The sequence below is a fragment of the Ambystoma mexicanum genome, chromosome 8 (genome assembly GCF_040938575.1).
Source record: "Ambystoma mexicanum isolate Mex_15411 chromosome 8, UKY_AmexF1_1, whole genome shotgun sequence".
NCBI classification, from domain to species: Eukaryota; Metazoa; Chordata; class Amphibia; order Caudata; family Ambystomatidae; genus Ambystoma; species Ambystoma mexicanum.
In genome coordinates this window covers 569347408-569491586 of record NC_090929.1, presented here as the reverse complement: position 1 = coordinate 569491586, position 144179 = coordinate 569347408, and positions in this window count along the sequence as shown.

Genomic DNA, 144179 nt, shown 5'->3' with positions numbered 1-144179 from the left:
GAACAGGGAGTGAGGAAAAGAACACCAATAGGTACTGACGAATGGAGATCAGGTGATATTTGATTTCAAACTGATAGTAGAGCTATTGGGGATGTACACAGCGAAGTGAAGGATGATGGCCATAATGATAAAGGGCATAGAGGGGGGCTACCGTGTGATGACCGTTTAGACTATTAGTCAATAAGAACAGACATAGAATCAGGAGTATCAGAGGAGGAGCAATGGATGAAAGAGGAGGAGCTGAGGGAAGAGATACCACTCAGTGTGACACCATGAGTAGAGATATTATAGGGTCCAAGACTTAGAGCGCAACCTGGTGAACGGGAAGAGTGGGGGGAGAACGTTACCCACTAAAGAGACACAAACACAATTTCCACTGTTAAATAAAGGTCCCAGACGTGCATAATACATGCCGTGTCCACACATGGATAGAAACAATAGGATAAAGGCACTGCTGACGCTCACTGCCAGATCAGGAAATTTGATATATGCACTTGAAAAGCAGACAGTGGGCATTACACTAGCGGCAGAAGATATTAAAAGTTTGCTTGCAGCATTCTTAGGAGATCAAGCAGATGACATTTGGAGAAAGCATGATACACAGAGTTGCAAATGGGCACCGATAATCGGTACCCAGTGATTTCATTGCTGGAAATAAACATTGAGAGGAAATTATATTTTTTGGAAGCCCCTATCCAACACTTTTCCCCAAATACTCTAAGACTGGAGTTTGTTTATTTAATTGCACCAGTCCTGAAATACGTTGGGAAGGGTGTTTAGTGGGTTAAAACAAATATTGATTACGCATTGATGTGTATTACCAGTGATGAAATCACATATAACCTGATAATTATGATGGAGCACACTTTAATGATTGTCAGGTGATAGTATGGGCGGCCTTGAGGGCAGAGTAGCCCGACATACCTGACATAAATTTGATGATGGCGTGTACTATGAACTCAGACGAAGACCCTGCACAATATATAACCCAAATTCAGGAGATGTGGAGGGCTGAGAAAGGAGAACAATGGAACATATCATAGTAATATTTGATCACATATAGAAGAATGGACTTTGGAGGGATGGGCCTGAGATTAGGTGGACCCGGGACCATGTTGGTCATGTCGGAGAGTGGGCAATTTCATGTGAGAGTGTAGAAGTAGACAATCATATTCAGATGATCCCTGTACCTACGCCAGCAGACTGGCTGTTCCAAATTCATGTCATCAGCCATCAGGATGCCTCCAAGCATCCTGCATGGCCCAGGCCCTATGCAGGCATCCCAGCAGGGGCAGCAGCACCAGTATCGGTATTGGGTGCCATTACCACTACAGAAGCAACCCCAGCACAAAATGGCACACCCCTATGTGCACAGTAGCAGACACAACAGTCAGTACCCCAACTATGGGACAAAAACACCATGCTGCACAGCACAGTGATGTACTATACAGGGTTGAGAGTGGTGGGCAGTAGCCCCTTCATATGTCCAGGGTCAAACACCTATCCAGATTAGGACAGACCACAGAGAGCCCTGACATGTCCAGTTCTGTCGATCACCACCAACCCTGCAGAGGAATTTGTTTTCATGGTTGATACAGGTGCAGCAAAATCATGCATAAAGGAAGGGTGCTTCCACTTATCAAGAACGGTAATGGACATGCAGGGGTTCTCTATGGCAATAAAATCAGTTCCAGCTACAGATGATTTACCCAGCAAGGTAGATACTCAAGAGGTGTTAGCTCCGATATTGTTTTAAACTGAAACAGCAGTGAACTTGTTAGGCAGGGACCTGATGAGCAAGCTAAATATGATGATCTCATTCACGGAAGAAGGGCTAGTGTGTTCCACCCCAGGAATTTGTTATGCTAGGATTCTGACATTAACACAAGCATTGTATAATGACAGTGCTAATAGAGTAATACCTTTGCATCCAGATTTGTTCATGTGTGGAGTGACCAAGTTGTTCAGTTGGGTGCCGGACATCAGAAACAAACCATGAAGATTACTTTGTTTAGGCCAGCCACTCCTCAAGTCCACGCTCCAGGTACCATTATCATACTAGACTTAGAGGCAATGATGATTGTGGACTGCACAGTAGTGATAATAGGGACTGAGGGGGAGGGAGGTGAATGGCATACAGTTTTGTGAATTGACCCAGCATAGCCATTGACGGGGATGTCAGATGGACATTTATTTGAAGATGTTGACAACGACAGTCAAATGATATTCAGGATTTGTATCCCATGTCAAATAATGCTAAAGCATATAAATGTACTGTACCCTATACTTATTTCTAAGACTATGCCCATATATTTAGAGGAAGATATGACGAAATTACACAGCACCTTGCGGACTGACAATCCCCATGATGTAGGCCTCTGTAAAAGCATAGGAGCAGTATGTATCAAATTGAAGCAGGGTGCAGTGTTACACACAGTACAATACAATCCTTTATAGAGAGAAGCAGATGAGGGAATGCATAAGACAATTGTGGCACTATGGAAACAGGGTATCATAGTACCTTCAGAGTCCCCATGCAACACAGCAACATAGCCTGTCAAAAAAGCAAGGGGGGTGATTTTGAAGATGATACAAGACTTCCACCCCTTGAATAGTACTGTAGAAGCTGAATTCCCAGTGTGAACCCTGCCACAAGCTTTTATAATATACCCATTGACGCCACACATTTTACTGTATAATTTGAAAAATGCATTAATCTCCATTCCATTGCATCCTGATTCTAAATACCTCACTGTGTTTACCTATCACGGGCAAAGGTTCCAACACACCAGACTTCCCCATGGGTACTGCGACTCCCCCAGCATTTTCAACAGAGTACTTCATATGGATTTGGGTAACATACTAGGAGAGCGCATAATCATTCATTATGTAGATGACCTAGTGTGTAGCATGACAGAAGTAGTGTATTTGGTACAGATTATATAATCTGCAGGAACCCGAGTAACACCAGAGAGAGCAGTTGCAGTACAAACCAAACCACAGCCAAACAGAGTGGAGGAAATTCAACTGTTTTTGAGGTTGTGTAACTATTGTAGGGAATGGACTTTTGACTATTCTAGTTACACAAAGCCTATGCTTCAGCAACTGAAGAATGCACAGAAAAGCAAAGGAACACTTATATGGACAGGAGAAATTATTTCATGTTTTCTGGAATTTAAGAATGCTATAAGCAACACACCAGAACTAGCAACCCCTGATTACAGGAAATAATTTGTTTTCACATTCTAATGGTCAGGTCATGACTGCAGTGTTCGCTCAGGGAACATCCATGGGACACATACACCTGTCCTACTACAGTGGCATATTAGATTCAGTGATGCAGAGTCCATTCCATTGTGAACAGGTTCTGCCCAATGCGATCCTCAGAAATTACTATGGGTTGTTCTGGGACATTATATGTAGAGCATACAATTTTTGCAATTCTTGAATGATTCAAATCCACTATAACCAGAAAAAGGGCCTCTGCGTATGAAGTAATTTTGTCAAGCCGCCCATTCACATTGTGAGATGCCTCTCAGTAAACCCTGCCATGTTTATCAATACCTGTCCATTAAGGAAAGGAAGTGCATGATTGTGTTGTATATGAACGTCCTGTGGATGATTTCATATGAGCAAGGGAGGATGCACTTGAAGGAGGGGAGGATGGGAGGATGGGAGGATGCACTTGTCATGCTTCTCTGAAGAAACTACAAACCAGCTACACAGACAGGCACAGATAAAGAATTGCAGGTGGATTTGGTCAATTTGTGATGTTTTTTTGATGCTTCATTGTAACTCTACATGATGAAGTGATTACAAGATCATGAAAGTTCATAAAGTAATTACTTTGTTTTGTTAGCCTAATTACAGTATTTTTTAGGATAATTATTTTTTTATATCACACTTGACAAACATAAACAGACAGAAACAGCCCATTTGCAAACAATGGTTGGGGAATCTGAGAATAGATACTGGGCCTAATTGTGTGAAAGGCAGTAGTGGGTTAACATCGTCGGTAGAGCTGACGGCCCCGTTAACCTTCTACCGCCTCATTACGAGGTCTGCTCGTGGGACCCGCTAAGGACGTCTGGTAAAACCAGGCGCCCTTAGCGGCACCCGCGAACAGACCAGGATGCTAACAACGGGCCCGTCATTAACAGGCCCATTGTTAGCATACTCCCCATTCCCATTGAGTCCTATGGGGGCTCAAATGGGAATGGGGATGTACCGGGTCCGGGTTCCTTGAATGGGGAAATACCAGGCCCTCCAAGGTCTGAATGGTCTGGTATTTCCCCATTCCAGGAACCCAAACCCAGTTCCCAGTATGGGGGTAGCCATGCCGCTAAGAGCGGCATGGCTACCTCCATACTCGTAATGAGGTCCACTGTGTTACAACAGTGCCAATATGGCTTCATTATAGTGCTGATCTACTCCTTATAGAGGTAGAAGCTTTGCTTCTCCTTGACCTTCCTGTGGCTTTTGATACCAATAATCATCAGATTCAATTTCAGAGGGCTGGAGTGTCAGGTGTTCCGCTCCGATGGTTTGCCTCTCTTCTGGCGGACCCTTTGCAAACAGTCGCCATGTGCCCTTTTAAATCTATTCCTGCAGCAGGACTTTGCCGTTTCTCTCCTTTTGTTTAACTTATACGTGCGGCCATTGGCCAACTTGGTTGCAGATCATGGGGTACACTTCTACTCATTTAGCTTCAGATACTCCTTCTAGGTTGAAGGATTGTCTTCCAGCAGTTGGGCGATGGATGGCCAAGAACTGGCCCAAACCAAAAGGGGACAAAACAGAGGTCCTCCTGGTTGGGTCTCACACTTTGGGGACTGCGTGGACCTCCAACTATTGGCCACCCTCCCTAGGCCACTGTCCTGAAACTTTTATGCACTGAAAAGTCTGGGTATTAAACTCATGGCCAGTGGTTGTAGAGAAGGCCAAATCTCTTAAGTTTGCCAATCAGACTTTGTTAAACTGAAAGTCTTAAAAACGTTTTACAGTTTCTTTCTCCTGAATCCAAGGTTCAGGTTGCTACTTTGTCCATTATGGGCTCCATTGATTATGACCTCAGACTACCTGATGCTCTGTTACAACGCTTACAAATTCTCCATAACTCAGCTGCTCATTGGCTCTGGAAGCTTCTAGACTGTCACACTGAAAGGACGTACTTTTCAAGTTGCACTGTCTCCCTATTAGGAGCTGGGTCAATATTAAAATATTGTGCCTAGTGCATCGCGCCATCCATCCGGGCTGGAAGAAGATCTTTCTCAGTGCTAGCCCCCAAGCTTTGGAATTTTTGCCGATATATCTCTATCTTCAGTTCCGGAGAAATCTGAAGACATACCTGTTCTGACCATACTTTCGCATTGGTCCTCACATGTCTCATACAAGCACCTAGATGCCTCTTTTGGTCTTGGTTTGAGCTCTATACATTTCCACACATTACACATATCGAAAGGAACAATGGTGGGATATACGAAATCTAAAAAGATGTCAATTTAAATTTGACATATCATTTTACATTTTTAAAGAGAATATCTTGACTTTTTTTAAATGGTGAAAAATATACAGCAAAGTGAGCAGTGGCCCTACAGGGATAGAGCGGCAATCCACCAGAGGATACTTGAAATCAAACATAAATGTATCATTGTTAAGAGCGCTAGAGTAAAAGATGTTGTTAGAGGTGATTTATTGGATTTTTGACTGTTAGCAAATTAAAAACATATGGTGGATGCAAAACAGATTTTATTTAGTACCCAGTATAGTGATAAAACACATGCGCTAGGAACCATTTTCATAAAAGTATTTACATATTGTAAAGATGGCTATGGATATTGCATTTACTAAAAACAAATTGGCATATTGGGTTCAGAAAGATGCTAACCATTTTATAAAATTATAGTCTCTAAAGAGGTTTCAGTTTGCTTGATATCTGAACTGTTTTGCTTTGGGGACCCATATATCTCTGTATGAAAAAGGCCCTTCTTCTCATACATAAGCCTATTATGGTTCTGAATGAATGCACCCTAAACCAACTTGCCCTACTGATAGAATACATTTCAGTACATTAAAAAGAGCAATTCATGTCTCGCAAGATGCAAGATTAGATGGGAGGCAGCTGAGAAAAAAGGGCCCAGAAGAGCACAAACAGGGAGGGGTTGTCGATGGAGTAGACGGCACATCTCCAACCACATATGTATCTCCTGTTATTGAAAATATCTTACAAAAAAAAAAAGAATTAGGAAATATGGCTATCATGGAATATAGCAGGTCTTGCTAAGAATACTTTACATAAATCTTCATGCAATCTGATGAGAAATTCTCAAATAAAATGAATACAAGACAACTCAATGATGCCTGATGTCAATTTCCAGGGTTATGCATGTACAGTGTAATGATTAGGAGCATGGCCCAGTGGTGAGCTTATGAGCTGCATTCAATCCTCCCTTAGTTGGGAAAAAGAAGCATGTTATACAGGGTCAACTGATCTACGAGAAATACACAATATAAATAATAGACTTAATAATATTAAATCAATCACTGGATAATATATGTTTGATAAAAATGTATATTGCTTGCTAGAAAAGCAACCATATAAAGCATGTAATATATTGCTAGTGGGTATTTTAATCTCCAATCAAGACTTTGGATGCCCTGGCTGGTTAATGGGTGATTAGGATTTAGCATGGGACATAATGGAATTAATGAAATTAAAGACCAAATTCCAAAAATGAGTCCATAAACATGTAATTGAAGTTGACCGAATGCTAACAGCTTCAGGAGGACTGTAGGGTATTTTGTGGAGATTTGGGGCCTGACGGTATTTTCTTACCGCCGAAATATAACTTAGCAACAATCACTCCTTGTATTCAGATTGGGCCTTGTACAACAATAATACAGTGAACATGCATTATTTCAGCACCCAGGCATGCATATTTGGTATGCGTGGGTGGTAGGCGCGGTTGGTGGTATTTTGGTGAGCATAATTCCCTTGTTTTATTTGTGGCCCCAATGTCCAAAATCCCTTATCTTTGCTTAGATTTTTCGTGTAATCACTAGAGAGACCTCAGACCTACATTTTAGGAATACCACATTTTTCAGTGTTAGTTTGCCACCATGGGCGATCTCACTGACTTATTTACGACAGAGAGCTATATATGGTAATCTTGTGGTAATTTCCACTACCTTATATACGGTAGGGAGCTATGTTCAGAGAGTCTCTCTTCCCGTTGGCTCATGTACCTCCAACGAGCTATGCTACAGTCACTCACAACTGTTCATACTGAATCTGACATGCACACGTCTGTCTTAAAATGACCATTGCACTGTTTAAAATCTCCCCACATCATCAGCATTGTAATGGTAAATAGTAAATACACCACCCGTCTGTTTTCAAATATTTTTCTGTATTATAAAAGTTGCAATTAAACACGATCTCATTCTTTACAGAAATAAATAAAATGGTACAGTAAAAGCATTGTCTATGACACACTGCAAAGAGAGTGGCGGAAGAACAGAACTCAAATTGCAACATTAGCATTTGATTAAGGCATGCACAGGAATCCTACACTGACTGCATATTATCGTACACACTCAGCTCCCACATTTCTGTAATTACCTTATCTTTTTAGTTGTTCTCTTTGGCTGTTCTCCTTCTCAATGTGGCTCACTTGAAGATTAACTCCAGTAAAAAGGAACGCTTGCCTTCTCAAACCGGGGTCATTGCCTGGAATTCTCAGCTTTTGCAGATAGGAATGCCTCAGCCAGTGGAAAGGTCCTTCTTTCAGCTCTCCCCAATCTCGACTGCCTTCTCCTTTCTCAAAAAACCCCCAGCAAAAGCCTGATCACTCCCTCTAGCTTGATACTTGCTATGACGCTGCTCCAATCAGAATTAATCACGCCATCTCCTCCTTCTCTACACAATGGCTCATTTTTATAGTAATACTTTGTAACCAACTGATTTCCTGTTCTTTCGAGCCCATTTGCTTCCTGTAGTTATGTGGACAGGGCAGCAGAGAGAACAGAAAAAAAAATGGATGTGCGTTTAAAAGTTCACTTTCAGAATAGGCCTAATTCTGCAGTGGAGACACATTTTTATTAGTGGATTATGTTTCATTAGTCATGTTAGTTGTCAGTAAGGTTAGTTATTATTTTCAAATGTGTCTCTCGCACCATAGGCATTTCAGGTGAAAAATGGTGTGCATTTTTGGGTGTGCACATGTGCTTTTAACTGTAAAAATAGATTTGCATCTTATATGTTAAAATCGTTTTTGACTGAATGGCCTGTCTTTCCTTGTTAATCTGGTAACACATATAGCAATGCACCGCACCCTTGTGGTGGTGCTGCAAAAAAAATTTGCTACCTGTGCAGTAGTGCTGTACTCTGTGCTGTTTGCTACCTATGTAGTAGTGCTGTACTCTGTGCTGTTTGCTACCTGTGTAGTAGTGCTGTACTCTGTGCTGTTTGCTACCTGTGCAGTAGTGCTGTACTCTGTGCTGTTTGCTAAATATCCTTACATATACCCTCCTTTTGTTTTTAGAACTTGGCTACAATCCAAGCCAATTCCTAAAAACAACTTGTTCTCTCTTTTTTTTTTACAATATAGCAATCCAACAAAATGAATATTCATGTGCATCAATGAAAAATTTGCAATCAACACAGTATTCATCTGAGTTCATTAGTTTACAAAATATTCCACATTTGCCTTCTCAGTTGAAGTGGCATTACTTTAAGTTTAGATTGTCCAAGTCAATTAAAAACAAAGAAATAAAACAACTAACTAAAACAAATAATTAATATAACAAATTAAAATAAATAATTAAAATAATAAATACGTGGAACTCCATATGTCAGCACTCTTGTCCGCTTCTGATATGTCCCGACCAGCGATGTTATTCGGTTCATTCGAGTACACTTCCATCTTGGCAATCTTAGATCTATAGGAGTCATCCTTTTTAGCATTCTGGTTATCTTGTCTTCACCTCCACCTGGAGGCAGGCATCTTTTGGTCTTCATCCAGGGGACTCCAGGACTCCATCGTCTCTCCCGTGGGCTCTAATCTCGGAACCTCCGACCAAATAATGTTAATTGTCTAAATCAAAATAGAAAATAAACAAATTAAGTACATAGCATAATACTAACTTCATCCTTTTGCCAAAAATAAAACATGCTTGGTAAAAATATTTCATTTTTTTTTTTATTATTTTTTTATTATTATTATTTTTTTTCTGAAATTAAACACAAGTTAAAAGAAAACAAGCAGATATTCAATATTTAACACACTCTCTCTCTGCACACCAACCATGAGCTTCCATTATATGTGCATTTATTTATTTATTTATTTATTTATTTATTTATTTATTTATTTATATTATATATTTTTACATATATTACAGTGTTTATGTACCATCATAACAATCAACTTTTTTTTTTTTTTTAACTTCTTTGTCACTGCCTCCTGATTACACCCATTTATTTTCTCTTTTTTTTTTTTAAAGGACTTTATCTGTCTCTACATGCTCAAGCTGCCTGATCTCATGTCTGGGATGGCATGGTTTGATTTGATTTACATGGACAAACTGCTCTATTGCTGTTTCACCTTCATTTTTCAAAATTTTATAAACCACAGGAGAGACCTTATCTATAATTCGAAATGGCCCCTGCCAGGCTGCTAGAAATTTAGAATTTTTCTGTTTACTTTTTCCAAAATGAAACTTGTACACCTGATCCCCTACACTGTATTCCTTTACTGATGTCTTTTTATCATAATATGATTTTGCACTGTCAGCAGCTCTTTCCAGATTTCTCTGCACAAAAGCAAATGCATGTTGCAAATGCCTCCTCAGTTCATCAATATATTCATGAACTGTGGATGCACTCACAAGGGTTTGCTCATGTGTTCTGTATAGTAGGTGTTGTGGTAACACCATTTTCCTACCTGTTAAGACCTCATGAGGGCTAACACCTGTTGCTTTGGCAGGAGTCGACCTGATTGCCATCAAAACCAATGGTAAACGCAAATCCCAGCTGGAACCTGCTTCTGCCACAAATTTCTTTAAAATATCCACAACAGACCTATTGCTTCTTTCAACTGTACCTGAAGACGCCGCCCGATATGCGATATGTAGTTTCCTTTTCACACCTAGTATTTGCCATACCTTACTCATTAGAGTGCTTGTGAAATGACTTCCTCTGTCTGACTCAATTCTTTGTGGCAACCCAAACCTTGAGAACACATGGTTCACCAGCAATGTGGCTGCTGTTTGCGCACTACAATCTGGTGCAGGAATGCACTCAATCCACTTCGACATCAAACATACCACACTCAAAATATAACGGTGTCCCCTGCTCGACCCTTTTAAAGGACCTACATAGTCTATTTGCAAATCTGACCATGGGAGAGTTAGGCCTCTTTTCATCAATGGTGCTCTATGCATTGGTGAAGCAGGTTTAAATTGGGCGCATACTAGACATCCTCTAGTATATAATTCCACATCTTGGGACATATGTAGCCAGTAAGCATAATCTTTTAGTATTTCCAATGTTTTTTGTGAACCTCTATGGCCTGCAGTTATGGCATCATGTGCATGGTGTAGCATTAGTCCTCTGAATGAAAGGGGTACTACCCACTGTATTTGCCCTGTTATGGACTCTCTAATCATGAGTCCATCCTGTAATCTAATTCGTGTTTTGTTCTTTAATAACACCCTCAACTCTTCTTTTCCCATACAATCATTTTCTGTTAAAGGATTTTGTTCAGGATCTATCAAATGATTATAATAGATTCCCAAAATTTGATCATTCTTTTGTGCCTCAATCAAATCTTGGTCTGGCGTGTCATGACTCCACTGCACCACCGGTTGATCTACCTCCTTTGGTGCTTTAGAACGTGTGACTGCATCAATTTGTATTTCACCCATTAAATAATCAATAGGTAGCAATTCTCCCATCACAGCCCCAATCTTAGCCAGGTGGTCTGCCTTATCATGTCCCTCCTTATCCTCTCCTGGTGTTTTTAAATGCCCACACATTTTTCTCCAGTATATTGTTAAATTATTTTCTGACACCAATTTGTCTATGGCTTGTATCATTTTTCCATGTTTAAGTGGCTTTTTGTTGTATGTAACCATGCCTCTTGCTTTCCAACCAGGCTAATACTCCACCAATCTATTCCGTGCATAGTCAGAATCAGTCACCAGGACAATTTCACTGAACTTTTTATCAACTGCAGTAGCAATTGCTTTATAAATGGCTGCCAATTCCGCCACCTGACTGCTCCTATCTCCAATCCTCATCCCTATACTGGGGACGCCTTCACATTTCAACCAGACATTTCCTATTCCTGCCACTAATTGTTTATTACTGTCATTTTCAATGTGAAAAGCACAACCATCCACATATACAGTTGGCAAATCCTTGCATGTTTTTTCATCAAAAGCTTTGTGTGGTGATTGTTCAAATTCCTGTAAACTAGTTTCCACTTCCATTTCATTTGGTATTTGTTCAGCTGCACAGTCATGTAAGTCAGCTAACCCTTGAGCAATTGGGCTCTTTTTATTTTGTCCATATCTCACTTCTACGGGAAAACCTTGTAATGCCAGCGTCCATGAAGTGATTCTGGATTGTGCTAGATTGCCTGATCTAATTCTTTTACTCTCTAAAAATTGCAAAGGTTGATGATTTGTTTCAATAATCACCTTTTCTCCCTGAACAATGGGGCGGAAATGTTGTAGCGCCCACACAGTGGTTAATAGGGCATTTTCACATTCATTAAATTTCATTTCAACTTGGGAAAATGCCTTACTTGCATATGCAATGGTTTTGTGATTCAAATCGTGTTTTTGTGATAACAATGCTGACATACAATGTTCAGAAAAACCTATTTCTATAAAGAAATCCCTGTCCTTTATGGGGTATGCTAAACATGGTGCCTTTACAAGACATTCCTTTAATTTAGCCACTGCATCAGACTGCCCTCTTTCCCATTTCCAGGGAGTATTCAGTTTAAGCAGTTTAGTCAATGGTTGAGTGATTTCTGCATAATTTTCAATGAACTTTCTGTTATAGCCTGTCATCCCTAATAAACTTTTTACTCCTTTCACATTTTTAGGATCTTTTAATCTTTGTATGGCCTCTATTTTCTTCCTTTGTGGATTTAGCCCATGTTCAGTCACTTCATGCCCTAGAAAGTTCACTCTTTTCTTGCACCATTGTGCTTTTTGCAAAGATACTTTGGCGCCTGCTTTCTGCAATTGGCCAAGTACATGTCTTATTTCATCAAAATGGCTTTTCAGGCTTTCATTTTTTATCAGGACATCATCCACATAAACTATTGTTCCACTTTCTGCTGCATCCGGCATGGCCTTTCTCAAAGATATGCCAAATTCACTCCCACTATTGATGTACCCGAATGGAGCTCTACGCCAGGCATATTGAGTCCTGTCAAATGTAAATGAAAATAAGTGTTGTATCTCCTCTGCCAATGGCACGCACCAATATCCAGAGGTGAGATCTAATGTGGTAAATACATTTGAACCATGTATCTGAGCTAGGCCCTGATCAATGAATGGCAGTGGCCATCTAGATATTGGTACTCTTTTATTTAACTCTCTTAAGTCTGCACACAGCCGCCATTGACCATTTGGCTTTAACACACCTAAAATAGGCGTATTGGATGTGCTATGAATGGGCCTGATTATTCCCCGTGATTCCAAATTTTTTATAATCTCTGCCAATGATTCTAAACATGCCAGCGGTAGTCTATACTGGCGTACAAACACTGGATTTCTGCTACAACCTTCTGGTAGTGTGGCCACATGTAAATCAGTTAAACCACAATCATAAGCATCTTTTGCAAATACATCCTTAAACTCCATAAATATTTTCCTCAGGTCGTCCCTATCCTTATCGCTGTCACATGCATCCGCTAAGGAGATCTGCTCTTCTACCATTCTGGAAAATTCTGGAAACTCTTCTGGTAAAGGAATCTCAGCGCTTTCCTCTTAACTGTGTGGCTGTGTCTTTTTGTAGAGCTGCCACTTTTAAATATTTTGGCATATCAGCTTCCACTTCAATGGGCTGATTTCCTGTTTCATTTTCATTTAAATTAAATATTATGCAATCCTCTTGATGGCAGCACACTGTCTCATTTGAACCATAAGGATACACAGAATGAATTTTAAATATTCCTTTGGGCTGAGAGTCCAGGTGTTCTGGCAACTCGCCCTTGGCATCTACATATTTTTCAGGAATATTCCCAATCACCATGTTATTTAAATCTGCCGTATAATGTGACTTTTGTATGGCCATTCCTAATGGGGAGTTTTCCTCTAAATGAATATCCTGACAACCTTTATTATTTACCATGATTTTTACAGATCCCTCACCAATGTCTACCAATGGAATGTATTCATAATCCAGGCCTTGCTGTTTTATGGATTCATTCAGGCATACAAATGCATCAGAGCCTTTCATCTGCTGTCCATTTTTGCATTTCAGTGTTATTGCAAACTGTTTTGTAAATGCAGGAATAATAGTATTTTTCCTCATTTGTAATTCGACTGCATAAGGAACCAGTTGTGCACAATGATAAGCCCTTCTTTTGTCTTCAAATTCAGGTGCCGGACCACCTAGGCGTGACCATATTTTTTGATTAAGGAAATCTAACACCATACACATTCTGTGCATGATGTCATTTCCCATGTAAAATTCATTTTGTGCTCCACTCACTATCCATACATTATGGTAAATTGTTTTCTGCCCAATGCTAATTTTAAGCATGCATCTGCCTGCAATTCGGTTTTCAAAGTCTGGACTGTCCAACCCAGAAACATATTGGTTTTTAATCCTAAATTTCGGGATTTCTTCCCTCTCCATAATTTTTTGCAACAATTTCTCATTAATGAAACTCCTTTCATGTTCAAGTGCTAAAGTGGCTTTTATTGTTTTAAGATAATCATTCATACCAACATGAACCCATGGTTGCTCATCTTCCATGTGTATTTCTGCCAGAGTGGTAATGTGTTTTTCTGAATCTGTTTTAGGAGCAATATTCTGTTTGCATGTTTTCTCTTTTAAATAGAAACGTAATGTCTGCTCATCTATGGCAGTCTGCCAATCTTTCCTTGGGTCCAATTATATTTGTACAGGTAGTTTTTCATTGTCGCTCTGCATTTTGTCTTGACACATTAATATAACAGTGACACTAGGTATGCAGCTATTCTGGAGATATACCTCCACAGCATCATTTGTTTTGGCAACGGTGTGACATTCATTTATATTGCTGTTTTGTGATTTTAGTTTCTTAGGCCTCAATGGTTTTTTGGTTAAGGACCACAGCACTCCATTCACCCCATCTATGAGAGGAGACAATCTTTTCAGGCAATCTGTCCCCATCAGAAATGGAATTTCACAAATAGATGTGATCAATACCTCTTGTTTCATTCTGTGCTTTCCTATTTTTATGTCAACCTCAGTTACACCTATGATGGGCACCTCCTCCCCATTAAAGTTATGCACTGGGCCTTGATTTGCCTTCACTGTGATCTGACTCTGTGGAGGCCTCCCTTCATTGATACTCTTTACCAGCTCCTTGGACATAATTGTGGCCTGTGCGCCAGTGTCAATCATAGCAAAGGTGTGGCATTTTTCTTCTACAGTGATGGGTGCATAATATCTGTCCTCAACTTCCTCTAATACACATAAGAAATGTGAATTCTTACTGATTTCATGGCTCACCTTTCTCAGATCTTTTTCACTTTTGGCTAAGCACATTGGTAACTGAAAAGACATTTTTCCCTCCTTTTACCCATTTCTGTGCGAGATATTTTATTCATTTCTCCATGTTCAGAGGTTTTTTGGAGTGTGGCCACTGTTTGCCCATCCATCTGGGTAACATCAGAGACCACATTACAATCCTCCAACTGAACATGTGTAACAACATCATTCAGCAATTTGTCATGTTTTAATTCTGTGCATTTGTGATCATTTAGTGTGATACCAGCCCTTTCAGCCTCTTCAAAAATATGTGGCTCAAAGAATTCTTCAGGTGATTGACTTGTACCCTCCTTGTGAGTATTTCCTTTTTCTGTCTGTGTTTGGTCATTGTTTTGCTTGCCCAGGGAAGGAGCTATGGCATCCCCACTTACTCCCTGTTCACTGGTATTCCCCATGCATGAGTCATTTTTCTTAAATCTGTCCCTTTGTTCTTTTGGAATTCCTAATGTTTCTTTTTCATTTGTGCAAATCTTTACTCTTTTATTTAGCTCTAAGTTAAACCGTACCTCTTTTTTAGAAGTATTTGCACTTTCTATCACAATTTCATTTACTGGTACTTTCATTTTTAATCCATTAGGCATCTCAGAGTTGTTATGCAAAATTATATCAGAGCAATCTGTCATTTTGGCACTGCAGTTATCATGAGTACTTAGTCACTTTTCGGAAGCCCCCCAGTCATTTCTATGGCCATCAGCCCCCTCTTTGGAAGGTTGTTTTTGCGCTGTATAGAGCTTTCCTATTTGCTCAGCTAACATTTTCACTTGGGCCTTAAGGCACTGGAACCTTTCCATCTCTCTAGGATCCTCTTTCTGTGGCCTAGGTCGATATTGGTTGTTTTCCCCCTGATTGGATCTATTCTGATACCTCTCAGGTGATTGATGTCGGTTGGGATGGTTTCTGAACTCTTGATTCATTTGTGGAGGGGAGCGGGTTGCACCCATCCTTTGATTATAGTCCCCTGGTGGGGAATCATTGTACTGGCGTGGACTGTAGTTCACGTTTTGCCTCATGTCCTGTCTCTCAGATTGTGGGTACTGGCCCCTATGTTGATTTCCATTATCAGTAAATCGATCCACATATCGGGGCCTATCCTGATTACCATATATCATGGTGTTGGGATCAAACCTACTCTGTGTCCCCAATGACTGGTAGGGACCATCATTTCTTTGATCTTGATTTTGTCTCTGGTTATTGTTCATACCTGCCATATCAGGCCGATATCCTACCCGGGGTCTATCCCCTAAATACCTTGGGCTGATGTAGCTCTCTCTATTACTAGGATCATGTGTTTGGAACATTGGTACAGGAAATGGCGATCTTTGTTGATTACCCCTTTGTTCAGGTGTCACATTATTTTTACCTTGGCTTTGAGCAGACTCAAGGGACATTTTGGCTGACCTGATTTCCATTACTGTGGCTGAGGGTTCTTTAGATTTAGGCCTAGTATCTTTCATTTTATCACTTTCTCCACCCTGACAATAGAGTACCTCATATAGCTTTGTGCTTTGATGTACAATCCATTCAAGGGACTTGTCACGGTCAAATTCACGGACCAATTGGGATATGATGTCTTTCTGTAGCCCATAGAAGTATGCAGTTTTAAACTCATTGGAATTTGAGTCAAAAGATACATCAAAGCGAGAGAATGCTCTTTTTAAGTCTTGTAAAAATTGGCGAGGGGATGTATTAGGTCCAGCAGTAATCGTGTACGCGACTTTCTTTGCCTCCTGCAATGACTGAAAAGGAGAAAAATGACGCCTAATTTATTTTTCAAACTCCAGCCATGTCATATTCTGCTGTTCATTTAATCCCCTTATGATGCTGGCCGTCGGGGCATCTAAAGTTAAATGAAAATATTGTCTGTACTGTTCCTTAGGTATCTGGAGTGCTTTAAAAATGTCATGCACCGCTTCTAAGTGATCCTCAATGCAGCATTCACCTCCCTTTTTAAATGGTTTGATCAGGGCTTTAATGGATTTCATTATTTTTATGGGGCTACTTGTTGCAATGCATGGAATTGCACTATTTTGTGAGTCAATCCTGTTTTCAGGTGTATGAGATTGGTGACTGCCCCCAATGGGAGTATCAAATCCCCCAAGGGCGCTGCAACCAAGTTCAGTCACCGGCCCAGTCACTGGGGCACTAGCTCTTTGGGCAGAGCTAGAATTCACCTCCACTCCATTGAATGTGGTACCCTGCCGCCTCTCCTGGGACCTGGGAATGCACATTTGCTGTTCTAAGTCCTTACACTTTTTAAGGAGTCTGTTGGCTTCATCCTGCAAATAATTATTTTCATCACTCATTTTATTAATCACCTCCTGCATTTCGCACATTTGCATTTGGCATTCATTGAACTCTTTATTTCTCTTGTCTCTTTCTTGGATCATTTTAATCATTTCTTGTTCTGCACTCTGGAGATCACCTTCTTTTTCACAATGTTCTTTTTGTAAAATCTGCATTTCTGAAACAACCTCATCTTTATCCTGCCTAATGTGATCCACTAAGGCTTTTAAGTGTGCCAATTCTTGCTCACTATCTTCAAATTGTTTCTTGCTTTTGGATAACTGAGTATCAAAGTCTCTGCATTTTAATTGCATGTCTTTTTGGCATACATCCAATTCTGCTCTCAACATTTCCTGATTTTTATTTGCCCCCTCTAATTCAGTCTTTAACCTGTTAATTAGCTGAGTATCATTCTCTTGCATTCGCAGGGACTTGTTTAAAATAAACCATATTTTGCCGCATAGCCGTATTAAACAGTCTTTCTCTGCACTTTTATCGGCTGCATTAAAAAATCTTGTAAGGCAGACCTGAATTATGCTGCCTTCTGCAAAAATATTGTCTAGTTTTTCTTTCTGCACCTCACCCTGAATGCGGTTACTCCATTCTAACGTGCTATTCGAAGACCAATTCCCATGTGCAAATAACTTTGCCTCTAAATATTGCACTAGATCTGAGAATGTGGTTTCCCTTTGTGACATTCTGAAATTCGTTTTTAGTGGCACACTGCTATTATAAAATGGGTTCCCTTTAATGTGCAAATGGCAGTGTGAGACACGCTTGCCACGCCCAGTAGGTACTCTATGATCACTTTCCCGGCCAACGCACCATAAATATGTAGGGTATTTTGTGGAGATTTGGGGCCTGACGGTATTTTCTTACCGCCGAAATATAACTTAGCAACAATCACTCCTTGTATTCAGATTGGGCCATGTACAACAATAATACAGTGAACATGCATTATTTCAGCACCCAGGCATGCATATTTGGTATGCGTGGGTGGTAGGCGCGGTTGGTGGTATTTTGGTGAGCATAATTCCCTTGTTTTATTTGTGGCCCCAATGTCCAAAATCCCTTATCTTTGCTTAGATTTTTCGTGTAATCACTAGAGAGACCTCAGATCTACATTTTAGGAATACCACATTTTTCAGTGTTAGTTTGCCACCATGGGCGATCTCACTGACTTATTTACGACAGAGAGCTATATATGGTAATCTTGTGGTAATTTCCACTACCTTATATACGGTAGGGAGCTATGTTCAGAGAGTCTCTCTTCCCGTTGGCTCATGTACCTCCAACGAGCTATGCTACGGTCACTCACAACTGTTCATACTGAATCTGACATGCACACATCTGTCTTAAAATGACCATTGCACTGTTTAAAATCTCCCCACATCATCAGCATTGTAATGGTAAATAGTAAATACACCACCCGTCTGTTTTCAAATATTTTTCTGTATTATAAAAATTGCAATTAAACACGATCTCATTCTTTACAGAAATAAATAAAATGGTACAGTAAAAGCATTGTCTATGACACACTGCAAAGAGAGTGGCGGAGAACAGAACTCAAATTGCAACATTAGCATTTGATTAAGGCATGCACAGGAATCCTACACTGACTGCATATTATCGTACACACTCAGCTCCCACATTTCTGTAATTACCTTATCTTTTTAGTTGTTCTCTTTGGCTGTTCTCCTTCTGAATGTGGCTCCCTTGAAGATTAACTCCAGTAAAAAGGAACGCTTGCCTTCTCAAACCGGGGTCATTGCCTGGAATTCTGAGCTTTTGCAGATAGGAATGCCTCAGCCAGTGGAAAGGTCCTTCTTTCAGCTCTCCCCAATCTCGACTGCCTTCTCCTTTCTCAAAAACCCCCCAGCAAAGGCCTGATCACTCCCTCTAGCATGATACTTGCTATGACGCTGCTCCAATCAGAATTAATCACGCCATCTCCTCCTTCTCTACACAATGGCTCATTTTTATAGTAATACTTTGTAACCAACTGATTTCCTGTTCTTTCGAGCCCATTTGCTTCCTGTAGTTATGTGGACAGGGCAGCAGAGAGAACAGAAAAAAAAATGGATGTGCGTTTAAAAGTTCACTTTCAGAATAGGCCTAATTCTGCAGTGGAGACACATTTTTATTAGTGGATTATGTTTCATTAGTCATGTTAGTTGTCAGTAAGGTTAGTTATTATTTTCAAATGTGTCTCTCGCACCATAGGCATTTCAGGTGAAAAATAGTGTGCATTTTTGGGTGTGCACATGTGCTTTTAACTGTAAAAATAGATTTGCATCTTATATGTTAAAATCGTTTTTGACTGAATGGCATGTCTTTCCTTGTTAATCTGGTAACACATATAGCAATGCACCGCACCCTTGTGGTGGTGCTGCAAAAAAAATTTGCTACCTGTGCAGTAGTGCTGTACTCTGTGCTGTTTGCTACCTATGTAGTAGTGCTGTACTCTGTGCTGTTTGCTACCTGTGTAGTAGTGCTGTACTCTGTGCTGTTTGCTACCTGTGCAGTAGTGCTGTACTCTGTGCTGTTTGCTAAATATCCTTACAGGACGATAGATGAACAAGCAGCAATCCCCACTTATATCTCTGGCAACATGCCTACACATATTTGATTTTGTTTTGATTGGCGTTAGTGATTGTCATTTAATAAATATATATATAAAGTACTGCAGCAATTGGACAGCTATCAAGTCCCCATTAAATTGGAGTTAACGTTTAATGAGTGGTTTCAGGTGAGTGCTGCAAACATTGATAGGAAATCACATATTTCCATTGAAAGACATAGGAAACACTCAATTAAATGGGCAACATTAGATGTGAACATGGTTTTATCTGACTTACACAGTAGCATGATGCTCTCTCTCTCTCTCTCTCTCTCTCTCTCTCTCTATGTCTCTCTCTCTCTCTCTCTCTCTCTCTCTCTCTCTCTATCTACATTTCTATCTCTCTCTTTCACTCTCTCTCTTCTTCTCTCTCTCTCTCTCTCGCTCTCTTTGCCATAGTGTGCCTATGCATAGGGCATGCAGTCCTTAGGATGCAGACGAAAAGAAGTAGGAGGAAGATAAGAGAAATGGATGGGGTGATGCAAAACGGGAAAACCAATGTTTTGAGATATCTATGATATGTGCCGATCCATTAGGTGGACCATAAATCAGGATTGCAGCAGGGAGGGTATATTCCAATCATATTAGGAAACAAATAGACTTTTCATGAGAAGTATTTTAGCGGAGCAATTTGTAGTTACTAACATATAGTGCTTAAGTGTCTAATGGGGTCCAGCAGCACAATTAATTTACGTTGGCTTTTAGATGTTTCCACATGACAAACTATGAAACAGTAATTCGGGAATGACAAGACTAGAGGCCTGATGTGGCCAATCTAGAATAGACTGCCTGAAAGCTAAATGTAGAAAAACTATAGCATTGCCTAAAATGGATTTATTGAAACATTCTTTGATATGTCACAATTCTGGTACTCAGCAAAGGTAGAAGGGTGAGATATTCTGATAATAGGTTGTTTGAGAATGTAGTTGCTACACAGCCCAGGTTTCATGTGCAAGTGTCTGTATGTTTCACATGCCTGTTATGATAGAAAGGCTTTGCCACTGTTGTATATTAATTTGTGTCTCAGGAAGGCAAATTGAGAGCACTAACGAGTATGGACACCAGTTTTCAAGCTTCAAGCCAAACATGTAAGCACTGTTGGGCCCATAGATCAGCAATGAAAGGCTTCCGAGCCCTGAATGGACAGTTGTTCATTACTGATAATCAGGTGATCCCAAATACACTTCCAGGTTAGAATGGATTTAGCAAGTAGGTTTCTTGCTGATGACACAGCCCTGAGGCTCTTGTCCTAGCATTCATTGGACCCTGCCAAAAGCCATTAAGAATATGTGGGGCCTGTGAAAACTGCACCCATCTTAAATGCTTGTTCTACTCCACTGTGAGTAACCTGCAAATAAACAATCTATTATCAACCACTTCCCTGTTCTGTAGTTGGTTAGTTAGGTTATCAGTGGGCAGCAGGGTGAACACTTATCAATTTGGCCAAACAGTTCAGATTTACTGGTGTTATGGAGATTTATCAAGTTATGCTTCATCCACTTTCCTAGTGAGACCCCAGCACTTGTTGCTGCATTTCTGTAAAGTTTTCTTTAACCCTGAATGAATGGAGACATTTTCCACTCATTCATTCTTATGGGGTCTGTCTTTTTGCACTCTTTGCTGTATATGTTAATGTCCCATGGAGTCTACTTTCCTCCATATCCCTTTAAGGCATAGGTATTTTTAGAATGGCAGCACACAGTTCCTTATGGACAGTAATGCTGGGGACCCGTTGGGTCCTCCTTTGAGTTTCTTTTTTATATCCTAGAGTCACTAAAGTTCTTAAGGATAGATAGTATCTCTACTAAAACTTTATAATCTGAGAGATTGGCACACACCACCTTATGTGGAGTGCCAGAGGGATACTTAGTATCCCCCTTCTCTCTGGTCCTGTGACTTTTATGTCACATAGGCAATCTCCTAGTTATGGCTGGTGGCAGTGGACGTGTTCTACCAACTATTGTGCACATTTTCTAGTGCAGGCTATGTCCATAGCCATGGTTATACACAATAGGTTCACCCAAGTATTAAATTGGTGGCTCCTTTCTTTTTTGACCATAACTAGCATGGTTGTTCTTTGTCAGCCCTTCTTCTACCGTCCTGGGACGGGGGGGCTGTGTGCATGTTTTGGGTGTTTAGGCTACAGTGTGTATGGGCAGGCAGGAAGTGTGGGGAGGAGGTTTGCACTCTGCTGCCCTTTGTCTGTCTGAGTGCCTGAATGGAAACAGCTCTCACTGGGGGTCTGCCTATCCTGATTGGACAGCCACCCACCCCTTTCTGCAGAGGAGTGTGTGCTGCAACTGTATAAAAGGTGGCATCCTAAGTTGAAAGGCAAGTCAACCACTGGAAACTGAAGTAATCAACGAAGATGATCAGAGACGCCTGCAGACCCTCTGCAACACCGTGAAGTGACCCTTGCTCTCCTGACCGTGTTTTCTGTGCGACAGAGGATGACTCCTTCCCTTTGACTGTTAGAAACAACCAGTCCTCAGACAAACTTTGAGTTGAGCCATCTCCCGGGGTCCTGTATGTTTCCAGAGCAGTGAAACCTCAATACCAGGAGACCTGCTGCCCATTCCGAGTGCATAAATGTGGAAAGGCCCAAATCGTCCAAGTCTTTGTTGAGCCCTCAAGGACACTCAAGAGATGTAATCAAACTCACTCAGACCCCCTCAGCAGAGTCTGGGACTGAGAGAAGCAAAGAAGATTACTGGGCAATCAGCGTCCTTTGTTGGTGCTGCAAAAAAGATGCCAAAACCATATAGTGACCAGAGAAGTTGCTGAAAGCCATGCAAGTGATCCTCCCTCGAGACTGCTGCTGAGATAACCCATCCATTGTCCTGCTTTCATCATTAGACTAAGGAATCTGTAGGTCAGGTCCAGCGCCACCACATCAAGGGAAATCCCGCCACCATCATTTTTTGTTACCTATGGTGCTCTATTGCTTACCTTGATCTGTGAAGTCACTCCAGAGCACTCCACAGCACTGGAGTGCACATCGAGGTGTCCAGGGTTCCCCTATACCTTTGACTAAAGGCGATGCTTGTGTCCCTTTAGCAAGTCCGTTAAAAAGGTCTCCCATATTGATTGTTTCCCTAGAGACTGTAAAGTATCCACAGGAACATTTGTATTCTGCTGCTTTACAAGACCTTAAGCCCTCTCCGAACTGCCTTTAACTAGGGTTGTGTTTTGGACCTAAAAAGACTTGCTGTGTGAAGAAACTACCTCTAAAACCTTGAGAACTGCTAATGTTTCACTAACCAACAATTTTCCTTCCCAAAAGTCACTATCATATATGTGTATGAAGAGTAAATGGGCCTCATTACAATAGTAGCAGTAAGGCAACAACAGCGTTGGTAGTGCTACTGGCGCTGTTGTTACCATGCCGCAACATTATGAGTTCTGCTTGCAGGTGGCGCTCAGCACGCCTGGCCAGACCAGGGTACAGAGCGACACCCATGAGCAGAACTGGATGGTAGCAACCTTACCGTTATGAGCGGTACCACTGCTACCCTCCTCCCCATTTCTATTGAGCCCTATATGGACTCAAATGGGAATGGGGACGTACCGGCTTCGGTCCCGCGCAAGGGGAATTACCGTGCCCGCCAATGTCGAAATGGCCCGGTAATTCCCCTTTTCGCGACACCTGGAGCCGGACCCGAGTTTGGGGGTAGCCATGCCGGTATAAACGGCATGACTACCTCCAACCCCGAAATGAAGCCCAATGTCTTTCGCAAGTGTGCTTTATTACCAATAATACGATAGAACTGTCATGGCTGTCAAAAGCTGTAACAAATGTAACCACAAACAACTGTAACAACTGTAATAACTATAATTATTCTATGTACAACTATGCATTTGAAATGTACTTACTACACCTGTGACCATTGTACTTAACATTCACTTTAACCATTGTATTCCTGCAACCAGAGTAACTAATGTAACCTTGTCTGTAAGAAAGTGCCAAGATGCCTTAGGGCTTGGCGCTAAATAAGCAACACAACTAAATAAATAAATAAACTACAAACTAAGATTTGGCCTTTGAGAAGTATCCTAAAGTATTCCTAAGTGTTTTGGTTTATTGTGATAATTAAGTGATTCTTGTGTTAATATAATACATCTATATTTGTATATACATTTATGTGTAAATGTTTCTTGATGTGCATTACTAACTAGGTTCATTGTACTTACCTGCAGCTCACATCTTCCTCTTAAAATAAGCCTGACTGATCTGCTACTCTACCAAGGTTCCAGCAGTAGTGCGGACAGATATTAAGAGTTGGGGATTTGCAAACCACTGGGATAGCTTACTAAAGTCTTACCTCCAAGGGATTTTAGGAAACCACCCCTAACAACTGGGCAATCTGCTCTTGTACTGTGCTGAACAGTCTGCAGGCCCTAAGTCCCAGGAATGTTTTCAGACACAAATTGTAGAAAATCAGCTTGAAACACAATCGAAATTGCTTCATTCAGATTCCCATTCAAAGAAAATGGTGATGAGGGCAGGATGAACACCTGGAAACACTTTAAAAAAAATAGGCAGCATTGCATTATATCCTGTCAAAAACAAATGGCTGTGTGTCAAAGCAGACTCCCGGGCATAGAAACTTTGCCATTAGATGGATAAATAGGGATTTGGGCAATAGATGGAATGGGAAATATTTCACGAAACCATTCAAAACCCAGGAGGGATGACATTAAAATCTGTGGACACATACACAAATAGAGCCAACACTGGCCCACATTTGTGCAGCATTATGGAGAAGTGTATTTACCTCAATATTTCAAAATATTTCCAAAGTCTTTTATTTTTCTTTTAAAGGGCTTCCAGGGGTATCTATACCCAGCATGTTGTCTTCTGCGTATTGGGTGGAGGTGTTAAACGGTAAATGTATAGTGCCTCATTTATATTTATATTGGCCTAATTTACTGCCATTTTAAGATTTGTATGCCATTTTGATTTCCACTGGTGTGTTTCTTCATTCTAAAATGGTGGACTATGTTTTCAACTTGCAACTAGGCTTCTCAACCTTTGAGTTCTGTAAATCTTTAGACTGTCCAAGAGCTGACTGTTAGACTAGACAATAACGCCTTGCACTGCATATAAACAATTGTTTAAGTGTTGTCTGCGCTCACAAGACTCATCCTTGAATACACATTGGAGACAATGAAGAACAAACCTTGAGCGTAGACACAGGCCGAATTACATTGTGCAGGAATGTAGAATAAGGCTTATTGCAGGATTTGAGAACATACATCGCCATTGTGCCACCACGGAAATACAAACCTATGTAATCCTCTGTATAATATTGTATGATCTGTATGTGAAATAGGCACAACTCTAGACCACGAATTATTAACGTGAGGAGAGGCTGGACAATATTACTCAAAACTGAATTAAAGTATGAACATTTAGTCGTCTAGCTCTCTCTCAACTCTCTCTGTCGGGCTGGTACACATTGCAGGGTGTTGAGAGCCAGATAGCTATCTGTGTCACTTTGTAAACTGTACAGTAATAAAATATCTGTGAATCTTTTCAGCCCGTGATTGGTGTATTTTCTTTTTGGTACTCAGCCTCGATATTTCCTTGTTCTTTCAGAGGTATAGAGCAGACAGTGGTTATACCTTCCTCTGTCTCCCTCCCTCCATATAAACCAATAACCCAAATGCAACATTTGCCCCCAGCCCAGCAGCAGAGGCTAAACATTTCATCTCAATATGCAATGTCCTGTCTCTAAGGTTAACAATCAAGAAGTCAATTTGCACTGCTAATGTGAGACTGTTTGACTGTGAAATTGTCCTGAAGATGGCCAGTTTAACATGCTATGTTGAGGAGTATGAAGGCATTCATAGAGACTTCGAATGGAGGCATATACTGTTGTGCGGTTTACTCCTGTATACTTCTAGTCTCATAGGTTGTCTCCAAACACTGAATGTGACTGAAGGGAAGTGCCAACAATGGAACAGAAAAGAGTGCATTCATGACATTATGTTGGATTGAGAATATTGTGTTTCGTAATGTTCTCATTAGTGTCTTACTGTGGGATTGCAAATGTTCAGATAATGTTGGCCATGTTTGTTTTTTTATGAAGTCTTCTACCATATGGGCTCCATATTATTTCCTTTTTATAGACATTATACCAAGGCTACATTGACTTTTGTATGTTTCCTTCTTCATTGAAACATGTTTCTTATAACATCTAGTTCACCACCTTTGCATTCCAATGCTTCTTATTCTCTTGCATACCTTTTGCTCCCCATTAAACTGACTGCAGTGCAGGTTTTGCATTACAAGAAATATTATATTCCGTGTAGTTTGGCATATATTGACACCATCAGTATATGTATGGGCACAATGGATTCTATATCCTTGTTAATTCATTCTGTGATCTGTAATCTCTCATTGCATTGTTTCACATAAGATGTGAAGATAAGATGTTTACAAAGGTTTAGTATGTTTATGCTGCCACAGATTAACAAGGTTAACATGTAACCCTTGCCCCTGGCTGCCTTATAGTTGGTCCTTCGAGGAAATCATTGCTTTAGCGGGGTAGACATACTTTGCAGATTGCACGTCTGTATGTTACTGTGTGCAAGATATTTTCCTATTTTGTTTCTAACATTTCTGATCTCTTTTTTTCATATCCTCTAATGGTGGGCTCCTTTTATTGCTGTGTCCTTTAGTATCACAACTATGAAAGAACAACATAGCTAGGCAGATATAGTTCTATTGTGTACTGGGCGTTCCAGTTGGGCTACATCTTGTAACCAACCTCTTGGGACTTGTGCAAAATGTTGTTATGCATTTGTTAAACGTACTGAAGAACCTGGGTATGTGACATTTATATCTATGGTTCTATCTTCATCATTTTGCAGAATTACTGACTCTGCTCCTGGCAAGGATACGATATTGTCTTGCCTTGGCAGTTTTGAAAGCAACCAGATTCTATGTTTCTTCTGTTGCTGTACAACCTTGCTTGTTTCTATTTTCTGGGACTTCAATAGACAAGTTTGTTGAATTCTCAATTCCTCATTTCTCTTATTGTTCTTGCAATTGCCATTTAAATATGTCTGATATCTTATCTTTGCCCATAACCTTTAGAATATGATGTCAACCCAGTCACTCTTTATATTTTAATGTTCTACTTTTCCAGAGATGTTACAACCCCCTCTGCCTTTTCACTTTATTTAAATTATTTTGGGATATACTCCTTCGTTATTTTTCCCAAACTGCCAATACAGCCATTGAAACTGAAGATGGTTCCTCTCTTTCCTGAGGGAATGCTTTAAACCTCCCAACCTCTTTCCATGATTTCTCTTCTCATGAGACACAAAGTGAGAGGAGGTTTAGTCTACCTACAATGGAGCATGAGATTCCTCTCCATAGTAGCAGAGATGTAAGGGCGGCATAGAGGATATAAAGGTGGACCATCTTCATTGCTGTTCTATTTCATCAGCTTTCAAGTCAGCCATGAGGGATGTTGGGACAATAGGCAGAAGTAATCTACCAATAAGGGCATGGGGTGACAAGATTTCAAAATGTTTCTCTGGGAATGAGGCAGGATGGAGGAGTGGGTGACATCCGGGGAAATTGACCACCTGATGTTATTGTTACCCTAGGACAGAAAGGATTCACATGTATTTAGATCCCACCAAGAGTGTGGAAGAAAATAAGGGAACTTGAGAAAGTCCTTGGGCCACATGGCTATTCCCATTCTGATCAGTGTAGACATCTCTGTCAGCGGCATAAAAATGTAGGTTGTAGTCTTTGGGACGAGCCTTGCCCATTAGCTAACAAAATGTTGGCTAATGTAAAGCAGACAGAGCATTATGTCCTGATTATTTTCTGTACCCAGGCGACATTGGGATGTCATAGTGATACCACTGGGAGCAGTTTGAGTAGAAATCCACCTTAACTGGTGTATGATCTTTGTCCTATGTATCGATTGGCCACTCTGCTTTATTTGCAGTACAGGGTTTGGGAAACAATGCCACTAGCCTGAGGAGAGGAGTCTTGCCATCCTAGCCAGGATAATCTGTGTGCCTATGATTCTTTTATTGTTTAATGTTTGATGTTGAGCACCAACAAATGGAGGTGTGCTAGTGAGGGCCATGCTCTCTCCAGTGATGAATTACTTTTGCTTTCCGGCAGCGTAAAACCTGCAATTGACCAATGTAATCCGAAGGCTAAACTTAATAAGACTGCTGTCAAAGCAAAGAACATAGACCTGCCACAACAGTTGCCCATTGAATTGTAATTGTCTCAATTACACCAACAAAAGTCCCACAGAGATTAGTGAGAGGGGATTTCGGTAGGGAGTGAGGCAGTCTGCTCTTTTAGAGTGACATGGTTCTTTTAATGTGGAAATAAAATGGGAATTAATGTTTTGTCCATATTGGGGAAGCTTATTAATCTGGTTCTTCGTTGGCTATTTATCACGTTATCTGAGTTTTCTTCTTTGTCTGATTCATTTGAAAAATGCCAAGCTTTATCCGCCATGAAAGAGCTATCAGTGGAGCATGTAAGCTAAAGAAAGTCAGTATGTCACAACATAAATTAATTTGCATGTACAATCTTCCAGAATTCCATATATGTCTTCTAATAGTCCAATGCATATGTTCCAGGAGTTATTGTTTTATAATGCAGATATTACCAGTGTTATGCAGATGATACTCAACTCTTTTTCATTCTGCCTGGTGACTCACTTGCACCTTCCTTCCTCCCTGACTGCCTCTCTGCCATCCAGACGTGGTGCTCTTCCAATGATCTCTGCCTCAATGCCAGCAAAATTGAGATCCTTACTATCTGAACCCCTGCTGCCTCCTTTTTCCCTTCTCTCTGGCTTCCCAGCTTGAGCTTTCCCCTTACTCTTTCTTCTAAAACCAGAGACCTTGGAGTCATCTTTGACTTCTCTTTATCCTTCCTCCCTCACACTCAGGACATTGTCAACAAGTCCCACTTCCAACTTTTCCTTCTCAAAGGAATTCTCCCATTTCTCACCTTCCACCAGATGCTCAATTTTTCCCGAGCCCTAGTTCTCTCCAGGCTTGACTATTACAACAGCCTCCTCCTCAATCTACCTTCTTCCACTCTGCAACCCCTTCAGCTAATCCAGAATAGAGCAGCACAAATTATCCTTGGCCTTAAGCCCAGGGATGGCATCTCTCCTGCCCTAAAAAGCCTCCACTGGCTCAAGGTTGCTGCACATATCAATTTTAAATCCCTCTGCATCATCCACATGGCTGTCTGGATCCGGGGACCACACTAGCTGCAACTCTCTCTCACCAAATGCTCTCCTTCTAGACCTCTACCCTCCTCTGGCACCAACTTTCTGTGCGTAAAGCATTTCGTTAAACAGAGAGCAAGAGGCTGCTCACTTTCCTCAGCTGGATCCCTCCTCTGGAACAGCCCCCCCCACTACGTCTTGACTGGGACCTTTTGAAGTTCTGAAAACACCTCAAGACCCTCCTCTTTTCCTCCTTCTTTCCGTCTTCCTCCCTCTGCTAATCCCACAGTTGCTGTGATTGGTGTCTTGGGCCCTTATGCATCCCCATGGGCCTCTGACCTTTCACACCCAATTCTCCCCAGCATCTGTCCTCCTTCAGCACTTGCCTCAGCACACTCTCCACACTTTAGATTCACACTTTCCACCCCTTGCGGTGCCTGGCAGCATAGCACTTACCATACCTTGCACTTCTTCTCCGGCTCACCCTCGTGCAGGGACACAAGAGCACCTACACCACTGCCCTTTTCCTTCCTGCACTTCCACATTCTAAAAACGCACAAGGCATAGTAAGTTTGGCCATCCCTTCCCCCTCTATATTTTAATTTTTTTTGTATTTAATTGTACTGTTCTTCTATGTTCCCTCCCTGCTGCCCGATGGTGCTTTGAAACCGAATGTATTTCCTGCATAAGCGCCTAACAAGCAAACAATAAATGCAAACATAAAAATAAACATAATTGAGTTCATAGTTGTGTCTCCATTGTACTGTATGTAAGGGAAGCTGTGTCCCAAAATATTTGGAAAAACAAATGGTAGACATAGAGTTTCTTCTCTGACAGAGGGGCAGTGAGTGAACAGAGGGGTCTCCTTCAGGAGAATGGATGCAGGGAGGCAGGACCAAATATATATGTATTTTGGGAGGAAGTTGTGCAGATAAGTGGATGGGGAGAAATGCTAATTTTTCTGATCCCTATATGCAATTTACATAAACTGCCCCTCAACTGCCTTTATGAAGAAAACAAATGTAATTATATAAGATCCAGCTAGTGTTCCAAAATATGATAAATTTGACTCTGGTACTTTTACAAGTATAATTTTGACACTGGTACCTTTATAAATATACAATCCAAGAGACCTTGTATGGTAAGATCTATTTTTTATCCTCATTACAAGGTTATTCGAATAGTAGACAGCAGTATGCCTCTAGTATACTATTGGCTTTTAGATATGTATACATGCTATTTGCTTTTATTGGAGTAGGCTGTGTTATTGGTAAACTGCCCTAATATGTCAAGCTCTGATCCTTCTTTAAAATAATTGGCAGCTATTCTCTCTCCATTGCAGATGAACCAGTTCCTAGGGATATAAAAATCCTTGTTCAATTAATTTTGCTATGGTTGCCTCCATTATTAATATTATTCCCCTGGTTGTTTTTGATGGAGACAACCTGAGATGTTCAGAAAAGGAGACTGACTCTTTGACACAAGTCAAAGGGTTTTTCAATTCTAATCCTTTAAATGTTTCCAAAACTCAAAAGACCCAAACAGACATGACTCAACGAAGCAGAAATAATCCTACCAAGTACAACATCACCAAGATACTATTAGGTGACTACAGTTGCAGCAATGAACACATCTTTCTGATTCTCTGCAAATCCTAAATGAGTATAGATGTAGTGGATGCTGGAATGGACAATACTCTGCATACACTAATTTAAAGACCAGGTAAAAGTCACATTTAAAGTAAAATTAAGAATACCAGCAAACTCAAAGTCTTTCCATATTTAATAAAAAAAATTAACATTGCACCACTGCTAGTCTTGTCACTGTCATTGTTGAATACAATACTCGCTCACTTTACAAACATGGCGTAGAAATAGCGGACCATGTCAATGAATGTAACCCAGACATTTTTGGCATAACCGAAACCTGGCTTAATTCTAATCTTCCTACCCAAGCCACGCGTTCAACCTGCAACAAGTACACCCTCTACAGGGTAGACCGTCTACTATGCAAAGGAGGTGGAGTTGCACTTATGTGTAAATCCAGCCTTAATTGCCACGTCTTACCACACTCCTCACCTCACCTGATGGATGCAAATCTTTATGGGTAAAAATGAATACCTCCCTGCATATGTCCCTCAATGTGCTTACCATCTATCGACCTCCACAGAACATGCACCTTTTCGAAGAACAATTGCTTAACTTAATAGCACACATCTGCAAAACTAAAAGCCCTCTTATAATCATGAGCGATCTCAACTATTGGGCTAACCACCAGCTTGACAAAGTGGGTTCCAGCCTTTTAGATTCTACCAGTTGTATTGGACTAAGACAATTGATTAACTCACCCACACAAAAAAGTGGACATACTATTGATTGGCTTATATCACAAAATGTTGATATTTCCCAACTCACAGTAACACTATGTATCTAGTCAGATCATGATCTTATACAGGCCAAAATCAGTCTGCCTAACCCTCCACCAAAACTCAATTCATACCTGCGTCTACGTAAACTGACGCACAACCTGAAAAGCATCACTGCCTCCAAGTTTTCGACTTTGCTATCATTCAATTTGCAGCGTGTAGCCAACTTTGCTGACTCTTCTGCTCTGGTTGATCATCTTACATTCGTCATCAAACAAGCTGTGAATGAAATAGCGCCCCTGAAGATGAAAGTAATTAAAAGTGAAGCCATCAAAAAAACCTGGTTTTCAGAGGCAATTGTTTCCGCCAGACAATCCAAAAGGGCCCTAGAAAGATCTTGGCCGAAGAACCCCAATGATAACACTCTATTCGCCTAGAAAAAAAATCTATACAAGATTTTAAAAAACTCATAAACAATGCTAAAGCCACCCACTACAATAAAATAATTATAAATGCTCAATTCAATGTTGAAGAACTGTTTAAGATTCTGGCAGAATTTCAAGACCAGCCTCCACCATCCAACAATATAATAAAGGACTCAGAGTGGTGTCAAGACATCCATTATGGTTTCCTGTCCAAAATGAATTCCCATAAGGAAAAAATCAACAAATCCCTTATCAACGCAGCTCCGTTACCACCCACAAAAATCATTTCTCAGGGCAAAATACCGCCATTTTCCTTTTCTCACTACTTGGAAGAGGAGTTGCTGAAAGTTATACAAGATCTAAAAGCCACTTCCTGCCCTGTAGTTGACTACCCCACCAATATTTTCAAGTTCTCAACTAATCTTCTGGCCCCCTGGATTACCAAATGGATCAACCTATCTTTTGACAGAGGCATGGTACATGTTGCACTCAAATCTGCCTGGATAACCCCTTTGTTGAAAAAAGAAAACCTAGACCCCACCAACAAAGACAACTATAGACCCTTAGCCAATGTACCTTTTATACTGAAGATATTGGACAAACTAGCTTATACCCAACTTCAGGCCCATGTCGAAGAGCAAAACATCTTAGGCCCTCGACAGTCAGGTTATAGGGCTCGTCATGGCACAGAAACCACCAGGCTAGACCTTAAGTCCACCCTAGCTGGCATAGCATATAAAAACGAAGCCGCACTGTTGATGCTGTTTGACCTCTCTGCATCCTTCGATCTTGTTGATCACAGTTTGCTAGTGACAAGGATTGGAGAGGTTAGGAACTGCTCCACATTGGCATCCAAATGGATAGCCTCTTTCTTGGGTCCTCGAATGGTAAAGGTCTGTGTGGGCAACAATCATTCCATCCCCATTTCTCAGACCTGTTGTGTACCACAGGGTTCCTGCCTGTCGCCTCTGCTTTTCAGTTTGTATATTTGTCCACTACTGGATCTTCTGAACAAGTTCGGTGCACAATATACAAACAACGCAGACGACACTCAGGTAGTCATTCAGCTCAGCGGCCTCTACAAAAATGACGTGGAAACTATAAATAACATCTACAACGCCATCCAGGACTGGATGGCCTGCAAATCCCTGGCTCTGAATAATAACAAAACAGAACTTATGATAGTATCTACCAAGAACACCCGGTCCAAGCTATCCCCTGACTATGCCAATTTCACAATTGCTGACACTGTCATCACGGTCCAAAGGAAAGTAAAAACATTAGGCGTCATTCTGGATGACGAACTATCCATGAAATCTCATGTCTCCAACATCCGGTCTAGCTGTGGACTTATTAACAAGCAAATACATTATATTCGCCCAAACATAACAACTGAAAATAGTGCATTTTTGTCTACAGCTAAACTCCGGACTGGTTTACTATACAGCCTGTCTGGCACCACTACTGCCAATATACAATCTCTTCAAGTGGCTCAGAATAACGCTCTGCGCACCATCTTTGAACAATTGCACCATACCCAGATTTCCATCAACAGAAAGAAGCTACATTGGCATCTGGCAAAGCATCGAATAACACACAACGTGTTAACAATAACACACAAGTGTGTGTCTTTGAGTAGTCCCACCTATCTGTCAGAACATATCAAAGTCAAGACAATTGGCAGGAACCTTTGCTCTTCCACTGCTACAGTACTGGACCATCCAAGATTTAAGGTTGCTAAATTTGGACGCACCAGTCTTGACTCCCAGGGACCCTGGCTCTGGAATACACTCCCTGTTGCTATACGACAAACACAACATTATCATCTTTTTAAAAAGGCTTTAAAGACTCACCTTTTCAACACAGAGTAAACCCCCCTTTCACTCATCTGGCCAGTCTTTTTATGTCCTGTTTGTCTTGTTCTTGTTTTCTTTGCGCCCTGAGGCCCACAGGCATGTGGCGCATAACAAGAATTAAAATAAATAAATAAAAATAAATAACCAAGAAATGAATGTTCTAATAAAAGAGCAAGCAGAACATTTCAAAGAATTAGCCTATATTTTTAGGTTTTGACCAAACTTTCATATCAACATAGGATGATTTACAGGATAGTCACAATGTCTGAAGCATGTGGTAGCAATGTCTTTCTTATATGCTAAGCCTTGTTCATTTATCCCTTTTAGCGAAGGCCCTGGGAAGTCCCAGTTAGGATGGGTTTAGAATCATGAATCTGACAGCAATAATGATTATTAGAAATATCTATACAAGATGGAGAATATCATTCTAATACTTATGAGGTCACAGCTAGCCCTGTTATAGATATTACTTATGAAGAGCCATGGAAGAATCTAAAGATTGAAATATTTAAAACAAGCACTGATGCAAAGTGAACATAGCACATCCACTAAAGCAAAACAAGTCATTTGTTATCCAAAACAAAGTATGCAGAAACCATTTTGGTGTTGTGATTTAAATCCTTCAAGTGAGAATCAACATTCATTGAATGGTTCATCTATTTCCTAAATAGAACACTCAATATCAAACTTAGGAGATCATCATACTTGTATGTTTTGTTGTATCTGCATCTGGGGTGATTGATTATGGCACTGTGTTTAATACCATTAATTATTTGCAATAAGAAGACATCAATTATTTATTAGTGAGATATATCCATGACATCCTTTTGTAAATTGGAGGTTGACAACAGCACGTCTCCTATATAAAAGTGGACACATCTATAACACATTCTACTGAGATGTTCCTGTCACCATTGATATATGAAATGTCTAAACTGTTATGGTTGGTTAATCATCAATTCACCTGATATTATATTCATACAAGAAACATGGATGTTTACTGATTGTTTACCTGAAGGATTGCAATGTTTATTCCATGCCACTATTAAAAGAAACGTTGGGTGGACATACTGGAGGCTACGCCATACTGATCCATAATCCATTTTCCACAGAAGTCAACATGCTGTTGTTTTCTAATTCTAATATGCAAGCTGTAGAAATGAAGTGATAAATACATTGTCAAAGTAGAGTGTTGGCATAAAATAGATCATGACTGCTTGAGAACTTCATTTACTTCCACCGGTATGGTAATATATTGGGAGAATAACTGTGGTGAGGGATATTAACCATATCTGGATGTTATGAGACCAACGCTATTGCAGTCCTATTAAATTAATGTTTTGCATTTTGCCAGTGGCAGCAATACAGAACACCGGGAATGCTACTGAATCAAACAAATGCCAGATGAGATAGAGTTGAGTCATTTGAACATTTTCATCTGGTATGCCCCCTATATCTTTCATACAGAAGGAAGTATTTGATCCACCTTTTTTTCGGTTTGGCATTAGATCAATAAGCAAAGCAATGTTGCTGTGCAGAAGGTCTGATGATGCCCCGAATGTTTGTGCAGTTGCCAAATATGTCCAGGGAGCTTGGTTGAAGAGAATTGCATTTCTAAAGCTTTTTTCTTGCGGAAAAGTCCACTTAACTGAACTGTAGATAATGTGACTATAATTTGATTACTGCTATTCTCTTTTGTATAGCAATATAGCGCATGATAAATTAAGGAAATATCGGGTTTTAATGTGGATTATGTAATGCATTTGCAGTTTTTAGTGCCCAGGATATTGGTCTTTTAAACCATACTATTACATGGTGTTGTTTTAAATGTTATTTTGTATGTTACTTTGTTATGCATTTGTCACTGGGCTGTTATGGCGTGCTGCTGAAATAAAGTATTTAATTGGACTGGATAAATTAAATTGTATGATTATGATCACTAACGTCTTTTGCGCTCTAAACTGCATATTGTCAAAGTGTATATACTCCTAGCAGATGTTATGCATATTTATTGAAAAGGTTTGAGATGCTTAAATCAATCAAAGGCTTGATCATGTTAGTCCTGATGGGTGACTTCATTGCTAAAATGTATAAATTGATATCCCAAGTGAAATAACAATATATCATTTAATTAATTGTGTGTAAATCCAGACATCTGTAGTCTAAAACAAAAATCTAATGTGTGTTGAAGAGGGAAAATGGGACGATCCCTTCCCCCGACTCTCATCCAGACCATGGCCTAGGAAGTCACGACCCAAGCACCCACCGCGGGAGGAATTCAACCCAGACACAGCCCCCCCAGACGTCAAGATCCACTGTGGCCGCTCCCCACACAACCAAGAAGGCTGCCCATCAATCAAACAACATGCTGGAACCTCAGATGGGGCCGACATCGACCGTATGGATCAACTCGACTAGACAGCAATCACAAATACCACCATCGTTAGAGATGCCATGGCGACATAGCCAGCGGACAAGAACACACGTGCCACCAAGCACATTGGTCATACACACACCAATCCACACGAAGAACACACTGAGTGCTGTGACGTAAAGGACCACTCACATTCACACATGCATCATTGTCATTTTTCACATAGGCCAGTTACAGCACCGCAGAAACACAAGATGCCAGAAGAGCCCGTGTACATGCTTGCAGACGTTTCCTCGCCACTAAAACCCTAAAGACGTAACGACTGCATATGGACTAATGCATATGAATCTCTGTGCCCCCGCGATCCCTATACTATGGATGATGTACCGCCACCCATAAGCCTGGCCGTGGTAGGCCGCACAACCAGAGTATCCAGGCCAGAGCAGCTCAGACAAAGATGCAAGGTTTCTGATTTTGCAGAACGAGACCCTGACACGATGCCAAGCTCCAGGGACCAGAGAAGCGCTGGGGTCTCACGTCTGGGACACAGACTGTAACAATGAAGTGACAAATCGGACACCAATAGAGATGGGAAAGACACGCACACCAGCTAATAGTCAGACCTGTCCATTGTCTGCCACTGACACATAGTAATACTTTGTTGCCAGCACCAGGTACACTGCGAGCTGGGAACAGCGATGGTCCCAGGCTTGGGGTCTCGCGAGTGAACCAATCAGAATGCGAGGGCACACCCCTGACGGCATTGTAGCGTAGCCAATCACTAATCGTCCCATGTAACATTTCACTTGTTGCGATTATTAGCAACAACGCAAGCGTACCACCTAACCCTTTCTCAACCACTAACTATCTTTTCTATGTATCTATACTAGCCCCACCACTCGGAGAGCCAATCCAGGGTGGCGTTAGGTTTTGGGGCTAGCTCTCCCAGGTGACGTATGTAACTGTGTCATACAGCTAGAAAAAGGGCCTGCGAGCCCACCAAGAATGAGTGGTCTCTCGGATGCCTATGAGCTGTGAGCCCGTGCCTGCCTGTTTTGTGTAATAAACAGCAGTAACTCTTTGCTCTTGTGTGTGCCTCATACTCTGTTGGGACGTGGGAGGAGTTGGGGCCTCCCCAACCCCGGAGGTCCGTGGACGGCCCTGCCGGCCCCCGGGAAAAATACCCCGACAGTGTGTTGAGTTTTATTGGACCGTCTTTATATGAAAAGGTTGACTCATTTGAGTGGGAGTGCCACTATTTTGGAAAGTAAAGAATTGAAGAAAAACTATTAGAAATGTAAATGAGTCCAAGTATGGACTGATGCACTTAGTGATTATACTCGTTTGGTATATAAAGTCGAATTAACCATGCTTCACCAAGAATATAAGATTTACCTTTGGAGAAAAAAAACCTATCGTGAGTGAGATGGAATAAATTGATCTATGTATGTGTTTGGATTTTTCAATGTGTGTGGCTATAAATATATGACGCTCATTCAGGGAGATTCAAAAGGTGAAGTAATTAGGGACGTTACTTCTTTGCCTGGCATGAGAACAACAGAAATACTGTATATCGATATAAAAAGAAATGTAAAAAGGATTAAGAAATACCATGGTTGAAAGAAGAAGTGATGCATTAACAGAGGGAATTGAACCATATAATCTACACTACATATTTCACAGTTAATCCAGTAAAGTCACAATTCATTTAAACAGAAATAAGACTCTTTTAAAGTGGAAAACAGTTTAATAAACTTCAGTTAAGGTATGATCTTATCATCTGTACATGCAGAAATGATCTGAATGTCTTATTGATATGTGTTAGCTATGCATCTTCATAGTAGAGATTTATTTGTGCTTGCTCAGTAAGTGAAACATTTTGGGTTCATATTGGTTCAATACTTGTTGATCTTTCTCATACTCATCATGACAAGGTAAGCCAATGTAATCTGACTGCATTTCAAGCGTCTCTTTCATGTCAAATTGTTGAACAAATAACACTGTTACTATTGGTAAGTAATCCCACACGGAGCAGGGCCCAAATGGCATTTGAACCTGTCAAATGCAACAAGATATTGGTATGTGGGTCCACATTTTGCACTGTATAATACATATTATATAGTATCATATAGTTGGAGTAAAAGTATTATGGTTCCAATTTATAAAGAGCACAGACTGAATGAGCATTGCAATTACCAATGCATTGATCTATTTGTTGCATTTGAAAACATATTTGCCAGGTATGGTGTGGAAGATCTGTGGGATTGGTCCACGATTAAAGGATAATCCCATTTCAGCAGATTTGATGTTGAAAACATATTTAACATTAGATAACCATGTGGAAGTGAAATGCCTGGGGCAGAAATAGTGCAAAATCAAACATGGAACATTGTATACTGTATTTGTGGATTTAATGTGGTCAATATGTCCAGACTAGGGAATAAATACATGGACAACTTGGGGAATACCTCCACATGCATTGAATATTTAATTATAATAAATTGAGATAAATGGGTAAGGGTCCAAATGGATTCTCTTGAATTCGGCACAAGGAAAAGTAACACTTACAATGGCTTGAGATACGTTATATTCCTGTTCCATTTTTTTATTTTTTTATTTGGTAGATTTAGTTTTGGTAATTAAGAAAGCAAGACTCTTCCCACCAAACTTAGTTTATGATCCTTTACTGATACTCTTATATGCTGATGATAACACTATCCTTGCTCAAACTACAACAGGCAAACAAAGAACCGTTTCTGGTTTTGAGGAACATTGCAAAATCAATTATTTAAGCATACATGTTGGTAAAACCAATGTATTTGTATTCTCCAGCCTAATTCTTCCTGGTATTTGTCAATTGTAACATTTGAGTTAGCAGATTATTATAAATGCTTAGTTTATTTTGGCAGAAAGCTCAAATGGATGGAGAACATTGCTGTGATTGTGAAAGTAGTGAATTTAAATACACAGTTTATCAAATCACAGGGTGCCAGGGATTTTAAATCAGTAAGTCAGTTAATCAAACTTCATTTCAAGATTGCTCATCTCATAAAGTTTTACATCCAAAAAAATGTCATATATAATAGAACACACTTGACCAACCAAATTAATTGAAAAACAACAAGGAATTCATAAACATCTATCTCATTCACATTGAGAAATCTTAACATACCACATTTCCATATTATGCAAAATGGTCAATGAATCCAATGCTGAAGATCATTTTAAATGATTTGTCACCAAATTAACCCATGAAATCACTGATTTACAGAAATGTGACAAGATGTCTTCAAAAATCATATATAATAGTGTAGTTTCTGATTCAATAATCCATTCAGCTACAAGGCCACTAGCCTTAATCAAGCGTTATCCTCCAATTATGCACAATTTCATGATGGCATACATGTATCAATGAACTAGGTTGTATGCAAACACTTGTTTTCAAGTACGTACTTCTCGTAGAGATTTCTATAAACCCAGGATTAGATGGCATAGAGTTCCATAATTAACATTCTGACATGATATATTTCAGTATAAGATTGCCTCTGATGTTTGGGCATGAAACAAATATAGAAATATGCTAGTTTTTCATAGTGAATTCTCGGGGCGAATTGCAGCAAATTAATTTAACAAGTGTTGTTTCCCTGTTATATTATCTGAAAAAGTAACTGTACTCCGAAATAGTGTTATGATTTTACTGTTTTAGTAGGTGTTTCATGTTTTGCATAAACAACCAGTTTATATTGATCTCTGGCAATGCAGAATGTCAAATTGACAATTTCGTGGGATTAACATTTAAACCAAGATTGCTTATCAACAGTGCATTAACTGAAATCAATCTTAGAAGGGAGCGCAGGGTTCATGAAATGAGCACTCTATCATCTGTAAAAGCCAACAAGCGGATGCTTACATGTATTCATTGAAATATCTACATTTAAATTAACAAACTCATAAAAATGGACTCTGGTAAATCAAATAAAACATAAAAACACAAAATGTTGTTGCACCCCTTTATTCACATTAAGTGTCTCTGTGGTTGTACCACCTTTCTTAAAAACAGACCATCACATTATTATATGTATGAAGAAATATCAAGATTCTTAGCAGGGTCAACGGATTCCCTGAATGTGAAAAGGTGATCCACAAATTACTCCTGTCCACTTCATTAAAAGCACTGGGCAGGTCCACATAGGCCACATATATGATTCTTTGGCAAGTAGACATATTTCACTACCATCAAATAGAAATTCAAGGTTTGACAGGAACTCATAGTTAGATGTGCAGTGCAAAAAACGTTCCTAAAATCTATATGAGCTGTTTGTGATGCAAACATGTCCCCAATTATTTTACATGCTTCCGAATATTGCCTTATTTTCTTTTATGAAAGCTTACAGACGAGAGGACGTATATTGTGGAAAACCTTTCTTTCACTTCAAAAGTCTACTCCAACTGAAGCAATTAGATTGGAATTTGGATTAGGAGGAATACATCTTAAAGTTATGTGATTAGTTATATGATTATGCCAACAGCTTTCTATGTCCGATTGTGTGTACTCTATGGATTCAAGTTGAAAAAACAGAAGGTGCTCAAGAACATATGATGATAGTGCACATGCACATTGTAGGACGGACTTTTTACTGATAAATGTTCATGGTGAGGCATTACATATGGTTATTGGCCACATAACTCTTTGTGAACATGGTCAGGATCCCTGAAACACTAAATTGAGGGAATATAGGAGAGGAACATGTAAGGTCCCTCTTCTTTCTTCTATGAAATGGCATTTTTGTATCTGGGCTTGGGAGGGAACTGTGTAACAAATAAGGATCAGTATCCGACGTTTGCATTCTGTAGTTAGCAGTTACTCTAATAGAAAGAAGCAGCAACAAAAGGAATTTAGAGAGAAGAAGGTCACTTGTTTAATCTCAGGATAGATATATGCAAGATCCCAAGCAGAGTTGGAACTATCATCACTAACAAGGGCGATGGCTGACCCTATGGGGGAGCTTGAAAAACAAGCAGAACGTATAGTTCATTATAAAACTGATATTATGAGAGGAAGGTGAGAGGGGAGGATGCCTATTGGCCAAGAGGTGTAAGAAACTAAACGCCCCTAATATAACCAACTCGATAAGATTAGGTGCAAGGAAGGTCTTTTCGGAAGCAGCAGTATGAAAAAGGTATTTTTCAAGTTTAATACTGAGTAAATATCACTGACCCTAGCACTTTTTTGAAAAAATTAAATCGTTTTTCTCTTGTATTGATCTCCCATGCTTGGTGGATGCAAGGCAGTGTTGGTACTCATGTTGTGCAAAGAGAAGATCAATATGGCAATCAACTTAATGAAGTTTGGAAACAGCAGGCATGGATAGCACCCGAAATAAAATGTGTAAGTGCTTTGCAGAAACCCAAGCCCTTTTGTTAGAAGACATTTTATAGTGGGTTCATAATTACGGGAAGGACTCCCACAGTAATGCACACAGGTTTATTTAGCTTAATCTCTGAGCCTGGTAAGGACCGGCCAGAACGTGCAAGATATTGGTCCATCACACTTTTGATTGCAGACATAAAGAGCTTAGCACCAATATTTGCATAGAACATTGTTGGTAAGCAGGATCATCATTCGCAATAGAATCACATTTGATGGAAATTGGAAATAATAATACATTGTGCAGACGTTTCCACAATATTTTGCCTACGTACAGGGACAGAGATGTGCTGTTGATAGCTTGATATGCATGATCCATACAATATAGTTTGCATGTGAAAGTATTTAAACTGGCAGATGGATGATCATTTCAATAATTGTTGTACACTTCTATTTGTGCCCTCCAGTATTATAAGATCCAGGATGCAGCACAATTTGTCTCTCACAGCTCCCACTGGTAGGTGGCATTCTCTTGGGGGCATTAACTGAAGTCACCAGAAGAAGTACAGTGGGTTAATTGTGCCAACAGTACTTTGGGCAGGAATGTAGAAATGTCACTTAGCCTAGTCTCCACATCATGCTTTGCTATAGTAGCCTTTAAAGTCCCTCTTTCTAGAACCCTTTCTTTCCTTCTTACTAGGGCTTGTTGTGCACTTGAAAACATTCAGCACCAGTTCCAGGGTGCAGCACATTTGGCCTCCAAGAAATTCACCGGTATATTTCGTATACACTTGGGTAGATTCACTACAAGTGCAATTCCACAGATGAAGGTGACGCTCAAAATTCTCACTGGAAGTACAAGTTTGGTGGAACGTTGATAAAAGTTCCAAGAGCAAGTGAAAATGGTCTTCCAAGGTGTCATGCACTTGGAAACATTCACTACAAGTTCCTGGATGCAGTGCATGGTTCTCTTGTGCTTACAGAACTGTGGGGATTTGCATTTTGCAGGGATTACACAATTTCCCTGAGACTTTTCTCCAAATCTTTCTTTTGTCATTTTCCGACTTTGTCCTTCTTTGATGTTTTTCTACCTGAAATTGTGTGCTTTGCCAAAAAATGTAGTTTATGCCTGAAAATCTTCCTTTTGTCATTATCCGACATTGTCCCTCTTTGATGTTTTTTCTACCTGAAATGTTGCACTATGCCCAAAATGTATTTTATGCCGAAAACACAATTCACCAATTACATTTTTTCGGGATCATTTTGCCCCTCCTTAGCCAGAAGCAAGTTTGGCCATTATAATGTTCCCACATCTGTAAGCTCAGTAGAGTTTAAACCAGCAACACGTTCACGTATTAAGGCAGAGGGCAGAATTCTCAGGCACCCTTTTTAAGAGGCAGTGCAATAGTGCTGAAATGGGACATGCGAGTGTAAACCTGAAACCTGAATTTGCTTCCTACAATAGGATGTGCACGAAGAATATGCAGAACCAAAAATATAAACACCAGATGGGATACACTAAGTACATGCACCAGCTTACTCTGATCGATCTATTCAAATAGGAACATTACATTTATAATACACTTGTGCCTCAAACCCTTTTTTATAATGCATGATAAACAAGCCATGACTCTCAAACCGCAACCTGATTAATGTAACCATAGCTGTGGTATGATGTTTCGTCTCTGATGAATATCCTTCTCATGGCTCACCCCACCTTTTTGTCCCCACGATTATTGTTTAAAGCACAGACCTAGCTTGAGAACAGCAGAGAACTGTATAGATATGTGGGCCTCATCACGAGTTGGGCGGTAACGCCGGCGGTATTACTGCTGGCGGTATTAGCCCTACCGCCAAACCCATGATCCGGCGCTAATAGCGCCGGGGGTTTGGCGGTAATGGAATGCCCCATCCCCCATTGGGCTCAATGGGGAATTTTTGCGCTCTTACCACTGGCGGATTTCCCGTCGGCGGTAATAGCGCAAATTTTTGCCGGATTTCCCCCCAGCTCAGAGCTGGGGAGAAATCCGCCGAAGCCCTGATTTGGCGGACCCTTAAATCCTACAGTAATAGCGCGACCGCCGGATTTAAGGGTTACCACCAAACTCATGATGAGGCCCTGTGTGTCAGTCTATGGGCCTCATTACGAGTCCAGCAGTAACCACCAGACTCGTATTACCATTCCACCTCTGTGATTCCCTGAAATACCGGGGCATTACAAATCGGTTTCCCGGGAATCACGGAGGCGGAATGGTGTTAATCCCCATTCCCATTGAGTCCTATGGGACTCAATGGGAATGGGGATCATGGACACACCGGCAGCATCTCGTAATTCTGCCGGTGTTTCCTCGTCCGCCTGCAGGCGGGCGGTGTTAAACCCGCCAGGTCAGACCTGGCGGGAACATCACCTCCCGCCTGCAGGAGTCGGGATCAGCCGGTCCGGAAACAATGGTGGCGGCGGGTTTACCGCCACCGTTATTTCCGGACCGCCTGATTTGTAATGAGGCCCTATGTGTCCATTGGGATTATTCCTTCGTCATGTGTTGTTGAAATATACTCTTTTTGAGAGATTTGCAAAATTGGAGAATTGTTGTGGTATTCTGAGCCAATATTAGGATCAATTTACAGAGGGTGGGTGGGTGACACAACATGGATTGTTGGATTGTGTGAAATTCCTCTCTTTGTAGATGAGTTGTGATTTGACCCATTTGGTCGCTTTGCTGTGCCAGCAGCAGTGTGCCACAAAATATGCTGCTCTTTAAAACTGGAGGGTACTATACAGAGTATATTTTGCTAAGTGTTAGAATTCCTGACAGAGGAATTTACTTAATGTATGCTTGACACTTCAATAGCTGATGTATTAATAACTCGTTACCTTTAGCAGAAAGCAAGGAATTTAAACTCTGCTACTGAGGCAACTATTTCTTAAAGCCTATGTGTGCCCTCTGCCATTTGATATGATATGGCATTTATAAGGTGCCTGTACACAAGTGCTTCTAGGCGCGACAAGATAAGGGAGGGTAGACATAGAGATGGCAAGACAAATGGTCCTACTAGGCCTTGTGTCATTCGGAACGTGCACGTGCAACAAGGAGTACTGCAGGGGACAGGGAGGGGGAAGTGCAAGGACAAGGAGGATTGCAGGGAACAGGGAGGGGGAAGTGCAAGGGAGAGGAAAGGGAGAAGTGTGATCAGGGTAGAATGCCTCTGAATGAGTGCAGCCAGGGCAAGGCAGCTCTGGGTAAGTGCAAGGAGTCAGGGGGTGGCCCATGGGAGTCCAACTCTGGTCCGCAAAGGCCATACTTATCACATGTATTGGCTATCCAACATCAATATTTCTGAGCTGCATGTTCATGCAATACTTCTAAAATGTACTCACTAACATACATAGTCATTGGTTATGCTATGAACTTGTAATTTTAGTGACCCAGGAGGGCCAGAGCTTTACACTGTTAAATAGACTTTTCACTGTTGCGAAGATCTTCCATTTCCCAATGCAATTTGAGTGTGAGCAACATGCAATAAATCCTGTTCAGTATATGTTCCTCACAAAGTAATAGCTCCAAATACATGCAATTTTACAATTGAAGGCAGACTGCTTAATGTGAATATCGAACAGCCAACGTTGTGCTTACAATCGTCCATTCTATCACAATAACATTACTGATGAGTAACAATTAATGAACTTCCCGCGAAAAGGTGCTGTAAATATTAAGGAACACTGACCTACACAAACCTCTTGCAAATGTTCTCAAGTCTATTTTGGTGGGGAATCCACCCCATCCGATCCCTCCAAAAACACCTAGGTATCTCACCCATCTCAGCAACAGATATACCAACCCCCAAAACCCTCAAATAAAACAAATCCGGGTGATTCAGTGAATCACCAAGCAGGATCACCCAAAACTAATAATACACAAAACAAATAGTTGCAAACGTTTTCATATGATCCTGTACCATCTTTTATCAAACATGACTGACAAATTGAGGTGAAATGGCCAGAACTACTTGCCATTATGATTTTGAAAGATGACAATGAGAAACTAGGCAATAGCTATCTGTATTGCTTACCGGTATCTACGTGCAGGCAATGGCTCATTTAATGCATTTTTAAAATATGTTGTGTTAGTGCATCAGAAAAAGATTCTTCTTTAAGAGTTGCATTAAAGTCAGTTAAGGTGAAAACGCTGGAAAACCCTTAACAGCCATGACCCGTCTTCTATGTTCTGATAATTTCTTGCGGTGAAAAGACCATTTGCAAAATGAACCTCGAAGTTACTGAAAACATGTTCTTCTTTTGCCACTGAAACTTTCCATTTCAAAGTTTTAGCAATGTCCTCTTCTTGCACTCTATTGCTTCAATCTATTTTTAATGGTAGCCTAATTTCTCCTGTCATCCTCTCACGCCTGGTAATCTTCTAAAAGTAGGTGTTCTATTATTTAGAGTGTAATCAATCATTCACAGATAATGTATTTTTCCACACATAACACTTTCCAAATTACGCAGCAAATGTCATATTTCACCACATGTAACAGTACATTCTCACATATTCTATTCTGAAATATTCTTCCATTTTACTGAACACGTTCATTCCATGGGAAACATATTTCAGAAGTCGTAGATCTCTCAAAATATCTGCTGTGCTGAACAGTCTAAAAATAATTTACTATCAATGTCCCAGTAGAGCTAACGAGAAACTTCACTCAAGTTCCCATCATTCACTGTCAGACTTATTGAACTTTTATTTAAAAAAGAAAATAGGTTTCTTTGCTTCTGTGAAGTATGTTTATGGCTTGGTCGCTGTTCCCCGCAAAACAACCTGAGAGCTACTGCGCACATTTACCAGGCTCTCCTTGCAGGGCCGTCCATCTTCAGGGGATGTTTGGGAGGTCTAGGTTGTTTGGGATTTTAGGGACAGCATTTTACGGAAGAAAGAAAAACATTGAGAACATAATGTGAAAGTGGGTGTAGCTTAGGGAAAACATGGCCCATTTCAAAGCAAATAAAGGCTATGGCCCTCATTACTACACCAGCGCTAAACAATGGCGCTATTAGCACCATGGTTGGTGCCGGTGTTGTAACAAGTCCGCCATGGTGAAATGGGGAAATACGCCCCATTTCAAGGTTGGCGGGGCGGTATTTCCCCATTTCCCCATGGCCCTTCCCCATTCCCATTTTTGCCCCATAGGGCTCAATGGGAATGGGGAAGGCGGCAATTACGGTACCGAAAATTGCGGTACCGTAATTGCTTGCGAGGTCCCTTTGCGGGTCCCTACTTTAACAGCTGGTCCAGACCAGCCGTTCAGGTCGGGTCCCGCAAAGGGACCTAGTAGTAAGGCGCTAAGTGGTTAACGGTGCTGCAGTCTTTTTATGGTGCCGTTAACCACTTAGCGCCTGGGTCGTAATGAGGCCCTAGCCATCTTCCAATCTCATTTCAAAAGAAAAGCATATAGAACACTTCAGAAAATATGTACTGCAGAGATTAGCAGATAGTTTTCAGAACAGAGGTTGGAACCTGGGTAGGAACCGCTTATCAATTCATCCTTGTGAAGTCAATGGAATAAGTACAGTTGAATTGATTGTGATATATTGTGCACAACCTAGGACCCAGGTCCAACATAGGTTCAATCACATGTTAGGCATACTTAGCTCTACTACGCATTGTTGAGAGTTTGATGAATTAAGTGCTACTGCAGTGTCTTCCACAGCAATATACATTGTGTTTTGATGGGTGCAGAGATAGTAAAGTCCTTCTAAACATGTCAGGTTGGCCTATGTGTTGCCGTAGCTTCAGCAGTGCTCAAGATCAGTTCTGGTGCTTTCCAACCTCGATAACATGTTTTTATTGATTTTACCATTCGCCATTCGCGTGCTTCCATCCGAGTTGCTCATATGTTTATTAGAGAAATCGTAGCCACTACTTTTGCATGTGCCTGATTTTTCCTAAACCACCAGTCTACCAACAAAAACGGCCGTCTACAGTATCATTACTATTTCTATTACTGCAATACCTTAAGGAGTGATGGGGTACATGGAGCTTGCAGGACTCACATAATTCAGGCTGCAGATCTCGGGGAGAGCTCGAGAGAGGGTTCTCTGGTGAGGGGGTGGTGGTGAAGGGTAACAGGACCCTAGTGTAGTTTCTAAACAATAACAAGCTCGCTTGACCACTCCCTTCCTATACTACTCTCACTTTTTTGAAGGATTATCAGGCTTTTTTTTAGCATTCCCTTATTCTCATTAAAAGTAGCCAACGGTGGCCACAACATAAAGTCTTTTACTTTCTCAAACAAAACAAAGCCTCAAACATTAAATAGTCTTTCAATTTGCAGTCATCTCCAGTTATCCATGGGATTTTTAAATCATTCACAGTCTTCAGTCTTTAAGTATCCCCTGCTATAATTTACTTTCTTAGCTGTCGAAATATTTCTGGTTTCTTCTTTTTTTTGGTCTTTTTAGGAGACAAAAACATCTGGGTCTCTGGTCCTAGGGACACCCAACCCTGGCCTAGATGGTGTCAGGTGGCTTGGAATTTTACAGTCAGGCCTAGCCCCACCTTGTCCACCCGAGGCTAGGCCAATAAAGCTGGTTAACAGCAATGATTTTGGACTGATTTCTGTCTCCATGACCAGGGCAACTGTTGCTACTCTGAAACATCCCATCTCTCACTGCCCTCTCATTACACAGACATGCATACTTGTTTCTAAGAGCCTTGACATTGATTGCACCTTGACGTCCCTTCCTACCTCTTACTTAATTGCATGGCGCCTTGCTGCTTCCTCAATACTTTTGCTACATGCTCTGTCCTCCTCTCTTTCTCCACTTTGGTGCACCATGTGTTTAATGTATATTGGGATTCTACTCTCTCTGTCTATCACTTCCCAGATGGTTTCTTCTTTTTTCATGCCCCCATGCTCCTCCTGTATCATATCACATGTTCCTGATGTTACAACCATTCTCCTCCGGACTTTACACCACCTCTTCTTCCTGAGATCTCACCACTATCTCCACTCTCTCCCTTCACCGTCCAGCCTCCAGATATATCACAACCTGGTGCTTATGATGCCTCACATCCTCAATGTCTCACCACCTCTTCCTCCTTATAGATCATAATCTCTCCTTCGTTTCTCCTCACATCCTCTTTTCACTGAGGTATCCAAAATGATCTCCTCTTCTCTCCCCTCTTTTCAATTAATGCAATTCAGTCCTTCTACACACCAATCTGCAGACCTCTGCTCCATTAACTTCCAAAATGCAACTCCCCCTCGCATCTTCTCCCTCCAGATGTTTACACCCTTCAGGGACCCCCATCCCTTTTATAGCATTGTCTCGCCTGCAGGGAACTCATGCTTCTCATGTGCAGTGTTTTCTATTAAGATAATATGGTTGGTTGTGATAATGAGTTGGCTGTTCTCCAACCAGCCTTTTTTTTACTGCACCCCTCCCCCTCACAGGACCATGGGTTGACCTGGTATATGGGGCTGGCATCATAATGGAATCCATCTTCGTGGCTGGGGCATGCTGGGGATTATGAGAAGCTCTTTCACATACCACTAGGCCCTGCATCATTTAACAGGGGACAGCATCCAGCCCCCATGGTCACCCCATCCCGTACCTTAAGAGCCAGTCAGAGAAATATTCACATATTCCCTGCTTTCCTCCATGTTTCTCCTTTGAGGTCTTGGAAGTGGGTTTTGGAAAGAATAACACAGGTTTGTGCTGCCCAGCTGTTGTTTTTATGTTGCAGATTGCTCAGAGCTTGCTCCTATGCTCAGGGTTCACATTTCGGTTATTGACATTTCTGGAATCATCACTTGAACTTTTGAAGGCTCATCGCTATGATGGCTTTCTCAGGTAACCCAACAATTACAACCAACTCGGAATGTATTTATTTATTTTTGGATGTCTTGCATAAAGCACCCAACTCTAAACCTCATGGCATTTCAGGAAAAAGGGGGTTGGAGGGGAAGAGGTAGGAAGTCTTGTTAGAAATACAATAAAGAACAACTTGAAAGGTTTCACAGTGCTGAACGAGAGCATATCCTTTCGTGCAAAGAAAATGGTGTTACATAGGAAAATGAATACTTAAAATAAATGTGGCCTGTCCCGAGCTCCAAAGGAGAACTCCCTACTGAACAGCAGCGTTCTGTTTTTATGTTTTCTGAATGTCAGATGGTTTTAATCAAGTCTTAATGACAAAGTCTGGGAATTCCACAGGAATGTGGCTGCAGCGATTAGGCTTCCTCAGACTAAATTATGCTTGAAGAGCTAGATTGAAGGCAACCAGTGGTGCGCATGTGACTTGTTGCCTAATTATGTAGGAGAGGCTGGTGTTCAAGACTGCCCTCATGGTAATGAATTGACCTTTGAAGGCAATACAGGATTGGATTGGCGTACAGTTATGTTGTTTTTCAAGGCACATTCTGCATGATAATGTTTTGGGTGAAAAATTAGGCATTATGCTTTTGCATCACTTGACAGTGGATAAGCTCTTAATTGGAAAAAGTCTTATGGGTGAATTTGCAATAGTTCAGTCTTGATGTGATCATGGTGTGGATTAAGTGTACTTCATGGTAGAGCATCATTTCTAACCTAATGTCACACTGTTTTTCTCTACAATCCAGAAAGGCATAGTGATCTGGATAGCACATGTTTTCTTGTGTACATGTATTGTTGAGAATGGAAGGAAACATGTATTGTATGAGTTGAATCCTTCTGATCTAATTTGGATTGTACACATATGTACCACCTTTTGTTTAACTTGACTGAGTGTCTACTTTGGGTTATTAATTCCTTAATTAATTTTTAGGAAATGACTTGTTGAATAAAACAACTGAGGGTCATTAACTCAGTTGACCCAACAGCAATGTTTTGTGCTTGGATGTGACTGTGTATGAGTACATCAAAGGTCCAAATTTATGATCCCTCATCCTGTTTATTTTTGATTTAGCAATATATACCCACCTGGATTTATCAGTGCTTTGCCAGGTCCCATTTTCTGAAATTCATCTAACATGGCCAGAAACCTGTAACAAACCGGCTCATTACGTGCACCCTGTTTGAAGACCAGCACTAGTATTGATTCCTGCCAAGAATTTGGAATAATTCCAACCTCACAAATATGTTGGAAGTGGCATTTAAACAAAGCAGCACAGTAAGGGGGATCAATATTTAGGACCGCCGTACAGAGGCCATCGGGGCCAATGGCCCGTGAATTGTTCACTTTCCTTATCATCCCTTCGATGCCAGAAGAAGCAACATGGGATTCTACCACTGTGTTGGCCATTGAGAGAATTGGACCCATCTCTGTGACCTCATCGGGAGACCAGAAATGTTTCCCAATAAATCTGCCCCAATCAGCTTCAGCCACCCCAGTGACTTTGACTGTGTCTCATGCTCTGCACGGAATAGTCACAACATATACCAACATGTCTTTGTGTCATGCGTTCTAATCCAAATGTAGAACAATTGCCATCTCAATGATAAGTGGCTAACTTTGTGGCCCTTCAGCCAAGGCCTATATCTGTTTTTTATAGTATTCAGTTGTGACCTACAGTCATGGGGCTCTCTTATCTGTTTATGCTTAATGAATTGGAGAGCTGCCCTGACTTCTGTTTTCTTTGCAGCAATAGCCATGTCATACGTTAGCCCTGGTTTTGTAGGTTTAGTATGCTTAACCAAGCATCTCAATCCGTGGGGCCGAAGGACCTCCTACAATTGACACAGATCCCAGTGGCATATCTCCAAAACACTTTACACTCTGCACTTTCCCTTGTTCAATGCTCTATTAAAGCTAATCATACTAGCCACTGACCACGTTAGCCTGTTACCCTGTAAATTGACTTGGGGGCTCTTCCTTATTGCCTCCCTAGTTTCCATGAACTTATTAAAGACCATCCTCATTATCACAATATCACTCATACTCACATATTTTGGAATTCATTTGGGCTGCAAATGCCTTATAGTTGCATTTACAAAAATAAAATAAATTCTGCTATTACTGATGCCATTAGACCAAGTAAATGTAATGCCTGAAGCTCTGACCTTCAGAGGGCTAAGGTAAAATGTGGCCAAAAGGTTATGCTAGTCCCTTGCTCATTGCAGGGTGGCTACACCCGCTTTACACCTTATGGGGGGAGTGTTCTCGGCCAAACAGTCTACATTACAATACCCTGTCAATGTGAGCCCCCCACCTTTATTTCTGACTGACTATGCCAGGCGAGTATCATGTACTGTTTTTCATAAGAGTGATAGTAGATATTCCCTCAGGAGGGTCATCAAATGTTGCTATTAAGGTGCCCCTATTCTTTCCCAGAAGGGTAGGGAGGGAAACTGCCAAATGAATTGTCATCTTCCCTGCCTCCACTAAAGAGACTAGTGGAGTACTCATATCTGGCAGCCAAACATAGTCCACCCCTAGGTCGGACAGAAACAGGGGGGATGAGAGGAATAAAACATCTTGTTCCCATCTAGAGAAAAGGCAGAGGTAAGCCAGGTTTCCTGGAGGCAAAATACATGAACAGAAAGAAGTTATTTTAAACCGGCATTATTTACTAAAACAGAGCAATGCCCTCTAGTGTTCCAGGATAGCATGGAGAAATGCACTTTTTGATACTCAAGTATTCAATCTAAATTGCCTGATATTTGAGACCAAGTACCACGGAGTCTACATTTAGATATAGGGGCCCCTGCATGTGTTCCCTTCTCTAGTGCTTGTGCCCCGGATACCTCCTCGTACCTATCAAATTTCCCAGCCAAGTTAGAAAGCAAATGCATAGATGGGTGAAAAACATAAACTCAAAACCAAGATCAAATAATGTTTTGGAATTCATACAAATTTGTTCAGCAATTATCGATGACACTGTTGTTATAAGAACACAGTTTGGAGAGCTGCAAAAGACTGGCAGCTCAAGGTTGAAGATATCATCAGAGGTAAGCCCCCTAATACATGGATGAGATGGAGTAGATGTAATAACCAGGTTAAGTTTAGAAAGGGGCTGTTTTGGGAAGATTCATGTTCAACTACATACTTAGGAAATGGCCACCTTTGGCCACCTCATTTACTCAGCCTCTCAATTCGTGGGAACTCTGTTCCAGGACTCTAAACATAAGGTCTGTTTAGTCCCCCAGCAATGTTTCCCTACTTCCTGGATATGTGCCGATTATAGAATAGTCCCACATCGGCACCTGCATATTGGACCCCAGTGGCTATGGTATGATTAAACTCCTGAAAGCCCTGACCACCTTCCATAGCAGGGACAGAAGTTTAGATGTAAAGTGGCCACTGGGCTCTCTATGATGCACTTCTCCCATGTTGTGACAGGTGGCTTGGCCGAGATGACTGCTGTACCCTTGTCCTTTGCAATGGAGGTCAGGTATACGTTTTGATCCAACTGGCCTGGAGGTATAAGCCAGTTGTCCAGGAGGCCATGCAAAACAACTTGTCTCCTGGCTCCATCAAGTAGCGTAATTTTGAGTAGCTATTTTCCCAGACTTAGTTTGTCACCATGAAGATCTAACCATTTGTGAGACGCCTGTAAAAGAACTGAGTTGGTTTTGACCCCTTCCTTAGAGAGAGGGGGCCGGGGCACACATTTGATACAGCAATGCTTTTTCTTTGGGGATTCATCTAGGCTATTAAGTATTGATTGTTCAATCACAATAGCCTCCTTCGCTTGCTCTCTTGACACTGCTGTGACTCTGAGGAAAGGGCCTTTGAATGGTTTTCGGTAATTTCGCAGTCTGAACAGTGGGAACCTGTTTAGAGTAGATTGAGTCCTCTTGACTCCCTGCAGCTGGTTTCCCACCTACTGATTAGTGGGTTCGCTATCCCATTTGTCTCTTTTGTTGTGGCTTCTCAGAGACTCCCAAATCTACACCAGAGAGTGTTTGAAGCCCAGGTGTTCCTCAGCAAACTTATCCCATAGTACAAACAATGCCTCCAGTTTTGTGACAACCATGTCCAGAGAGGCTTCCAAGGAGTCATGGTCCTGTCCCATAGTGCATTTAGAGATTTTCAGCCTGAATAGTAGGAATATTCCGGAGTAACCAATTGTTCAAAATTAGGAGTGGCTGATATATTAGAACATCACAAGTTGGTGAAGCTAGAGTTATTAGGGGCCAGTGAGTTGCTCTTTAGGTTCAAGCAGTGGTTAAGCATTGACGTGTTGTTGTCCATACGGAAGGAACTTTTCAGGAGGCTGAAAGGATGTACATCACATTTGGCTGCAACAGATGAGCTGCACTGGCCATTTCCCTGTTTGGCTGCTGGTGTTGTTTTTAATAAATATGCGGTCATTTTCAATTGGGCTGGGTGTGGAGGTATGTGCTTAGCCAACTTGGGGGGGTTTGTACGTTGCCTTGTAGTTATAAAGATGGCAGAGGTCGTGGGGCTGCAACCTTGTTTTGCTGCTCACACAGCTGTCCACCGGAAAGCAGGCTGAGCTATATCGTTTTTCACCATGTTTGGCCAAGGTGCAGGGGGCAAGCAGAATGCAGGCGAGGAAGATGTGTTTGCCGGAATAACCAATTTGAACAGTATTTCAAGTTGTTGGTATCCAGTCACCGTTTACTAGCAATGTTATTTAGTAAGATGTGCCGGTACATAGTTACAGTTATATATACACACAGTCTGGTCGCCACTCACCGTGTACTTCTGATGAACGTTACTGGCCGTCTCTCCTTGTCCTGAAACCCGGTCACGTCAACCAGTGATTATGCTCCAGGATCCCTCACAGTAACCACACTTGAGTTTACCTGCATGGTCCCCATCATTAATACCGCACCCAGCGACCAAGACACTGTGCCTTGCTCCGCCTGGGGACAGTGGGTTATGAATAGTCTGCCTCCATCGGAAAGGTAACAAGTGAAGACAGACTCCAGTCAGTTGCAGGAAACCAGTGTAACACACCACCGAGACACTCTGCCTCACTCCGCTGCAGCTCCACCTGGGGACAGTGGGTTAAGATTAGTCTGCCTCCTTCAGAAAGGTAGCAAGCAAAGACAGAATCCAGTCAGTTGCTAGCAACCAGTGTAACACAGCTTACTTTTGTTTGAGCAGAGAGGTCAAGTGGCTTGGGTTTGAGCATATTTTTCAAAGAGAATACTCAGAACAATCTAGAAAGCAATGCTGACCCACTTGGATCTCGCCATCTGGGTGGATGTGGCTGTGTTCTAGTGACCATGGTCTCCACCCCTATTGGCTTTCAATACTGTCCCACTGATGACCTGTGGATGGCTGCCCCCACTGAGGGTTGTTGTTATGGATGCACTGGGTGCTCTGTGCTGGAATGCAATTAGGGTATACATTGATCCCTTTGAGTATGTTGTCAGTCAGTCAGTCAAACAAACATGTATTCAGTTTTGACCTACAAGTTCCAAAAATATTAACAACAGAAACTCCTCCTGGGGTCCTCCCTGTTTTCTTTTTGTCTTATTTGACAGGCACATTTGTCTGCGTCTGTTGGCCCAGTTGCATCTGACAGTTAGCAGGAGGCCTGGGTGTTTGCTGGCTGGCCCAGCCCCACAGTTCTGCCAGCAGTTCGGGACAACAGGCCAAGGTAATACTTTTTTCTTTCTACCTATGTAGAGAACCTGTTCCTACTCCCCAATGCCACATCTATCACTGCCTCTTCATCTCAACCCTGTATATGGTTGTTCTGAATTACCTTATAATTGAAGCTTACCTTCTCCTACTGCTGCCCTCTCCATTGACTTGTTGATTGCCACCTGCTGTATGATGTGCTTGTTCCTCCTTCTCTTGTTTTTTATGGTCCACCAGGCAAGTAAAATACCTCCTCTCCTTTTCTAGACCTTCCCAGGTGGTTCCTCATGTCAACATATCCTTTGCTGTTCCTTCTGTCTGTCATCACCTTTTCCATATGTAAAAATACCTTTCTTCCTCATGATGCTGTACCACCTCTTCCTTCAGAGGTCTCACCACCAAACCTGATGTTGTGCTACTTCATCTTTCCAATGTTTCACCCCTCTCCCTACTATGTCGTCACCTCCTCTTTGTTTTGATGTCTCACCACCTCTCCCTCCTAATGTCTCAATTGCTTGTGTTCCTTATGTTTCAGCACCTCTCCCTACTCATATCTCACCACATCACTGTGTATGTTCTAAGCTTCTCCTTTCCCTTATGTCTCCAACCTCCTATACCCTGTGTTAGGAAAGATTTCTTCTTACAGCACCTTTCTCTCCGCTTTTATAGACCCCCCCAAATTTTTAACATGAACTGTTTTTTTATTTGCAGCGTAGTGAAGCCTTCAGCTTTACTCCATAGACTTTTACTCATCTGTCATGGTGAAACAGACATGTCCTTCAGGCTGTTAGTAATGGTAAACATTGTTTCCCTTAGTCTTGTTTCTTTGTTGTCACTTTTGACAACTTTTTATCACTTTCGGTCGCGTTTTATCATTGTACAATGCATCTTACAATGCAGTACAATGGGGTAGACTTTTTGTTTTACCGTAGACTTACACTCAGAGGTTTTGTGGTAAATTTAAGAGTGCCTAAAGGACAAGCTGGTGGCAGCAGTTTCTCTTTTTGCTATTATTTTGGTGTATTTTACTTTAGCCTTAGCTCATTTTCAATGTTTGGCTACCTACTGTGACTAATGTCCGAACATGGCCATACCACAAGTTTTTCCGTTTGTCCCTTGGCCATTTTGTCACTAACCATTCTTCCTGACATGAGAGGAATGGAAATTCCTTATACGGACTTCCAGTGCCTGGGAAAGCTGAAGCCTTTCCATGGGCTACCAAGGGGAAATGAATGCCTGGCCCAATCCACAAACTGGTTTCATTGTGTCTGAATGGTATGCATAAGCTGTGTCAAGAGAGGTCCTGATTAGGCCACTGCTGGGGCCAGTGTGTGTGGGCCAGATCTTTGATTGACTAGTGGGAGTTTCAGCTCTTACCTGCTTTTTCAATAAGAAAAGGAGCCCTGCACTCATTCTTCTGAGATTGTGGAAGAAACCTGAAGGAGGGAAGTACCCTGTCCAACTGCAAGATGTGTAAGGAGACCGTGGACCCATTGGCAGAAGGCCTGGCAACCAGCTTCTGTTGCTGTTTTGGAAGAGCCCTGTCTTGTATGTGATCTTCAGAAGTTCTGTGAAGGAGCTCCGACCCTTGAAGTGGAGGGAACATCCATTCTCGACATCAGCATAGAGTCCTGTGAAAAAGAGCCCTCAGACCTGCCCCCTGATCACCCAGTGGCTGCCCAGCTCAGCGTTTGGGCTACCACGTTGCAGATGTCGCTGTTCTGTGTTGAGGCCTGGTACTTTGGGGATTGACAGATCTGCCAAATTTCATGGACACGAGATAGGAGGTAAAGTCTGACTGCAACACCTATATCCTCCTGCGTCACTGTGCATCAGTGGCCATCATCCAAAGCAGATTTCCTGCATTCTCCATCCTGAAGACCTTGCACCAGCATTCGCCGCCGACCAGAGAAGTGCTCAAACCTGCAAACCCTGGGTATCTGGGAGCTGAAAGGGACTGACTGGCTATTTGATTTCAACTCAACCTGAAGGCAGGAAAGGCAACCTTGGACCCTCTTCAGAAGACCTCCCAAGCCCTAAGAAGAATGGTAGTATAGGGGGTGGGTTGTAACATTACTCACCTGAACCCCTATCTCCCTTTTAAAAGTTTGGTAACTTTTAGAAACTTTTGTACCAGTTTGGCTTTGCCATTACTTGTTCGCACAAGCATTCCAAAAGTGAGGGACACTTTTATTAGCTAGGATAACTTGTTCTCTACCGCTTGGAACTCTTCATTGAACCCCACAAGCCCTCCACTAACTTTCTCACAAATCTCACAAATCTGTGTGGCACTTTGGTGAACTTAGGGATGGACACTTTTAAAGTCAGTGTTGTATCTCTGTGGACCTGTAGTGCTGCATACTAATACTTAACTTCCATTGCATGGGTTTGTTTTGTATTTCGCCCTACTCCAGTGATTGTATATATGTATCTTTTATCTAGTCTTGTGTGATATTATTACATGCTAGTAGTCATTTCTCATAGTGTCATATAGCCATAAATAAATACAGATTTTTAAAACTGTTTGTCTAAGTGTGTTTTTTGACTTTTCACTGTGTCTACTCACTGAGGACCCCTTACCAGGCTCACCCCTCCTGCGACTTAGCCTTGACCACTCACCCTGCTGCCGTAAGCTGGTTTGGCTACAGCTCCCAGAGGTGTCCCTGTCACTAAACTAGCTTTGCCTTCTATACATCTGTCCATCAGGCCAGAGTATAGAAAATCAGTCCTAAGACTCTCTTTGCAATGTATCTGCCCTTTCCTCTAACTACTCAGCAGTCTTTGCTCCATTCATCTTCACAAACCTCTTCATCCATACCTTTGCTCTCTCCAGACTTACTCGCCCTCCTGTCAAAGCACATCTCTTAAATATGGGCTGTCTCTAAGATGTGGGGGTTGTGGGAAATATAGATACTACATTTAAATACAAAAAGGTGCCCCTCTCTAGAAATAACTTGCCATGATAACTTGTTCTGTGTTTTTCTTCCCACTTTCAGAGTCTGCAGCCATCACTTTTTGCTCACTGTACGTTTCACAAAGGAGGAATATCCATTTGCATATCAGTCTTTGTCCCACAGCAAGATGTGGACCCCTTGCTCACTGTGCTCAGAGAGGCACAGCTCCACCTCAAAAACTGATGAGGCCCGAGTAGGCCAAAACACGTGTCTGGGGTTGCTTTTGACACTCTTGTTCAAAGTAGGTTGGTGAGGCATTTTGGTGCTGGACTGCCCTTGTGGGCATGACAAAGACTGATTCCGAGCAATGCCGGAGTTTCCTTCGCCTAATCTCTTGTCTCTGCTTTATCTCTAGCCCTATCACAGCCACCTTTTCCACGCTTTTATGAGAACACTCCATGGCCCCTTTTTGAACAGCTCTTCAGTCCCGATCTTCCTCCTGACACTCATCACCCTCCTCTGTGTGGTTCTGTCTTTCCACCTTCTGTTGTCTTTCCTACTTCTCTCCTCTGCTATTCCTTTACACACTCTGTCCTTTATCATTTGATGTCCCTCCACCCCAGGCCTTCCTTTTCCTTTGATGTGTTTCCTCATTTTCTGCTCTCATTTTGTATTCTCATCCTCCTCCTCCACTTCTCCCTCTCTCTTGTGTCCCTCTAGACTCTCCCTCCTCTTTCTCTCTTCTGACTTCTATCCATTCCCAGAAACAGTCTCCTAACACCCAGCCTAACATCTCTTGTGGGCTCCCTTTTATCTGCCTCCCTGGACTGTGACTGGGAAGTTCATTGCTGAACCTGTGACAGCTGTCTTGCAATTGGGAGGCAGCCCTCTGAATGCTGGGGCCCTAATCAAACTTAAATATCCTAGTGTAAAATCCTTGTGCTACAGATTGGGTCAAGGCTCATTGCACCAAAGGAGCCCAAGGGCAGTCTGCCATCTTGGAGACATGTGGGCCATATGAGTAAGTTGCTGATGTGCTTCTGTATATGTGTGATTCCTGGATTAGCAATTTGATCAGCAATCTCCTCTGTCCCCACGTGGCAATACATCACTGCATGTCCTATGAACCCTACTCACACAAGAGTTACCAGTTGGTATTTACAATCTGTTTGGCCAGTGTGAGACTTTTGGAGTCCGGTGACCAGTGAGTTGCAATTTCTGCTTACTAACTTTATCTCTCTCTCTTCTAAGTGAATGCCACAACTTGACATCATGGAGAGGGTTTCTGGCATGCCTGTATGTTACATCACATGTGGTTATGGATGAGGTAGAATGACTCAGAGATCCCCCAAATACCACTTCTGGGCAAGTCCAATGGTCTCTGTGGCAACCCCAGTCCACCAAATCTAAAGGAAATCATCCTCTATCCTACACAAAGGATTTGGATGCATAGCTCCAACAGTTCAGGATGCTTACCCTTGTTTCTTCTAGCTGAGCATTGGTTTTCTGGCTAAGGAAATAGACATTGGTCTGTTGACATCCCTATTCAAATGTTATGATAAAGGTATACATTTTTAGGACCAAACATCATCCCATCCAGTAAGGATGTATCACTTTATTCCTAGACAACCAGGCCAAATGAGCATGGTCAGTAAACAAATGAAACTGGCAGGCCTTAAAATAGCATTTTCACGAACCTGATTGTGTAGCAAAGTTTTTTTCCCCTACTTGGGAATACCATTGTACTTAACAGTAGGATGGGTTGCTCACTACAACCTCAGTATTGTGAGAGTATTGCCCCCTCCTTTACCTCATGAGGACTCTGCTTGGGGAAGCCATGCATAATGAGGAGAGGTAGATGCATAGATAGCACTTCAACTACTCAATGGCTCCTGATCCCAGAGTGTGAATATCAGTTAGTTAGACTGTGATGCTTTCAGTTGGCTAATCCGGTGTCCAGTGGTTATCAGTGGATTCAAACACTGATTGTATCTGACTACTCTTAAAAAGACATGAAATTCCTTTGTGGTGTTTGGTAGGCAGAGGTATCGTTTGCACTACTTCTACTTTCCCTTCTTGGAGCGGAACAAAGCATGTGTTCACTTGGTAACCTAGCTATCTGAAGACAGGTCAGCCGCATGGCACTTTACAAGGTTGGCCCTAAAGTCATATTCCTGACATTGCCATCCAAGTTGCCTGCTGTATAAGCCTGTTCGGGTTGTAACACATATTCTACAGAATGTAACTGCCATTGTCATTTGAAATTTCAGCTGATGCATGATGCACCCTTTGGCCCAATATAAGATCTATTTTCCCCGCAGGTTACCTTTGTGTGGCTCATTTATTCTTTCTATCACATATAGGGCTAAACAGAAAATAACACCACCTTTCCATTCCCACCACAATAAGGCACTAGACAGAAACTGCGTGCCCATGCACAAGGTTTTTTACAAGCTGAGTGCATTGGGATGTGCGTAAATGTGTTAACGCCCATCTATACTTCTTCGGGCTTCAATTGTACAGTGTTAGAAGTGAAGTGGTTAGGACAACAGCTGACAATGAAGAGAAGTCATGGGAGCTTCTGTGTGTCCTTTGACTAACGCAACAGAAACAAAAATAATGTAGGCAAAATGGGCACAGACCTCACCCATTCTTCTCTCCCCTGCTAATCCCACAGTTGCAGCAATTGGTATCCTGGGCCCTTATGCATCCTCGGGGCCCTGACCCCCCTGCACCCAACCGGCCCAGCACCTGTCTTTCTGCACTTGCATTACACCCTCTGCCCTTGTGGCTCGCACTTACATCCCTCCTGGCTCCTGGCGGTGTACCACTCAACGTTTCTAGCACTTCATCTGTGGCTCACGCATGAGCTCAGACTACACAGCACTGAAGCCTTCTGTCTTGCTGCACTTGCATGTTCTGAATAATTCCAAGGCATAGGAGTGTCCTGTTTCTCTCCCCCACCCACTGCTCTTATATATTGTGTTTATTGTGTTTCATGTATATATTGTGTTTCATGTGTTTCATGTACTTCCCTCTCCTGCTCCCTCCCTGCACTGTGGGCGCTTTGAAACAGTATTTCTTATTGCATAAGCCCCTAACAAGCAAACAAAATAAATGAAAGGGCAACTATTCCATGAAGCACTGCTACAGATCAAAGAGGGCTGGTTTGAAACTGCTTACAATGCAATGACCTTTTCATTTCCTTTGCCACTAACGGTAAAAAATTTCAATTACTGCAGATTTCAAAACAGCACACTGCTTAATTTTAAAAAAAAATGTAAACTGTTTTGGCACACATCTTTAATTTTTTTTTTAGAATTATCAGCATAACAGGCCAGTACCTGTGCTCAAGTCGCTCAAGTCACACTGGTCTTTGGGCGGCTCACCTCCTGTAATTACTCCTGGGAGTGTGACACTCCAGGAAGCACCAACAATATACAATAGCACTGGTCTAAACGTTGGGTTGTGTTTCTGTAGGCTCACTGAAACTTCCCAACTACATACTTAGTGCATTATTGTGTGATCGATTCAATTGGCGTCCTCCAATTCTATTGTGAGAACTGAGAAGAGCCCTGCATATTCTCTTTACTGACTTTTTCTCATTGCATTTTGAGTTGAAATTGGTTGATTTGAAACCAAAGAGCCAGCCACCATTAAATGTCCATCACCCCATATTAGAAGGCAATACATGCGCTTCAGGTTAAACCTATGGCACATTCGAGAAGTATTACATAGGAGGAGACAAATTCCTCAAAATCAAACGTTTTTTCGTCATTGCCCAGGCGAGCAACAGAGTGCAACTTTACAGCATCTGATTGTGGCATGTACTTGTTTGAGCTCACTCCGCAAAAAATTCTTTCATCATGTCTTTGACCTGAGCACTGTAGCAGACCATGAGGAAATATGGCGTTTAATCTTTTCAAGTCCGAGATTGGCAGTAAAGGTCACCATAGTTAATTTTCCAGAAGCAACAGTAACAGAATTTGAGCTTGATGAAAAAGAAGCTTAAGTTGAAAATAATTGCAGAATAATCAATTGTATTCGTAGACAGAAATTTAAACGTGTGTTCCTATGGAATATATCCAGATTGTAACCATATTCATTTCAAGCATTCTCTGTATTTGTTTAGTCACTTAACGCATGATTTTATTTGTGAAAGCTTTGTCAAATAGGTATCATTTTATTTTGTATAATTAACTGTTTAAATGTCTACTGTTTTGTAACTCATATTTCAACTTAGTTTGAATTGAATTAATTTGTTGTTGTTTTTTTTCTTGTATGATATTTGAAAAGTTGTGTTTTTCAACCAAGCAAATACATTTAAAAAAAAAAACAGCCAGCCAGTCACTGTCAATAAACAGTTCTCAACTTGCTCTGCTTCTCTTCTGGGAGGATAGTATAGGGTACGATTCATGGGTTATTGGCCGGTTGAAAGTGAATTTGCACTGCTGAAAAGTGATTTTGCACTGCTGACAAAAACCCTGATTTATGGAACTGTGAAAATTGTATTTCTGCCATGCAAAGTTTGGGCAAAGTCATTTTGTACTGCAAAAATGACTATGTGCTGTCTTTGCCCGGACTCCATGAATCAGGGTTTGTGTCTGCAGTGCAAAGTCACTTTTTAGCAGTGCAAATTCACTTTCAACCGGGCAACTATTCCATGTATCAGGCCCTGTATGTCTGAATACTGTACACTAACGTGCGTTGTGTTTAGTAAAGGCTTTACATGTTGTATGCTGATGTCTCCAGCATGTTCATTAACACACTTAAATGCATTTCCAAAGAATAGGAAGGAAGGCCATATTGGTTTACACTACAGTATGTCGATATAACGTCCTTCCTATTTTTCTTTCATAAACAGGTCAGTGGATAAAACAACATGCTACAGTCATCTGTTTGCAACCCATGTTGCAACTCACTGAACTGAATCCTAGCAAGAGCAAGGACTCAGACTACCATCCTTCTGAAATCAATGAAATGAGTGCATCTGTGTCCGCTAAACATGTACAATTACTGTATTATTATTAGTCCATTTAATGTTTCAGTTTCTGATGGGAGATGTAGTTCAAAATATACAGTGACATGCAGGAAGCATCCTGACACTCTGTTTAATAATGTTAATTGACTGGACCTTGTTTTATTCCTTGCTAGCACAGGTCTACCAACACTACAGTGTATCCCATTGACAATATGAAAACAATGAGTAATGCTGGTAAACAAACCTACAGATTAAATCAAATAAAGGCATACAGTGTATGCTGAAATTAGGCTGCATTTATTTTGAGGAGTTCCATCTGGGGAACATGCGTGGTGTGTCTGGGAGAGTTGTGTGTTGGCCCAAGGATACTTAGCTGACTGAAAGGAGTTTTGGGGAATAGGCGAGGGGGACATGAGTAACGGTCCAATGGCTCCCAGGGATGTTGGTGGTGCTTCTCTTAAATGTGTTCAATCTGTCATGATGTGTGCAATTTCCGTGAAGCTTGTATGCAAGGGAAGTACGTTGGTCCACATAGTAAGTGGCAAGGATGTCCGTTTATCTGAGCCATCAACGTCGACGATTTCACCCCATTGTTGATATTATTCAAATATCACGAGGTGTTTGAACACGCTTTGACAAAAAATACTAAAACACCCCTCTACATCTATGCTGTCACACCTTACAAATCATCATTGGCACCTTGTAAAGGATGTTCAACTTCAAAGGATGGACATTACTGCATTTTACTACTTTCTTCGATTTAATTAACAACTATTTGGAGGAAATGGTGGTAGGTGTTATATACAAAAATCATTTCGACTAGATTTTGCATGACAAAACAGCATTAAAATAGCATACATATGAAATATCTACACTTAAATACCAAGCTATCAAGTTCGTCCAAAATGATTTCTGACAGACAGTGAATTCTGAAAAGTGGTCAAAAATCTAATGAGTAAACATAACTAGCATACATCAAATTCCTTTATGCACTATTGAAAGTTGTGCATACAACTGTGCTCAGCATGTGCTGATCCCCATGTCACTGTGGGAACCTCTTTGGGGCATCTGGAAAGGCTATAAAAGACATGGGAAACCCACAAAATAAAGTACAAAAAGGAGCTTAAATAGTACAAATGTTCTAGTACACGTGTGAAACTAAAACAAAGAATGGTGTAAGTGTTACGTATTGACAATTACCTATCCCTCTACAATTCGATTAAATGCCTCTAATATTTAAATTATTTGACTCCCTGGAACCCTTATTCCAGCGAGTCAGACATGGGAGACAACAATGGGGGTAAATATAATAGTAAATTAACATAGTGGAAGGCAAACAAACGAGGACAACTAACCTCCAGAACTCCTGTACGTAATAATGCAACAAAATTGCTCAGAGGTGTGCAAAATGTATGTGTGCCTACAAATTAAATGCAAAGGCATCAATTTGGGAATTATTGGGACAATTAAAACTGTGCAGTGTGCCAAAACTGAAAAATACTCTTACAGCTTGTATCAAGTGGAGTAATAAATGAGGATGAAGTAACTGAATTTAACTTCTAAGAAGTGGAAGTGAGCACAAAGTCATTTGAAGAATGGTAATAATGATCCAGAGAAAACATGGAAAACCCACTTCAGGGATTTACGAGTTCTCATAGAGGATATGCAAATGTTTTCTAAAAGGTGTAACTCCAAGCTTTTACTAATCCATGTACATCCACTCACCTGTTTCATTGAATAGCACACTCATTTGTATATATGAGGATGCTGTCGGTAGGAGCACTGTTATGGGAAACTGGTCAGCAAATGAGTCCTACTTTGATGTCAACTGTGTCAATGACGAGGTTCGGGATAGAGCTACAGTGGAGACATGTTGTAAAAGTGTTCTAGCTGTGTGAGCTACCATAACAATGCAACAATGTATTACAGCAAAACAGGAAACTGTACCTCCAGAATGCACTAATCTTATCCCCGTGCATAATTTTAATGCCATGTAAGAGGAAACTATTACACAAGTGTGGCCCATCAAACACACCAGTATGAAACAGTACTAGCCAAAGCACTTATAACGCCAAAGTATCCTGCGTGAACGCAATAAGGCTTATCTTCTATATCCCAGTAAAAAACCCAGAACGGACCGCACACGTTTGCACTTACGTGCAAACAGGTTCCCTCCTAGACATTTTCATCATTTCGACAGTGGAGTGCAAAAGGGTGGTGTAAAGTGGTGGAAGCATGTATCCCTTGCACTCCCAAGTGCTGCCATTTACCCATCGTTGACAGAGTTTACAATGGATTTATATGGAGCCGATATCTTTTATCTGGTTGTGAACACAGAAATAAAATATCGAGGCTAAGTACCCCAAAAGGAAATACACTGAACACGGGTTACAAAGGAACATACAGAGGACTTTATTTTATACTGAATCCAGTTACAAAAACAGAGCAAAATCAGATAGCTATCGGCCCTCAGTACAACACAACGAACTCCAGCGTGGTTCAGTGTGTTCAGTGAGAGACCCTGTACATTAGAATGCATTCGCTTTTTATACATTTGGTGGGCGCGATGTCCAGCCCCACTTCGGGTTAATATTCCTTTTAATACAACACCGATATAGGGTTTGTGCCAAGTCTCAAATAACCGCATATAACTGGTTTGCCTTTAATACATGTATCAACAAGCGTATGCATTAACTGTATATTCTAAAGGTTTCTATACAGGCCTTCTTAAACCTTAATACAATGTAGTTAACCAGATGTTCTTCGTTCAGTAGTTGAACGCATTGTCTCAACATATACTCGTGGATTAGTTTCATTGTACGAGTAAACCATCATACACATTGGTCAATGAAGGACAAGGTCTCAGTTCACAACCTAAACAAGTGGCCTGCAGGCAAATTACACATTAGCTATGTACAGAGGTCAAGACGGCCATGTTGTATTCTGCAATGACATTGTCCACCATTTTAGCTCACAGGGTGACTTTTACACAACAAGTCCTAAGATGGCGGTTTGACCTATAATGGCGGCTTACATGGATTTAAGGTCAGGACCTTGCAACACAGATTTCTTTCGCAAGAGACTTTCGAGCAGCGTGGTGTAGGCCAATATTAATATATTTATTACAATAGGAGGCACAATATACTTTCTATTTCGACAAACCCTCATTTTGGCCTATGCAAAGTGCTAAAAACTACTTTGGATCTCCTTGAAAATAACTCCATGCATCATTGTCCATGCACCCTGAATCACTATCGGAAATATCTATTGCCATTAGGTCTTTTGCTAAAATAATCTTCAATACATATTCTTTGGAAGTCTTATCTGGGGCATACACTTTATGTCCTATCAAACCTCGCTTGTGCGCAACATCCCCCTAGCATCGAACACATACCAGGCAGACACTGAATACAGAAACAAGGAAACAACAGGATTCCCAAAATAATTAATAAGACCGAAAGTACCTTCCAACCCCAAGATCGCAAGAAGTCCCAGAACCAAGCGCTCAGATCCCAGTTTCCCTCGGGAACATGCACTTCGGAACTAAGGACGTGCAGATTCTGTATTGCTTTGAAGATAGTTGGGGAGGAATCTGGTGTGAAAACACAGCAAGCGGACCCCACAATTTGCATACTCCACCACGCTCAGCTAGAATTACATCTAATGCCATTCGATTTTGAAGTGCTACTAATCTTATCGCCTTTTGTTCTAACGTCATATTATAGAGTATGTCCGAGGTCCGCTTGATGGTTCTCTCCAGTACTCTCGCTAGTTTTCTGATATCTTCTGAATTCGCTGTCTGCCCCCAAATTGGGACAATTGATCTAGCTGTATCTCCCAAAACTTGTGCTGGGGTGCCGCCATTCCCATCCCGCCGTGGACGGGCTTTCGAAACTTCTTTTGTACTAGCTATAAACACCCCAGCTAACAGGATCCCTAAATAACAGGTTCCCTGCCAATCCATGGGCAACCATGGGAATGCTACATTACCGCAGACAAAGTAGACAGGTTCACCTACATACAACGGTCTGTTCTCCCCAGTCAAATTTGCAACGTTGGCACAACCTAGAAAATTTCCTATTGACTGAGTTCCATTCCTCTGTATGCAAAAAGAAACTGAATCGGGGCTATGGTTAACAGTGTAAGAAGGAGGCATGGCATTCTTATTGCCTATCAGAGCCATTTTAAAGGAAATCAAAGATTGGAAAGGACGAGACAGTTTATCAGCAGGCCTAATAGAAGCAACATTCGGTTTACTCCTATTTGCAAAAAGCGAGCATCCCAGGGGAGTCAAAACACGTTTCTCAAAACTATTCAAATTGGTGCCATCAAAGTTCCCTGAGATGCTATCATTCCATCGGCCAAAGAACAGTGCTCTAAGAGAAGCATAGCAAGCAGTTGTAAACGGTAAAGGATGAATATACCAACCTAGCCCCTTATCTCCGTGTTGCGGTAAATGTGAGCTGACCCAGCAGTTGGATTTATTAAAAATGGCATGTGTAGTATTCATGATAAGTAGTAGAGTGTTATTGTGGTACCTTTATCTGTGCTGGGAATCCTGAGGAGATAAAGTATGCAAATGTACAAAGGGAGTAGGAACAATGGGTGCACTTTCAGTAGCCAACAAAAGTTCTAAAGAGTGAGTTTCCTCGAGGTACCACAATCCTAAGGCAGCGACTATTAAAAAACCAAACATCATTATAAGAACAGAGCAATACGTTTTCGGGGCCCAGGCATTTTGTCCGTTGTCCCGGTTGGTCACCCCCTTATTTACAAGTCCCATACGAGCGGTAGCGGTGGCGGGCATCGTAGTCTTCAAACAAACACTCCAAAGTTTGTTGCTGGCGACCTCCCGGTCGAGCGACTTCTTAGTCCTTCCACCACTACAGCCAACAGAATCCCCTTTCTCAAATTTGGGCAAAAAGCAAGCCCTCGATGACTCTTTTCCTTCTCTGAATGCACAGCAAAACCGTGCCGTAAGTCTATCTTCGTGGTCGTAGGTTATATCGTACTTTTCCTGGTACTGATTGATCCGGAAACAATATGTCGTCACTTCCTGCTGGACGCAACGTGTGGGAGGCAAGTGAAGGGGCTGAATTGCAAACAGCCGTTTCCGTGTGCAAAATTTGTGGAGAGTGTGGAGACAAAATGGCAGCTTCCCCAAGCCTCCCGGGCACAGAGATATTCTCTGACACACTCTCAGTGCTGCTTACTGCTTTGGGATCATTGGTTGCATTATCAGTGAGGGGTTCTGTTTCTTCTGTAGCGTGTGGCACAGGGTGAGGAGGTTTCTTGATGTGCGACGTGTGGATCCAGTTCTTTCGTCCAGCGACCTGCACAGCTATCTTGGTGATCAACAGGACTTGGAATGGCCCATGCCAGCGAGGCGCGAGGCAGGAGGTGCGCTCAAATGATTTGACGAGCACCCAACTCCCAAGCCTTGTGTCGTATCGCACAGGTAAAGCTTCTCGTACCTGGTGATAAATCAAATACAGGTTTTTAGTCAATTGGATACAATAATCTGAAAGTAGTAAATTTTCAACATTCTTTAAAGTTTGACATTTTGGAAGGTCCCAGATATTGGCAGGTCTCCCCATTACCACCTCAAATGGAGAGAGCCCATCTTAGTTTGAGGGGTTGTACGCATGGCTAGTAACACGATCGGTTAGGTGTCCAGCCATTTTAGTTTGGTGCCGGCACACGTCTTAGCGAGCTTGTTCTTGATGATTCCATTGTGTCTTTATACTAGTCCGGCGCTCTGAGCATGTCTGGCCGAATGGAACCATTTGTCAATTCGTAATGCTGTACATATCTGTAGAATTACAGCGACGACAAAATGTGCACCATTGTCCGACCAGATAACTCTCGGCAAACCGAACCGGGGGAAGTATTCTTTTAACATGGTTTTCGCAGTGGTCATGGCTGTAGCATCTTTAACAGGGAAAGCCTCAACCCATTTACTGAAGGTACAAATGACCCCGAGGACATACTTTAGATTTTTGCATCGTTCCATTTCAATGAAATCAAAGTGAATAACTTCGAAGGGGACAGAAGGTGGCCCAAAACTTCCCCTTGGAGTTGATGTCCCCTTTCCCACATTGTGTTGTAGGCAAATCATGCAGTTCTGGACATAGCGCTGGACAATTTTCGAAATCTTGTCATTTGCCCAAACTTTTTCTAACATTTTCGTAAACCTGCTGGGCACAAACATGTGTAGGGCCATGTGCCATGACAACCATCATCATGACATAGGCGTCAGGTAACAGCAATTTCCCTTCAACCATGTCCACCCAACACCCATCATCATCAAGTTTCCCCAAGCCTTCAGCCCACCTCTTAGACTCTTCCATTGTGGCATTAGCTTGGATATCCCGTTCAGACCCAACACCCTCATCCATTACATAGGCATCTACAGTCTCCCTTGAAACATTCATCTCCGTGAAGAGATCTGTGGCAGTTTGTCTAGCTATCTGATCAGCAAAAGCATTCACTTTTCCAATATCATCTACAATCTTTCGATGTGCTGCACATTTCATAACTGCTAACTGAGTAGGGAGCGCACGCGCTGAGAGTAGTTGTACTATTAGGGAGCCATGTTGAATTTTGGTGCCATGCGAAGTTAGGAACCCTTTCTCTGACCAAAGTCTCCCAAAGTTGTGAACCACCCCAAAGGTATATTGACTATCCGTATATATATTTACTGCAAGCCCTTCGGAAAGTTCACAAGCTCGGGTCAATGCTATAATCTCTGCGGCCTGCGCAGAATTATGCGTGATTCTCTTAGTTTCCACAACCGTGGTCAATGTAGTGATTGCATAAGCAGCTGTGGATGTACCATCCGGAAGTTTAAAGCAGGAGCCGTCACAAAACAGCTCTCCTTGCGGATTATCCAAAGGAGTATCTTTCAAATCAATTCTACCCTTTGTTTCTTGTTCGGTCATATACAAACAATCATGTGGTACTTCATTGCCGCAAGTAGTATCTTGCGGAAAAGGTAGGAGTTCAGCCGGATTAAGGACACAACACCTCTTAATTTGAATGTGAGGAGCAAACAAGACCAATTCATATCTTGTCAACCGTGCAGAAGTGAGGTGTTGCGTTTGAGTTCAGTTCAATAGAACATCTACAGAGTGAGGCACCATCGGGGTTAGATCATGGCCTAGGACCATTCCCTCACTCTGTTTTACATACGCGGCAGCAGCAGCGACAGCGCGCAAACATCTTGGCAAAGCACATGCTACAGGATCAAGGGGGAAGAATAGTAACTGCACGGCCTATTCTTCCCTCCATGTTCATGCGTTAATACAGCCAAAGCACACCCATCACAATCATGCACAAACAACACAAAGGCCTTTTCATAGTTTGGTGTGCCCAAAACTGGTGCAGAGTATAATGCAGTCTTAAGCAGTCAAACGACTGCTGGTGTACCGCGTTCCATGGCAATGGCGAAGAAACGCCCTTCTTCGTCAAAGCCAACATCAGTTTAATTACTAGTGAAAAATTCGGGATCCACAACCTACTGTAAGAAGCCATACCTATCAAGGCCCTAACTTCCTTCTGTGTATTTGGGACAGACATGCCAGAAATGAGTTGTATTCTTTCAGGTGTCAATCTTCTTCCCTCCTTTGATAGGAGATAGCCTAAATAGGCGACCTCCTGACAACAATATTGAAATTTTTTAAGCAAAGCTTTGTGAGCATGCTTAGCTAGATGAATAAGTAATAACACAGTGCCCTCCTTACAGACATTCTCAGAGTCAGCAGCTAGAAGCAAATCGTCAAGGTATTGAAGCAAAGTACAGGTAGAGGGCAATTCAAGGGTATCAAGTTGTTCTTTCAAAGCCCTACTATAAATACTAGGACTCTCTGTGTACCCTTGAGGTGCACTAGTAAATGTAAATGAGCGTCCCCCTAAGGTGAACGCGAACAAATATCTACTATCCTTGTGTATAGGAATACTAAAGAACGCATTCTTTAAGTCCACAACACTAAAGTAAGTAGATGTAGCTGGAATCATGGTTAGGATTGTCGTTACATCAGGCACAATTGGAAATTGTGGTGCCACAACTTTATTAATCACACGTAAATCAATTATAAAACGGAATGGAATTACATTATCGCCTTTCTTGTACATGGGTAAAATCGGGCTATTACACAAACTTCCTGAAATTTCTTCAATCATCCCGCGATGCACAAAATCGGAAACAATACATTTCAAAGCTTGCTCTCCCTCCACCGAAATCTTATACTGGGGAATGCGTGGCAGCTCAATTCCATGTGTCAAAACTATTTTGACAGGCTCAATCTGTAAAACACCGACATCATTGTCGTCGACAACCCACAAGCTCTATGGTACATTAATGAATTCTGGAGGCAAAGGTCTAGTCAGAATTGCGAGGCAGAACATTGCTGTGGTGAAATCGTCAAGCGCACTCCATCAGAAGAACAATAAATCATTGCATCCAATTCTTTTAACAAATTCAACCCCTGCAAGTTCTCTCCGCAATCCGAAGTCAACAGAAATGGACACTGGTCAGAAAAGGGACCCAAAGAAATAGTTACCAGCATAGAAACCGGACAAACAACTGGTGTACCAGAAAACCCTACAGAAACATTGGTTTGCCCTGACAGTGGAATGTTTGGAACCCGCAAATAATCAATGGAACACTTCTGTGCTCCAGTGTCTATCAAAAACTGATGTTTCCTATTTCCCACCACCATTTCAACGTAGGGACCTTTCTGATTGACGGGAATAGGTGTAGTTTCCAAACCCTGCTTCGTGCAATCCTAACGAAACAGAATATCATCAAAAGGAAGCTCTTCCGATAAATATGCAGTGGAAAGATGATCAAATATGTTCCTTGTGTCCACACTCGGAGTCTGATTGTCCTGCGAAAAAGGTTGCTGAGGGTCCTGTGTAAACTGACCTCTACCAGGGCCCCCTACGAACCTCTGGATCGCCTACCCATATTACCAAATGTATTATTCGACCTTTGTTGAAGGACGGGGCATTGTGCTCGCCAATGACCCTCTCGACGACAATAAGCGCACTGGTTAATGTTCACAGGACCCAAGGGCACATTCCCCTGTGGGACATACTGACCTCTAACCTGAGAACTACCTCCTCTGGGGCCCCTAACAATTTGCTGCAATAGCACTTTAGCTTTTAAATCGTCTTTCCGTTTTTCAATCCTATCTTTTTCATTATTGACACGGTTCTCATAGTACTGAGCCATTTGCAGTACTTCTGATTGTGATTTCGCCTGCCAAGTGATCTCAGAAGACATAATTTGTGACTGGATGTCAGACAGCAATCCACGTACAAATTTGTCCACAAATAATCTTTTCCTAGACTCTGTGCCTAAGTCTTGTCCACTGAAATCTGAGAATACCTGTTCGAACCGCTTAAAGAACTCGGTAGCACCTTCAGACTGTCCTTGGACACAGGCCGTAAGCTTGTCCCAAATAATTCTCTTTTCGGGAAATATCGTTTTTAATTTAGCAACGATTCTATCAGGCAGAGTTAATATCATCTGTTGTGGTCTTTCGCCAGCTGGCCTTTCCCCATTGAGTATAGTTATATTTGCCCATGTATCTCCCAACCCGGGTACATCGTCAATAGTTCTAACTTGTTTCCATAAATCTACGGGCAGGAGTACAGGAAACAACAAATCAATGTCACCTAAGGTGAACACTGAGGACTACAAAACGGATTCTATCTCTTTATAGAACCCTGTCGGATTTTTCCTAATATCAGCAATAGATTGCCTAATAGTATTCACTTCCTGTCTTGAGAACGGGACATGAACGAACTGCGATACATAATGAGCAGGAATGTTCACAGCAACTATATTATTTACAGCATCGGCCACAACCTCAACCTTCGGGACAAATGTCGGAGGAATCTCTCTCATAGGCAACTGAGAACTAGGTGACTCCGAACGCTTACTAAGCAACAGAGCCAAGTCGAGCGCTAAAGCAGTCAAAGAAGTGTCAAGTGAAAAAGCTCTCTTATAAATGCTCAATAACTCTGGGGGACAACTAATCTTCCTTTTTACACATTCATCCTGCAGGTATTCTACCATTACCTGTATCACTTTCCTCTGCATTTCTAACGTATATTGACTATATGTCTCATATACCTCAACTGAGTTATCGATATGTCTGAAATCCATCTAATCACGTCTTTCTTACAAATTCGCATTTCCTCCGATATCGGTTTACGACACGGAAGGAACTGTTTCTGTACATACATATTTTCCTCTTCATCATCCTCATTCTGTAACTTTTCTAACTCCTTTCTATACCCAAATAACCTCTCGACATGCTCATTTACCTTCTCCACAGTGTCTCTAGAAAGCGCTAGAGTGTTTAGATCCCTTAACCCCTGCGTAACATCCGCATTATTTAATCTTCCCCACATTATACATAACTGAATCCCTAAACCTTCAATAAAAACATGTTTCTCAGGAAAATTATCCATATTACAAAGTGTGGCAAAAACGCTAGCTTGATCATCCTTCTCCTTACAATGCTTAGCCCAGGCATTTAACTCATGTTTCTTCTCCGGCGGTACAGTATTGCGAGTGACAACTTTTGTTCCTGTACCTCGATCGATTACAAGCAGCTCAGGACCACTTAGAAGAGAGGGAGCAGGCAAATTCAATGGAGGTACTATAACTGGTGCGATAAAAAGAGGCGGAGGAGCAGGTGGAGACACAAAAACCGGAGGAATAGGATAGGAATAGGAATAGGAATAGGAACAGCAGGTTGAGCAGGAAGAGCAGGAATAACAGCAGGAAGAGGTACAGCAGTGGGAAGAGGAACATACTGAGGTGGCGCAGAGGCACTAGGCCTTTGTTCATTTAATATTTTCTCAATAAACTCATCAGAAATATGAAGATCTTTAGAAGGATAGATTTTCTGAATTCCAAGTGAGAAAGCCCTATCCATATTTTTAGTCGCCTCAGACTATTTGTGATGGTCATATAACAATGCTTTTTCAGCGTTCATTTTATGACGACGTGCATGTTTCTCTCTACCTTTAAGTTGTTGCAACGCTTCTTTTTTCCAATTCTGCAAAACATCAAATGCTGCTGGTCTAGCCTTTTTATTTAACAAGACTGACTCCAAATATTAAATGCGAGGGATCTCAAAACTACCATTGATTGGCCACTGAAGTTTGAAGGCATGTCTGGCTTGACTGTACCAAATATCATTAAATACTATACTTCCAATGCCATGCTTACAGTACATATTACATGCCGGCGACCCCTCCTGTGGTGCGGGACAGCTAAATTACAAAGATTGTCTATCACTGCGGAGTAATGCCCTAAAGCAGGTAGACAATTTCCCAGGCATATCTCAAATTCTTGGTGTTACATAGTCAATAATTGTGTCTGCAGATACAATACGCCAAAATTCAAATTGTCAGGGTTAAATTAAGAATCGGGTCACGACTCACCTGACCAAACCTAAGGAGGACCGATCGGTACTTCTAAGAATCTTACCTAACTAATCTTACCACGTGTATGGTGATTTCGTCAAATCTGCCCGCCTCGATAAGTGGACCCTCGTCAAGATGCCATCTCGGACCACACGGTTATCGTCCAAGGATCGGGTTGTGAAGCGCTGCTGATTATTATGTCACACGGTTCGATCCCGGTCCGATAGCGTGCATCAACCTTCAGCTATCCGGCATCAATCTTGAGAGTCCCTATTCAGGCTCCAACTGTGAAAACAGAAATAAAATATTGAGGCTAAGTACCCCAAAAGGAAATACACCGAACACGGGTTACAAAGGAACATACAAAGTACTTTATTTTATACTGAATCCAGTTACAAAAACAGAGAAAAATCAGATAGCTATCGGCCCTCAGTACAACACAACAAACTCCAGCGTGGTTCAGTGTGTTCAGTGAGAGACCCTGTACATTAAAATGCATTCGCTTTTTATACATTTGGTGGGCGCGATGTCCAGCCCCACTTCGGGTTAATATTCCTTTTAATTCATCACCGATATAGGGTTTGTGCCAAGTCTCAAATAACCGCATATAACTGGTTTGCCTTTAATACATGTATCTACAAGCGTATGCATTAACTGTATATTCTAAAGGTTTCTATGCAGGCCTTCTCAAACCTTAATACAATGTAGTTAACCAGATGTTCTTCGTTCAGTATTTGAACACATTGTCTCAACATATGCTTGTGGATTAGTTTCATTGCACGAGTAATCCTTCTACACATAGGTCAACAAAGGACAAGGTCTCAGTTCACGGCCTCAACAAGTGGTCTGCAGGCAAATTACACATTAGCTATGTACAGAGGTCAAGACGGCCATGTTGTATTCTGCAATGACATCGTCCACAATTTTAGCTCACAGGGTGACATTTACACAACAAATCCTAAAATGGCGGTTTGAACTAAAATGGCGGCTTACATGGATTTAAGGTCAGGACCTTGCAAAACAGATTTCTTTCGCAAGAGACTTTCGAGCAGCTTGGCGTAGGCCAATATTAATATATTTATTACAATAGGGGGCACAATATACTTTCTATTTCGACATGTTGTACAAACCAGGCGATTACATAGCAATCAACAGCATTTATCCAATATGACAATGTCATGTTGGAATAAATTATGGAATATTCCTTTGGCAGAGAGAAATTCGAAACCATAAATTAGAGTCTCTGGACACTCTTCGCTGTACAAATACACTAAACTAATGAGTAACATAAAATTCATGTGTAAAAAGCTTATTGATTACTTTTACACATGCATTTTACATTACTCATGAAGAATCTGGGAATAGGTAGCAATGTCAAAGAAAGGATTTTTGTTATGTCAAAAATGTGCCAATTCGAATATATGTGGTTTTGTTGAGATGGTATTGTAAAAGGGTGTTCACGGATGTAAAACACTATCTCAACGAAAACAGTAACCGTTCTGCAGCGAATGTATGAAATATATACGGTCAATTTAATGCTGGGTTGGACAGAGCACAGATAACAAATTCAGAGAAAATAATGTTTTACGAGGCTAAGTAATATGTTCGTTCACACCAACAATGTAGTTGTCGGAGTTGAAATGCAGCACTGTTGGATGGCAAATCACTTTTGTTCGACCCGAATAATGTATATGTATTCACCTTTCCTGTTCAATAAGATGAGTGTTCATAATATGAATAGTTATGCCAATGGACTTTTTTGGCGTGTGAAAGCAATGACACATGCCACTTTCAAGGAATTGTTTGAACACTTTTTTCGTAACCAATTTCTGGAAGGGAATGTCTGCAAATAGTACGGATGACCTGCTCTGGCAAGCACAAAACGTCATACAAAAGATCAGGCAAGGTGGCACCAGTCCTCTTCATCCAGGGAAAAGTCGGTAGGGGAGAGGATCCATGCTACCACTGGAGGAACCATGGCAGGTATTTGAATGGCTATTACTGTTGTCTTGATGTCCAGTAGACATGTTTGCAATGTTACAATGTTTTTGGGGAAGCTGCAAAGTGCAATAGTGTGATTGAGGTAGGAGTTGTGAGGCTGGAATCAGTGGGGTTATATGGAGGGCAACAGTCGCAATAGGAAGTAGGCTATTAATGAGAGAATGGTGGCACACTGGTTGTTGGTCAAGGATTGGAAGTGTGACAATCCAAAAATAGCGCACAGCTTCTTTCGAGTTTATGTGGATGATTGGCACAAAACATTGCACGCATGGACCATGGTAGTGGCTCTTCAGCCTAAGGCTTTTCCTTCATGAAATATCCCACTTGCTGTTTTTGCACCACCCTCCTTAGCAGGCAAGCATTGTTCATTATAATACAAAATGTACAATTCTGTGTGCATAGTTCAGAGTAATTGGCCTGCGTCCATGGTGAAGGTTGATTGGGAAGACCTGCATGTACCAGGCTTTTAAGCAGGCACTGAAGAGAACGTGTGTCTGCCTCATCCACCTGAACTACTTATTCCACCCCCAGAGCATCAGTGAGATCAGGTTCTGGCTCCTGCACTTTTCCCGAGCCTACTGGACATTTTAGTCAGGTGGGCCAGTCCCCTGAACTTTCCCTGCTGTAATGATTTCTTTCAATGGCAAAGATTCATGCAACTAGAAAGTTAACGAATCAATTATAATGGGAAGGAATGTATTGGGAAGCAGCGAGTACTATGCCCCAAACCATTTCAAACTCTTGCAATGGCAATACCAGTGGGAAAGGTGATACATCCGTCTATAATTGTAAAGTGCTCCACCTTACCCATGCCAGTAAATATAACCTTGCTAATTGGTATAGGCATTTTAATTTACTTGGTCTTTGGGGACATAATCTCTTCTGATCTATGGCAGATGCAAGCCTTTTACAAGGGTTTTACAAGCCTTTTGCAAGGGTTAACAAGGGTTAACAGCAATGGCAAATGCAAGCCTTTTGAATGTCCGTAGAATGGGCTGCTCTCTATTTACAGATAAGTGCATCAGATCTGCTTGGGACCTGGCAAGTACTTTGTTCAGAAATGAACTAACAGCAAAGGTGTGCTCTGAAAGGTTTCCCTTGGTTGTAAGTGCTGCACAGAACAATGTACTGACAGCATTAGTTCGATCTAGCGAATGATTTTATTTTTTTATTTTTTTTAAGTGCTTTGTTTTTTTTAAGTTTGACATGCAGCCATGCTATGGGAGAGGTTCACACTGAGGGCCTAATTCACAGAACGTTTTCCAATGGGATTTTGCCTTTTTTAATGGATTCTGTGTATTAGGCCCTGAGTGTTGTAATTACACTGTACTGTAGTGCTCTGTATTAAGCACCCAATTAGGCGTGAACAGGTGGGGAAGGAGCTAAGGACAACTTCACCCCAACAACACTTTTGAACAAGCTGGTGCTGTGAGGGGAACGCATTCATCAACAAATGGAGATTACTTCTGTAAACACTATGGGGGAGTCATCTAAATTATTCAGCAAGCTCAGCCGAGGATGAGTGTTGTGTGTAGTGCATACCAACATGCCCCATTTTTTTATTTTATTTATTTACTTCGTATATAATTGCTTTTGCAATTTTTACAAAACTGTTGATAGTCATCTTAACAGAGCCACATGGTAAGAGAAAACAAAACAATCGAACAATCAAAACAACATTCACATTGGGACATGTAGGCCTCTAATCGTCCAAATGCATCAAACTGTCAGAGCCATGGACCATAGATCAGGAAATTATTAACGTTATATTAACAATATTTAATGTTAAAACAACAGCAGAAAAATAATAATAAAAACTAACAATAAATGCTGAACACATTCCAGAACTCTTATCTGTGGTACTTATTTCACATACCCAAAAAAGTGTATAAAACTAAATCCAGTAAAAAGCAATGGATACCTCAAAATAAATAAATAAATAATACCTCTGGTGTTAAATGTACTGTTTATTGAATGCATTCAAATAACTATATTTGGAGGTACATGCCACTTTCGCAGCTTGGCCCCTAGTCTATCAAGGACATTCCAGGAAGGCGTGCAATCTCTCACAACCGCACTGTAGCAGAAACTGACCTGTGTCTGAATGCCTGCATGCTTGAAAGGACTCACCATGTCACACTCTCTGGGAGATGGTATTGCAGAGCCGTGTGGCAAACTGTATTCCTCAGTCAGTTCTGGCGCAGTGGGAGAGAAGTGAGGGGAAGGCCGCTTTCATCTGAACATTGTTTTTCAACAAGCTGGTGCTGTGGATGAGGGGGTTCATTGACAAATGGGGAGTGTTTGTATTCATTATGGAATGTCCTATATATGTCCATGCAGGCTCAGCTCAGTGTGTGTGAATTAGCAAAATGCTGAATGCATTTATGGTAATTTATTCCTCTAATGGTAAAAACAGAAATGCAGCTCTGATAGTCTGTATAAAATAAAACACACTCATAGCATTATTTACTTAAAAACAGCAGTGGATAAATAACAACAATACATAAACTATTAAAATAAATGCTGCACTTGTTTACTAGCATCGATTTCCAGAGCGTGTGTCTTAAATCAACAAAATAGGGTATGTAAAAAACATGCAATAAAAATCAGTTGATAAATCAAAACAATAAATAAAGCACACACAAATATCTCCGAAGTTGAATGTGTTGTTTACAGAACACATTCACAATAACAAATGTGATTGTTATTGGTTGGCCAATTTATCAGGCATTCACCCAGTAGATGAGGAACACACCAGCTTTGAACCAGGGTCAATCATTTGCCAGGTGTACACCAGTTCAGTGCGGACTCCCGCAGCCACTACAGCAAAAGCGAACATATGACACCTGAAATCCAATGAATTTGCAAGGAAAACCTAGGTCACACTTTTTTGACAGTGTAGGCATATGAATGTGAGGGTGTTTCAGTGCCCCCATTCATGACAAGGAACCACTTAGTGGTTAAATGATAGCTAGCATCTTGGAATACTGTGTTTGAGGTTCATAAATGTTACATTGGAGCCAAAATAATGTCAACATCTTTTGGACATGGGGTGATTCGGCCAAGGTAAAATGGTGAAAGGTACAAAATGTCACGCTTATGTACATTAGGCAAGAGTGTAGTATGGTGAAAGACTTTAGACCATCTGGCGTGATTTATTGTTCTCCTTATTTTTGGCTATAAAGGATTTTCCCAACAACCCGTTGTAATTTCAAGTGTTGAAAGGGTTGTAGGTGGAGATCCTGTTTCTCTCAATCCTCTTATAAATTTGTGTCAAAGTGGGAGGTTTAATTGCCTTTGTGAGGGTGAATAAAAAAAACTAGTGATTCCCAACTAGCAAAATCATGGACACCACCTGGGTTTGAGGATTGATCACCTCCTTTGGGCCTACGCTTTGTTGTTGCCACTAACGTAGGATAATATATGGTCTTCCACTACATTTGCCAGTTTATGTGATAGATTTCGGACAGTCTCCATCTGTCCATTTGCTTTACTTGATAGATTGTGTCAGTGACAACCTACGGAGTGATCTTTTGCATGGTCCAAGTCTCTTTGCCAGTGGCCTGTTCTCTGAGGTAGGAAGTAAGACAAGGGTTTTATCCCACACTGAATTTGTGTAGCAGAGCCTGCCGAACATAGAGCTGCTTCCATTTCTTTTGGCCCATGAGACATATTCTGTTTCACAAGTCTGATCCTAAATCCACTCTCTCTTGAGTACATTGAAAAAAACTGTGATGAATTTAAACTTGAGTCTCCTTGTCTTCCCTAACTCTGCTTCAACATGACAAGGACATCTCAAGGTACTCTTCTTCATAAAAGTTTGAGCAGTGAGAATGTTGTAGAGACTTGCTCAGTCTTCCTGACAGAAAATGTCACCCACAGGATACATTCATCCCAGTTTTTCCCATCTTTGTCTATGAGTTTTCTCACAAGGTTATTATTATTATTATTATTATTATTATTATTATTATTATTATTATTATTATCAATACTAATAATACTAATAATAATAATAATAATAATAATAATAATAATAATAATAATAATAATAATAATAATGATACTAGTAGCGTGATTTTAAAGGGTGGACCTTGCTTCATGAAGCAATGGAACACTTTACACATTTATTATCTTTAAAGGTCTGGTTCATGTGTTCCACTAAGACATTTCTGAGCATAATTAACCAACACTAATGCTGGGCTATACTGGATCTTTGCTTGGGATATTGTTATGTGTGATAATGGCCCCATAATATACACTCCAACTCTGGAAAATGGAACCCTAATGATAAGTAGCTGTTGGAAAGTGTTTCAGCCCATTTCAGCCCTGGAGGTCTTCCAACATTTCTGACATGTTCTGCAAGACCAGAATAAAAAAATAGGGCTCCTGGTGTGGAATCTATTCTACCCAGGAGGGTTAACTAGGAAAACAAAAGATACAAATTAATAGGTCTGCAAGACCTCCTAAGCTGAAGAAAGTTCAAAGTCCAAAGGACTTGACTTAAACACATGGTTTGACACCTTAGCTTGTCCCTATCTTATGGTCATTACATGAGAGTGAGCCACTTCCAATGCTGTTCTCTGAAAAGAAGGAACATGGTTTACACTGCTCTTCTATCTGAATGAATTGCTCAAAGGCACTGCTTAGTGGGGAGTTATAGCTTTGGTCAGCCACAAAATCAGGGGAGGGTAAGACATATCTACATGGTGTGTGGTGTGGGGAGCAAGACTGTGTTGTATACATGAGAACAATGGCTTTCTCTCGCTCTATATCTGGGATAAAATTACTTTGCACATGAGTTGCTTTGTAGGTTTGTTCTCTGTGGTGGGCTGGAAAGGGAAGTGTTGAATGGTTGATGAGTAATCCCATCCCCTCTCCCCCCTCAGAAGCTTGTGGCTCTCACATGAACTCCCACATCAATGCAATGATTAGATGCTAGCTTGGAAGCTGAGGTGGTATCCTGCCAAAAGCTCCTATGGGAGCTGAATTTATTATCTTTGTGGAGATTGAGAGATCAGTATCTGGATGCTATTTATGGGTTAATAGTGCTGTGTGAATCAAATCTGTCTGCCCCTAACATGGTCAGGTAAGGGAGTTAGGCCTGCTCTGATGCTATAACTATATTAATTGGTGAAAGGGATTAGCACCTTGGGCTGGGTCCCATTTATCCCACTCTAACACCATATGTAATGCTCAAGGTATCAATGGACAGGTTCAAACCTCCAATGTTGGTTTCCTAGTGTTATTATTCTAGTATTTTCTCACTGATAAGTGGTAGGGTTAAAATAAAACACAAGTGACAATGTTTCCTATTTGGCTCACCACTTCCTTTAGGAATGTTGTCCTCACTATTTCCCTTTCTGACTAGTTCATGGCTGCTATCCTACGTGATTCTAATAGTCACTCATAGTATTTGAGATTTAATAGGGCTCTCCAGCACTTCTTTCCCTAGCTGCGTTTATCAAGGCTGTTGCAGGATTTGTCAATATGGTTTGTTGTTCTTCGTGGACTCTGATACTGGTCACACAAACGCCAGTTGTATTGGGTAATCTCATGTGTTTTAGCTGCCAGACACTTCAGGGACACTTACACCAAATGTTTCACTTTAACTGTAGTGAAGTGGGCACTTTTTAATTGTACATTGTATTAGAGTCAGAGCTTGACCAATGACAATTTGAGTTATTTATTTATTTATTCAAAGTTGTATAGCGCACAACAGCTCGGGAGAATCGTGGCGCTTGTTACAGTGATGGGTGACAGCTTGGTTAAAAGGATATCATAACAGATAGATCACAACTTAGTTACATAGAAAGTGGAAACAGTAAAACAGATTGTGCTCATATGGGTACTAGTGGTTTGTGGCGCAGCTAGCAGGGTGAAGGAGGATATAGGAAAGGATACAGCACGTATCTAATTAAAGAGTGCTGTTTTCAAGTTTTTGCGAAATGCAAGAAGCAAGTTTTCTGCTCCGAGTTCAGAGGGGAGCGCATTTAGGAGCAAGATATGGGAAGCCTATTCCACCAGCCTTAGCTCTGTGGATGCGTGGGATGATGAGTTGTTTAGTGTAGCAGTTTCTTATGGGTCTAGTTGATGTGGGTCTGGATAGAGTATCTGATAGGTAGAATGGTGCAGTGAGATTGATGCATTTGTGTGTGGTGGTAAGAATCTTAAAGGTGATACGGTCTTTGACTGGGAGCCAGTGGACTGATTTTCTTACTTGAGAGATGTGATCTCTTTTAGGTATACTTAGAGCTGCTCTTAAGGCGTTATTTTGAGTGGTTTGGAGTCTGTTGATGTTTTTTAGTGATGTGCCGGCAAGCAGTGCATTACAATAGTCAAGCTTTACCCCAATGGTAGCTCTGGCTATAGAGAGAGACAGTTGTCCTTGGTTAAGAAGGATTTGATGGTGTTGATGAGTTTAGTGCTTAGTGCGGAGGCAGAGGCAATATCGCTGACCTGCTTGTTCATGGAAAGTGTAGCATCTATATGGGCTCCTAGAGTCTTGACAGATGAAAGCACTGAGATGATGCAGTTGTCTATATTAAAGTTGGAGTAGAGAGAATCTAGATTGGCTAGTGTGGACTTTTGGCCTAGAATCAGAATCTCAGTCTTGTCCCCGTTGAGGCAAAGGCCATTTGTGGCCATCCAAGCTTGTATGGTGGCATAGATTTGCTGCAGGGTACTGGCATCTTGAGTGTAGGAGCCGGTAAGCAGGAGGAGCACTTGGGTGTCGTCAGCATAATTAGTGTATGCGATCCCAAGTGCATCCAGTTTATCAAACAGAGGCTTAGTGAAAAGATTGTAAAGTGTGGGGACAGTACATGATCCCTGGAGTATGCCACAGTGGATAATGAAGGGAGTAGCATTAGCTGTGTTGGAGAAGACTTTCATTGCTCTTCCTTCTAGGAAGGAGGTTATCCAGGTCGCTGCATGATCAACGAGATCGAATGCAGAAGAGAGGTCAAGAAGGAGGAGTGTGTGTTTGCAGTTGTCTAGGATTTCTGTTATTTGATTTTTTAGGTCTAACAGAGCGGTTTCAGTTCTGTGCCCTTTGCGGAATGCTGATTGCCTTTTTCCTAGGATGGCGTTGGTTTCTAGATAGAGTTGGATCTGGGTGTGAGCAGCTTTATCTAGTAATTTGAGCAGGAATGGCACGGTTGTTATAGGCCAGTAGTTGTTCAGCTGGGCAGGGTCTAGTGTAGGTTTTTTTAGAAGGAGGCGCACCCATTCCTCCTTGAGGCTGTTGGGGACAGTGCCTGATTTGAATGAGGTGTTAATAAAGGTGGTTAGGAGAGGGGTCAATGGCTCTGCACAGTCCATAATAATGTTGGGGGGGCACACAACACCCTTACATTGCGCTGGTTTGAGGTGTTTAAGGATGTCTATGACTTCCGCTTAAGATATGTCTTTGAAAGAGAATTTGGGGACGTTGAAGGTTTTTCTTTTGGGCAGAGACAGTGCCGGCTGTCTTTTATTTTGGTTTAGGAGGGTTTGGTGGTGGTTACGAATTTTGTTTTGTAGCATGTCTATTTTGTTTAGCATTGCCGTTTGTATGCTGTTACACCATGCTTCATCTTTAGTAATTACATCCGTGCTAATAGGGAGGTTCGTGAGTTCGTTGAATATGGTGAAGAGTTCTATGGATTGGGAATTGGCTTTGGATATTCGGTAATTGTAAGCTTCAGATTTAGCCGTAAAAATTGCAACTTTATACTTTTTGACTATAATTTTGAAGCTGTCTTTGGTGGTGCCAGAGGGGTTAGCCTGCCATTGTTTTAGAGACTGGCGTTTGTCGTTGCGTAGGGGTAGGAGCTCATTAGAGAACCAAGAGTTAGAGTGTAGAGACTTTTTTCCTTTTTTTCTTCTAATGGAGCAATGGTGTTTACTGCATGGGTGATAGCGTCCTTGAAGATAACTGCTAGTTCCTTTGGGTCTCGCGAGAATGGAGGTGCTAGGCATGGGGTGTCAAAGAAGGGGCAGAGGTTGTCTCTAGTACATTTTTTTGTCACTTCTAGCTAAGGTAGCAAGAGCAGGAGTGGTGATTTTGGTGGTAGAGGCTGTTGGGATGGTGAATTGTATGCAGTTATGATCCGTCCAGGGGTAGGCCGTGTTAGAGATAATGGTGGAGTTACAGTTGTGATCAGCCACCCAGTCAAGGGTACGGCGGGAGTTGTGATTTTCTGAGCCCAGGTTTGTCAGTTCTTTGGTGAGTGAGATGACGGTTTTAGCGAGAGGGTCATTGAAACCTGGTTTGATGCCGCCTAGGAGTAGGGTTTTAGTAAACCTTTTAATATTTTCACTAAGTAAATGAGTAATGTGTCCTTTGTAAGCGATATTCAATCAACACTACAGCTAAGTCAATGCCTAGTCTGGGATGCTGAGGAAAACCCTTATTGATGTATTTTTATGTCCAGTTCAGTACTCTGGATGACAACCCTTGTATAACATCCCCCTCTTAGAATCCCCCTGGCCCCACTGAGCCAAGAAGTAGGTTTGTTTTGCAAATTAAAAGGTTTATTTGAAAATGTAAACAATATATATATATATATATATATATATATCACACTTCTATAAATAAATTGATAATGAATATGAGCAGTAATCAGCAAGAGGTAACTTATGAATAGGAACAGAAGAATACGGTGGGAAAGAATGCTTTATATGGTTCAAGGAAACGCAATGATGAATGAAATGCAGTACAGAAAATAACTTGATATGGCTTCAACAAAAGACAATGTAATCACTTTTCCTTGACAATTCACTCCCCCCACTATGCAATGTAAGAAATGGAAGGAGAGCACACAGTCTTCAAGAATCCCAACAAAATGCAATACGAAATGCAGTTCCCCCCAGCAAGCTTAGAGGAAATCAGGTAGAAGTCTGAGAAACACAGGCCCAAAATGCTTTTAAATGTGATGGCAATGGATGGGAAAATGTGCTAACTGATTTTAATTCCCTCTAGAGATTCAGGGTGAGTGAGAGGTGCTTGCTGGTATTAGTTCAGGCTCACTTTAGCAATGCTCTATGAGTTATTACCAGGTTGCAAACGGATTTTAACAAAGGAAAGAATGGAGCAGCTATTTTGACAAGTGGAGAAATTGAGCCAAATCGCAAATCGCGGTAAATTTCGCGAGTGCGTAAATCGCGATTGTGGAAAAATTATAGGGAGTAGGAAGTCGGATCTAGGTTCGTTGGAAAGCCTAGAATCCAGCTTTGGGGTCAGCTCTGCTCTGCTGGTCTAGCCTCTCTGGATACAGCACCGCTCCTGGTTCTGGATGTTTCTGTCACAGGGTTCTAGGCCAGAATCAAACAGCTCAGCCCGGCTATTTGAAGAGTTCAGTTGCAAAAGATTTTGAGGCCTGCTGACAACTACTTTTGCTTGCAGTGGGCCTTCTTGGTTCAAAGTTCTGTAGTCTCTGTTTAGCTTGGAAGTCTAAGTGTTGGATCTCTGGATGTGAAGTCGTCGGTCAGCACGCTCCGCAGCAAATGGCATTGAATGTCTCTACCTGTCTCAGCAGTCTCTTTTTATGTGTTTTGGAAGTGGGTGTGTGCGTGGCATAACTGAGCCTGCCCCTCTCTACTTATCATTGGCCCAATTCTCCCCTCTCCCATGATTGGGGGAAGGAAATGGATTGTCATCATGATGAGGTCTGTTTATGGGTCAGAGGATCCTCCCGTGGTCAATTTGCCCACAAATCTATATTTGATTCAAATACATATTTCCCAGATACACAATTTGTTGAAATTACATGTACACCTTATATATTCCTTATGGTCCATGCTTGTCTGCTTCTGATCTTCCTGGGGGCTTGCATTCAAAAGTGACAACCTTTTTGCGCTTTTTGACTGGTTTATCAATATCTGACATTTACCAAAAATTACACACATGTGCGCAAGAAGTATGGACATTAATTGATGAAGTGTCAGATTTTTAACATGCAGACATTTGGAGTAAGACCCTATTTTCCGCTAGCAACCCCCCAGCATACACCACAGGGTCCTAACACCTCTTAAAATGTGCACAGAAAAATCACAAGAATAATGATATTACTTATATAATTCTGACAAGTCCGTACTATGAATTATCCATATTTTTTTAAATTTATGCTCTGGCCCAGATGGGTGTGGTTTAGGTTCCAAAGCACATGGGGGAAGCTTCTGTCTGCCCCCGCCTCCAGGTCGGGTGGCTCCCAGAGGCACTTCTCCTCCCACTTCTCCCAAGAGGAAGCCACTTTACGGCCCCCCCAATATAACATTTGCCTGAGTCCATTGTTCAGTTTCCTGCAGTCCCCAGGTAATTCAATCAGAGAGGTGTCACCTCCTTTTTGTGGGGGCAGCAGAATGCAGCCAGACCTGGGAACAGATTTCAGATTTCCAGATTTTGTATGCACACAAAACTTCATTCTGCCAAATGTCTGCTGGTGTTCAGTGAGATTTTTGAATATCCTGCAATGTTTGAAATAGGCATTTTGAGCTTGCATTCAGAGACACCAAGGTGATTTCAAAGGGCTTTTTAAGGTAACAGGCACTGCTGTTTTTCCTTTGGCACACATTCCACTCATGGCACCCCTGGCCCATCACGCTTGCACTGGTGGGTTGAAGGTCAGGTGACCATTTTGGTGTGCGCACAAACTGCGCGGTTCTCCTGGATTCTGGCGCACATGTGGGCTTTTTGGCCATCTTGGATTTTCTAAGCCCACAGCACCAAATGTTGCAGCTTAATGACTCAAACGTGGGTCAATACACCTGACAAAGCCCCCCACCTGACTGAACTTTGAATTTGAGTCGAGGGGGAGTCGGGTGCGAAGAATGTTTTGACCCACACACTGGTATGTCCGCATTATCTTCTTCCAATTCCGCAAATGGCACAGTTCAGCATCTTTTCCTCCATCCGGTTGGATCAATCGGTTCTCCTCGCCGGTCCTGATGGGAATATTGGGCGGTACCCTGGGCCCCTCGGATCTTTGCCCCTGGTCTCCGGATCGTCCTCCTTGGCCAGTCTCCAGGTTTTCTTTCTCCTAGGACGAAAAAGGAAAGCGGCAATACCTATGCGTAGACATTTCTTCCCCACCATTGATATAGTGGGGTGGCATATACATTTTATAGTCAAAACATTTGCGTTCTTATTTGAACAAAAACAAGATACAATTATAAGACATTATTTTTTTTTCCAAATCATAATATTTTAGAGACTATATGTGGGATATTGTAGGGTTGGAATTGAATTACTCTGGAGCGGTCCCCTCTGGGATTCCAGTGGATTCCTCCAGTTGTTGCAGAGTGTGCCTGGGATGGCAACACTTCAGCTGATTAATATGGACCCACTTATCTTCCCCTTCTGCCAAATTACTTTTGGAGATGCAGATTTTGTAGGCAACAGGGGAGATCTTGTCTATAATTTCAAACGGTCCCTTCCATGTAGGCAAACATGTTCGCTGTTTGGCCTGGTTCCTTTGGAAATTGATAGATAGACCCGGTCCCCCATAATATATTCCTTCCTGGTGGGCTTCAGGTCGTAGTGGGTTTTCATGCTAACAGCTGATCTTTCTAGATTCCGCTTAGCATAGGCAAAAGCATGCTGAAGGTGTTTCCTTAAATTCTCCACATACTCATTGTGGAGGCATTTATCAGTGTCTGCTCTTGGGTCCTGTAGAGCAGATGCTGGGGAAGCACCATCTTGCTTCCGGTCATCAACTCAAATGGTGACATTTTAGTTGCAGATGAAGGGGTAGATCTGATGGCCATTAGGACCAGAGGTAGTCGGATATCCCAACTTGGCCCAGAATCTGCCACAAACTTTTTCAATATGCTCACAATGGTTTGGTTGTATCTCTCCACTGCTCCAGAAGAAGCTGGCCTGTAAGCAATATGAAGCTTCCTTTTGACCCCCAGTATCTCCAACATCTTTGTCATTACTTCACTGGTGAAGTGGCTACCCCTGTCTGACTCAATCCTTTGAGGTAGACCAAAATGGGAAAAGATGTGGTTAATCATCAGGGCAGCTGCTGTTTCTGCCTTGCAGTTTGGGGCCGGGAGACATTCCACCCACTTGGTAAACAAGCATGTAACAGTCAACATGTGCTTGTTTCCTCTAGACGAGCGAATTACAGGGCCTACAAAGTCGATTTGCAAATCTGACCATGGCAGTGTCATCTCCCTCTTTTGGAGAGGCGCACGGTGTGTGAGGGATGATGGCTGAAATTGTGCACACACAAGACACCCCATCAAGTATTGGTCGAGGTCTTGCCCCATGTTTGGCCAGTATGCAACCTCTCTTAAGATTTCCAGTGTTGTGTGAAACCCCCTATGACCGGCGGTGGCCGCATCATGGGCGTGACTTAACATCAGGCTTCGGAATGAGGTAGGGACCACCCACTGATCATGGCCAGCTTGGGATTTCCTTACCAACAACCCGTCTTGGATGCGGAAACTTTTTGGACATTTCATCAACACTCTTAGGTCCTCTTTCCCAATGTAATCGGTATCCGTCAGGGGAAAGTTCTCAGGGTCCTCAATGTGTTGGTAAAACTTACCAATTATTGGATCCCCCTTCTGAGCTGTAATCAAATCAGCATCACGGGTCTCCTTACTCCATTGTGCAGTTGAAAGATCATTGTGAGCATTTGTCTGGGACCTAGTGATAGCAGTGACCTGGATTTCCCCCAACAGGGACTCTATTTCGATTAGATCCCCTTGTATGGCCCGGTTTTGGCCAGCTGATCAGCTAAGTCATTTCCAGTTTTGTCTGGTCCCTCTACTTTGGAATGACCCTTGATCTTTTTCCAGTATATGGTCATCCCATTCGAAGTGACCAGACCATCAATATTTTGGATTAGCTTCCCATGTTTCAGGGGTTTGTTATTAGCACATAACATGCCTCTGGTTTTCCAATTAACCAGGTGCTCCACGAACCCGTTCCATACATAATCTGAATCTGTGATTATGACCAGTTCGTGGAGTTTATGTTGGACAGCAGTGAGGATGGCCTGATGCACAGCCATCAATTCTGCCACCTGACTACTTCGGGGACTAATTTTGTATCCAGCGGAGGGTTCTGGAAACTCATTCACCCATGCGTTCCCTACGCCGCCCATAAGTTCTTTTTCCCCGTTGTTGTCAACATGGTAAGAGCATCCATCCACATAGACAGTGGGCATTCCCTCATACTTGTATTCTTCAAAGACTTTGTGTGGGGAATTAAGGTATGCCTCCATGTTGTCCTTGATTTTTAGACTTTCGTCCTTGAGACAGTTTTCTCTGGCACAAACATGCAAGTCAGCCAGACCTTGCGCGAGGGGACTCTTCTTGTTTTGGCCATATCTGACCTCTACAGGAAAGCCTTGCATTGACAGAATCCAGGAAGTAATTCGGGAATTACTCACACTTATGGACCGGATTCTGTCACTCTAGAGATATTGCAGAGGCTGGTGTAGAGTCTCCACTATGATGTGTTCCCCCTGGATAAACGGGTGGTAATTCTTCAATGCCCACACCGTTGCCAGGAGTGCCTTCTCACAATCGTTGAATTTTTCCTCCACAGAGGATAAAGTTTTGCTCGCATAGGAGATTACTTCATTGACCTTGCTTTTGGTATAATACTTCCGTCAAGCATGTATTAGAGAACCCTGTCTCCAGGAAGAACTCCTTGTTTCTGACAGGGTAAGTTAGGCAAGGCGCCTGTGAGAGGCTTCTTTTGAGTTGTCTTACTGCCTCGAATTGTTCTGGACCCCATTCCCACTTGACCCCCCCCTTCAAGAGATGAATCAGGGGTCTAGTGATCTCTGCGTAGCCTTCAATGAACTTTCTCCTGTAATTAGTCAGTCCAAGGAGGCTCCTTAGTTCCCACAGAGTCGTGGGGTCTTTCAGTTTCTGAAGTGCTTCCACTTTCTTTTCCTGGGGACAGAGACCCTGAGGAGTAATCTCATGCCCCAAGAAATTAACACGGGTTCTACACCACTGTGCTTTCTGAAAGGAAAGTTTTGCTCCAGCGGCCCTCAACTGCGTCAGAACATAACGGATCTCCGCTATGTGTTCCTCCACAGATGAACATTTGATGAGGACATCATCTACATAAGCCAGGTTACCCCTCGCACCCAGGTCGGGCATGGCCTTATGTAAGAAAATGTTGAATTCATTGCCGTAGTTGAGGTATCCGAAGGGAGTCCGGGTCCAGGTGTACTGCTGGCCCCCAAAGGTAAAAGCCAGTTTGTATTGGTCCTCCCTACTGACAGGCACGGTCCAGTATCCATTGGTCAGGTCTATTGCAGTGAATACTTGTGACCTTTGAATCTGGGCCAGCCCTTGGTCAATGTAGGGCAGAGGCCATCAGGAAGTATGGACCCGTTTGTTGAGCTCCCTAAGGTCGGCGCAGAGTCTCCACTGGCCGTTTGGCTTCAATATTCCCAGCACCGGATTATTGAAGGTGCTGTGTACTGGACGTACTATTCCCCGGGACTCAAGGTTCTTAATTATTTCAGTAAGGGACTCCATGGATGCGAGAGGCAAACGATATTGCTTCACAAACACTGGAGTCATTCCAGGGTCCGTGGGAATTGTTGTGTGGATGTCGGTGCGACCACAGTCATATGAGTCTACCGCAAAGAGATCTTGGAAATCCAAGAAAACTTGTTTCAACTTTTGCTTCTGTTCCAGAGTCACGCAGGCATCAGCTAGGTTGAATCTAATCTCTCTTCCACCATCTGCCTGAAGCCTGGAAAGACTTCTGGTTTCGCTATCTCGGTGGCCTCCTCCAGCCTGGTGGAGAAGTCCCTGGTCAGAGTGCTGATTTGGACTGGAGGCTTCAGGTGGGAAAGGCAGCCCTCATGGACCTGGAAAATCACCTCATCCCTCCTGAAGTCACAAGTCACATCTTCCTTACCATAAGGGCAAGAAGTGTACACCAGGAAGTTCCCCCATGCCGGGTGAAAATCCTGTCTGGTGTTGTATTGTCCTCACTGTCAAAACAGTCCTTGGGGATTGGTCCTAACAGTTCATTTCCTAAATCAATGGAGAAATGTCGGTCATCAACCGCCATTCCAATAATGGTGCCTGCGGCTAGAGTAATACTCTTTAATTCGCTGTTATCCACCTCTTTTGGAATGGTGTCATGTTCTATGTTGACTAATGGAGTTGGGTTTACCCGCAACCCTTGCTGTTAGAGAGAAGCATTTAGATGCATACAAGCATCAGGGTTTTTCAATTTTTGTCCTCTTTTAACTTTCACTTCCAGGGAGAATTGTCGGGCCCTTTCTGGGATGGTGACTTCCTCTTTAATCTGAATTTCAACGGCATAAGGTAGCGATTGAGCTGACCTAAATGCTTTTTCTGAATCATCAAAGCCCATGGGATTATCCACTAATCGGGACCAAGCTTTGAAGTTTATTAGATCCAAACTAATGGCGAAGCCATTGAGAATGTCACTGCCTAAGTAAAAGGCGGCAGTGACGTCTCGCATGACCCAACAATTATGGACTATGCTCTTGTTGCCAATGGAGATTTTGAGCATACACCTGCTTGGCAGGAGATGTTTCGAATTGGGTGCTTCCAGGTCCATTTCCCATTTGTCTATCAGTTTGAATGTGGGAATGGCTGGATCTTTTGGGAGTTGGCGGAACATGACTTCGCTGATGAAGCTCTTACCATTGTTCACACACACTCGGGCGAGAACAGAGTCCTTCCCATCATTTAACTGAACAGGGATGAACAACTGCTCTCCAATTTGCTGAATATCAGCCAGGCTCTGACCTGATTTCACCTCTTTCTTGACTATAGGAGAGGGAGTGTCTGATTGTGGATTGGTAAAGAATTTCAGAGTGTTTCCTTCCAGTGTGGAATACCACCTTAAACTGGAAGGAAGGTTGATTCTCAGAAATAGGGAGGACCCCCCCATCACCAGTCTGTTGTCCTACTGCTATTACTGTCACGTCTGGAATTTGCTTGTTCTGGAAGTGAAATTCTACTTGGTCAGATTTTTGTTCAACCATGTGGCAGGTGCCATTTAAACTAACATGGTTGACACTCTGTTTTAATTTTATTGGTCGGCTAGTCTGGGTCCAGAGGACCTTGTTACGCAATCTATTAGGGGTGGCAACCTTCTCAGGAGGTCATTCCCTAGTAAACAAGGGGTGCCCTCTGGAGTCACTACTATGACCGGGTGTTTCACCTTGTGTCACCCAATTTTGATGTCCAAATCTGCAGTCCCCTCGACAGGAATTTCCTTCCCGTCAAAGTTCTGCAGTTGTCCAGGAAGAGAGGTGAGAGGAATACGGTAATTCTCCCCCTTCCTGCATTTAGTTAATCAAAGGCCCTTTTGGGCAGAAGGGTAGCTTGGGATCCAGTGTCCACCAGTGCCGAAATTGTACCCTGCCCCTGTACTTGTACCGGGGCATAATATCTTCCCTCATTCTCATCAAGGGGGCACAGATAATGCACATTTTTGGACAACTGGTGGGCTAACTTTCTGGGTTTGGACATTGCAAGAGAAGAGATTTGGGCAGAATTCTGTGGAGAGCCTGGGGAATCTGAAAGAAAAAGTTGGCAACTGGAAATGGTTTTGGGTTCTGGGCCACCCCCCCCTTTTTGGAGGCAGTCCTCAGGATGGATTTGACCCACGGGATTTTGGTATTGTTGGTTCTGGGATAGAATGATGGACGGCGACAGCTCAATCCCGACATCTACCCAGTCTGTTGATTTGGTTTTAGGTTCCCCTGGTTCCGGTTCTGTGCCGCCCTTGCCTTTTGGGAGGCAGTCACCAGGATGGGTTTGACCCATGGGATTTTGGTATTGTCGGTTCTGGGATGAGATGATGGCCGGCGGTAGTTCAGTCTCCACATCTCCCAGTCTGAATTGGCATCCCTTGGGACCCATTTTTCCTTGGGAGGAGTTCCCCCATCTCTGAAGGAGAAGATCCTTTTCCCAGGATCTTCTGAGCATCCCTCTCCCTCGAATTGGAAGACCTGTACCTCCTCAACAAAGTGGGTCTGTTTGGGTCCTCTGTTTCTCCTACCCCCCCTCTGCTCCTTGGGAGGCAGGCTTTCAGGGGCAGGAGATTTTGTTTCCGGTTCCTGGTTTTCCAGGGGCTGTTTACAAGTTGGGAAGAAAGCTTCCTCCAAGGCTTTACACCCCCCTTCCCCTTGTGCCTCCTCCCTGGGAACCGGTGGGTTATCGGGGTGCTGCCCCCGTCAACGTTCTGGAGCACCAAGTCCAGAGTTTGGGGCATTCTGCGGTGGCATGCTCATCTGAGGGTTCTGTTGAGCCCTCAGTATGTGACCCAGATCCCGTGCCATATTTTGGACCTGACGCTCTAACTGGGAAACCCGCTCAGGCTGATACGGGGCTCTATTTTCTCCCCTGGGCTGATCCCGGGAAGGGTAGCTATCCCTTCTCTGGTAATACCCCGGATTGGGAAGATGTGGGTACCCCTCCACCCATGGCCTCCCCTCTCCCGGATTAGGTTGTCTGGGCTCAGGGAATTGGGGAAAGAAGGATGGATGATTTTGGGGCTGGAAATTGGGAGGATACCTGGGATAAAAGTTCTGCCCAGGATTTGGTGAATTTCTGCCCCCCTGGGGGACGTTAGGAGGGAATTTCCCTGGATCAGGTGCTTGGCTGGATCCCCCCCCTTGGGCTGGAGGAGTCCACACATAACCCAGGATGGGCCGTTTACCCTTGTAGCTGGGACTTACATAGTCAGGGGAGCGGGGGGCCCCATTTGTGGGACTACCTCCTCGACTCCCTGTCTGTGACTGGCCCGAGGGCCTTCTGGGCTGTGAATTATTCGGTGCAGGCAGGTTTTTAGGCCCCTCCATCTCCAAATCTAAAACAGGGGCAACCTTTACCTCCGCCACCTTGGCAGCAGCAGGGGTGCTGTTGGTTTGGGTGTTTTTCTGCGCATTATTTTTATTTTCGATGGGCTTCTGCACCTCATAGATCCGGGTAGCCTGTTCAATGACGCAGTCTAAAGATCTTTTCTCATGAAAATCTCTCACGAGCTGGGTCATTATGTATTTGGGTAAGGCATGGACAAACGTATTGATAAATTCTCTGCTATCCGTGCGCACCCTTCTGGTGGTCTGCGCAAAAGCACGCTTTAATTCTTGCACAAACTCTTGTGGGGCCTGATCCTCCTCACATTGCAAATTGTAGGCTGCCTTGTGAGCCTCTTGAGGATTTCTGTGCACAGAAAAATGTTTCAAGATGACCGCCCTGTATGTGGGCCACCTTGAATGGTTTTGATCCTCCAGCCCTGCAAAAAAACTGGAGTATTCTGGTGAGAAGGTCCATTTGACGTACTGGATGCAGCTACTGCTGTCCTTCAAATGGAAAGTCTCCATCATTTGCTCATAGAGCTCCAAGTGTTCCCAAACAGAATACTTGGCGTTCTTATGATAAGGCGTGATGACACTCCTTTTTACCTTTATTTGTTTCAATGGGTCCTTAAGCAAGGCCCTTTTTGCCTTATTGGCCTTTTTGGTTCAGGTCACCATGGTCCATTCATCCTCTGACTCCGAAGCACTGCTCCCAGAGGTGCCCGTCTGATCTTCCAGGTTTTCCCGGATTCTGCGAGCCTGGGAATAGCTGGCAGAATGTGGGGACCTGGTCTCCTGTGTCCTGTGACGCTCAGAGGAGTCTTCAGATCCCTCCTTGCTACCAGGATTTGATGGGTACCCCCCGACTGACCTAACTGGGCAGAGGTTTTCAGGATGCCCTTAGTGGGCCTACTCTCCTGGGGTTCCCCACTAAATTGCACTGTGCTTGGGTGCCCATACCCGGATGCCCGCCCCTCCATTCCTGGCAGGTACTGGCCTATGAGCCCCATACTTCTAGCTGGATAGTTATCTGCCATCCCCGTGGCCCTGGGCTCATGAGCGCGAGGGGACATGAGGGTGGCAGAGTCCAGGGACTGGGAGAGATGAAGGCCTTTGGTACTAGGGCTCCTGAGGTTATGCTCAGGAGTTTCTCTTTCCCAGCGAACCTCATCTCTATCCGCCCCTGTCCCTGTTGCAATGCAAGAGCCTGCGCTTTCAGTTTCTCAGTTAAGGCCTTACTAGACTCTATCAGTCTCTCCTGCATCGCTACCTGTTGCTGGAGCCTATCATTGTGCTGGCAGAGAGCCTCATTCTCTCTCTGTGCCTCCTGATTGGTCCTGGAGTACTGGGCTAGTCTTTGCTGCAGGAGGGTTACCTCTTGAGCTGTGTCCCTATTGGCCTGCTCCTTTCTTGCCAGAACATCCTCCACCCTCCTGGTGTGCTCTAACAAGTTCTGGTGTTCTTTTTTGGAGGTCACCTAGTCCCTGGAGGGCCAGGTGATTTTCTTCCATTTTCCTTTTTAAGTGGCAAACTTCCTGGCCTAAGGTATCCCTTTCCTGACTAAGAGCCTGCATCTGTGCCTCCAGGTCATCCCTTTGCCTTTGGAAGGCACCAGCTTTCTGGCGCTCCTGGTCAAACTCTGCCTGGATATCCAGGTCTTTCAAAATCAGTTTATTGCTCTCTGCCTTCTCCCTATCTAGGTGGCTTTGCTGGGTGACTACCTGCTCAGTACATGCCCTATTGAAGTATAACTGCTGCTCCAGCTTTTTCTGGCTCTGCAGTAGGGAGTCCAAACCTTCTTGGTACTCCTTCTGCAAGGCCAGAAATCTGGTATCCTGGTCAGCCTTTTCCTGTTGCAGCACATCCATATCCTCCTTTATATTAGTGATGTACCGTCTGCTGTCCTTTTCTGACTGCTGGCTCCTGAGCAGCCTCTGCTCATAAGAGTCCAGATCAGATTGGGCCTTCTCTAACGCCATCTGTTGCCTATTTGCCAGATCTTGGCCTTCAGCACATTTGTCCTGCATGGCTCCCATATATAGTTAGAAATATGCCGCTATCCTGGCAATCTTATTATTTTCATCTTTGGCTTTAGGGGCCATATATAGTTCACTCAGGGTCACATGTAGGGGACCCTGATCTCTCCATTTATCTGACCCTGTTTCAGTGACCTGTTGCGCAATCGCCTGCAACCAGACCGTTTGGTCCTGATGAGTCCACTCACCTCTCACAAATAGCTTATTTAAGAAGTGCTCTCTGGCTATTTTGATGTCTACCAGTGTCGTCATTCTGGAACTTGAGTTCATTCCTGACTTACAGAAGTTTGTATTTTATTTTTGCAAAACAGACCGTTTCCTTAGAGCGTTCCTTTGAGTAGTGCTTTACAGCGTAACACAGCGTGGTGATCCGACCGGATGTATATCTCCTGTCAGTTAGCACACTGTATTAATCTGCACAAGTGATAGATCTAACCCAGAATCTCCGGCTACAAGCCCCCACTTTGAAAGCGATATTCAATCAACACTACAGCTAAGTCAATGCCTAGTCTGGGAAGCTGAGGAAAACCCTTATTGATGTATTTTTATGTCCAGTTCAGTACTCTGGATGAGAACCCTTGTATAACACCCCCTCTTAGAATCCCCCTGACCCCACTGAGCAAAGAAGTAGGTTTGTTTTGCAAATTAAAAGGTTTATTTGAAAATGTAAACAATATATAAATATGTATCACACTTCTATAAATACATTGATAATGGATATTACACTTGTGAATATGAGCAGTAATCAGCAAGAGGTAACTTATGAATAGAAACAGAAGAATAAGGTGGGAAAGAATGCTTTATATGGTTCAAGGAAACGCAATGATGAATGAAATGCAGTACAGAAAATAACTTGATATGGCTTCAACAAAAGACAATGTAATCACTTTTCCTTGACAATTCACCCCCCCCCCTATGCAATGTAAGAAATGGAATGAGAGCACACAGACTTCAAGAATCCCAACAAAATGCAATACGAAATGCAGTTCCCCCCCCAGCAAGCTTAGAGGAAAACAGGTAGAAGTCTGAAACACAGGCCCAAATGCTTTTAAATGTGATGACAATGGATGGGAAAATGTGCTAACTGATTTTAATTCCCTCTACAGATTCAGGGTGAGTGAGAGGTGCTTGTTGGTATTAGTTCAGGCTCACTTTAGCAATGCTCTATGAGTTATTACCAGGTTGCAAACGGATTTTAACAAAGGAAAGAATGGAGCTGCTATTTTGACAAGTGGAGAAATTGAGCCAAATCGCAAGTCGCAGTAAATTTCGCGAGTGCGTAAATCACGATTGCAGAAAAAGTATAGGGAGTAGGAAGTCGGTTCTAGGTTCGTTGGAAAGCCTAGAATCACAGCTTTAAAAATTTCGTTCCTAGCCCAAACGGTTCAAGAGATACGGACGATTTAATAAAGGTCGATTTTCGGATTTAAAGTAAAACTCAAAATGACAGGTGACAGCTTTAGAATGACAGATGACAGCTCGCAGCTTTAAAATAACAGATGACACGGTTTCTAGGAGGCAGTTCTACTTAGGTTAAAATAGTTTGAATTAGATTATTTTAACTAAGAGATTGGGTTCTGCACAGTTCTGGCAGATACTCACTCCTAATTTTGAAATGAATGGGCCTCGTCACGGATCTGGTCAACTGGACTGGACTTCGGGCGGTTCTGCTAACAGCGTCTGGGTCAGCTCTGCTCTTCTGGTCTAGCCTCTCTGGATACAGCACGGCTCCTGGTTCTGGATGTTTCTGTCACTGGGTCCTAGGCCAGAATCAAACAGCTCAGCCCAACTATTTGAAGAGTTCAGTTGCAAAAGATTTTGAGGCCTGCTGACAACTACTTTTGCTTGCAGTGGGCCTTCTTGGTTCAAAGTTCTGTAGTCTCTGTTTAGCTTGGAAGTCTAAGTGTTGGATCTCTGGATGTGAAGTCGTCGGTCAGCACGCTCCGCAGCAAATGGCATTGAATGGCTCTACCTGTCCCAGCAGTCTCTTTTTATGTGTTTTGGAAGTGGGTGTGTGCGTGGCATAACTGAGCCTGCCCCTCTCTACTTATCATTGGCCCAATTCTCCCCTCTCCCATGATTGGGGGAAGGAAATGGATTGTCATCATGATGAGGTCTGTTTATGGGTCAGAGGATCCTACCCTGGTCAATTTGCCCACAAATCTATATTTGATTCAAATACATATTTCCCAGATACACAATTTGTTGAAATTACATGTACACATTATATATTCCTTATGGTCCATGCTTGTCCGCCTCTGATCTTCCTGGGGGCTTGCATTCAAAAATGACAACATTTTGCGCTTTTTGACTGGTTTACCAATATCTGATATTTACCAAAAATTACACACATGTGCGCAATGAGTATGGACATTAATTGATGAAGTGTCAGATTTTTAACATGCAGACATTTGGAGTAAGACCCTATTTTCCGCTAGCAACCCCCCAGCATACACCACAGGGTCCTAACACCTCTTAAAATGTGCACAGAAAAATCATAAGAATATTGATATTACTTATATAATTCTGACAAGTCCGTACTATGAATTATCTATCTTTTTTTAAAATTATGCTCTGGCCCAGATGGGTGTGGTTTAGGTTCCAAAGCACATGGGGGAAGCTTCTGTCTGCCCCCGCCTCCAGCTCGGGTGGCTCCTAGAGGCACTTCTCCTCCCACTTCTCCCAAGAGGAAGCCACTTTACGGCCCCCCCAATATAACATTTGCCTGAGTCCATTGTTCAGTTTCCTGCAGTCCCCAGGTAATTCAATCAGAGAGGTGTCACCTCCTTTATGTGGGGGCAGCAGAATGCAGCCAGGCCTGGGAACACACCTGTTGATCCAGTTTCAACTCCTGTCGGGGGTAGTTGTCAGGCAGAATACAGTTTCATTAAGCCAGGTTTCAGCTAAATGTCACTTTTTGTTCCCAGTTTTCTACATTCAAATCAAACTGACAATTTTTACACATGCAGCTAGAATGCTGATTCTAAGTTCAAAACGATGACATTTCAACAGTTACAAACTATGTGACACTCAATAGTAGGTCCCTCATTTAATTTAAACATTTCGATTTTAGTGGTTTTCAGTTCAGTTTAACTTAAGCTGCTGACCTCCACAGCTCAGCCAGTTTTGTTATGAACATTGTTTTGGGCTCTTTTTCTTTCCAGATTTTGTATGCACACAAAACTTCATTCTGCCAAATGTCTGCTGGTGTTCAGTGAGATTTTTGAATATCCTGCAATGTTTGAAATAGGCATTTTGAGCTTGCATTCAGAGAAACCAAGGTGATTTCAAAGGGCTTTTTAAGGTAACAGGCACTGCTGTTTTTCCTTTGGCACACATTCCACTTAGGGCACCCCTGGCCCATCACGCTCGCACTGGTGGGTGGAAGGTTAGGCGACCATTTTGGTGTGCGCACAAACTGCGCGGTTCTCCTGGATTCTGGCGCACATGTGGGCTTTTTGGCCATCTTGGATTTTCTAAGCCCACAGCACCAAATGTTGCAGCTTAATGACTCAAACGTGGGTCAATACGCCTGACACCTTGAAAGTCAGCTGGGAGACCTGGGGGTTTGTAGATGACGTGTATGTTTATGGTGTTGTTAGGAGATAGTGAAGGTTTGGCTGATAGTATGTGAGCATTGCCCTCCCAGTTAATCAGGGCAACCCCACCTCCTTTTTTGGTGAGTCTATCCTGTCTATTAGATAGAATAACCTGGTGGTAGAGCAAGTGCAATGGTAGGACTGGATGCATCGTGTAGCCATGTTTCACTAATGGCCAATATGTCTAGGTCCTGACTTAAGATAAGGTCGTTGACTTCAATGGCATGGGCAGTCAGTGAGCGGGCATTAAGCAGGATGCAGTTATATTGGGTGCAAGTGTTGATGCTGATTGGTTGAGAATTTTTGGTAGTTTTGGGTGTGGACTTCAGAGCTTTACTGTAGTAGGGTTTGCTCTTAGAGTTGGGTGGTGGCATAATACTGTGGGTAGGGAAGTGTACTTTTGAGTGATGAGAGTAGAGTCTACTAGTGGTACGAGTTCCAAGTCTTAGATTTCTGAGAGTAACATGAGTAAGGCTGGTGTTGGAGTGCATAGGTAAGGTGTGAGATCTGAGTCTGCTCAGCCTGGAGTGTTGATTAGGTGTGTGTGTGATGGAAGAGGTGATGCAGTGCGTGGGAAAGTTGGGTCTGAGGAAGTTGGTCATGGTGTTTTGTTTTCCACTCAAATGGTTGAGCCTGTGAGGAGATTCTTCAAGGCATAGAGTAATATGGTATTAAGGATGAACAAGGTGCCTATCAAGCTTTGGTAGTAGCTTGTAGTATGCATGCTAGGCATGGAGTATACTGTGGTCAGTGTTGTGTCAGCTTGCGGCTAGTTAAGGCCGAGGGCTGTGATGGGGTAAATGTTTATCGTGCAGCAGAGGGTTGAGTCAGATAACTGGGTAATGCAAGTTATGCTAATTCAGCATACTACGAGGTGGGCTATGCCTAGGTACATATAGCAAGTGACATTGGGCAGGAGCAGGCAGTATGCTGAGTTGTTCTGTGAACTATCTTAGCAGAGGCAATGAGCTGGGTAAGCAGATATGGAAGGCAGTATTCAATACAGTACTAGCCTAGCACTAAGCCTAGTGAACATCAAGGATAGTTTTTTTTCAAAGTGCAGGTAGTGCAGGTACTGGACTAGTTCCGTGCCAGGAGGCTGATTTTGATACAGTTCTAGCAGGGCAAGGGCCATAAATAAAATTTTGGCAGGGAACTGGGCCTGAGGTACATTTCTAGCGTGGCACAATTCAATCAGTGCACAGTACTCGTGTGGCACAGTTCTAGCAGGCTACAGTACTCGTGTGGCACAGTTATGGCAGGCTACAATTGACCAGCAAATTATAGCATGGCATCGGGCAAGAAATACAGTTCTAGCATGGCAATGGGCATAGACAACCTCAACGGTAGGCTGCTTTGATGTGAAATTGGTACGGCAATTGACTAGGATAGACAATATAATAGTGATAGATAGGGTATTGCAGAGTACAGTTGTCTGTGGATTTGAATAGATCACGCTAATAGGTATTATGATCAAGTACGTGTTGTTATTACATAACGTACTGTCGTAAAAGATGCAGTAGTCAATAGGACGCGGGCAGGTAATGTGAACAGGATATGAGTCGCATGGGGTTCGGAGTGTCTTGTGGATGATGCAGTGAGGAGAGTTCCTCTGAATAGATGCTGAAGTGACTATGGGACTCACCGAGTATAGGGGAAGGATGCATCATTTAATCCGAATAGCAGAACGGGTTGACCGGCGCTGCAGCGTTGCCTGCGCTCAGTCAGCTCAGTCAGCAGGCTGCCTTATTGAGTGCCTTACCGAGGGCTGGCGTTCGCTTGACGGCGAATCCTATTGGTTGAAAAGGGCTGAAGCAACCAATCAGGATAGAAGATTCATGTGGATGCCTACAATGAGATGCTTGGAGCGAGGGGCAATACTGCGGATGCCATCTTAGTGTAGGATCGAGGAAGGCTAGATGCAGATGCGGCGGTAGAAGACCAACACATGTCTTTAAAAGGGCAAATCAATGTTGTTGATGCTCACATCAGCATAGGGGAATTAAAAAACGGAATGTCATATGTCATTACATAGAGGTTTTCCTTCATTACACCGACCATCCACCATCAGTGATTAGAAGGTTCTTCCTTCCCCACATATCACGTCCTGAGGACTGGTGGGCTGCTTATTCTAAACCAAGACCATTTAAGCTGAAACTCAACTAACGTGAGCCGATGTTCTTGCTGATTTTTATTTTATGTAACTTTTTCCTGTTTCTTTGCACCATTTCTGTTTAACAATATTCATTATTCTTGTGTAACTACACTTTACTAGAAGTATCTGCTCCATACATTACGTTGTACATGTTTGTCTACATTTCGATACTATTGTATATTATGAAATGATAAGTATTATGTACTATGTCAACATATTTGGAGTGAAACATCTGATTCATAACAATTATTGTTTGTAATTAGCAGCATTTAGATACATCAACATTTTGTTACACTTATTTCTTCATGTAAAGCATTTATGTGATTTTCTCAATCTTGTCTGTGTGTTCCTTAATTTATTTCTCTCTGTGATATTCATCTTGAAAATATCAAATTCTTTGTCCACATGTTACTGATCTTGTTGTAGAAATAGAGACCATTCAAATGTTTACCCACAAAGGGGCTTTTTCCTTTGCTATTTGTTATTTTGACTCTCAACACCCTTTTGAAATTATACAGAGTTCTTTTTGCCTTCCTTTGCTACTTAACTTCTTTCACTTTCACCTCTTGTTATGTCTTTTAGTTTGCCCCACTAAACTCTCCAATCAAAACGAAATGTATGTGTGCTTAATGAGTACCATATATGTAGTTATTCACATCTGAATGCCACCATCGAAGTCTGGACATTTTTCATCTATATATTCACAAAACTAAACTCTGAGCAGTACTGGAGTTGAGCTTCCTTCTCCTAGTCTCTGGCTGTGATGCTGGAAATGTATCAGAGGGACAGGGCCTCTGAATCCTTGTCCTCTTCTGCCTTTTATCGTGTGTTCTGTTATGTTTTCTGCCCAGGAATCCATTTGGGACTCCTGGCAGTGCAGCTCTCTCTTTTGGTTTGGTGAACAGACCCCTGGGATACCCTTATGGCACCCATGGGTGGGGGGGTACAACCCTGTGCCCCTAGTGTATGTTTTTGGGCACCTGTGGGTGGCCCACAGAGCAGGGTATGGGCTGGTGGCAGCTCCATGCTGAATTGGACAGGTGCTCTGGGTGTCCTCCATTTTGGGATACCCAGGCCCTGCCATTGGGATCAGTTGATTCCTGATAGAAACAAGATGGCCCCTGTGGCCTCTTGCTTTCTATTGCCTGTTGTCTTGTTTTCCCAAAGTCCTGGGATGCCCTGACTCTGTCCCTTCCCCCTGACTGGCTGTTGGGTGGAAGTTCCATATATGGTGTTGTTGTGAAGGCCCAGCTAGACTGACTGGAGCCTTCCCAGTGACTGTATGTTGTGGGTACCTCCTGTGGGTGGGACCTGGGTGAATGGAGTGTGTGACCAATATACACTCCTTGTTGTGGTTGTCTGGTTTCTGGCATGAGAGACAAAGACTGAGACAGCCCTGCCCGAAACTGGCCTGAATGCAGTGTGTAGTGTTGAATGGCTGGGTACTTGTCCCAATCCACATTCCTTGTTGTGAGTGTCTGAAAGGGAGGAGTGTGGCCTGAATGCACTGTGTGCCTGATTGGCTGACTGACTGCATGAATGCCCTTCTGTGTGATTGGCTGCTGTGTGTGTGCCAGCAGTGTGGATGAGAGACAGAATAGTATATCTGGGGACCTCTCACCACTGGAAATTGTTCAGAAGCATTCAGAAGCTGAGTCTCCACTCAAGAGTAACTGGATTTGCTGATCCTCGACGTCCAGCTGGAAGAAGAAGACTTGCTGTGGCATTTGCTTCGACGGAACTGAAGGTTGTCGAAATCGTCGAGGACTGACCCGAGAGAGGACCTGGTAAGGCGCCCTCTTCCCGTGCTCCGAGGGACCATCGAGCACCGCTGAATCTTCGCCGAAGCGCCCTGGAAGTCAGACCCTCGAAAGGCTGCCGACCCGAGACGGGACCGCCGAGGAGATCGAAGTGAAGCACCCGGACATCGACGCTGTCGAAGTCCATTGCCGTCGACCAGGGTTCGCAGGTCTGTGTAACCGCTGGAGGCCCGTCGAAGTTGTGTTGCCCAGCCGTGGGAACCACTTGACGCCGTGCCGCCGACGATCGGAGCCGTCCGCTCCATTGCCTAAGAACATTCAATCGAAGGACTCTCTCGACCGCATCGTCGACCGCTTATCCTGCCGGAGAAAGTCGAGGACGACCAACGCGCCGAGGAGAAACCTGCCGGTGGGTTTCCCGCCACCCGACGACCCCAAAGACTCGGACGACTCGACGCCCTTGCTGGGCTCCCGTCTCTACAATCTTTGCGGTCCAGAACTATTGTCATCGAGGTGCCCCGCACACCTCCGCCTTGCAGGACGCCGACGCCCCGACGCCGACGAGCACCGCTCGGACGGAGCTGCCGCCTCTTCGACAACGTTCGGCCTCGTTCGTCGACGGACGTTCGACGCCCCGTGCCTCCCGCCTGAAAAGGAAGGCATTCAAGAAGGGCCGTCGATTCCCCGTCGCCGAACAGCGAGTCCCTCGACGCTTGTCGACGCCTTTTCGAGGAACTCGACTCCACCAGGTACATTGGGGGGGTAAAAACATTATAGGAGAAAAATAGACTATTGAACAATATCTGGACTGGGCTGGGGTTATATCTCTTTATTTTGCAGGTTGCCCAGGTGGGGGGATCTCCACACAGAACTGTGTCCAGTAGCAAGGGCCAGTATTCTGCCTATTGTTTCAACCCTCTGTTATCTCTCCTCTCTCTATTGCTGGTTTCCTTCTTATTGATCTGTGTGCCATTTCTACAGTATTGTGAATGCACTTTAATGAGGTCTAATATTAGTGGTACCACTTTAGAATTGTAGATATTTACCATTGCTGATTTTCCTGAGCACAAAGTGCGTTATTGTGATAAGTGTACATAACCCTTGAATATTAATTATATAAAGACTGTGTTTTCAGTAATACAGTGTGTGGACATTCCTTTGTGGGGGCTTGGGGATACACTGTACTTAAGAACCAGCCTGCATCACCTCCTGAGAAGCTAGGCCTTGATTGCTCGTCCATCGCTACCGTATTAGAGAATCTTGGCTGGGGTCCTCTGTGCCTCCCCTCTACCATATAGAGAGCAGAAGTACAGACCCCCCCACCGGTCTTCTTTACAAAGCTGGTGGCAGCGGTGGGATGCTTATGGTTTTAAGACTCAGTGTATAACCGTGCCACTTACAAAATATCCGCACTTTTATTAGATTAAGGTTTGGGTGTGTACCAAATAACTGCATTACAAGCAATGGAGGCCATTGCAAATGGTAAATTGACTCGGATGAGCTTAGAGGCTCTCCAGAGTGCTTGTGAAGCCAGGGAGTTAGACTTTGTGGATAAGTCTAGGGCTGAGCTGATAGCTGCCCTGGTGGATTACCAGACTGATGGTGAAACTCTTGAGGAAGGGGGGGATGCAACCAGTGAGGACTCTGCCCCTGGGGTTGTCGCTGAATCTGTTTCTGGGAATGCCACCATTCCTGCTGCCTCTGTTCCAAACCCCAGCAATTCCATGGAACTTGAGTTATTGAGGATGAAGTTAGCCTTTGAATATCGCAAGTTGGAAATAGAAGCTGAGCTTAAGAAAGAGGAGCTGGCACAGCAAGTGGAACTCAAGAATAGGGATCTTGAACTCAGAAATAAGGACCTTGAACTCAAAAGCCAGGACACTGAATGTCAGAGAATCCAGCTAGAGAAAGCCAGAGTGGAGACTTCAGCTAGATCCAGTGAGAGTGTCAGGTCCCCAGCCACCAAGTTTATGAAAGATTTGGTTGGTGTGTTTGTGGAGGGTTCAGATATCCTCCAATGGATTGAAGCGTTTGAAATGGCTTGTGCAATTCATGATGTAGATAAAAGAGATTGGGCTAAGTGTTTGTTAAGCAGAGTGCCTCAAACTGGATATGACTGTATTCTGAAGCTGAGTGTGGAAGAAAGGGGTCAGTATGAGTGTATGAAGTCTGCTTTGATTGCCAAGTTTGGCAAGACACCTGCCCAATACCTTAAAAGGTTCAGGGAATTTAAGAAAAGAGAGAATGTGTCTTGGGTTGACTGGGTGAGTACTGCGCACATGAACATGATGGGGTGGATTGATGGATACAAGGTGAAAACTTTTGTTGAGTTGTCCCACCTCTTGTTTTTTGAGCATTTTTCTGAAGCCTGTTCACCAGAGCTGCGTCAGTATGTGGCTGACCAGAACATTTTGGACCCCTTTAAGCTGGCTAGGTTGGCTGACAAGTGGGTCTCCCACCGGGTGTCCCCTAAGGACTCCAGTGGGAAGGACAAGGACAAAGAAAAGGGGGCCTCTCAGAAAGCTGAGGAGTCCCAAAAGCAGTCACAGTCGGGTAAACCAAAACCTTCCTCTCCTAAGACCCAAAAATCTAGTGGGGATAAGTCCTCTGTGGGTGGGAATAAGAGTAGTGGTCCACCTGCTGCAAAGCAGGCTCCCAGTGGTTCCAGTACCGTACCCCGCACTCCTGGCACTTGTTGGGATTGTGGGGCTCTGGATCACAAAAGGGGTGACCCCAAGTGTAAAGGTAAGGCACTTGGAGTACAGGCTGTCAGCCTGACCTACCCTTACCCCGTGTCTGAGGTGGAGGCCACTGTCCTCCCCTCCTCTACAGGAATCACATTTGGTGCTCCAGTAGAGATTTCCTTAGTGTCCCTTGGGGCCTGGGACCAGTACGCAGAAGTACTGGCGACTATCCCGCAGAACACCCGTAGGTTTTTGAGAAGTGTCCTCTTGAATGGCCAGCCTTCTACTGGTTTGAGAGACACTGGGGCAAGCATGACAGTGGTGGACAGGACCCTGCTCAAGCCAGAGGACTATGTAGGTGCTCCTCTGAGAACCACCAGGTTAGCTGGTGGGCCTCCCAAATTATCGCCTGTAACCCTAGTCACACTCATGATTGGAGACAAGACAGCAAAGCTTCCTGTCCTGGTTCAGGACAATGTCCCTGCTAACATTCTGTTAGGAAACGATCTAGTAGAGTTGGGGTTGATCTCGGATGGTCTTCCCATGACTGCTGCTGCAGTCACTAGGTCACAGGTGACACCGGGTCTGGCTGTGAGTCAGGTATCCGAGCCAAAGGCGAGGCCTAAGGCAAGAAGAAGGAAGACCAAGAAGGCCACCTCTGTGGAGGGAACACCTTCTCTTCCTGCTGTTCCGACAGCACCCAATGGGATCCATGCTCCGGACGGGCTGGGTCCAGCGGAAAACCCAAACTCAACTCCTGTGGGAGAAGAGACAGAAGACTCTCCTGTGGGAGAGGTTCTCAACCCGGAGGATCATCCCGACCTTCAATGCTTGTTAGCTGAAGGGGGACCCTCCCGGGCAGACTTCTGTAAGGGACAGAGAGAGTGCCACTCTCTCGAGGGCCTGAGGAAACAGGCCCTGTCCCAGGCACAAGGTGAAGTGCCTAGGACATTCAAGATTTATTGGGAGGGTGAGCTCCTTGTTAGTGAGCCCACTAAGCCCGAACCTGGTGCCCGCAAGAGGTTGGTGGTACCCCAGGTTTACAGGCCCTTCCTACTGCAGTTGGCGCATGAGGTGCCCTTGGCTGGTCATCTTGGGACCAAGAAGACTAAGCAGAGGCTCTCTGCCCATTTCTACTGGCCACGGATGGGAGTAGAGGTGGAGTCCCACTGCAGGACCTGCCCAACTTGTCAGTTGTCTGGCAAGACTGGAGGCAGGGTCATTGCCCCACTGCAGCCATTACCAGTGGTTGGCACCCCATTTGAGAGGGTGGGCATCGACATCGTCGGTCCCCTTGACCCTCCCACTTCAGGTGGACATCGGTTCATCCTGGTCTTGGTAGATCATGCCACCAGGTACCCTGAGGCAATACCCCTTCGGACTGTTACTGCCAAGGTGGTTGCCAGGGCTCTCCTGGGCATTTTCACCCGTGTTGGATTCCCCAAGGAGGTTGTCTCTGACCGAGGATCCAACTTCATGTCTAGTTACATGAAAACCATGTGGAAAGAGTGCGGGGTAACCTACAAGTTCTCCACCTCTTACCACCCCCAGACCAATGGTCTGGTTGAGAGATTTAACAAAACTCTCAAGGGCATGCTAGGTGCTTTGGAAGAGCCCCTAAGGAGGAAATGGGATCTCCTCCTGCCATGCCTGCTGTTTGCTTACAGAGAGGTACCTCAAGAGGGTGTTGGTTTCAGCCCCTTTGAGTTACTCTTTGGACATCCCGTGAGGGGGCCCCTCGCCTTGATCCGAGAAGGCTTGGAAGCCACCCCTCCAGGTCCCGCCAAGCAAGTGGGGGACTATGTGTTAGGCCTCAGGCGGAGGATGACACAAATGATGGGTCAGGCAACAGCAAATCTCAAGGCCAGCCAGGAATTGAATAAGTACTGGCATGACCTGAAAGCTTCGCAAGTGGATTGGACTCCGGGACAGGAAATCCTTGTGATGGAGCCTACCAAGCCTAGAGCTTTGGCAGACAAGTGGACTGGACCCTTCAGGATCATCTCCAAGATGGGCGAAGTCAATTATCTGGTGGACATGGGAGCCTCTGGGGTAGCCCCCCAGGTATTCCATGTCAACAGGCTCAAGCCTTTCCACAGGCGAGCAGAAGTCTCATGTCTCTTGCTAGCTTCAGGGCAAGAAGAGGATGAGAGTGAGCCCCTTCCTGATTTGCTGCATAGCAACCCTCAGGATGGCTCAGTGGAGGGAGTACAACTCTCTCCCGATTTGACAACAGAGCAGCAGAGGGCCTGCCGGGCTTTGCTCCAGCAGTATGCCCCTCTGTTTTCACTGACACCGGGCCTTACACCGTGGTGTAAGCACGAAATTGACACTGGTGACAGTGTGCCTGTCAAAAGCAGGAGCTATCGTATGTCAGATACCGTCAAAAACCACATCCAGGCTGAGGTCGCCAAGATGTTGGATCTGGGTGTTATTGAACCCTCCACCAGTCCCTGGTCCAGTCCAGTGGTCCTTGTCCCCAAGGCAAGTTCCCCGGCGGGTACCAAGGATTGGAGGTTCTGTGTGGACTACCGAGGAGTCAATGCCGTCACCAAAACTGACGCGCACCCATTGCCCAGGGCTGATGAGCTCGTGGACACTATAGGTGCTGCCAAATTTGTGAGCACCTTTGACCTTACCTCAGGCTATTGGCAAATAGCTCTGACGGACCATGCCAAGGAAAAGACGGCATTCTCCACACCTGAGGGACTCTACCAGTTTAGGGTCATGCCCTTTGGGTTGAAGAATGCCCCTGCCACCTTCCAGAGATTGGTCAACCATGCGCTCAGTGGGCTGGAAGCCTTTTGTGTGGCTTACTTAGACGACATTGCCGTCTACAGTTCCACCTGGGAAGAGCATTTGACACATCTGGATAAGGTGTTGCAGGCCTTGAAAAGGGCTAACCTCACTATCAAGGCCACCAAGTGCCAGATAGCTCAGGGGAAAGTTACCTATCTTGGTCATGAGGTAGGAGGGGGTCAAATCCAACCTCTCTCCAGTAAAGTACAGGACGTACAGAACTGGGAGACTCCCACTACTCAAACCCAGGTGAGAGCCTTTTTGGGCCTCACTGGGTACTATCGCAATTTCATGGCAGACTATGGAACCATAGCTGCACCCCTGACAGCTCTAACTTCACCCAAACAGCCTAGGAAGGTTAATTGGACTGAAGACTGTCAGAGGGCCTTTGATGGCTTGAAAGAAAGTCTGTGTAGGGCACCTGTGTTGAGTGCGCCTGACTACAGCCGACCCTTTATCGTCCAGACGGATGCCTGCGACACCGGAATTGGAGCTGTCTTGTCCCAGTTAGATGACAAAGGGAGAGAACATCCTATCATATTCATCAGTAGACAACTCAAGGGTAGAGAACTTAGGTGGGCTACTGTTGAAAAGGAATGTTTTAGTATAGTTTGGAGCCTTAGGCGTTTTAGGCCCTACCTTACGGGGTCCACCTTCAAGGTCCAAACAGATCATAAGCCCCTGAAGTGGCTTATGCAGATGAAGGGTGAGAATCCGAAATTGCTCAGGTGGTCGATTAGCCTACAAGGGCTAGACTTCACCATAGAGCACAGACCAGGGAAGAGTCACGATAATGCAGATGGCCTTTCCAGAAGGTATGTTGACCGTCTGGATGAGGGTGTCTATCCCGTGGGAGATTAGGCACCCTCCACCTCAGTCTGGGGGGGGCGACTGTGATGCTGGAAATGTATCAGAGGGACAGGGCCTCTGAATCCTTGTCCTCTTCTGCCTTTTATCGTGTGTTCTGTTATGTTTTCTGCCCAGGAATCCATTTGGGACTCCTGGCAGTGCAGCTCTCTCTTTTGGTTTGGTGAACAGACCCCTGGGATACCCTTATGGCACCCATGGGTGGGGGGGTACAACCCTGTGCCCCTAGTGTATGTTTTTGGGCACCTGTGGGTGGCCCACAGAGCAGGGTATGGGCTGGTGGCAGCTCCATGCTGAATTGGACAGGTGCTCTGGGTGTCCTCCATTTTGGGATACCCAGGCCCTGCCATTGGGATCAGTTGATTCCTGATAGAAACAAGATGGCCCCTGTGGCCTCTTGCTTTCTATTGCCTGTTGTCTTGTTTTCCCAAAGTCCTGGGATGCCCTGACTCTGTCCCTTCCCCCTGACTGGCTGTTGGGTGGAAGTTCCATATATGGTGTTGTTGTGAAGGCCCAGCTAGACTGACTGGAGCCTTCCCAGTGACTGTATGTTGTGGGTACCTCCTGTGGGTGGGACCTGGGTGAATGGAGTGTGTGACCAATATACACTCCTTGTTGTGGTTGTCTGGTTTCTGGCATGAGAGACAAAGACTGAGACAGCCCTGCCCGAAACTGGCCTGAATGCAGTGTGTAGTGTTGAATGGCTGGGTACTTGTCCCAATCCACATTCCTTGTTGTGAGTGTCTGAAAGGGAGGAGTGTGGCCTGAATGCACTGTGTGCCTGATTGGCTGACTGACTGCATGAATGCCCTTCTGTGTGATTGGCTGCTGTGTGTGTGCCAGCAGTGTGGATGAGAGACAGAATAGTATATCTGGGGACCTCTCACCACTGGAAATTGTTCAGAAGCATTCAGAAGCTGAGTCTCCACTCAAGAGTAACTGGATTTGCTGATCCTCGACGTCCAGCTGGAAGAAGAAGACTTGCTGTGGCATTTGCTTCGACGGAACTGAAGGTTGTCGAAATCGTCGAGGACTGACCCGAGAGAGGACCTGGTAAGGCGCCCTCTTCCCGTGCTCCGAGGGACCATCGAGCACCGCTGAATCTTCGCCGAAGCGCCCTGGAAGTCAGACCCTCGAAAGGCTGCCGACCCGAGACGGGACCGCCGAGGAGATCGAAGTGAAGCACCCGGACATCGACGCTGTCGAAGTCCATTGCCGTCGACCAGGGTTCGCAGGTCTGTGTAACCGCTGGAGGCCCGTCGAAGTTGTGTTGCCCAGCCGTGGGAACCACTTGACGCCGTGCCGCCGACGATCGGAGCCGTCCGCTCCATTGCCTAAGAACATTCAATCGAAGGACTCTCTCGACCGCATCGTCGACCGCTTATCCTGCCGGAGAAAGTCGAGGACGACCAACGCGCCGAGGAGAAACCTGCCGGTGGGTTTCCCGCCACCCGACGACCCCAAAGACTCGGACGACTCGACGCCCTTGCTGGGCTCCCGTCTCTACAATCTTTGCGGTCCAGAACTATTGTCATCGAGGTGCCCCGCACACCTCCGCCTTGCAGGACGCCGACGCCCCGACGCCGACGAGCACCGCTCGGACGGAGCTGCCGCCTCTTCGACAACGTTCGGCCTCGTTCGTCGACGGACGTTCGACGCCCCGTGCCTCCCGCCTGAAAAGGAAGGCATTCAAGAAGGGCCGTCGATTCCCCGTCGCCGAACAGCGAGTCCCTCGACGCTTGTCGACGCCTTTTCGAGGAACTCGACTCCACCAGGTACATTGGGGGGGTAAAAACATTATAGGAGAAAAATAGACTATTGAACAATATCTGGACTGGGCTGGGGTTATATCTCTTTATTTTGCAGGTTGCCCAGGTGGGGGGATCTCCACACAGAACTGTGTCCAGTAGCAAGGGCCAGTATTCTGCCTATTGTTTCAACCCTCTGTTATCTCTCCTCTCTCTATTGCTGGTTTCCTTCTTATTGATCTGTGTGCCATTTCTACAGTATTGTGAATGCACTTTAATGAGGTCTAATATTAGTGGTACCACTTTAGAATTGTAGATATTTACCATTGCTGATTTTCCTGAGCACAAAGTGCGTTATTGTGATAAGTGTACATAACCCTTGAATATTAATTATATAAAGACTGTGTTTTCAGTAATACAGTGTGTGGACATTCCTTTGTGGGGGCTTGGGGATACACTGTACTTAAGAACCAGCCTGCATCACCTCCTGAGAAGCTAGGCCTTGATTGCTCGTCCATCGCTACCGTATTAGAGAATCTTGGCTGGGGTCCTCTGTGCCTCCCCTCTACCATATAGAGAGCAGAAGTACAGACCCCCCCACCGGTCTTCTTTACACTGGCCTCCAATTTCTCTCTGGCCCTTCGAATGCCACCTGTGCCACCAACATAGGAACACTTTCTAACCCTACATTTGATGCAGCCCTTCACTTTCCACCTTTCTTGCTTTATGTGGGTCAAACAGTCACTCACAGTCTCTGGGATTTTTGTGTGCTTCTTGGTCTCATTCTGGCATCCTAAGGTTGTGTGATAAAGGTCAGGCATCAGACACTTCAGAAATATTTTGATCCAAGGTTATTTCAACTTTTCCCCAATGTCATGTCTTTTAGGTCACCACTTTTAACTCTGAGTGGTGATAGAGTTTACTTCCGCTGTTCTCTTGCCTCAATTTATATCTTGCCTTTTGGCTGCTGCCTGCTAGACCTGATAAACTGTCTGCCCCATGTTTGTGTAGCACTTCACAGCCTTCCTTCCGGGTTCCCACCTTCCTCCAATCTTCCATGCAATAATCTGCTTCCTCTTCCCATTGTCTTTCTTCCTCCTCTCTGCTGACGCTTCCATTCACTGTGTTATTCACTGCCTCTCATTTCTCTATACATTGATGTTCCTCTCCTTCTACTCCCACTCTAATCCGATGTTCTCCATCTGCCTATACACCCCCTTGTTATTTGTCCTACTTCTTCTCTCTCCTCTCTCTCTGTCACGCACAACTCCAGCCTCTCCATTAACTTTCTCTTGTCTTTCTCTCCCCATGCACTCTCTGTGTGTTTACCAACAATCTCTGTACTGCCACCCAAACATCTCAATCCAGCTGCCTTATACATCCCTCCCAGGACTGCAAACAGGTTATTGAGTGGACCATCTGTGGCAGCTGTGGGGCAACTTGGAGGACACATTCTGATTGGGAGGGTCCAGATTGTATTACAATTTATGCAAATTCTATTTTGCTGAGGATCGGGCTATGGCTCTATGCACAAATGAGACAAAAAAGAGATCAGGCATCTTGGAATTAGGCAGTCCTGTTTCCAGGGTAGCCAAACTCCATGTTGGTTCAATTGGTCTATATTGCTCCTGTACTTCAGTCTGTGTAGGTAATGTCTTGTTCCACTCTATCAATAATCAGCACCCCTGTACCTACTCAGACATGCCTCAAATAACATCCTGTGAACCATGCTTGTGTATTTATATCAGTCGCAGGCAATACATAACTCTCAGAATCCTTCAAATACGGACTTCCAAGCAGTGATAATAGAGTTTTTGTCATCTCTGTGAGTTGCACAAAACAAGGCTAGCGATCGGTTGGAAGCCCTGGGAGATTCCCCATATACCACCTTTTTGAACAAGATCATGGAGTGTGTAGCAGTCCCAGGCCCCAAATCTCCTGAGACCCATCACTTAGCCGATGTAAAGTTACTTCATGACATGGTCCATCTATTTAATTTTAACTCTACAACATGTCACACAGTAGTACTCCCTATGAAAGGAGAGCTGCAAAAATAAAGTTTTTGGAAAATGCAGCCGTAAGTACATGAAAGTACTACAGCCAAGTTCCAATTGCAATCATTTGCTTTTGGCCAGTTTCATGTTCTACTGCTTTCTTGTTCCTTTCTTTTTTTTAAACTACAAGCATCTACAAAGTTTCTTAGAAAACAGAGAATCAGCCCAGGGCCATCAATGACAACAAGATGGCAAATTCACCAAACTAACCAAGCATCCAAGCATGACATTTAAGGAGGTGCACTAAACTATCATTCATACAATATACCCTCACACATTTTTGACTTCTCCTCAACTCAGTCAACTAATATTGTAACGATGCCCTGATGCATGTTGCATACATTTCCACAGTGTTGAATACATGTTGTCCTTTCTTCCATGCATAATATAAGTTTGAATAATTCAAGGAGACTTCTCCTAGTGAAAGATGAAAAATATCGAGGCTTAATACCACATAATGAAAATACGCCAGTCACCAGTCCAAAGGTACCATGTACATTTATTAACAAACAGCTGTCTGGCTCTCAACACCCCACAATGTGTGTAAGCAGACACCGTGAGTTGAGAGAGTCCTGGACATTTCAAATACACGTACATTTATACAGATTTTCCACAATCCCGGAAACATCATCCAGCCCCTCTTCATGTAATACATTTTCCTACGGTTCATGCCTGTCCACATAACTAAGTCATGTTTAAACATCTTTGAATAGTTTTTTGTTTTCCTTTAAACACTTCACATGTTTTCCAAATATAAGACACAAAGGTAACATTCCTTATTTTGCCTGTTTATATTTGTCTATCATACGTTATTAAGTTTAAAGTCAGCTTAGTGCGAAAACAAAGATTTCTGCAAGAAGAGCACGTTCAACTATTCATCATTCTACTTTGCTGTTTGAACGGAGAAGGCACTTTTGGAACAGATGGTATCTAAATTACTGATTAGTACGGCTTTTGTTAAATTCCAAGGTTTCTCAGTGTAGGACAAACAATCCACTTTAGCAGCTTCAACATTCTTATCTACGTTAACATCATGGAAACAGCACAAACTTAATTTTGCTCTGATGGAGCCAAAAACACAATTCTAAACATGGGACAGAAAGCAAGAGGCGATCGGCGGATAACTCAAAATAGCGGCATAGTCAGCCTGTTTCATGTTAATTCAATGCAAAATACAGTGTGATGCAAATGTGCTTAGGCCAATCGTTTACTATCAGGCGGTATTCATGCAAAATGTACTTTTACAAATCCTCCTTTTGGCCTAAGCCAAGAGCATTACTCAAACATTAACATCATCCGAAAACCACGTATCATCAACAGAGCATCATGAATCGCTATCTTCAAAAACATTGATCGCCATTAATTCCTTTATGGCAAAGTCCAGCATTACCAAGACATTAGTATTTTTTCCAGGCCTATATGTCTTAGGTTCTAGTTTACCAACTGCTTGTGCACAACTTCCCCCTAGCATGGAACAGATGACAGGAAGACACTCTATGCAATAAAAGAAAAACAGTATAATGCCAATGATCACCATTAGGACTGCAAAGATTTTCCAGCCCCAAGATCATAACAAGTCCCAGAACCATGTGCCAATGTCCCAGTTTCCCTCTGGAACGTGTACTTCAGTACTCAAGGTGTGAAATTTCGTAATTGCCTTAAATATGGTGGGGGAGGAATCGGGTACAAAAACGCCACATGCAGATCCCACCATTTTGCACACTCCACCACGCTCAGCTAGAATGATGTCTAGCACCATCCTATTTTGAAGAGCCACTTTTCTAATAGCCTTCTGCTCTAATGTCATGTTATATAGGATGGCAGTGGTTTCATTGATGGTTTTCTCTAAAACCCTTGCCAATTTTCTAATATTTTCAGAGTTTATTATCTGTCCCCAAAATGGTACAAAGGATTTAGCAACGTCATCCCAAATCTGTGAGTGAATGTCACCATTCTCATCGCGCCTGGGATGATTTCTAGAGACTTCAGCAGTGGTGGCAACATATACTGCTGGTAAAAGTATCCCTAAATAACAAGTACCCTCCCAGTCTCTTGGCAACCATGGATACGCTTCATTAACACAAAGTAAACAGGATCTCGTACGTACAGAGGTCTATCCTCACTGGTTAGTACAGCAGAATTCATACATCCCTCAAATGTGCCCATTGGCTGGGAACCCTCTCTCTGTATATAAAATGGAAAGTGTGGACTATGATTGATGGTATAGGAAAGAGGGATTGCATCCCTATTACCTACAGGAGCCATTTTAAAGGGAATCATAGATTGAAATGTCTGGAGAGTCTATCAGAATGCCTAATAGAAGAAACATTTAGCTAGCTCCTATTTCCAAACAGAGAACATCCTAAAGGTGCTAAAACTTCTTTTTCATACTCATTAAGATTAGTGCCATCAAAATTCCCAGTGACACTATCGTTCCATCTGCCAAAGAATAATGCCCTAAGTGAAGCATAACAAGCAGTAGTTAGAGGGAGTGGATGTATATACCATCCCAATCCCTTTTCCCCATGCTGTGTCAGATGTGAACATATCCAACAATTGGTCTTATTAAAAATGGCATGTGTGGCGTTCATTATCATCAGGATAGTGTTGTTGCGATAACCCCCTCTAAGTTGGAGGTCTCGAGGATGGAGAGTGTGTGAATGCACATAAGGTGGAGATGTAGTGGAGACACATGCAGTTGGTAATAAAATATCAAGCAGATGTATACTCTCCAGATTCCAAAATGCAAGTATCAATGAAATTACAATACAAGCTGTTATTGTGATCAGTATCCATTTGGTCCTAGGGGACCATGGCCTTTCAAAAACAGGTTCATCATGAGCAAAATGGTCAGTATACTTTTTAGTACGAGTGGCCCCTAAAACAGGCATAGTTTCTCAGTGTCCGTTAGGAAGCCTCACTGTTAGACTCTTTTAGTTCATCCAGGGGTGGCACTTGACCACGTGGCCTATCTTGATTGAAGGTAACTTTGCTGGTCCCTGGCTCGTATCGTATGCAGCTGAGAAATGACAAGGGGCTGGTAAATGTTGGTTTGTTGTGGGTTTCTTGTGGGTACAGAATCCTAGCTGCACTTTCCTATTCTATTTACATAAATGTAATGTCAACAGACTCTAAATCTAAATCCTGTTTTGGGGTCACAGATTGTACCTTGAGACACCAGTTATGGAATGGTCAGTGAACAAAGCGTTGTCGTTTCCTGAAGAAGATGAAGAAGCATAAACAAGACTGAGTGAAGAAGACATTGAAGAAGAAGAATCTCCCCAGGCCCCACGGGCTCAGGAAGGACTTTTGAAGAAGAAGTAACAATCTCCCTAGGCCTCACAGGCTCAGGAAGAATTTTCGTGGCACCCTCGGTATCGCTCAAAGCAGGCTCGTTATGAACATCGGGATCATGAATTCCCTTCTCCTCCCCTTCATCATAGGGCAGAGGAAAAGGAATCTTCTTTGCATGTGTTGCGTGGATCCAGTGTTTCTTTCCGGTCACTCGTACTGCAGTTTGCATAGCCAAAAGGATCTGATGGGTTCCCTTCCAACGAGGTGCAAGGCAGGTGCCCCTCTTGAAATTTTTCACCAAGACCCACTGACCTGGTCAGATTCTGTGACCCTGGACTCTCATATTTTTTACAGGGCGGGCTGCTTGTAGCTGTTGGTGAATCAAATGTAAGTTTTGAGTCAACTGGTCACAATAATCAGACAAAAGCGGATACTCAATATCTTTCAACTATTTGGGTCTCGGTGAATTCCATACGTTGGCTGGTCGCCCATGACAATCTCATAATGACAATCTCATAGGGGGAGAGCCCTGTCTTTGACTATGCGGTCGTCTGCATCAATAGTAAGTCTATTGTCAAACCATCCGGCCATTTCACATTGCTGTGTGCACAGACTTTAGCGATTTTATTCTTTAAGATACCGTTATGGCTTTTCACAAGGCTGGCACTCTGAGCATGTCTGGCAGAGTGGAACTGTTTATCGATCTGTAATCCCGCACATACTTGCAGGATGACAGCAGCGATAAAATGTGGGCCATTATAGGATCACATCTAGAGAAATATTTTCCCATGCATGGTCTTTGCCGTTGACATTTTGCTGTGGCGTCTTTTAGTGTGAAAACCTCAACCCATTTGCTAAAGGCACAGATCACAACTAAGACATATTTATAGTTTTGGCAACATTCCTTCTCAATAAAATCAATATGGATCACCTCAAATGGCATGAAGGGGGGACCAAAACTGCCCTTCGGTGTCAGTGTTCCCTTCCGAATGTTATGTTGCAAACATATCATGCAACTCTGGACCAAATGTTCAGCAGTTTTCTAGATATTATCGTTGTACCAGATGGGATCTAACTGTTGACAAATCTTTTTAGCGCATATGTGTGTTGGGCCATGAACCATGGTGACCATAGCAGTGACATAGGCATTGGGTAGCATCCATCTTTGCTTCTCATTATCCACCCAACAACCTTCATCGTCTAGACCCGCTGGACCCTCAGCCCACTGTTTGATTTCTTCTGGAGTAGCTTTAGCCTGAATTACTTTTACACTGCTAACCCCTTCGTCCATCAGTATCAGTAACCCATCTTGCAGAATCGAGCATGTACATTTTTGAGTGCAAATCAGTAGCAGTCTGTTTGGCTATTCAGTCAGCAAAACCGCTTCCTCTTCCTCCATCATCCGTCACTTTCTGATGTGCGGCGCATTTCATCATTACTAGTTGTGTAGGAAGCACAAGTGCTGATAGCAACCGGACTATCAGAGTTCCATGTGAGGTCAAGAATCCTCTCTCAGCACTTAGTCGGACACAATTATGAACCACCCCAAATGCTTATTGGCTATCTGTATATATTTATTTACACTAAGCCATTCAGAAATTTCACACGCTCTGGTTAATGCAATGTTCTCTGTGGCCTGCGCAGAATTATGCAGAATTCGTTTGCTCTCCACAACAGTGCTTAATGTGGTGATTGTATAAGCAGCGGTGGATGTACCATCCGGTAGTTTAAAACAGAAGCCATCACAAAATAGCTCCCCTTGCATATTCTTTAAGGGTGTATCAATTAAATCAATTCTGCCCTTTGTTTTTTGTTCTGTATTACAGAGGCAATCATGTGACATTTCGTCACTGCAATCCTTCTCTTGTGGAAAAGGCAATAGTTCAGCCGGATTCAATTAACAACATCTCTTAATTTGGATATGCAGTGCAAATAGAATCAGCATGTACCTTGTTAATTGAGCTGATGTGAGATGTTTTGTCTGCGTTCTGTTTAATAGAAACGTCTACAGAGTGGGGTACCGTCACGGTTAAAGAGTGACCTAAAGCCATACCCTCACTTTGTTTCACGGATGCAGCAGAAGCAGCTACAGCTCTCAAACATCTTGGTAAAATGCATGCAACAGGGTCTAACATGGAAGAAAAATAGCTGCATGGCCTATTCTTGCCCCCATGGTCCTGTGTCAAAACATCCAAAGCACATCCATAATGTTCATGCACATACAAAACCAAGCCTTTTTCATAATTTGGTGTGCCCAAAACTGGTGCTGAACACAAGGCGGACTTAAGCAAATCAAAAGCATTCTGGCAATCCATGTTCCATGGTAAAAGCAAAGAAATGTCCTTCTTTGTCAGTGCGAACATAGGTTTTATCAACAACGAAAAATTTGTGATCCACTGTCTACAATATGGGGCCATGCCTATGCAAGTTCTGACCTCTTTGTATGTATTTGGACAGACATATCAGAGGTGCTTTGTATCCGTTCAGGTGTGAGTCTTCTTCCCTGCTTTGACAGGAGATAGCCCAAATAGGCAACCTCTTGTCGAGAATACTGACATTTCTTCAACAAAGCCTTATGCCCATGCTCTGCTAAATGAATAAGCAGTAACACAGTGCCTTCTTTGCAGGCGTCTTCAGAATCAGCAGCTAGAAGTAGATCATCTACATATTGCAACAAACGTGCAAGTGCATGGCAACTCGAGTGTATCAAGCAGCTCTTTCAATGCTCTCCTATAGATGCTAGGACTCTCAGTGTACCCTTGCAGCACACAAGTAAATGTGAATGAGCATCCCCTAGGGTGAACGTGAACACATGTCTGCTATCAACATGCAAAGGGATACTAAAGAAAGCGTTTTTCAAATCTATGACACTAAAATGTGGAGCCATGGCTGGAATCATAGTCAGAATTGTGGTGACATCAGGTACAATTGGAAACTGTGGAGTAACCACCTTATTAACTGTGCGCAAATCAATAATAAAACAGAAAGGAATCGCATTATCCCCTTTCTTATAGACTGGTAAAATCGGCTATTACAAACACTCCCCCCAATTTCTTCAATTACACCTCGGTGTATGAAATCAGAAATAATACTTTTCATAGCCTGTTCACCTTCGACCGAAATCTTATACTGCGGAATACATGACAATTTAACACCTGGTTTCAACATAATTTTAACTGGCTCTACCTGTAAGATTCCAACATCATTGTCATTAACTGTCCATAAACATGTCGGAACCTTATTCAATTCAGTTGGTAAAGGCATAGGGCCTCATTTCGAGGTGGGCGCAAGGGGATACCGGGCACCGTTAAGGACATTGGTGCCGGTAATCCCTTTGCACCCTATTCCGAGGTCCCTTAGCGGGTCCCGCAATGGGCGCCTGGTTTTATCAGGCGCCCTTAGCGGGAGCCGCTAAGGGACCAGAGATCTAATAACAGTACCTCAAATTGCGGTAATGTTATTAGCTACTTCCCCATTCCCATTTAGCCCTATGGGGGCTCAAATGGGAATGGGGAATGGATTTTTCAATGGGGACTTACCGGTCCCACCAGGGACGGAATGAACCGGTAAATTCCCATTGAACCAGGTCGGACCCAGACCCGGTATGGGAGGTAGTCATGGCGCAAATAGTGCCATGACTACCTGCATACTCAGAATAAGGCCCAGAGACAAAAATTGTGGAACGGAAGTTTGTTTGGGTGAAATCGTTAAGTACACTCCATCTGGAGAACAGTAAATCACAGCATTCAATTTCTTTAATAAATTTAATCCCAACAAATTTTCTCCACAATTTGTCATCAATAGAAATGGACAAGAATCAGTGAATGGTCCCAGTGAAATTGATACCAGGCCGAGAGACCGGACTAACCACTGGCATACCAGAGAACCCTACAGAAATTTTGTTCTGCCCTTACAGTGAAATATATGGAACCTGTGAATGATCAATAGAACACTTATGTGCTCCTGTATCTATCAAAAAGAGATGATCCCTATTCCCCACCTTTATTTCAACGTAGGGCCCTGTTTGATTGACAGGAATAGGTATTGGTTCAAGACCCTGCTTCGGGCTGTCCTAACGGAACAGTATGTCCTCAGATGGAAAATCCTCAGAAAAGTAGACATTCAAAGGATTATCAAAAATATTCCCACTACTAGCACTCTGTTGCTGATTATCTTGTGATGGTGTCTGTTGGTTCTGTGCAAATTGATTTCTACCAGGACCTGCTATCCCAATATGGCCTCTGGATTGTCTACCCATGGCACCATACGTACTATTTGATCTTTGCTGTAGGATCAGGCATTGTGCTCACCAATGACCATTCTGTCTACAATATGCACATTGGTTTATGTGTACGGCACCCAGTTGTGTGCCACCTTGTGGTGTAAATTGGCTTCTGAACTGTGTATTCCCACCTCTGTCTCCTCTAGCTATCTGCTGCAATAACACTCTAGTCTTCAGGTCTCCTTTTGTCTTTTCCACCTTCTCCTTCTCTGTATTAATCCTGTTTTCATAAAAGTGAGCCATGTGTAACACTTCATATTGTGATTTTGCTTGCCACGCACTCTCAGAAGTCTTGATCTGTGATTGGATTTCAGGCAACAATCCACGCACAAAAGTATCAACAAATAGCTTATTTCCTGGCTCTGTACTTAAATCTTGACCACTAAAATCTGAAAATATTGCTCAAATCTGTTAAAACACTCTGTCGCACCTTCTGACTTCCCTTGCATGCAAGCTGTAAGCTTATCCCATATTATTTTTTCAGGAACCAAAGCTTTCAATTTTGTCACTATTCTATCTGGCAACATCAGTATCACCCGTGGCGGTTTCTCACCAGTATTCCTTTCCCTATCTGCTCGCACTACAGCATCCCATGTATCACCCATCCCTACCTGATCACCTACAGTTCTAATCTGCTTCCATAAATCAGCAGGGAGGATCATAGGAAACAACAAATCTATATCACCCAGCATGAAAACTGACGAATGCAAGACAGATTCAATGGGCCTCATTACACGGAAGGCGCTAGGGGATTACTGGCACCAGTATGGGCACCGGTGCCGGTAATCCCCACCGCCCTACTACGAGGTCCCTCAGCGGGTCCCGTCCTTAACTTGTGGTCAGACCACACGTTAAGGACCGGACCCGCTGAGGGACTTCAGTGCAAATAACGGTACCGCAAATTGCGGTACCATTATTTGCTCCTTCCCCATTCCCATTGAGCCCTATGGGGGCTCAAATGGGAATGGGGAATGGTTCCCGGAATGGGGACTTACCGGTCCCACAAAGGTCGGAGTAGGCCGGTAAGTCCCTATTCTGGGAACACGGCCTCAGACGGCGGCAAGGGGGTAGCCACCGCCTTTCCGTGTAATGAGGCCCAATGTCTATATAAAATCCAGTTGGATTCTTCCTAATATCTGGAATTGATTGCCTAATGGTATTCACTTCCTGTCTAGAAAACGGGACATGGACAAACTTTGAGACGTAGGGCTTCATTACGAGGCTTGCGCTGATGGAATGAAGGGGGCCGGTACGGGACCGGCCCCCTTCATTCCGTCAGGGCTGATTACAAGCTTCCCATTGCAGGAGCTGGATCGGAGGCCTGGTAAAACCAGGTGTGCTTTCTGGGTCCCGCGAGGGGAAGAAGGAGGCCCCTGTGGGGGCTAAAATAGGGAATGGGGAATGGTTCCTGCAAGGAGGAAATACCGGGTCCTCCAATGTTGGAATGACCCGGTTATTCCTCATTGTAGGAACCCGGTAAAAGAGCCCGGTTTGGTGGCAGCCATGGAGCAAACATCTCCATGGCTACCGCCAAACTCGTAATGAGGGCCATAGTGTGCTTCAGTAGTAGTGGCAGGTGTTCCTGCCGCAGCATTAGCTGGAATCTCTACTTTTGGATCAAGTGTCGGAGGAACCTCCCTTATTGGCAATTGTAAAGTAGGTAAACCCAAACGTCTATTAAGCAACAAGGTCAAATCAAGTGACAAAGTAGTCAAAGCAGTATCGGGTGAAAATGCTCTTTTATACATATCTATCAGATCTGTAGGACAACATTCTTTTCTCTTAATAAATGAATCTTGTAGATACTCCACCATCACCTGTAACACTTTCCTTTGCATTACCGGATCTTACTGAATAAACGTGTCATGTACGTCAATGGGAGTAATTGAAACATCCAAAATCCATCTAAGGGTGTCTCTTGTGCAAATGCACATTTCTTCAATCATTGATTTCAATGGAGGAAAAAATTGCTTCTGCACATATGAAGCCTGCTGTCCATTTACATCCATTTAATCTTCCTCTAATCGATCTAGCTCCCTTTTAAACTAAAATACTTTCTCTACATGCTCATATACTTTTGCTGCTGTGTCCCTTGAGCGGGTAAGGACATTCAAATCCCGCAACCCCTTTGGGACATTCATGTCCGTCAAATCACTCCATATATCAACTAAATACGTTCCAATCTGTTCTATCAAAATATTCTGTTCAGGAATACCCCCCTGATCAGAAAACACAACTAAAATAGATGATTCATCACCCTCTCGTATGTACTGCTCAGCCCATCTATACAATTCCTTCTTTCTGTCTTTAGGTACCGTGCCACGGGTCACTACTCTTGGATCAGCACCCGCCCCTTCAACCACTACAGGTGGAGCAGAACGACCTGGCAAAGAGGGTTCATACAATTCTTGTTCAATAGGTAGCAGAGGCAATACCACTGCCATTGCTGATGGAATTATGGGGACGACAACTGTTCACACGGCTGGAGGTACAGGAAGGGGAACAACAACGGGAGGAAGAGGAACAACAACAGGAAGAGGAAGAACAACAATAGGTGGAGTCACATAAGGAGGTGGTGCAGTTGAAACAGTCCTATGTTCATTCAATAATGTATTCATTAATTTGTCTGATGTATGAAAATCCTGAGAGGGATATATCTGTATTAATTTATTTGTCTGATGTATGAAAATCCTGAGAGGGATATATCTTTTGCACATCTAGTTGAAAAGCCGTGTTCATACTTCTAATGGATTCTGACTGATTCTGTTGATCATGCAACAAAGTTTTCTCTGTATTCGTCATGTGTCTGCGTACATGCTTTTCTTTACTTCTAAGTTGCTGCATAGCTTCCTTCCTCCAATTTCTAACTGCATCAAATGCTGGAGGGCTAGTCTTTTTTCCCAACAATACAGATTCTAAATGCTCTAGGCGGGCAATTTCAAAACTTCCATAAACTGGCCACTGAAGTTCGGAAACATGTCTGGTCTGTCTGTGCCAAATTTCATTAAGTACCATAGCTCCCAGGCCATACTTACAATACATTAAATAAGCCGGAGACCCTTCGGGTGGCACTGGTTGTCCATGTTTCAAAGATTGTCTTTTCCTGCGGAATAAAACCCTGCAACAGGATGACAATTTCCCAGGCACAGTTAAATTGCGATCTTACCTGGATGTGTTTGTTTCTGCAGAGACAACAATTGCAACAAATGTCAGGATTCTAAGAATCGGAGAACGACTCACCTGATTTCAAATCAAAGGGTCCCATGGGACATCAAATCGTCGTGGCTGACGTTTTCCACAAACAGGCCTTGATACTGGGACCCTCATTGTGATGCCCACTAAACACTGCTCACCGTCCAGGAATCAGACGTGCAGTACTGCGGAGGAATCGCGTCTCACTTTGAAGGGTGCTCTCTCCGATCCTGGTCCAGCAGCCTCGTCTTCGACTAGTGATGTGGCGCCATCTGAAAGATTAAAAATATTGAGGCTTAATACCACATAATAGAAATACGCCTCACAAGTCCAAAGATACCATGTACATTTATTAACAAACAGCTGTCTGGCTCTCAACACCCCGCAATGTGTGCAACCAGACACCGTGAGATGAGAGAGTGCTGGACATTTCAAATACACTTACATTTTTACAGATTTTCCACAATCCCGGACACATCGTCCAGCCCCTCTTCGTGTCATACATTTACCTAGGGTTCATGGCCTATCCACATAACTCAGTCATGTTTAAACATCTTTGAATAGTTTGTTGTTTTCCTTTAAACATTTCACATGTTTTCCAAATATAAGACACAAAGGTAACATTCCTTATTTTGCTCACTTATATTTGTCTATCATTTGATCTTGAGTTTAAAATCAGCTTAGTTTCAAGGAGCGAAAAGAAAGATTTCTGCAAGAAGATCACATTAAACTATTGATCATTCTACTTTGCTGTTTGAATGGAGAAGGCACTATTGGAACAGATGGTATCTAAATTGTTGATAAGTACGGCTTTTGTTAAACTCCAAAGTTTCTCAGTGTAGGACATACAGTCCACTTTAGCAGCTTCAACATTCTTATCTACGTCGACATTATGGAAACAGTACAAAGTTCATTTTGGTCTGCTGGAGCCAAAAACACAATTCTAAACATGGGACAGAAAGCAAGAGGCTATCAAAATAGCGGATAACTCAAAATGGTGGCGTAGTCAGCCTGTTTCAGGTTCATTCAATACAATTTATAGTGAGTTTCGAATGTGCTTAGGCCAATCATTTACTATCAGATGGTATTCATGCAAAATATACGTTTACACTAGCTGACAAGATTTTGAATAATGTTGTTGAAAATTTCAAATGAGCAGAGTAAGAAAAGTTGGAATACAATTGATGGGATTTCTGGCATCAGAGGATGTTATGACAATGTCACAAGTTTTGAAATCATAACCAGCACCAACATTTGGTTTATTATTTTGATTCCTGTTTGGAGTAGCTCCTTTAACTCCAATTGACTCATGTCGACTCACTGTCACACCCTGGCACTGTGGAAAGCTCACCATTCTAACCATTGATGAGCCAGAGACAACATTCATGTCCTTAACCCTTTAAGTGCCAAGGACGAGGTATCTCGTCCTTGGGATTACCTCCCCAGTGCCAAGGACGAGATAGCTCGTCCTTGGCACTTAAGGGGTTAATGAAGGAGAACATGTTAGAAGGCTTTTCATGGTGAAATACTGAAATCACCAAAAAAGGCCTTGGCACTGGGGGGGAAAACCCATCGCAGTTAATCTTGCATGAAGATGGACAACTATGTTGTGCTGAGACTACTGTCATATTGGTGGTAGATACTTGGAGCAATATGACACCTCTATTGTTAACATAACATAAAGGTAAAAACAAAAAAAAAGCTTGCTAATTTTTCAAACCACATTTACAACATATAGTTCCTTGTGAATATTGTTAGTCAAAAGATGTTCAGTAGTACAAGCTAAAACAAAGAGGTGATGGCTGGAAGGTTTAGACTGAATCTTAACCACTGCCATTGCTCGGGGCAACCCTCCAGACCATCGTTCTTCGCCTGCCAAGCCATTACAGAAGGGGAAAGACCATATGCAAATCAGGCATGGCCCCACCCCAAAAGGGGAAGTCCAGCCCGAAGTGCTAGGTCACATCCCTTCTGCACGAGACCACAAGCATCCCCAAACATGTTTCACCCTTGTTGGGGCTCATCAGTGAGGAGTAGCTTGGGTCTCTAGGCCCAGCAGGCACGGGACCCACGTCTGGGCATACCCGTCCCACTCGGGGTGACAAAGCAAAAACAAAGAGGTGATGGCTGGAAGGTTTAGACTGAATCTTAACCACTGGCATTGCTCGGGGCAACCCTCCAGACCATCGTTCTTCGCCTGCCAAGCCATTACAGAAGGGGAAAGACCATATGCAAATCAGGCATGGCCCCACCCCAAAAGGGGAAGTCCAGCCCGAAGTGCTAGGTCACATCCCTTCTGCACGAGACCACAAGCATCCCCAAACATGTTTCACCCTTGTTGGGGCTCATCAGTGAGGAGTAGCTTGGGTCTCTAGGCCCAGCAGGCACGGGACCCACGTCTGGGCATACCCGTCCCACTCGGGGTGACAAAGCAAAAACAAAGAGGTCATGGCTGGAAGGTTTAGACTGAATCTTAACCACTGGCATTGCTCGGGGCAACCCTCCAGACCATCGTTCTTCGCCTGCCAAGCCATTACAGAAGGGGAAAGACCATATGCAAATCAGGCATGGCCCCACCCCAAAAGGGGAAGTCCAGCCCGAAGTGCTAGGTCACATCCCTTCTGCACGATACCACAAGCATCCCCAAACATGTTTCACCCTTGTTGGGGCTCATCAGTGAGGAGTAGCTTGGGTCTCTAGGCCCAGCAGGCACGGGACCCACGTCTGGGCATACCCGTCCCACTCGGGGTGACAAAGCAAAAACAAAGAGGTGATGGCTGGAAGGTTTAGACTGAATCTTAACCACTGGCATTGCTCGGGGCAACCCTCCAGACCATCGTTCTTCGCCTGCCAAGCCATTACAGAAGGGGAAAGACCATATGCAAATCAGGCATGGCCCCACCCCAAAAGGGGAAGTCCAGCCCGAAGTGCTAGGTCACATCCCTTCTGCACGAGACCACAAGCATCCCCAAACATGTTTCACCCTTGTTGGGGCTCATCAGTGAGGAGTAGCTTGGGTCTCTAGGCCCAGCAGGCACGGGACCCACGTCTGGGCATACCCGTCCCACTCGGGGTGACAAAGCAAAAACAAAGAGGTGATGGCTGGAAGGTTTAGACTGAATCTTAACCACTGGCATTGCTCGGGGCAACCCTCCAGACCATCGTTCTTCGCCTGCCAAGCCATTACAGAAGGGGAAAGACCATATGCAAATCAGGCATGGCCCCACCCCAAAAGGGGAAGTCCAGCCCGAAGTGCTAGGTCACATCCCTTCTGCACGAGACCACAAGCATCCCCAAACATGTTTCACCCTTGTTGGGGCTCATCAGTGAGGAGTAGCTTGGGTCTCTAGGCCCAGCAGGCACGGGACCCACTTCTGGGCATACCCGTCCCACTCGGGGTGACAAAGCAAAAACAAAGGGGTGATGGCTGGAAGGTTTAGACTGAATCTTAACCACTGGCATTGCTCAGGGCAACCCTCCAGACCATCGTTCTTCGCCTGCCAAGCCATTAAAGAAGGGGAAAGACCATATGCAAATCAGGCATGGCCCCACCCCAAAAGGGGAAGTCCAACCCGAAGTGCTAGGTCACATCCCTTCTGCACGAGACCACAAGCATCCCCAAACATGTTTCACCCTTGTTGGGGCTCATCAGTGAGGAGTAGCTTGGGTCTCTAGGCCCAGCAGGCACGGGACCCACGTCTGGGCATACCCGTCCCACTCGGGGTGACAAAGCAAAAACAAAGAGGTGATGGCTGGAAGGTTTAGACTGAATCTTAACCACTGGCATTGCTCGGGGCAACCCTCCAGACCATCGTTCTTCGCCTGCCAAGCCATTACAGAAGGGGAAAGACCATATGCAAATCAGGCATGGCCCCACCCCAAAAGGGGAAGTCCAGCCCGAAGTGCTAGGTCACATCCCTTCTGCACGAGACCACAAGCATCCCCAATACTAGTGCATGTGTGATAACAACTGATACTCCTAATACTTGTAGACATTTTAAAGAGGTGTCTACGAGGGAAACTCAGTAACATTTATTAATGTTTGTCCTGAACTACTCCAAAAGCGGACCATGAAATTTCCATGAATTTTAGATTTATTGTGTCATAGAAATATTATTGACATCGGTAACTATGTTATGAGCGGAATTTAGATATGTATAAGTATACCAACGTTGCACTGAATTTTATGAATATCATTCTTATGAATTTTAAATGTGATTTTAAAACGTATTTTGTTGCAATGCCGTTATCAAATGGTTAAACATATGTAATTGCTATTGAATTAAGATTTGAAAGGTCTATTGCAAAACCAAACATATTATTGAATAAAAAAATAAAAAAGTTAGTTCTGCATACAACCCAGAACAAATAATAAAATGAGAAACAAGGGAAACAAGAAACTCCATTCATTAAGAACACGGTTGCAGCAAAGAATGAGCCATGATTCATTTGGCAGAATGGGCCCAAAGGTCTCATCCTGTAACGACGGCAAAGCACACCTCGTAATGGAAGTTGAAATAACACCTCTTATTGAAAAGAAAGAGCAATTTGCCTGAGGCTGGAATGGAGAAAGAGTAAGAAGGGCGGAGACCACATTACTCAGAGCAGTAAGTGGTGAGCCTGGAGGCTGTGTGTGTCTGTGTGTTGTGTGTGTGTATTGCATGTGCGTGGGGCGGGGGGGCAGTGCAACCACTCCAATGATGTACTTGGGACACACTACCAATGAGGTGCTGTTTTGCTTTGTTACATTATTATGTGTCTGTTATGCTAATCTATGGAGTGTTTTGTTCTGTGGCTGCACTATGGTATTTTATCTATACTCTTCCCTGCGTTGAAATGCTACACTCAGTTACATGTTGTGACCTGCTCTGTTTATTTTTGCAATGCCAAGTCATGTCTTTGAGGTGTAGAGACATGGTATGTAATATTTGTGTTAGGATCTATGTGTTTAGTTCCCAAAACCTAAATGCATGTTAACAGGACTCTGCCTGAGTTTTGCTTGGTTTTCACTTGCATTTTTCTGCATGAATTCACTGCTTCTTTTATTTTTTATTATTTATGGGACATGTTGCTTCTTTCCTTTTATACAAGTGGCTTAGGCAATATTATACGAGTTTATGCTTTGTTATGGTTTATTAGGACATTTTGCATAAATGTATAATATTTAAGCCCCTCAAAGCACCTACAAGGTGGAAGGTTCACTCCCTCAAACACTGGAATAGTGGCACTCAGTTTACGAAATAAAGTAGACCTGAAAATTAAATCGGGTAACAGGACTCTACACCCTTGTTTTGACATAAGATTCACATGCTGCCCTGTACCAAGATAACCGCAGCCCAGGCTGAGAAGGATATATGACGTCTGGATTATGCAGATTAACTCATGTAAGAGCCAGCCACAGCCTACGAGGATTCCTGCCTCACACAGCATCATATCCTTCGCCATAAAAGTTCTAACAGGCCTTACGGATCTCATTAAGCCCAGGCTAGGACCACTAGTGCAACTCATCTACAGGGCAATGCCACATATGCTATCCCGGACGTTAAAGGTCAGCGAGAGCGACCGAGCGGGGGGCTATTAGTATGGATTGATGCCTCTGTTGATCTACCTCTAGTGACCATAGACAATGGCAGTAGGGATATTTTGGAGCTGCACTCAAAGTCAGGGAATGGCCAAGAGCTGTTACTAAAAACATGTACAACAGACAATACACTGGTGGCGGAGAAAGTCTATTTAATCTGTTAAAAGAAACGGTTGGCACATGAAGGGGGTTGCACCCTTCTAAAGCTAAAATGATGATAGCAGACAACTTTAACTTACAATTCGAACACTTTTTCGTAACAAAGAGAATGTGTGAAGAGGAAGATAACATATGGGGCAGCCAAGAGTTGATGTCAGCTCCATCTAAGAGACCCTACAGAAATGAGGAGCATGAATATTGATGGCACTTAACCTCAGTGCATGTAACGGCAGGATATCCACAAGTAAAACAATAACATTCATGAGTGGCCCTCACTCAAGCCTTTCAGACTGTCACGCCACTTTTGGGGAGACCGAGGTCCGTTTCGATCGCTCTCCCTTCTCCCTCCTGGCGGATCTACCCGCGCTTTCGCGCCTGGGGAGCCGCCAGGAGGAGAGCTTCTGGAACCGCTGCTGGAGGGTTGCGGCGCATGTGCGGGAAACCGCTGTCTCGGTTCCGCGCATGCGCCGTAGATTGGGCCTGCGCTTTGGGATGGGCTTGCCTTCCAAGCCTCGTTTCGGGTCCGCCAGCACCCGGAGACGAAACGGCTTGCGTTTCAGGCCTCGCGGGTGCCGGCGGCCCATAAAAGGGAACCGCAAGCAGAAGCTAACCGCGTCTCAACGCGAAAGCTTCGTTCGTGTTGCTCGCTCCTGGTTTCCTGTGGTTCCTGCTTCCACCTTGCCTTGCCCCCAGCCTGCCTGGGTGCCCTGCTAAACCCTGGGTCCTCTTGGGCCCTTTTGCCTTGCCTTGCCTCCAGCCTGCCTGGGTGCCCTGCTCAACCCTGGGTCCTCTTGGGCCCTTTTGCCTTGCCTTGCCTCCAGCCTGCCTGGGTGCCCTGCTCAACCCTGGGTCCTTTTTGTCCTGCTTGCCTTCTGCCTGCTTGGGTGCCCAGTTTTGCCCAAGCGTTTCTTTGGTCCCACTTGCCCTACTTGACCTCCAGTGGCCTGGGTTCCTTGTTCTCGCCCTGGGTTCCCTTGGCTCCAGTTTCCCCTCTGACTCGCCTGGGACCAATTGGGCCTTTGTCTTTTTCCCTATTCCTTGGGCTCTCCCTTGTTGGTTTCCCTTCCCTATCTGGTTCCCCTTTTCCTGTCCGGTCCTGCCTGGTGCCTCGTCCTTTTTGGATCTACAGACCATCGGGCTAGTCAGCCATCTCCAAACCAGCTACCTGAAGTTCGCCTGAAAGTGTCTTCCTGCGGATTGGTGCTCCGACTTAGTCTTTGTTTGGTGTGATCCCGCGTTCACCCTGGACTTCACCTTTTTCCGAATCTTCAACCTGACTGCTGCCTCTCCTGTCTGTGCTTGCACAGTCCCACCGTCACGTTAATCAGGAGAGTACCTTCCGTGACGCTTGGAGTCTGTCCATCCTCCACCCTGTACCATTTGGATGGTGGAGAGGCGGGTTCCCCGAGTCACACACTCGTCATTCAGCTGGCTACAGCCTGGCGGCCCCAACAAGATCCACATCAAAGAAAACAGGTACGCAGTCTTCACGTACATCCCAGCTTGACACAGACTTTGTTCTAATAAATGTATAGATATGGCCTCTGAATAAGAAATGTTAGGTAATAATTAGGCATTAAAGTGACCACCCCCATTTATATTAACAGTGGGAAATGATATGCTAGGGGCGAATATATCAGGCGACTGTGGGGCAAACACAGAATAATTAGTGGCAGGTTAAGGCAGACCGGTTATCAAATGGAGTAGACTCAATAATGAGGATATATTGCCAGAACTTTATGGCAACATTTTGGTATCATTTGAAGACTTTTTTTTTTAACATTGATTACACTGCCAGTGAAGACATAATCCTGTCATATATTAGCACAACAGATAGCCTTAGGGGGAACTTCCCATCAAGTATCAGATTAATTAAGAAAAAGGTTATTAAGAAACCACCCTTGTATGTTGCCAGGTGCAGTGAGGTGAGATGAAACATGAGTTAATTGATTGCACTAAGAATGTATCCTCTGTAGGCACCCTGGCGCTGTGTCAAGCAAGAGGGCATTATAAGAAATTGTTAAAAGCTAAGAAAAGATACACGCATCTAACTCACGTAATGAACTCATGGGATTCATTATTAACAGACTTTAAAAATAAAGAGATGACTAACTTCTGGAAGTTGATGGGCACGGGGACATCTGGGAAGGACCCTAATTCAAGGAAGTATCCCAGAGGTGGTGTGGCACCAGCATTTTAAGAGCCTCTGTAGTTAAACTCGCTCCCTTAGATCGAAACCCCATTGCTACACACATTAATAATTGAGGGCAATTGCATGTCTAATTTACAGTGGAAGAAATTAGGCTTGCTATTATGACTCAATAATATGGTAAAGCACCAGGTCCTGGCTTTACATGAATCTTGGCACTATACGTCACATGTTTATTTAGTGCGGTTTTAGATCCAAATTCAGCACTACCATCATGGACAACAGCAGAAATAGTACCTCTGTACAAAAAGGGTGCGGGGAGGATCTGCAGGGAGGATCTGTGTAATTACCACCCAATCTCATTTTTATATGTGGGGTCCAAATTATTTGCAAGAGCAGTACTGGCACACCTAGAGTCCTGGGTAGATGAATGAAATATAATAAATCACCTGCAGCTGATTTTCAAATAGGTACTAGTTCCATTGACCAGAGCCTGCAACTGCAGCTTCTCCACAATAAATATGCTTTCTTAAAGAACATCAAATTGTTAATTAATTGACTTAAAGATCACTTATGATTGGGTTACTCGTAGCAAATTATGGAATGAGCTAACGGGATCTTGGTCTACCCCTGCACTCCTCTCAGCTACCCAACTCCTGCATAGCAATAATGAAGCTGTGGTGAGGTGGAATATGGATGGCAGTACAACAAAGTGCTTTGAGATACAAATATGTGTGTGCCAAGGTTGTGTGCTTCAGCCAAAATTGTTCAGCATTTACATTAATGGAGTAATTGAATTCCTGCTAAGCAACTCCTACTGACACCCCCCATTATTGACTGGAGAGAGATACCTGATTTTAATGTTTGCGGACAACGCAGCTATAATTTATCTAACATCAGTAGGGCTAAAGTCCCAATTTAAAATATTTGACGAATTTTGCTTTGAGAATGGCTTATGCATCAACATGCACACACACATGTTCATTAGGAACAACAGGAAGAAAATAAGAGCAATGTTAGATATTGAACTGAAGGGGGAGAAAATAGAGCAAGTTGGAACATATGATTATTTGGGGTTAATGGACAGTGAAAAATTTACTTGGACATCCCAGGTAGAAAAAGCTGAGGTGGTGTTGTCCAGGTGTAGTGGGGCTATCACCAGGCAGTGGTGGTCTCACTGCAGCCCTAAAAACTGCAAACCTGGCAGGCCTTCCTTTACAAGGAAGAACTTTGGGGTAGTGCAAACTGTGACAGCTTGTCTGTTATTGAAAACAAGTTTGGTTAGGTTACTGATCAAGTAATTTCGTCCCAATCTTGCATAGATAAATGTGAGTTAAACTTATGAAAATATGAGGATGGATTTTATATGATTTTTTTGTATTTGTATTTGGATTATGTAATATTATTTTGTTATTTTAAAGGTTTGTGTAAAGTGAATAATTTAAACTATATCACAATAAATATTATTATAAAGCAAGTTTGTAAAAAGCATTTTGGGTTTACCAGTTAATGCCCCTAATGTCCTGATGGATATGGAAACAGACATCCAGGTAATGGATTTGTTGATAAAGTTAAAACAAGTGTGTTAATAGATTAAAGTAAACTTCCAATAGATTAGCAAAATATAGAGAAGCCATAGAACATGTGATGTCACAAAATTGAGACTGCTAACTATTATGGTTGGCTTTCACTAAGGGAATGCTTAATGCTTAGCAGCATTGGTTGTGGTGATTATTGGCATGAGCTGGAATAAATGAATAACCAATCAAAACTTACTGTGAAGATTGCTCTAATACCAACACATATGAGGCAATTGGAAAGGTTAGAAGCTCTAGGAGTCTCACAGCATACTGGGTTATGGATCCATGATATTTCCCTGCAGGCTGAATTAATCAAAACCCTATTGGCCAGGCCTGAATTTGGCACTGCAGGGAAGCATCCTTCCCTTTTTGTGGCCCCCTCCCTGTTCATTCCCGATATGGGAGACACCCCCACAACCACTGTTTCCTCCCCAGACCTCCTCGACCCATGACCAATCCCAGCCATCAACTCTGCGGGGGACCCCCCACCAGCATGTCCCCTAATCCACTCTTGAATCACAACATTCACATACACACACACGTACACCACACACTGTTAGAAATCTTTGTGGCAATATTTTTTATATATTGTGATATTTTTGTGGTATAGTGGTATTTTTGGTAGTTCGTGGTATAGTATATTTTTGGTATAGTGGTAAGCCTAGCTTCAAAGTACTGCCTGATATTTGTTCTTTTACCAAAATCACTAATGGTAATCAAATACTGGACTTAGTATACTCTAAACAATTAACTCATCCCCTTTTGTGGAATCTTAATTACAATACCACATTATGCCCTTTTGGCTTGGCTATTAGAATTCATTTACCATATAAATGAAACACAAACATTCATTCAGAGCCTCTCATAGTAACAACATTTACAATGACTAACTTGGCTTTAGTCATCTAATGCATAACTCTGTATGTCAACCAATTAAGCTGAGCACAGAATAAGTACACTGAGGCTAATTCACCTTTTTCAAATTGTTATTCGGTATCAGAGGTTAGAAATATGCAAGTTACACAGAATGACATGTACATCCACGTTGTAATTCAAACATAAGCAAAACCTTTCCTGCAATGATTTTCAAAACATTCTATTTGCGATAATGCCCAGAGTTCTGTCAACATTGGCCTTGAATTTCGCAACAAAAACTGGCTGAGCACAGGCTTCTGTCACACATTTTGGAACAAAACTTGGAGAAACATGAACACAGTTTTAAATACACATTTAAAATGTCATTGTACAGCACCTAAAAATGAAATGACTTACCTACTCTACACTATCTAATATCAAGCATTCACTTGTAGAGGTGGAGCCAAGTACCCCCACTCAAAGCTCCTATCCCATGATGACTATATGTTGGGAGCCAGAATGTGAAACATGTGCACTGCCAGTAAGAATACCTATACGAAAGACAATCCTGAAAGAAAGATTCCCACCGATAAAGCTGTACATGCAAACATGACAATATGATGGCCATTTGAATGAAATCCTGGAGAAAGGAGAAGCAAGCGAGAAAACAGATTGGTGATATCATAAAGATCAGAGTCAACGCACCCAGGAGAGATGCAGAGACGAGAGAACATAACGATTCTATAAGAACTAAGTTCAAGGTATTAAAGTGAGCAACATTTTGTGCTCGAGATGAAGCTGCTCATGCTAGAGAATAAAAAAAGAAGATATTGAGTCGTTTCACAATTGTACAGAAGCAGTAACACAATTAGATAAAGTATTCTTTAAGGCTGGCTATGTTGTGAATGGATTGCGGCGATGCGCCAATGTATATACGTAGTAAATGTAAGGACTATGGACAATTCCACAATGCGCTCTAGCAGAGCTGGACTTCGAAAGCAGGAAGATGTTTTAGTGTGGCGCAGTTAGAAATCGAAAACTCAACCATGGAGGTGAATCAAAGAAAGGCTTGGTTGGATCAACACCAAGAAGCCAAGGTCTACTCGGGCTTGGATGCACGTACAAACAATTAAAGAGCATGTGAAATAACAGAACTCCTGTCTCTAGTTAGAGGCAAGAACAATGACGAGGTTAATCAAATAGTAGTATTTTAAATGCAGTAAGACTTGAAATTGTGGTATACAGTCACATGGTCAGATGAAAATAGACACTATGATGAGCTGTATCGAAACCAAGAGGACAGAGTATGCTATCCTCCCTCATATTCTTCTGCACAGAGAACATTTCCATGGCCGAGTTCAAAGCCTTAATTAATTAGTAGGCAGCAATTGTGATGATGGATGCCAGGGCTAATTGGTGGGACGCTATGGTTGTGGCCATCCCGCTGGCACCTGGATGCCAGCCTGCCTGCTGCTTACAAATGTGGAATATTACAGAGGGGTACAAGGGTGCCGACCAATTATAGAGGGACACGAAATAGAGAGCACTATAGTTTGTGTAACCAATGGGATGTCATGTATTTGATGACGTCCGTAGTGACCTGCACTATAGGAGGGTTTAGTTGCCACACCTAATGTTAGAGACCCAATCACTTTAACTGACCAGTATGGAACGTATACTTAGATGTTCCTTGTAAGCCTATCACCATTATGAATAGGTTTTTGTAGTTTGCAACACAGGTAGACGTCAATAGTGACGAGTTTGTAGTGCATAAACTGCTTTTTTTAATGTATTGAATTGATTGCGAGGATCGAGCGAACGCGTTGTAGTTTGTTGTAACTCCCTCTTTTAGAAAATTGACATTAAAACAGTTGCACTTTGCCAGCCTAATGGGTTAGTTTGATTACTGATGTTTGAATAATATTCTGCCTCCCCATCTGTCTCTAAGTATTGCTATCTCGTCTTAAAGGGCTGGGTCGGCTGTCCCAGTATACACTCATCTGCACGCTCCTCAAATCGACTGAACTTAACAAGAAAATCTTTAATAGTGTGTATGTCTTGAATTGGTTGCGACCCCGATCTAGTTGTTAGACAGAATAATTATTTTTCTGGTCAAGTTTTTGCCTGGACGAACAAACTAGCCTTTCTGCTGAAAGACTTTTCCTAAAACTTCATGGGTCGTTCAAACCGACTCCCTTTGTGTCAGTCAGTCAATCCAAGAATGTTATGCTAATCTATGGAGTGTTTTGTTCTGTGGCTGCACTATGGTATTTTATCTATACTCTTCCCTGCGTTGAAATGCTACACTCAGTTACATGTTGTGACCTGCTCTGTTTATTTTTGCAATGCCAAGTCATGTCTTTGAGGTGTAGAGACATGGTATGTAATATTTGTGTTAGGATCTATGTGTTTAGTTCCCAAAACCTAAATGCATGTTAACAGGACTCTGCCTGAGTTTTGCTTGGTTTTCACTTGCATTTTTCTGCATGAATTCACTGCTTCTTTTATTTTTTATTATTTATGGGACATGTTGCTTCTTTCCTTTTATACAAGTGGCTTAGGCAATATTATACGAGTTTATGCTTTGTTATGGTTTATTAGGACATTTTGCATAAATGTATAATATTTAAGCCCCTCAAAGCACCTACAAGGTGGAAGGTTCACTCCCTCAAACACTGGAATAGTGGCACTCAGTTTACGAAATAAAGTAGACCTGAAAATTAAATCGGGTAACAGGACTCTACACCCTTGTTTTGACATAAGATTCACATGCTGCCCTGTACCAAGATAACCGCAGCCCAGGCTGAGAAGGATATATGACGTCTGGATTATGCAGATTAACTCATGTAAGAGCCAGCCACAGCCTACGAGGATTCCTGCCTCACACAGCATCATATCCTTCGCCATAAAAGTTCTAACAGGCCTTACGGATCTCATTAAGCCCAGGCTAGGACCACTAGTGCAACTCATCTACAGGGCAATGCCACATATGCTATCCCGGACGTTAAAGGTCAGCGAGAGCGACCGAGCGGGGGGCTATTAGTATGGTTTGATGCCTCTGTTGATCTACCTCTAGTGACCATAGACAATGGCAGTAGGGATATTTTGGAGCTGCACTCAAAGTCAGGGAATGGCCAAGAGCTGTTACTAAAAACATGTACAACAGACAATACACTGGTGGCGGAGAAAGTCTATTTAATCTGTTAAAAGAAACGGTTGGCACATGAAGGGGGTTGCACCCTTCTAAAGCTAAAATGATGATAGCAGACAACTTTAACTTACAATTCGAACACTTTTTCCTAACAAAGAGAATGTGTGAAGAGGAAGATAACATATGGGGCATCCAAGAGTTGATGTCAGCTCCATCTAAGAGACCCTACAGAAATGAGGAGCATGAATATTGATGGCACTTAACCTTAGTGCATGTAACGGCAGGATATCCACAAGTAAAACAATAACATTCATGAGTGGCCCTCACTCAAGCCTTACAGACTGTCACGCCACTTTTGGGGAGACCGAGGTCCGTTGCGATCGCTCTCCCTTCTCCCTCCTGGCGGATCTACCCGCGCTTTCGCGCCTGGGGAGCCGCCAGGAGGAGAGCTTCTGGAACCGCTGCTGGAGGGTTGCGGCGCATGTGCGGGAAACCGCTGTCTCGGTCCGCGCATGCGCCGTAGATTGGGCCTGCGCTTTGGGATGGGCTTGCCTTCCAAGCCTCGTTTCGGGTCCGCCAGCACCCGGAGACGAAACGGCTTGCGTTTCAGGCCTCGCGGGTGCCGGCGGCCCATAAAAGGGAACCGCAAGCAGAAGCTAACCGCGTCTCAACGTGGAAGCTTCGTTCGTGTTGCTCGCTCCTGGTTTCCTGTGGTTCCTGCTTCCACCTTGCCTTGCCCCCAGCCTGCCTGGGTGCCCTGCTAAACCCTGGGTCCTCTTGGGCCCTTTTGCCTTGCCTTGCCTCCAGCCTGCCTGGGTGCCCTGCTCAACCCTGGGTCCTCTTGGGCCCTTTTGCCTTGCCTTGCCTCCAGCCTGCCTGGGTGCCCTGCTCAACCCTGGGTCCTTTTTGTCCTGCTTGCCTTCTGCCTGCTTGGGTGCCCAGTTTTGCCCAAGCGTTTCTTTGGTCCCACTTGCCCTACTTGACCTCCAGTGGCCTGGGTTCCTTGTTCTCGCCCTGGGTTCCCTTGGCTCCAGTTTCCCCTCTGACTCGCCTGGGACCAATTGGGCCTTTGTCTTTTTCCCTATTCCTTGGGCTCTCCCTTGTTGGTTTCCCTTCCCTATCTGGTTCCCCTTTTCCTGTCCGGTCCTGCCTGGTGCCTCGTCCTTTTTGGATCTACAGACCATCGGGCTAGTCAGCCATCTCCAAACCAGCTACCTGAAGTTCGCCTGAAAGTGTCTTCCTGCGGATTGGTGCTCCGACTTAGTCTTTGTTTGGTGTGATCCCGCGTTCACCCTGGACTTCACCTTTTTCCGAATCTTCAACCTGACTGCTGCCTCTCCTGTCTGTGCTTGCACAGTCCCACCGTCACGTTAATCAGGAGAGTACCTTCCGTGACGCTGGGAGTCTGTCCATCCTCCACCCTGTACCATTTGGATGGTGGAGAGGCGGGTTCCCCGAGTCACACACTCGTCATTCAGCTGGCTACAGCCTGGCGGCCCCAACAAGATCCACATCAAAGAAAACAGGTATGCAGTCTTCACGTACATCCCAGCTTGACACAGACTTTGTTCTAATAAATGTATAGATATGGCCTCTGAATAAGAAATGTTAGGTAATAATTAGGCATTAAAGTGACCACCCCCATTTATATTAACAGTGGGAAATGATATGTTAGGGGCGAATATATCAGGCGACTGTGGGGCAAACACAGAATAATTAGTGGCAGGTTAAGGCAGACTGGTTATCAAATGGAGTAGACTCAATAATGAGGATATATTGCCAGAACTTTATGGCAACATTTTGGTATCATTTGAAGACTTTTTTTTTTTAACATTGATTACACTGCCAGTGAAGACATAATCCTGTCATATATTAGCACAACAGATAGCCTTAGGGGGAACTTCCCATCAAGTATCAGATTAATTAAGAAAAAGGTTATTAAGAAACCACCCTTGTATGTTGCCAGGTGCAGTGAGGTGAGATGAAACATGAGTTAATTGATTGCACTAAGAATGTATCCTCTGTAGGCACCCTGGCGCTGTGTCAAGCAAGAGGGCATTATAAGAAATTGTTAAAAGCTAAGAAAAGATACACGCATCTAACTCACGTAATGAACTCATGGGATTCATTATTAACAGACTTTAAAAATAAAGAGATGACTAACTTCTGGAAGTTGATGGGCACGGGGACATCTGAGAAGGACCCTAATTCAAGGAAGTATCCCAGAGGTGGTGTGGCACCAGCATTTTAAGAGCCTCTGTAGTTAAACTCGCTCCCTTAGATCGAAACCCCATTGCTACACACATTAATAATTGAGGGCAATTGCATGTCTAATTTACAGTGGAAGAAATTAGGCTTGCTATTATGACTCAATAATATGGTAAAGCACCAGGTCCTGGCTTTACATGAATCTTGGCACTATACGTCACATGTTTATTTAGTGCGGTTTTAGATCCAAATTCAGCACTACCATCATGGACAAAAGCAGAAATAGTACCTCTGTACAAAAAGGGTGCGGGGAGGATCTGCAGGGAGGATCTGTGTAATTACCACCCAATCTCATTTTTATATGTGGGGTCCAAATTATTTGCAAGAGCAGTACTGGCACACCTAGAGTCCTGGGTAGATGAATGAAATATAATAAATCACCTGCAGCTGATTTTCAAATAGGTACTAGTTCCATTGACCAGAGCCTGCAACTGCAGCTTCTCCACAATAAATATGCTTTCTTAAAGAACATCAAATTGTTAATTAATTGACTTAAAGATCACTTATGATTGGGTTACTCGTAGCAAATTATGGAATGAGCTAACGGGATCTTGGTCTACCCCTGCACTCCTCTCAGCTACCCAACTCCTGCATAGCAATAATGAAGCTGTGGTGAGGTGGAATATGGATGGCAGTACAACAAAGTGCTTTGAGATACAAATATGTGTGTGCCAAGGTTGTGTGCTTCAGCCAAAATTGTTCAGCATTTACATTAATGGAGTAATTGAATTCCTGCTAAGCAACTCCTACTGACACCCCCCATTATTGACTGGAGAGAGATACCTGATTTTAATGTTTGCGGATGACGCAGCTATAATTTATCTAACATCAGTAGGGCTAAAGTCCCAATTTAAAATATTTGACGAATTTTGCTTTGAGAATGGCTTATGCATCAACATGCACACACACATGTTCATTAGGAACAACAGGAAGAAAATAAGAGCAATGTTAGATATTGAACTGAAGGGGGAGAAAATAGAGCAAGTTGGAACATATGATTATTTGGGGTTAATGGACAGTGAAAAATTTACTTGGACATCCCAGGTAGAAAAAGCTGAGGTGGTGTTGTCCAGGTGTAGTGGGGCTATCACCAGGCAGTGGTGGTCTCACTGCAGCCCTAAAAACTGCAAACCTGGCAGGCCTTCCTTTACAAGGAAGAACTTTGGGGTAGTGCAAACTGTGACAGCTTGTCTGTTATTGAAAACAAGTTTGATTAGGTTACTGATCAAGTAATTTCGTCCCAATCTTGGATAGATAAATGTGAGTTAAACTTATGAAAATATGAGGATGGATTTTATATGATTTTTTTGTATTTGTATTTGGATTATGTAATATTATTTTGTTATTTTAAAGGTTTGTGTAAAGTGAATAATTTAAACTATATCACAATAAATATTATTATAAAAAAGCATTTTGGGTTTACCAGTTAATGCCCCTAATGTCCTGATGGATATGGAAACAGACATCCAGGTAATGGATTTGTTGATAAAGTTAAAACAAGTGTGTTAATAGATTAAAGTAAACTTCCAATAGATTAGCAAAATATAGAGAAGCCATAGAACATGTGATGTCACAAAATTGAGACTGCTAACTATTATGGTTGGCTTTCACTAAGGGAATGCTTAATGCTTAGCAGCATTGGTTGTGGTGATTATTGGCATGAGCTGGAATAAATGAATAACCAATCAAAACTTACTGTGAAGATTGCTCTAATACCAACACATATGAGGCAATTGGAAAGGTTAGAAGCTCTAGGAGTCTCACAGCATACTGGGTTATGGATCCATGATATTTCCCTGCAGGCTGAATTAATCAAAACCCTATTGGCCAGGCCTGAATTTGGCACTGCAGGGAAGCATCCTTCCCTTTTTGTGGCCCCCTCCCTGTTCATTCCCGATATGGGAGACACCCCCACAACCACTGTTTACTCCCCAGACCTCCTCGACCCATGACCAATCCCAGCCATCAACTCTGCGGGGGACCCCCCACCAGCATGTCCCCTAATCCACTCTTGAATCACAACATTCACATACACACACACGTACACCACACACTGTTAGAAATCTTTGTGGCAATATTTTTTATATATTGTGATATTTTTGTGGTATAGTGGTATTTTTGGTAGTTCGTGGTATAGTATATTTTTGGTATAGTGGTAAGCCTAGCTTCAAAGTACTGCCTGATATTTGTTCTTTTACCAAAATCACTAATGGTAATCAAATACTGGACTTAGTATACTCTAAACAATTAACTCACCCCCTTTTGTGGAATCTTAATTACAATACCACATTATGCCCTTTTGGCTTGGCTATTAGAATTCATTTACCATATAAATGAAACACAAACATTCATTCAGAGCCTCTCATAGTAACAACATTTACAATGACTAACTTGGCTTTAGTCATCTAATGCATAACTCTGTATGTCAACCAATTAAGCTGAGCACAGAATAAGTACACTGAGGCTAATTCACCTTTTTCAAATTGTTATTCGGTATCAGAGGTTAGAAATATGCAAGTTACACAGAATGACATGTACATCCACATTGTAATTCAAACATAAGCAAAACCTTTCCTGCAATGATTTTCAAAACATTCTATTTGCGATAATGCCCAGAGTTCTGTCAACATTGGCCTTGAATTTCGCAACAAAAACTGGCTGAGCACAGGCTTCTGTCACACATTTTGGAACAAAACTTGGAGAAACATGAACACAGTTTTAAATACACATTTAAAATGTCATTGTACAGCACCTAAAAATGAAATGACTTACCTACTCTACACTATCTAATATCAAGCATTCACTTGTAGAGGTGGAGCCAAGTACCCCCACTCAAAGCTCCTATCCCATGATGACTATATGTTGGGAGCCAGAATGTGAAACATGTGCACTGCCAGTAAGAATACCTATACGAAAGACAATCCTGAAAGAAAGATTCCCACCGATAAAGCTGTACATGCAAACATGACAATATGATGGCCATTTGAATGAAATCCTGGAGAAAGGAGAAGCAAGCGAGAAAACAGATTGGTGATATCATAAAGATCAGAGTCAACGCACCCAGGAGAGATGCAGAGACGAGAGAACATAACGATTCTATAAGAACTAAGTTCAAGGTATTAAAGTGAGCAACATTTTGTGCTCGAGATGAAGCTGCTCATGCTAGAGAATAAAAAAAGAAGATATTGAGTCGTTTCACAATTGTACAGAAGCAGTAACACAATTAGATAAAGTATTCTTTAAGGCTGGTTATGTTGTGAATGGATTGCGGCGATGCGCCAATGTATATACGTAGTAAATGTAAGGACTATGGACAATTCCACAATGCGCTCTAGCAGAGCTGGACTTCGAAAGCAGGAAGATGTTTTAGTGTGGCGCAGTTAGAAATCGAAAACTCAACCATGGAGGTGAATCAAAGAAAGGCTTGGTTGGATCAACACCAAGAAGCCAAGGTCTACTCGGGCTTGGATGCACGTACAAACAATTAAAGAGCATGTGAAATAACAGAACTCCTGTCTCTAGTTAGAGGCAAGAACAATGACGAGGTTAATCAAATAGTAGTATTTTAAATGCAGTAAGACTTGAAATTGTGGTATACAGTCACATGGTCAGATGAAAATAGACACTATGATGAGCTGTATCGAAACCAAGAGGACAGAGTATGCTATCCTCCCTCATATTCTTCTGCACAGAGAACATTTCCATGGCCGAGTTCAAAGCCTTAATTAATTAGTAGGCAGCAATTGTGATGATGGATGCCAGGGCTAATTGGTGGGACGCTATGGTTGTGGCCATCCCGCTGGCACCTGGATGCCAGCCTGCCTGCTGCTTACAAATGTGGAATATTACAGAGGGGTACAAGGGTGCCGACCAATTATAGAGGGACACGAAATAGAGAGCACTATAGTTTGTGTAACCAATGGGATGTCATGTATTTGATGACGTCCGTAGTGACCTGCACTATAGGAGGGTTTAGTTGCCACACCTAATGTTAGAG